The sequence below is a fragment of the Ammospiza nelsoni genome, chromosome Z, assembly GCF_027579445.1.
Source record: "Ammospiza nelsoni isolate bAmmNel1 chromosome Z, bAmmNel1.pri, whole genome shotgun sequence".
NCBI lineage: Eukaryota > Metazoa > Chordata > Aves > Passeriformes > Passerellidae > Ammospiza > Ammospiza nelsoni.
This window is the reverse complement of record NC_080669.1, coordinates 86,220,170-86,363,318: the sequence shown is the minus strand read 5'-3', so window position 1 is coordinate 86,363,318 and position 143,149 is coordinate 86,220,170. Positions and strand designations below refer to the sequence as shown.

Genomic DNA, 143,149 nt, shown 5'->3' with positions numbered 1-143,149 from the left:
TTTTAGCAGTATCTCTCCCTCTGGTGTAATTTAACCAGCAGATGGAAGCAAAAGAACAGGTTATGAAATTCAGCAAAAATCTTGCTATCTTGCTGTTTCTTGGCTTTCTAGAGCAAGAAGCATATAATCATTGAATTACAAGATGGCTTAGATTGGAAGGGATCCGAAGACCATCCAATTCCAAACCCTGCCATGGTCAGGGGCACATTCCGTTATCCCAGCTTGCTCCGAGCCCCGTCCAACCCAACCTGGGGATGAGGCAATACAGCCGTGACTTCTTTTTCCCTCGTTTCTTTTTGAAAAAAAATAACCAATGGAGGAGGGGTATGGACTGTCTCCTTTGGCCGTGCCTATTGCTCCAGAACCATGTAGAGAGGGGCTGTGAGGGATCCACACCAACCCCGGCCCCTCGGGCCCAACCCCATCCCCGCCGCCATGACAACACCAACCCTCCGCGCATGCGCAGAGCGCCCGCTCCCCGTTGACAAGGCAACCGCGACGCGCAACCGGCACCCCGTCCGTTCTCACCGCTTCCCTCGCCTGGTGGGTGGTTTTCAGCGCCTGGCAGGCGAGCTCCATGGCGGCAAGGGGTGCCGCCGGGAATGTTACCGGGAACGCCGCCGGGAATAGCGCACCGAGCGCCCGGACCCGCACCCCGCCGACCCCCGAGGGGGACAGGCGCGCCCCGCCTCCCCAGCGCAGCCAATCGGAACGTCGGAAGGTGAAAGATTGACTGAAAACCTGCCCAATCACGAGTAGAGGAGTGTGGGTGGAAGGCGGCGCTGGCCAATGGGGGCCGGCCTCCCCTGTGTGGTGCAGGGCGGTTAGGCGGGGGCTGCGGCTGAGGGGACGGAGCCCTAAACAATCCAAAACTACCCAGAACAAGCCAAACCAACATAAATCAAGCCAAATCAACCCAAAATATGCCAATCCAAGCCAAACCAACCCCAAACAAGCCAAACCAACCCAAACCATGCCGGTCCAACCAAAGCCCACCCCAAACAAGCCAAATGAAGCCAAAGCAATGAGCACAGCCCATCTCACTCCATTGTTGGACATATCCAGCTGGCCCACACAGCTGAGGTGTGCCTGAGAAGCAGCAGAGTGCAGTTTGCCGTTCACATCAAGGGACATTAAAATGGAGATCACTGCTGTGAGGGAGCACAGGGCTGTGAGAAATGCTCTCCTTAGAGCACAGCTTGGCTCCCTGGTTGCTGCAGCCTCCTGGGGTTCAGGGTGTGAATTATTCGAGAGGTGAATTGTGCCTGTTGGATGTGGTCCAGCTTCAGTCCAGCTGGAGGAGAACCTATGATCAGGCGAGATAAAACCTAAAGCTCAGTCTCAGGAAATCTACCAAAACTCCTCTTGCATGGGAATCCTCTGCTTTTCTCACACAGTGGGAAGATGAATTGATGGACATATGCACAGCTTTGTGGGAAGGGCTTTTGTTATCCCTGTTCCCAAATCCGACAGCTGCTCAGTTCTTGGACAGGGTAATGACCAGGTTCTCACACCATGGAACACAGCCTGGTCTAATGGAAGGTGCCCCTGACCACAACAGGGAGATGAAACTGGATGAGTTTTAAGGTCCCTTCCAACCCAAAACATTCTGGGACTCTATATTACACTTGCTTGTCATCGCAGGCCTCCAGCTGAGTAATAATTAGCATTGACTCCGTGATTCTCAGAAGGCTGAGCAATCATTTTATTATACTATAGTTATTAAGAAACCCATTGCCCTTATAGACAGTCATGATATAGGTGGGCCCAACTGGTCCTTCAGTCAAAACACCATCACCATTGGCCATCAAGAAATCACCCTTTGGTAAACAAATCTCCATAACACATTCCACATGTTCACAACAGCGTGTGGAGCAAGTGAAGATAAGAATTGTCTGTAATTCTTGTCTCTGATCTTCTCACAGCCTTTCCCAGCGCAAGGCCTGGGAAAGTTGTGTATTGCTTTCTGTGGTCAGAGAGCTGCTGCCACACTTACTTAGCATCAAATCCTCAAAAATATGTTTTTTCCAGACATCCAGATCTTCCAAAAATACTCCTCAGTATAACTGTCAATACTCCATTATGGCATTGTCCTTTTGGTGTCACTCTGTTCCTACTCTGGAATGTTTCCCCAGCCCTTTTCTAAAACATTCCCAATCTGGTACATACACAGGCTGCAGTGTATGTTCACAGCTCAGTAGCTGTGCTGTAAATGTATATACATTCATCCTGTCAAGGATGCATTTTAATACACTTTTTAAATTACATTTGTCCCATAAGTTTTTTCAAAGTGGATCAGATTAATGTTTTACTAACTAACTTAGGTCCCCTCCTATTAGAATGTGTGCTTAGTTTTGTGGCCTTAATGTGGTAGTAGAGTGGTAATGCATTTGTTTTTCCATTGCCATGGACTTCTTTTTTTATGGCTCTGAAAGAGAAATTCCTACAATTGAAGTCAGAATTCAAACCATCCCAGGTTCGTCACTGTTGGGAGAATAGCCTGGGTTCAGGGCTGTGCTTGACTGGAGGGTTCTCCACCATTACTGCTAAAGGAGTAATGCTACCTTAATATGTGGTTTCCTATAGTTTTGATGGATAAAGAGAACTCTTCAAATCCTTTGAACAAAAGTTGAGGGTAGTTTTCAGAAAAACTGTCCATAGACGAAAATGCTCATCCACAGTCAGGGAGGCTGTGTTTAAGACTGAAATCCAGGCCTATGTCAATAGACATAATTTAATAAAAATAATAATGATCAAGTCAGCAACTTCAAAACAAAATTAAAACATTTTGCTGTTAGTCCTATTACCAAAATATAGGTGTATTACTGTGGCACGTTAGGCAAAATTAATATTTCATTACCAAAACTGATTAGAATATATATATATGAATATATGAATATATTATGTTTCTAATTTTCTAAACTTTAATATATCTATTGTCAATGAAGTTATATATAACTATATTCATCATGTCCCTTTGTTGCCTTTGTTCCAAACTGGAAACGAAACTTGGGATCATTTTAGTAAGGAGGTAGGTAATATAAAAAAGGGTCTTTAATGAAGGCCTTCAGGGGCAGTTATGGAAAGATGTCCACAAAAGCCCACTCCCCCCCAGGGGTGAGTGCATTTTTATAGGTTTTAGGAAATTAACATAATTGATAAAAGCACCAGTTAGGAGGACAAGTGGTGATGCAGCTCCCCCCCAGGCCAAGCCCCTTCTCTGCAGTCCCCCCTTCAGCACTAGCTGTACTTTGCCCATGAAAATGTGTCTTGAAGGCTGTTCTCAGCCTTGGCTCCCAGGAAAAGCCAAGATAGCAGCGAACCTTGTGTCTCCCGGGGCTTGGAGCTCTGGAATTTATTTTGTCCTTCTGCTTGGGGAAAGGCCATGAAACCTACTGGGAAAACTAGCTACTAGTAGAATAAATGACAGCATTACAAATAGGTGTGTGAAGAATGCAGAGAACATGTAAAAGAAAAAAAGGCAAAACCCAAACAGCATCACCTTGACAGAAGATTATGTCCCATCCAAACTCTGTTTTGTCAAACAGCTGCATAGAAAATGCAGATACAATGCAGACACATAAATTATTTCTTTCCAATAAGCAGACTCAGAGAACCACAGGATAGTTGGGGTTGGAAGGGACTTTGAATACCATTCAGTTCCAATGCCCTGCCTTGGACAGGGACACCTTCCACTAGCCCAGGTTACTCCAAGCCCTGTCCAACCTGAGTATCCAACTTAGAGTATTTTGTCTTATAGCCAGAGCACACATATTTTTTTGTTAGCAGCATGATTAAGGGTGTTTTTCAGGCACTCTGCTTTGACAGCTCTAGACCTCACAGAAGAGGGTTGTAGGCACTGACCACCACTTAAATATTTTTGCCATTCACTTATAATGTTACCTTAAAAAGTACATGACTGTGGGATACAAGAGATGATGGTGAAGCTTAAGGCTGACCTCATAAAATTCCTTCCTTTAAGCACAGTACACACAAAACAAATCTACTTTCCACCCAGTCGCCCCAGCCCTGCCTGCAGTTCACACTCTGTAGTTTATTAGCAGCTGGTTAAGCAACACAGGAGGGGTTTGATGAGGTATAATGCTGATAAAAGCAATTGTTGCAGTCCTGCGAGCAGCTGTAGAGTGGTTTTGTTTGTTGTTTTGGGCTTTTTTTGATTTTGGTTCTTTTTTTTTAAACGGCAGTGTTTGTGGAAGGCTGGGAGGGTTTATTTGGACGTTCTTTCTGTAGTTAACACAGCTGTGGGAACAGGCAGTGCTTATATAGACATACTGTGCATAGCACTAGAATACTAGAAAAGGTTGAAACCAGGTGGGGCTTTTTTCCCCTAACAAGCCTCAATTTAGGGGGTAGGTTGCTTAGCACCTATAGGCTCGTTCCTTACCCTAATTAGAGCCTACTGGGGAAGACAAAAACCCCAGTGATTTTTCTGGGAGATAGTATGCATTAGCTGCCTGGAGGAAGGTCTCCTCCTCCAATGGCTGATGCTGGGCCAAGTTTAAACATTAATGCAGAAAATGCCCAAGAGAAGAGCCTGGGAACTGATTCAGGAGCTGCAGCAGTAGGTCTAGTGAGAAGAAGGAGAAGAAGAAAGCGGCATTGGAGATGGAGGTCCAAGAAGATTCAGAAGATTCAGGTCCCAAAAGAATTTCTGACACTTGAGTTAGGTTTCTTAAAAGTTTGGTGGAAAGAGCAATATTGGGAATGTTGAATTTTAGCAAAGATGACTTGGTAGCTGTGGAGTGTAAGCCTGAAGGTGATGTGTTTGTGAAAAGTTATGATAAAACAGCAGGATTTTGAAGAACTAGAAAAAATTTGAGGAGAACCAAAAGTCCTTTTTTTTTTTTTTTTTTTTTTTTTTTTTTTTTTTTTTTTTTTTTTTTTTTTACAGATAGGGCCCCAGAGATGTGTACTAGAAAGGCTGTGAGGGAAAGGTAGAGGAAAACAAGATAGGATGGAGGAACACTTCAGTAAAATATTATGGAAAGATGGAAAACTACTACATAAACTCTTGTTATCATATGCATGTGAGATAGATAAAAATGTTACCCCCACAAATACTGGGGATAAGATGATTGTAATTGTTGAACGATGTGGTTATGAAGTGAGAAGTGAGTGTACACTAGAAAAGAGCTACCTGGCTCTGATGTGAGCTTCAACACTGATGTCCTTCCCGGTGTGTTTGAAGGAAGGAACAATTGAGGTTTTGTTAAAAGAACAAAAGAAGGCTTTGGTCTGGTCATGCTTTAATGATCTAAGGGAGTCTAACCTACAGCTTGCCCCTTTAGTCTGGTATTGAATTGGAGGGGAAAATAAGCATTTGATGGACTTAGGATTTGAACTCATGCAGTGGTGTGGCAGATGGCATGTTTTATTAGCCTGTTGATTCTGGTTTTGACTAACAGAAGGGGTTTGAAATTAATGAAGTCCTTATGTTTAAGTCTTCAGGGAAAGGGGTGTCATAGAACCAAGCACAAAAGCTATTAGTGCAGAGGACTAGGTATCTGTGCCTGTAGTGGAAAACTTCAGCACATTTAAGGGTTTATCTTGGAGTAAATAGTACATAAAAAGGAAAGCGTGTCTCAACAAGCTGTTGCAAAATTACAACAAATTATGCTAGTTATTGAGTTCCTTGGTGTCCAGGTCTTACAGCAGCATTAAGTGCTTATAGGTAGTGTGTATGGCACAGGGATCAGTATCCTGTAGAAAAGGTCAGCTGTTTGTTCCCAAAATTACCTGCCAGCACCGCTCCTCGCAGAGCCTGCTGCTGACATGGCATGTCCCTAGGCTGGTAAGTTACTGTTGTAGTTGCTGCTCTGGATGTGTCAGTCGTGCAAAACTAGCTGCCTTTTGGTTAATACAAGCAAATATGTTTTGCATTTCAGGCCTCTTTTTCTTTTCCAGTGTCTATCTTCTTGTTTGGGTTGTGCTGGCTGCTTGCCTGTTTGTTGGCTGAGTCTTTCCTGTTTTTTATTGCAATAAATCGGTTGTTTGGTTTTACAGCCAAGATGCTGATGAAACTGAATATTGTGAGTAGGTAATTATTGTGACTAGGTAATGATCTCTGGCTGCTTTTGAAAACAATATTCTCGGCTGCACCTCGATGTTTATTTTTCTGTAAATGTCTCAACATTTACATTCCTTACAGCAGGAAACCCATTATACAGTTTTTGAAGCTTACTGCTGGTGACATTTTCCCTTCATTTTTTATTAGTAAAACGTGCTGCATCATCATTATAACACAAATTATGAGTGCTCTTGATTGGGTGGATAAACTGGGCTGTAAAATCACAAGTTTCTATTTAATCCACTTCAATTGCAAACTGGAATATGTTCTATTTATTTTATTCTATGATTTGCTGGTTTGGTTGGTTTTTCTTTTTTATTTTTGTTTGGTTGGTTTTTAATAGAACAACTTAGTTAAAGAGTGGAGTTTTAATTCTGCAGGGGAAGAAACATGGCAGTGGTGCCCAGTGACCAAATGAAGAGCAATGGCCACAACTGAAATACAGGAAATTTCACTTCAGCATGAAGAAGAACTTTATGTTGAAGGCGGCACAGCTCTGGTAAAGGGGTTCCCGTGAGGTCGGGGAGTGTCCCTCTGTGAGACATTTCACACCCACCTGGATTTCCTATGCTACCTGCTCTGTGTGACTCTGCCTTGTCAGGGGTGTGGTCTAGGTGATCTCCAGAGATCATCTTTATTTTGTGATTCTGTGATCCTTCCGGGATCATTTCCAAAGCCACTTGAATTCTTCACACCCTGGAGCTGCTGCAGGAGCACCGTGTAATTGGGACCAGTACCTACCGGCCTATGTGTATGCAGCTGGACTAGTTTTCCCTCTCAGTTCCCAGTCTGTACCACCGCAGTTTTCCCTCAGGGTTCCCAATGTGTCGGTACCCCTCTAGCCCAGTTTCCCCTCAGGGTTCCCCGTGTGTCAGTATCACTGTAGTCCAGTTTCCCCTGAGGTAGGGCTCCCGGTGTGTCAGTACCCCTCTAGCCCAGTTTCCCCTCAGGGTTCCCAGTGTGTCTGTACCACTCTAGCCCAGTTTCCCCTGAGGGTTCCCGGTGTGTCAGTATCACTGTAGCCCGGTTTCCCCGCAGGGTTCTCGGTGTGTCAATATCACTGTAGCCCACTTTACCCCCAGGGTTCCCGGTGTGTATCACTCTAGCCCAGTTTCCCCCCAGGGATCCTGTTGTGTCAGTATCACTGTAGCCCAGTGTTCCCGGTGTGTCAGTATCACTGTAGCCCAGTTTCCCCCGAGGGTTCCCGGTGTGTCAGTATCACTGTAGCCCAGTTTCCCCTGAGGGTTCCCGGTGTGTCTGTACCCCTCTAGCCCAGTTTCCCCTCAGGTCCCCCCGCCCCTCCCTGCCGCCCTTCCCGCCGGACCGCCCTCCCCGTCACGTGCCGGGAGCGCGCTCCGGGTGCACGATGATGGTGGCGGTGGCGCCCGGCGGCGGGTAGAAAATGGCGGATTTCGAGGAGCTGCGGGTGAGGAGGAAGGAGGGAGAGAGGTGGCTGCGGGGCGAGATGTCGGTGTTGCGGGGCCCGCGCCATCCGCGGAGTGAGAGGGAGAGAGGAAGGGAAGGAGCGGGCCCGCCGCGACTTCCCGGGGGTCGGCGGGTCTGCCTGGGGAGACCCTCCCTGTCAATGCCGGGTTCCCCATCCCCGCCGCGCGGGTTGTGCTGCTGCTGCCGCCGGGGAGGTTCTTCGCGCTCCTCCCGACATTTTAAAAGCCATCTCGGCGCTGCCGAGCGGCCCCAGGGCTCGAACGGCTCCTGCTGGGCCCCGCGCTCCGTGCGGCTGAAGGGAGGGCGGTGAATAACCGCCGGGCTGTTAAAAATGCTGATAGTTGTGGAATCTCTGGAAATCCGTGGACCGCTTTCCATCCGGGAAAGCTGTGCTTGCCCAGCGTGAAACCCAGAGCCTCTTTTCAGACTTGTTTTATCTTCGGTTCATTATCTTTCATATTGCTATGGTGGACTCTATGTGGCAGATTTGTCGGTGTGGGTGTGTGCGTGCGTGTCCTTTCATTTTGTTAAGGTGTGTACACAAAGAGCTGACTGCATAGTTGCTGCTTTTTCTGCTATTTCCTGAACAATCCGCTGTTACCTTTGTGTAGAAGGAGGAGGTTGTCTTTCAGCAGCGTCCACAACTGCAGAAGTGGAATTCTTCGTGGGAATTCTGCGTGCAGGCCGCTCCCCCCCACCTGGATTTTTGTTACAGGAGGGATAAAAGCCAGTTAAATAGGAACCCCTGTGAGCTGGGCTTTAGTGGAGAGGAAGAGCTGGTGTTGGTGAGACCAGTGCGAAATTGCTGCAGCCGCCAGAGAATTTCCCGTGCTGAGGCTTCTTCCAGCACCAACACTGGTAGTGCAACTGACGAGCTCACTTATGAAAATATAGTGGAAAGAACGGAGTTTCTTTGTCTGAGGACAACAGTGCTCTGTCTCAGTTTTAGGTTTAGGAATTGTTGGCTTATTTTTTTGTACGTCAGCCTTGTGTTTTTGGGTTTTTTTTCCCCCCTTTAAATGTATTTGTGTTTACAGATTTTCTTGCTCGGTGTCCTTACCCATTCTCACCCTCATTCCAAGGTGTCTCAAAGGGTTTGGCTGAAGCCCTAGTGTAAACTTCACACCAGTGGCGACTCTTCTTTTAGGTCTTCCTCTCCAGTCTTGAGGTGGAGTTATGATCTGTCTCTCCCAAAGCACTGGAATCACTTACCTAGATATCCATAAGTATTGATAGTTTCCCTCAGGGCATTAGGTTCCTGAATACCTTTAAAATTGACAGGAAACTTGAGGTGCATAGATAGATGTAATGCAGGAAGTATGGAGGGGAAAGGGAACTGTGTTTCAGACCGACTGCAGGGCTGCCCTTTCATCACTCAAGAAGTGCCACTCGTTTAAAAAAATTAATTCTGAAGACATATCTTTTGATATTCCTGTTAATCTTATTTGTAAACTGGAGTGCTTGCGAGATGAGTGTGTTAGCCTGCAGCTTCTCTAAATGTTCAGCATCGGTGTGGTAATAATTCATGGCCTGTTGTGGGAAAGCTCTAGGTAATTTTTGGAAGAGAATGTTATTGTCTGCCTCATGTCTGCCAGGCCATAGCTGATTTTTTCCTTTTTTCTTTTTGCATTTGAGGATGCATTTGAATGTGTCTGCTTGAATACTTGGTTTTGAGGCTTAAATTTTTTTTTCAGACAACCAAATCTTCCTGCTTTTGACCAAAGATGAGAGAGATTCCCCTACCCCCAGTAGATTTTGTGAATTGACCTTTAGGTGTGATCTGAAATGGCTGCTTTATAGATTAACCTACTGAATGTTTTTATGGCAGTATTGTTTGCTGCTCTCTTGTTGATTGCAGTTTCCTGTAGTATATAATCTCTACCTGCTTTATAAAAGGCCACTTGGGCCATTTTGAGAGTGGAATTTATTTTCGTTATTGGTTAAGGACTGTCTAAAGGCAGGAGATCAGAGTTCTCTCTTAAACCCTGTTTCTTGAGGGAAACAAGCAGGCACAGCTGTGTTGGTGTGGGGGTTTTTTTTTGTGTGTTTTTTGGTTGGTTGGTTAGGGTTTTTTAGTGGTTTTTTTTTTTTTTTGTTTTGTTTTTGGGTTTTTTTTGGTTTTTTTTTGTTTTTTCCTGGGCAAAGGAGCATTTTGATATTTGTTAGGACTATTGCTGGTATCCTCTGTATCTTCACAGAAAAAGTTCTGTGGAGTTGGGACCCAAGAGTCATAACTGAGAGGCTGCAGTGAAAGAAACCAGACTTCAGGAAACCTGCTGTTACATCAGGCCTTTTGAAAATCTTCAGTTTTGTTAAAGGATTTGCTACTTTTCGAGATATTGGTGAAAATGTCTGGTCTGAGGCTTACCCTTCCAGACCATGTGATTAAGCTTTTATTAGCTTGGAGTGTTTATTGATTTCTGTAGATTACTGGTTTCTGGAGGCTTTGGGAGTGGCTGAGAAGATGGGGAGAGCACCACCACAGTGTCTAGTTATAGTTTTGAGGTACCATTTCCAGAGCTGCTGTTCACAGATGTGTTTTTAAACCTGGCTCCTACCTTTCCCCATAATCCCCTCTCCAGAGCAGCCCAGTAAATGATGAAGGAATTGCTCAGGCGCAGGCGGATGTGGAACAGAATCATCAGCCTGTTGTGGGGGCCAGAGATGACGAGCAGACACATTTTTGAGCAGAATTGGCCCAGAAGTGGGGAACTACAGCTCCTTCTGAGAGCCATCTGTGAGGCAACAATTCCAGCTCCCAGCAGATTCTGAACTCACCAGGATTTAGCTTGAAGCTTGTTGAATCTCAGCAAAATACTGCAGATAAGAGGATCAGTTACAAATTATTTAGTATTCTTGGGTCCCCTGTGTTTCTGCTGGCGTCCTGACTCTAAAATTGAAACAATAATGTGGAGTGCATGCAGTCTTTGAAACAGATCTCCAGTTTAGGTGGCAGTATCAGTCTCACAGTTTGTGTTCAGTCACGTTTTGAAGTAATTTGTTAGTGTCATCTCTGTGGGGCAAAAAAGAAGGCTCTTTATAGGCAAATGGCTCTGCCTGTGCCAAAACTAGTCTGTGACGCTTGTGATCAGTTTCATAGCCATTGTGGAACATAACTCATTTTGTTGAGAAGAAATGGAAGAGTGTTAGTATATCCTTTCTGGCAGGAGAGATTGAATAAAATTTACTGGAAAATCATGTTTATAAATGCTGGAAGTAGGTCCCACTTTTACTTTTTGTGATTGCACACCCAGTACTGAAGACACACGATTCAAATGGGAGGAGAAATGTTGTTTGAATAGCATATTAAAATACAGAAGTTGAAGTCTCATACATTGGATCTCTTGTTCTTGCCAGACTTGGTGCCTTTCCACTTCACTTGCTTTATTTTTCCAGTCTGGAAGAACGCTGTAAGTGACTGCCTCACATTTACCAGGTGAAGCAGTGCTTAGTGTTAAATTGCTAACAAGAAAATGCTGAGAGCTGTTTTCATGTGTCCTCCTCAAGGTCATTGACGAACACTGTTTTATTTTATCTGTGTTAAATATAATTTTATTGTCTATGCCGACCAGTTTATGTTTTTGATGTAGAAATCAAATTCCGCATCATGATCTCGGTTAAACTTAAGATGGTGAACAGAACGGATGTGAGAAGTTGCTGTTGGTGCTGTTATGATCCTTAGGCTGCAGTTAAATTGAGTGTATTAAATAACATAAATGCTGATAAAATACTCCTAATAGCCTATGATACTTGGGTCAGAATTTCGTACCTGCACAAAGTTCTTGCATGCCTCATAGATTCACAGTCACTATTCTAGATCACTAAGGTTTGTTGAGACACCTTGAAAGTTTGTTTATGTAAAATCATTAACAGTTAACTGATTGTGCTGAGGTACAGTGCTGGGGAAAGGAAGGAGATAATGAGTTTTTGGATACTCTAAAAAAGAAGCTGCAATGAAATGGCCAAGCTTTGTTTTGAATGTCTTAAATATTTGTGTTTGTTTAACTTAGGATTTTTGCTGTTCTTAAGTGCATGCAACTTTGGAGCTAATTCCTAATAAAGAGCCAGGCTAGAGTCTATGCAGAGGAAAATCTCCATAATACTGTGGATGTGGTGGTTATGATTTGCATTGACTCTGGTTTCCTTTAGAGCTGCTTTTGCTTTCCTGTACTACTGACACAGATTTCAATAATGGCATCTTCCTTTCTCCTTGTGACTTGCATTTCTTTAGCTATGGTTATATCTGTTTGAGAAAACATTTCCACTCAGCAGAGAGATCTTCGGCTGTCCCATGACACAGGTTGTTTTTCCTCGCCATCATTACCCATTTCTAGCCTGCTGTAAGTCAGCATGGATGCAAACCTGCTGCCAGAGATGTCACAAATGTACTGCTCTGCTGAATGTCCATGAAAGGGCTTAAAGTCAGGAGAGAGGATTTGTGGAACCTGTCCTTGGTGTGTCCCTTCTGTACAGAGCATCCAGGCACTTTGGGGATTATCTGGAAGGCAGTGGGGCTGAAGCAGAGCCCTCAGGGGCAAGCTGACCAGCCCTTCTGAGCAGGCTGGATTGCTTCTGGGCTGCAGGTGTCCAGTTGGCAGCTCAAGCAGGACTTGCCTTAAAGCCACAGTTGTTACTGCTTATTGTAGGGCATGTGTCAAGAATTAAACAAATTAAACAGGCATTTTCAGTTACCTTGCACTGATCTCTCTCTCTCTCTGTCTTTACATATATATATATAGAAAGAGAGAGGGATGTAGAGTGACTGTTAATGTTGCAGGGGAGTGTGGAGAATCACACAGGTCTTGTTTGGAGAGATGTTTTGATCCATCCCTTACGTGGCCTTGAAACATGCCTGCCCCTTAATTTCAGTGGCATGTCAGCATTTCCTGGGCTCCTTAACATCATCCTCCCAGGGAAATTAATGCCATTCCAGATACACCTACGGCTTAATGCTTTAGAACAGTGTTTCTGCTGATGAATCATGGTTGGTAAAGTTTAACTGTAAGAAACAAAAAAACCTATGAAGCTTCTTATAACCTTCAAGTATGAATTTCAGGGGGAAAAAATTTCTGGAATATAACAGTGCTTGAATTAGCCAGTCTGATTTCCTTAAATTTCTGTCAAACTACTTTGTGTTCATGGAGTAGTGTTAAAACTAAAATGGCTTTGGTTTTGTGTTAAAAAAGTGCTTTTTATTGGGCTGCGCAGCTGTAAAGAACTTCTCTTAAGAGAAAATGTCATCTACATGACACAACTTGAATGTCTAATCGTAATTGAGTGATGTGAAAAGCATATTAATAACAAGGCTGCAGTCTTCTGCAATATGCTGGAAAACCAAAAGAAAGTAATTTGATAAGGGTTTGTTGGAAGCAGTGTCTGCCTTGCACCATGATTTTATAAATATTCTCAGACATACATCCCTATAAAAGTTTATTGATGTTAATGAATGTCCACTCTATATTTGTAAATGGAGTAGGAAGATAAGTACAGAATCATAGGTTTAGTTCGGATGGGACCTTAAAGCTTCACTCCCTTGTGCAGGGACACCTCCCACTGTCCCAGGCTGCTCCCAGCCCCATCCAGCCTGGCCTTGAATATTCCCAGGGATCCAGGGGCAGCCACAGCTGCTCTGGGCACCCTGGGCCAGGGCCTGCCCACCCTCCCAGCCAGCAATTCCTAATTCCCAATGTGCCAAAATCTGTGCCTGCCCTCTGGCCGTGGGAGCCATTGCCTGGGTGCTGTCCCTGCCTGCCTTGTCCCCAGGGGCTGTGCAGCTCTCCTGGAGGCCCTGGCAGATGTGTTTCATATACATGTTTGTTGTTGCCTTAAAGGGAAAATAGAAACAGGTTTAGAGGGAAAGTGTTGTAAAAGCTATTGCTTAGATACTCCTGTAAACTTTGCTTTTTGCAAGTCTTCTTTCTAAAGCCTGTCTAAGATTTTAACATTGATGGACAAAACAGTGTTTATTTTTCATACTTGAAAGCATTTTTAATGTGGGCGTTAATTTAAAATTTTGATGACTCTGGTATTGAAGCCAGGCTATGTCTTCTAGTAAAATGAAATCCATCTTGTAACAAAGTGCTAGTTTGTGAAATTTTTTTGTATGAAATGTTAGCTGTGTTGAGGCGTGACTGACTGCACATTTCACCTTGATTAACTTGCAGGAATGCACAGAAGGCAGCAGGCAGGGTAGTAGACAGTATTTTGCAATACATGCATGCTGTTTCCATAATCTCTGTGTAAAGGATTATTTTACTCATTTGCATTGCGATTATGGAATCCAGCATCGTGCTTTCTGCCTGCATCTGAAATAAAGGAGCTGGCGTTGCTATCAAGCTTATGCAGTTATCTACAGAAGCATGCAACATGAAGTTTTCTGTAAATTCATGAATACTAGTATTATCTTTTAACACAGTTTCTCTTTTATGTCATAACTATAAAGCCGTTACAGTATTTCAGGCCATTTTTTATGAATGTTGGAACACTTTCTTTTTATCACTGTTTGACTGAGTGCAAGGAAAAGTAGGAGGGGAGTCCTGGGTGGAAACTAATATTCTCCATCTTGTATTGTTTTGTTGTTGAGGGAAATTGCTGGGATGAAATTAAGGTAACATCTGCTGTTGGTCTCTTCAGAAGTCTGGGTGAGCCACTCAGTGGCTCCCATGACTTTTTGCTGGGTGCTGTGTCCATGGTGCATTTATAGACAGGGTGTTGGGGGAATACCTGTGTGAAAGCCACTGTGTTATCTCTGCTCGGAACAGCTTCTTGGTAGAAGAGTCACTGGATCCAAATGGGCTGTCTGGAAATGTTGAAAATCAGGGGCTGAAATGCAATAACCTTGTCTCATCAATGATGAGGAAAGGGTGTGCCAGATGGGGTTTCTGCCATACTGTTTTAGATGGTCATTTTGATTTGCATAAATAGTGTGGCCCTTGAGAAGGCAGGTCCTGGCTACTTCTCCTGCTGTGTTTTAATGGCACAAGAAGTAGCCAGTGACTTGGACTTGGGACTGCATGTGCCCAGACCTGGGTCAGTGTGTGCCCAGCTGGACAAGGTGCCCATGGTGTCCCAGCCAGGCTGTGACACAGCCCCAGGGCAGGGCCTGTCCCTGTGCCGGCCCTGCTGAGGCAGCTCCAGTGCTGGGGACAGCTCTGGGCCCTCAGCACAAGAGAGACACCGAGGGGCTGGAGCGTGTCCAGGGCAGGGAACGGAGCTGGGAAGGGGCTGGAGCCCCAGGAGCTGGCCAGGGGAAGTTGGGCTCTGCTCTCATGTAACAAGGGATGGGACAAGATTAAATGGCCTCAACTTACTCTAGTGGAGGTCTAGATTTGATACTGGGGAAAACTTCTTGACCAAGGCTGTTGTCCTGCCCTACACAAGTTTCCCAGGGCAGTGGAGGAGTCCCCATCTTGGAAAATTTAAAAGCAACGTGGATGTGGCATTTAGGGACATGGGTTAGGGGTGGCCTTGCAGTGCTGGAGCAATGGTTGTTCTTCATTATCTTGGAGGTTTTTTTCCCAACCTAAATGATTCTGTGATTTTAAGTTCAGTTTTCATCTGATACAATTCACTGGTCTTACTGCCAAAAGATTTTTCACAATATTAAAAAGAGAATAGGGAACAGGCCAGGGACTCAGGGAGGATTTTGACTTTATTGGTGACTGACTCAGTGTTTGGGCAAAAATTGTGTTAAAACTTCAGCTGAGATCAGATCTGTCAGAACATGAGTATTAACTTTGTGTAGTAAGGACCTGGAAGGTAAAGGCAAAGCATTGTTTTGAGTTGTGTCTCTTTTGAAATGAACGCCCAAAGTTTTAGTAAGAGTCCAGATGCACTTCTGAACTGTTTTTAAAAATATGTGTGATCCCAGATGTCTGCTCTTTCATATCTTCTGTTAGCACCTTAACTCCAGAGCTTGAGTGTGGAGTTGCCATGGTGCAGCAGCACAGATTGGAGGCAGGTGTTCTTTCACCTTTAAAAACTTAATCTCCTTGCTGTGATGAAGGGGTCCCTAAGAAATAGGAAGGAAGTTGGTTAGAAGTATTCTGGACAACTTTATACCTCTGAAATGGAGATATAAACTGCTCACAAAAATGAGAGATGATGCATCTGTGCAAAGTTAATTGTTGGTAGCAGTGGAGCACAAGATTGTGAAAATAGAAATTAAAAATAAAAAAAGCTCACTATACAAAAGGAAACAAACAGTAGGATTCTGAGGATTGAACTGTGAAGTTAAAAACATTAGTCTTCCAAAATTCACCCTGGTAACCAAGTAAATAGTATTATTTGTTTTGAAGATACCTTTGTGATGCTTGATGCCAGAATGTGATCTGAAAAGGAGAGGGAGTTCTTTGTGACATTTGAAGAATCAATTAATGTTGTTTGTGTGTCATACTGTATGCCACAGTATGCAATACATAATGTAGCTTTTAAGAACTGTCCTCCTTGCTGTGTGCATATCTTTCAGCAATGAAATCTGATATGCCTATCTCTCTTTGTGCTTGCTTTAACAGTGTCCAAAATAAAGGGAGTTTCACAATAAAGTGTTCAGAAATTAAGAAATAAAATAATGAAGTGCTTAAAATGGGTTTGAAGACAGGTGATAATACTGATTCACTTGATTTTTTTGTTTGGTATTTTGCTTCACAAAGTGAGACAGATTCTTTGTGGTACAGCTTGTGCTGTGAATTTAAGATTTTGTTTTTGCTATTGTTTGAGTGTGGAAACAAATCTTTCATGGGCAAACTCAACCTGCATCCTGGACGCTTTGTTTCTTCATTTTAAACTAACTGTGCTTTTATGTTCTGTGAATGTGTGGGCAGTACCCATAACCAAGTAACAAGTTGTCAGGTTAAGTGATGAAAGATGCCGCACCACACTCCTTGAAAAGGCCTCCTTGGGGTGCTGTGGGCTCACCTGTGCTTTCCTCTCTCTCCCTTTCAGAATATGGTATCAAGTTTTCGCGTTTCTGAACTGCAAGTGCTGCTGGGATTTGCTGGACGTAATAAAAGTGGTCGCAAACATGACCTCCTGATGAGGGCACTGCACTTACTGAAGAGCGGCTGCAGCCCAGCGGTTCAGATCAAAATCCGAGAGCTCTATAGGCGCCGGTACCCGAGGACCAGTGAGGGACTGTCGGATTTGTCGGCTATAAGACCTGCAGCGTCCAGCTTGGACAGCAGCTCCTCTCCGGTGGAGCCTGACTTGGCTGTCGCGGGCATTCACCCACTCCCTTCCACGTCAGTCACGCCTCAGTCTCCGTCCCCGCCTGTCAGTTCTGTGCTCCTCCAGGACACTAAGCCCCACTTTGAGATGCAGCAGCCATCTCCTCCGATTCCACCTGTTCACCCTGATGTTCAGCTGAAAAGATTGCCTTTCTACGATGTGCTCGATGTGCTCATTAAACCCACGAGTCTAGGTAAGTGTTTAATACCTCTGCAGCTTGCTTAATTCATTAAATAAGCTTTACTTCTAACAGTACTGAGCTCAGGTTTCAGTGGGTTTTGCAGCTGGGACAAAACGAAACTCCTTTCCTTTTATATCTTTACCTTTCCTTTTTCTTTACCATTTTTCCCAAAAGTGCAAAACCACACTTCAGAAAATACTTTTATAACAGAAAACTAATATGATTAAAGACTTTTTTCTTTTGAATATTAAAGAGAAGAGCAGGGTTATTCAGTTTGAAGGTACCTACTGTGGTCAACCAACTGTCTAACCAAAAGTTAGACAATAATAGTTAAGGGCGTTATCCAAATTGCTCTTAAACACTGACAGCTGGCAGCATTGACTGCTTTTCCTTGGGTTTGACCACTCTCTTTGTAACAAAATGTTTCTTAATACCTAGTCTGAACGCCCACTTTTTGGCTGAAAGATTTGGACCTGAAGTTCCTGCTTAGTGCAAATGAGGAACAATTTTGTGAGGAGTAATACAAAAAGGATTTCAGGGTCAGTAATTTACAAGTTGCAACAGGGTAAAGAGAATGAGTTCATTGGTTTGCTGCTTTACCCTTATCTCACAGTACTTCTGCAGGCTCTGAGATCTGGCACTGCAATAGACACTTTGTGCTGCAGTGTTCGGTGTTGTGCTCAGAGTAGTGAAGTTTGTCAGCCTGAAAGTTGTTGCAGTACTGTATGTTGTAATATGGAGTGGACACTGTCTTCCAAATAACCTGAAATCAGCTTTATCTTCCCCTCAGTCTTGAAAATTTTGAATTATTTGGAGCTAAATCTTCTGTCTTGAAATTCAGTCAGTCTTACCTTACATGTCAAAAAATGTTCCCTATTTAGTAACATATTTATAAAATAAGTTTGCATCCTCTTAAACAATTTCGTTTCTTAACTGATCACAAAGTCATTTAGGCTGTGACTTGTAACTCAGTGATCGATGAACTGATCATCTGCCATCCTCCAGTACCTAAAGCAGAAAACTTTATCAACAAACAGTAATTACAGTGCCTATTGTCACTTCTCTTTGTGCATAGTGACACTCATTTTTCTTGTGCATTTGAGAGTTAAGTATTTAAATAACAGTTTAGTCAGAGAACTAGGAATATAGTCCACCTCACTGCTTCGTGCTTGAGAAGGGATTAGTGTGGTATTCCTTTGCACTAACATGAGAGCCCAGGTGTAAGTGTGGGGTTTAGTTTTAACCCACACTAAATTAAATAACGAAATACTTCTGCTGTCTTTTTTTCTCAAGTATTATTCTTAAGTGCTGAAGTATTCTTATAAGTGTTCTTATGTGCTCAAGTATTATTCTTAAGTAACCAATGTGCTCTGTGATGTTTGAGTGCATACATGCACACTGTATCTGTTTGGAATTGCTCGAGGAACTTGGTGTGTGTTTGCTCCACCTGGGTTCCTTTTAATGTTTGCCGCCTTCTTGTGTGGCTTTTTTCTGGGTATAGAAACAATCTCCCGTGAATGTCACAGTGCACAAGACAGTCCAACTCTTCCAAATTTGACTGGTTTAGTTGTGCTGTTTTTTGATTTGTTGCTTAGATTAGGCATGTCCAATTTAAAATAAGCAGCAGCTCTCTGCTGCTTATTTTTAATTGGACATGCCTAATCTGCCTTTATTTCAGGTCAAAATTTTTAACTTCTTGTCAATTTTAAAGGAAGTAAGAAAGTGACATGTGCCTACTGTGGACTTTAAATATGAAGATATTGCCAATTCCCATCACTGACAGACAATTTGTATTCATAGATACAATGTGAACATTGTATTTCTTTATTTTTTTGTCAGATGCCACTAAAGGGTAACTCCAGACGTGAAGTCTAGCTGGCTTCTCTGGCTTGAGGGGTTGTGGTCCATCACTTCTTCTCCCAAGACTTTGTTACTTGTAGCTGTTTGTGAATTTTCCAGCTGTCCATTAAGAACTTCTGGTGCACATGTTCTTCCTGTGGTACCTTACAGTAGTTGTTGGCATCTCTATGGTATTCCTTTTGTCAGGTATCCAATGAAATACTTTGTTGTGTATTTGTTTGAACCTTCCTCCTTTGGGAGAAAGGATTGTAGCACAGTTTGTCAAGGTGCTTCAGTACTGAAGTGTAATGTGATGTTAAACCATCTGAATGTAGTTTAATGAAAGATTTGTTCCATTGTTTTTTTATTAACAGTTACATGCAGTTCAACCACCATTTGGGTGACTTAATGCCTTGTTCCAGATCCTGTTTTAATCAACGGCTTTAATCACCATGGTTCAACCTCTTTTGTGTCTTTTTTTTCTTTTTCTAGTACAGAGCAGTATTCAGAGGTTCCAGGAGAAGTTTTTTATCTTTGCTTTAACACCACAGCAGGTCAGAGAAATCTGTATTTCCAGGTAAGAAGTAAGAGTGTTGTATAGTGTAGGTAAATCTCTACACAATTTCAGGAGAAGGTGTGAGGTTTTGGTTCACCAAATGCATCACTTATTCAGCCGATGCAGAATGATAATTCTCACTGAGGTTACTCTTGAGTTTATATCTCTTCTGTTTCCTTCAGGAACAACTGTGCACAGAATTTGTGTGCATTTTGTGAAAATTGTAGACTGTTAAAGAATTAACAATTACTCAGTTCCGAATAATGTCATTGTTCAGAGAGGTGGGAATCTTCCCTCCATTTCTCCTGGCTGTAGGAATGGAAGCCTGCTTTTCTGTTTTTGCCCAGGCTTGATGTTGTAAACTATGAAAATTCATGGGTGCTTTTTCATCCCTGGCAGCATCCAACTTGACTGTTGCTATGAACTTTTGATGGAGGATGCTGATCCTGAAGTTCTGTGTAACTTGGGAGTAGTTAAACAGAAATGTCAGTTGTAAGGTGCTCATAGCTCAATAAAACAAAATCAAGAGCAAAGTTTAATGTTGCTGTGGCAGTTGTGTCAGTTGTTTCTCTGTATGGCTGCAATATGAGTCCTGCTAAGTGGGTACTTTTCTTTTTCTTTCTCGTTGTCACAGGGACTTTTTGCCTGGAGGCAGGAGAGATTACACAGTCCAAGTTCAGCTAAGGTACGTTTTGTGCAGTGTTCTCTGAAAACTTAATTGGCTGATGGATGTTTGTGGGGACACTTGAAAATGATGGATGTTTTTGGGGACACTTGAAAATGATGCTTTCTCTTTCTATGGATACAGGCTATGCCTAGCAGAGACAAGCTGCCCTCAAGAGGATCATTATCCTAATAGTTTGTGCATTAAAGTAAATGGGAAGCTGTCCCCGTTGCCAGTAAGTATGTATGTATGTATTTGTGGCTTCTTGGTGACTTGTGGAGTGTGTATGTGTTTTTCTGTAGTGTTAGCTTGCCAAAACGGTCAAGCTGTTTGTTATCACTCAGATTTCTCTAATGTTAGGCTTGGAGTTTGTACATTTGCTGTGTGAGATAGCCATTACTGCTGTTAATAATCTTACAGCCACTGCACGGACTAAATGTGATTAAGGCCCCTACAGCAAACGTTGTCTTTTGCTGTTAATGTAACTAAATAATTCAAAACCAATGTGGTGTCTGCATGGAGAATCCTCCTCACACCTGCTCAGACTCAGTTTATATGAGGATGGTAGCCCTTGCTGTGTGGGCTGCCTGTATTTGTGAGAGGCTTGAGTTCCTTCTAGTTCTGAGGTAATGGCCTCAGCCTCTTGTGTGCCACTTGTGCACTGCTCTGCCTCTGTCTGCTTAGAGCACAGTTTATTATGGGGATGAAGAATAGACACGTTTTAGGGTTCCTAGCACATTGCTGATACTGTATCAGAGCGCTGTTCGCAGTCACGCTTCAGGAGTGTCTGATGTTGCAGAAATTAGTACATAGTCACCACAGGGTCATCTGGAGCCTTGGGTATGGACAGAAAGGGAAAAGCTCTCTCATTCTCAAAACATTTCTGGAATGGGTTTCTCTCTTCTTTCAATAGGACAGAGAGAAACTCTTGCACAAGTCATTCAGAAATACTTCTTGAGGCTATAAAGTGTGGTAAAAGTCATGGAACAGAGGGTTTTTTCTGTAGGTTTGGAAAGTGGGTTTTTTCAGTGGGTTTGGAAGGATACCATGTGGAAAGAGAAGGTGTGAAACCTCTTTTTCAGATTGTTTTTGGTGTCTTAGACGTATTGTCCTGTACCCTCCCTCCTCCCATATGCAACTGTGACTGCTTTTTTCAAATTTTGCCTCTACTCAGCTTAAATGAGACTCCTTAGATTCTCTTCCTCCTATTTCAGTCTTCAGGTTATAAAAGCTTTCTTTTTCATGTTTTCTGATCAGTGTTTTTTTGCAAATGCTGGTTACATTCTGTGTGATAACTTTGAAGGTTACAGCAAAAAAGAATTCAGTCTGATGTTGTCTTTTGGGCATCAGTGTCAACTGATTCTCAGTCTTGTTAATATGGGTTACACCCTGCTGTGCTCTCCATTTTGTGTAAGGTGTCACAGTTGTAGCAGAAACTACTACTAATCTTGGATTATTGCTTAGTTTGGAGACTTAAATCCTCTAGGTTCTTCCTGCACATGATAAGACGATTTTTTAATCTGTTCAGCTGAACCTTAGCTGCGAAAATGAATAAATCACTATTGCCTTGGCAACTTCCCCTCCTCATTCACTATGAGCTGAATGACAAATAGAGTCTCAGTCTGAGTGCTTCTGCAGACGTTTTTTGCTCTCTCTCTGCATCACTGGGCACTTCCTTTCTGTAGCAGGAAGTGTAAGGTAACTTCTTTGCCTCAAAGACCACTGTTTTCCATTGCAGTAGTGTTAGTTAGTTAACCTCTGATGCCAGCATTTTTTTGCCCACCTGCACAGTGCATAAGTGAACTTCTGTCTTTGCCTGGTAGGGCAGTTCACACCTCTGCAGAAAAAACTATTCTGTAAATTATTCTTGGTCTGTAAGTTATTCTTGGTCATCTCCTTGCTTGTAATCCTTACCAGAAGCTTCACAGCAATGCTGCCTGTGTGCCAGTACTGCATGGGATTGTGTTTATGTGAACATCATGTTTCCTTGTATCCTGCATTAGTGTCACTGGGAAAAGCCAGATAAATGGGCAGTTATGCTTTCTCCTGATGAATTTCCTTGCTGTAGCAGATGATACCTGCCTTGGGTAGTGTGGTTCTTTGAAGAACAATGGAAGACTTCAAGACCCCAATAATATTGCCACTAGAGCTGGCAGCCTGCCTAAACAGTGCCAGGCCAGCAGAAAGCTCCTAAAAGGACAGGAAGAGAAGGTTCCAAATTGTTGTAGGAGTATGAGCGTGAATCTGTTCTCAAGAATAAGCTCTGTGGAAGAAAACACTAAAAGCTTTGCTGAAGCAAATCGTGCACTGCAGAGTCTGTCTCTGGAAAAAAAAAAAAGGGAAATGTAAGAGAACTTGCATTCACTCTCTTCTGAAATAATTCTGTGTTTTAAATGTGAAATTGTCACCACTTCCCATATGTCTGTTCCCTCTGTGTTTGGAATAAAGCCCTCATGGCATACTGGGCTAGTGAGTAGAAAAGGCTGTTTATATATATAATATTTTTCTTATTATTATTATTGTTTTTATTTCCAGACTTAGCATCTTTCAAGGTAACTCCTTCACCAAACACTAGGTTGTGAATTTGTATGTATTTCTCTGGTTAAAGAAATACTTTTTTTTTTTCCTCAGCATATCCTTTCTGGGTGAGATTTTTGTTTAAAACAACACGGTCTGGAAATTCATCAGTACTGCCTGTGCAAGAGGCAGAGCTGCACGTGCTGGCATCCTTCATGTGCAGGATGAGTTTGAGCTGAGTGGCTGCAGGCTGGCTGTGAGCTCAGAGCAGGGGTTCTCAGGGTGGCTCTGTCAGACTGGCTTGTTGTCATCATGACAGATGCAGGGTGAGAGGAATAAGCTGCAGGCTTATTGTGTGACGAGGGTGTTGGAACTGCATGATCTTTAAGGTCACTTCCATCCCAAACCCCTCTGATTCCATGATACCTTAAATACAGCTGGTACTCCATGTGCAGTCCTTCTTCAGGGACCTTGGCAGGGGACAGGTGACACCTGTTGCTAATGGGGCCAGTAGCTAATGAGGCAGAGTAGTCACTGAGGTGATGTGGAGCTCTTGGAACAAGGTTTAATTGTTTCCTAATCAGTGAAGCGTTTTCAGTGTGTGAAACACTGAGTTTAGTCTTCATTACTTGCTCTGTTTGTCACTAAGGCTGTGACCTTATGATGTTTCATTCTGTTTTAGTAGGACATGGGGAGAAGGAGGACAGAACATCCACATGACCTTTTACTTTTCCAGTGAACTTACCCGGACCCAAACTGTGTTCTCTTTCACCTTTCCAGTGCTTCTGTAAAACCCTTTTAAAACAACAAATGCCTTACAACTGTTTGTCTCTGCTGATGTACTGTGAAAGTCTGATATTTCTCAGAATAAATGCTAGCTTTGCTCTCCAGTCTAGACAGCCTCTAAGTTTGCCTGCTTCTCATAGATCTGTTTGAAACTAAAAAGTATGTGTCAGCAGTTTCAGAGTACACTGGGTAACACATCCATTGTCCTTTTTTCCCATAGGGATATGCTCCACCACCGAAAAATGGAATTGAACAGAAGCGACCTGGACGTCCCTTGAATATCACTTCTCTAGTTAGGCTGTCATCAGCAGTGCCAAACCAGATTTCTATCTCTTGGGCTTCTGAAATTGGAAAGGTAACTTGCATGTTCTGTAGGATGTGGGAAGTCATCTGAATAGCCTATTTGAGCAGTCCTGCTCCCCTGCTGCGGCTGGCAAGTGTTTTTTGTTAGATGCCTGAGCTTACTATCAGTGCCAGGAAACAAAGTTTGCTCTAGAACTGTGGTAGTTTTCAGCAACACATATGGGATTTACATACAGATGGAAAGATTTTCTTACAGGCTTCACATTCAAAAGTCTGCTTTTAGAGTTTGCCTGAAATGCGTGTCAAAAATAACAAACTCTTTTTGTGGTGTGAATAGTAAATCCCCCTGTAGATTTATTAAGGAAAGAGAAGGAGAGTGCAAAGAATTTTTGACTCCATCCTAGGTTTAAATAACTGTTGCAGCACGCTTTCAGCTGTTGTCAAGAACTATTTATTCCTTATCTGTGACTGTTTGTGTTAATTCTGGATGCAGTTATCAAAGGAGTTTTCTCTACAAGGTTTTATTCAAAATCAAATTCTCTGGACTAAAAATACCACATATTTCAAAGAGACTCCAGTATAAGCTTTTATATTAAAATTTTAAAAAGAAATAGGATTGAAAGGTAATGTTCAAAAAATAAATAAAGGGCAGTGCTGACATCAAAGGATGATTTTCTAGAACCGGGATGGAGACGAAGATCTGAGCCATTGCTTCCCAGTCAGAGCACAGAATCTTAAAATGGCTCCAGTCCTGTGTGTGGCCTTGGCCTCTCATGCTGAGGCCTGCTAGCTTTCCTCCCTGTATTGCCAAAATATACTCTGATGGAAGCAGATGACTCGGAGTGCTTGGACATCCTCCCCTTGGCCTGAGAAGTGAAGTGAGTCTGTGGTTTAGTGCTGATGCCAGAATTTGCTGCTTTTCATCCTCAAAGTGAGACCCTGGGGAGCAGCACGTGTCACAAAAGGGCTTGTTGGCATGGACTGGGCTGATACTGGAGGGCTGCTGAGCCAAGGGGGCATAAACCCCTCAGTGCTGGGCAGACTTGAGCCTCTAGAATCCTCTCTGTAAGGCAACAGTTGGTCGTTCTTTAAGGAAAAAACAAAAATTCTAGGTTAGTGGTTTCATGTGCAATTAGAATGCTTTATCTGCTGCTCTAGGTAAGAGCAGGTTTTCCTACAGGTGGTAAAGGAAGAGCAGGGCTGTAGGAGTTGTTTGAAGTTCCTGTGCAGTGCCCCGGCAGTGCAGGAGCCATAGGAAGATGACTGACAGGCGGTGGAAATAAGAGGTCACGAGTTGTTCTTATAACACAGATGACACCATTATTATCCTGCAGCACTGGGGCTTGCAGACTTTTCATTAGTGACCTAGAAGTGGGAGTGAACAGTGAACAAAAGAAGCTGACAAGTGGTGTGAGTTAGGGAGGAGTAGAAAATGCTGGGGAACGGGGCCAGGCTCAGTGGAACAGACATGGTGTAACAAGGCTGGGCTTAGGAGTACAGAACAAGCTAAAGAAAAGGTACAAAGAAACTGGGGCAGCTCTGTACCATCTGAAGCTGTTGTTTATAACATAAAGACCTTTTATCTCTTGTCACTTAATTCTTTGAGCTCCCCACTGACACTGGAAAAAAGAGGACAATAAAGGAGACGAAATGTGAGAAATTCTTAAAAGATTACATGTATGAAATGTGTCACATATGTTCTTTCCAGGAGGAGAATTCAGATTGTCTCTTGGTTGTGAAATTACCTTTTAGTTCAGTCATAACTGGAGTAGGATAATTAGACCTCACTGGCCAGAGAATTTTGGCAGAATGTTGGACCTCCACAGAATTGAAGTTGTCTGTTGATGCTCTTAATAATTACCAATGAAGCAAAAAGTCACATTTTTGTTTTAACTATATGCTACAACAAGTGTAAATAGTCATCTATTGTCATAGTGGGAATACTATATGAAATAAACATTTAATCTTTAATCTTTTTTGTAGAATTACTCCATGTCTGTGTATCTGGTTCGCCAGCTCACCTCAGCTATGCTTTTGCAGAGGTTAAAAATGAAAGGTATCAGAAATCCTGATCATTCCAGAGCACTAAGTAAGTAATCAACTTGCCTGTCTATACTTTTGGAGGGTGATTAGTGGCTCTTTAAAACTAGAATTAGTAATACAGGAGAGATTTGCTGTTTTTTGAGAATGAAGTCCATGCCTAGGGTTTCTCAGGTTCCCTTGGCTGTTGGTGAGGCATCACACACTTTTTCAGTGGGGGTTTCTAGGAAGCATACCCAGAGATCCCGTCTGAAATGTGGTTATGGGAATGCCACAAGCACTCCTTACTGTGCTGGGCTGTGAGGTGCAGCTAGACGTCCTGAGTTCTTTTCACCTGTACTTCACTCACTCGTAAGGGTTTATTTATCTCTTGACATGTCGAGTTGAGTTTGCTCTGTGAACATCAGATGTTAAAACATTTGCTACTTGCTTATAAGTAATGAAACTGTTGTTTATGAACTAGATTAATATTTTTAGATAGCTGAAAAAAAAGTGCATGTACTACTGAATCAAGGTTAGCATTTGAAATAATGACCTCTATGTGTAACTTCTTTATTTATTTTAATAGTTAAAGAAAAACTAACTGCAGACCCTGATAGTGAGATTGCCACAACCAGTCTGCGGGTCTCTCTGATGTGTCCTGTAAGTATGGCTGGAAATTTCCAGATAACATTCATATTTTCATCTGTAGTGTAGAATTGGGCTGCTTTTCAAAGGCCTTGCTTTAGAAACCTCACTTGTTTTGTATTTTATCAGCAAGCTAAGATAAAATAGTGGGGAGAAGCAGCAGTAACCCAGCTGTGGTTTAGGACTGGATGCCTCAGCTATGATGCACTGAGTCGAGCTGCTGCTTGTGTACAGTGAGTCCTGTAGAGGGATTAATCTCCTATATTGACATGCTGAGGCTAATCAGGCAGGCTGACAGAATAATTAAAGGGTGGAATGTTAATTAAAACCTCTTATCTCCTCATCTTTGTGGCTTTGCCTGTACTGCAGATACAGAATCAAGTAAAAAAACAGGCGATCACCTTATAACAAGGTAATGCTGCCTTGGAGACTCTCTTCCCAGGAAGAACTTGGTCATTGTGAGTGTAACAAGTCCCTGGAGCTCAGGAAAACGCCTGAAGTACTGGGTTAAAAGAAAATTATAGAAGAATCAACTTCACCTGATTGTTTAATAAAAATGAAGTCTTCCAAGTAATGTTGTTTCAGGTCCATTAAAAGTGTTTCTGACTCTTCTCAGTGTGTTGAGGCCTTGGAGCATGGCTTAATTTTTCCTTTAGGAGCACTGTGTGGGTGCTGTGATGGAGTGAACTTACTTACAGCACCCTTAGCCCCAGGCACTTGTGTAGTGAGCAGCAAGAGTTGTTTCACCAAGTGCCTCTGGATTCATTGTTAACCATTCAGGCCTGTTTCTCTGTCTTCTGTTCTGACACCCTTTAAATGCATCTCCTACAGCTGGGAAAAATGAGACTGACAATCCCATGCCGGGCAGTGACCTGCACACACCTGCAATGTTTCGATGCTGCTCTTTATCTTCAAATGAATGAGAAGAAGCCTACCTGGATCTGCCCTGTCTGTGACAAAAAGGCAGCTTACGAGAGCCTAATACTGGATGGGTAAGAGACTGGCTTTGCAGATTACACAATTACTTAAAATCTTTCATTATGTACTCAGTAGCTGCTTTTGTGACTTGAAGTTAGCCATTTAGTACTATTTTTGGTCAAAATACTTCAGACTGGAGGAGCCATTAGATTCCATTAGTTTCTCTTCCCATAATGACCTATGTAAGTTTATGTCCTGAGTGCACCATCAAACTCCTAAGTCTGTGTATTTCTTCTGGAGTAATACAAATGCAGCATAAAAGGACAGGTCTTCCTTTCACGCGTCTCTATCCCTGAAAGGTGTTAACTTCAAAATGTAACTTCTAACTCACAACAATTGCCTAACTTGGTTCAAGAGGTGATGTATTCTGCTTCAGAATGGAAATCTGTGCATTGCAGTAGTGTTGAAGTGAATTATGGATGGGTTGGGATAATCTTATTTTCTGCTATCTGAAAAAGGCAGTAATTACAGGGTTTCAGATTAAGAGGAACTACGGGGAAAGGAGACACAATGGGTAGAAGGTGATCATAATTATCTCTTTTTCATGTCTCCTTTTCACTTAGAATAAAAATGTAAATTAGAATCAAAAGTGAAACTTTATTTTTTCAGCCTCTTTATGGAAATCCTTAATGAATGTTCTGATGTGGATGAGATAAAATTCCAGGAAGATGGCTCCTGGTGCCCCATGAGGCCAAAGAAGGAAGCTGTGAAAGTGTCAAGTCAACAGTGCAGCAAAATAGAAAGTATGTACATCTGGGTACTTGTTACAAACCAGGACAAAATCTTGGAGAATTAGATGTAGCTTGGATAATGCGTGTGGATGTTGGTGTTTGCTTTGTAGAGGGCTTACTACTACTAATCCTCTTGGAATTTAAGCTAGAAAAGAAAGGATTGTATCCCTAAGAGTGCATTTTTTGTTTTTGTCTTTGCTCTTTATAATAGCAGTTAAGAAAACAAAAGGTTGCTTTTGTTTCACATCCTTAAAATGATAAGTGAAAACAAAAGTTTGTTCTTTAATAGTCTCAATGTGACACAGAAGAGTCACAAAGCAGGTACTGGGGCAAAATATTATTTGTAATGGCCAGGTGATCGATTATACAGGATCTGGGTTCCTGGTTCTCTTGCAAATAGAAACCGCTGACATCACCATCATTTGGAGAACAATGGTGTTTTATTTTCTTCTTCAGGTTCCAGTGTTGTTAGCAAACCATGTTCCGTGACAGTGGCCAGTGAGGTAAACAAGAAGAAGGTTGATGTTATCGACTTGACAGTAGAAAGCTCTTCTGATGAAGAAGAAGATCCTCCAGCCAAAAGGAACTGCATATTTATGTCTGAAATACATGGGAGCCCAACCAAAGGGTTTGTCAATTTTAAAGTTAGTTGTTATTCTGTAATGTCTCAGCTAAACTGATCTGTAGCAAAATGTACTTGGAATCCAGCTCTGCTCTTGCAGAGGAGATTGTCTAGGCCTCTCCTGTAGAAGGCTGTATTGATGCAGTAACTTTGTAGAGGCAAAACACTATTAAATAGATTTTCACTTCACAAAAGAACTTTTTTTTTGCGCTGACTGTTGCTGTGTTTGCAGGGATACTTCTCCATAGAAAAGGAATCTGACTAAGGTAGTGGGCAGTGTTCTCCTGAGAAAGTAGCTTATGCCAAGTGGAGAAACTTCATGCATTCTTGCTGAGTTAGTGTCATCTTAAAGGCTTTTCTCTTGCTGTCTTCAGTATCCTCTATCTAATCTGCTCTGGTGCCCAGGGAACGAGACTGTGTTGTGTGTTTCATCCATCCTGTCAGTCTTGCAAGGGAGCCACTTTTCTGTTTTGAATCAAGATGAGCTTTTCCTCCATCTCTCTGTTAAATTTTGGAATGTCTTGGATGCTGTTGTTGGCTGTGGTCATCAGTCCTGTACCTTGATTAGCGCAACCAGTGACTTCCCAAGTCTTTTGGCAACTCCTCCATCTTTGTAGTCAGGCCTGACTTTGGCACTGGCTTGACCACCTTCTCTGCTGCTGTGCCCTTCTGTCTGTCCAGACCTCCTGTCTGTCCTGATCTGTGCACCTCAGCTTGGGTGCTGCTTGTGGCTCCCATGTTTCTGCTCTTGGCCCATGGGGCACCCCAGACCTGCAGGGAGTGAGGGCCACTGGTCAGGCTCACCAGCTCTCACTGCTCCAAGCTCAGCTTTCAGTACTGGCTCATCAGTTAGTGTTGCTGCCTGCATGAGGTGTGTGTCTGTGTCTCTCTGTGTAGTGGCTTATGACCTGTTCTAAAATAATAATAATAATAATAAACCCAATCCCCTTCTGTTTTGAAGGTTCCCCTTCTGTTTCAGAAGTAATGAGCAGGTGTGGTGAGTCTCTAGTCCACAGGAATGTCTGTGTGGTCCTTGATGAGCAAGTAGTTGGTCATCTTCAACCACTTTCAGCAGTGATGCTGCAATGCTGTTGCTTTTTTGTGAGGATTGTGGAGGAGTCCTTCTGCAAGAGACTCTTCCTCACTTTTACAAGAAAGTGTAGCTACAAATACATCTCTTAATGAAGTTTCAGAAGGCACCAAGACTTCCTTCCGTGCTCCTATGGTTGAGATGGCTACGTGCAACTGTAATTGTAGGAGGACTGACTTCTTTTCTCTCTATGACCCATGTATTTTCCTTGCTTTTTGGGTATGAATATTTTTATTCTTCAAATCCAGATCAATGTCAGGCTTTTGGGATATAGCTTACCTCCTTTAAACAGTGTTGTCTGAATGCTAGTTTTGGGAAAACTGGGGTGTCTTCTTAGAGGAAGCAACAATACATGCTGAAGTGTGAGAGGTGCCTGAGAAGGGAGGGTCTGAAATCCAAGGTTCTGACATCAGAAGTAGGTTAACAGGTAGGAGTGTGGGAAGGAAGATGAGTGGATAGCACTAAAGGCTGGAGGGAGCGATGCAGAGCATGTGGGAGCAGAATTCTGTGTATTTCCACCTGACTTGGAGTTCATGAACTGTTCTGTGCACGTGGCTGGTGCCTGGGCACCTGTGGCAGTGTTTGTAACAATGCTGCGAAGAGATCAGGCAGCGTGAGGGGAAGCAGAAGGGTTGTAACATGCTCCTTGAGCGCTGAACTGGAGGCTGTGAGTAAAGGCAGACTTGTATTTAACTCCCACCTGTGCAATCTGTGTCATCCTGTGGGGCAGGATAATGGTCAGTTGTGCCCTTGGTGAAACAGGTAGGCACTGAGCAGCAGTTCTGTGGAGAAATCAGATGGAACACTCTCCTCCTGGCTCTGGTCACCTTTACATCCCTCTGTGGGTGCTCACAGACACCCCTTTGTCTTTGACTGTTGCCAATGACTCCAGCACTGTACTTTGTTTTAATGCCAACTTGCTCTTATGTCACAGCTGCTGTTGAGAGCCAAGATACAGTCATGTTATTATGAAGACTGTTATGAAAAAGGAAATTAGAGTGGAGTACTGTGTAGTGAGTAGCCACGCTGTAGTTGTGTTGTCGCACGGTGACTTGTGAATAAGAGTGCACAGCAGTGCATGGTTTCCCTTGTGCAACTAACAGCCAGGTTGTTTGTAATTTCCCCTGCTGTTTGAAACAGGGTTCTCATGTATCAGCCATCTACTGCCAGAGTGCCCAGCGTGACGACGGTTGATGCTGCTGCTATTCCTCCTTCATTAACAGACTACCCAGTACCATTCCATCACCCACCAATATCCAGTATTTCATCAGACTTGCCAGGTAGGTGCTGAGTGTTTTTCATGTATGTTCTGACGACAGTATTAATTTATGGGGTGGGTAGAAATTGGAAGAATATATTAACTCTTGGTTTTTGTTTTTAATGGAACAAGTCTATATGCGGTATGGCACTGATGGGATGTCCGGACAAGCCTAGTACAGGCTGTCTGCCCATTTTCAGATTGCAATTTGCAGCAGTGATGTGACAAGCACTGCTTTTGGGGTACAAACTGGCACTTGGGCATGGCAGCCAGAAACTGCTCTTGCTGTGCTCAGCCAGACTTTGTGTAAACATCTGCTGGTTATGTGTTGTAGATGCGAGGGAAAGTAGTTGCTTGTTTTAGTTACTAGAGCTGTGAGGGTGCTAACTCATCCCAGCCCTCAGCGTAGTTACTCTGCTAGCTGATTGTAGTGGTGCTCTGTCTAGACTGTATGAAAAAGGTTAAGGTGAGCTACAATCTGTGAGCTGACCTCTATTGACTTTCTTTACCTAGACATACCCTAAATGCCTATGATGTATTCTTCAACACTGCTGCTAAATATCAGACAAAAGGTGGGGATACTGATTGTTTTCTATCCTGGCTCCTTGAAAAGCAGAATGTGTAAAGGGACTCTGGGGGTTCTCTTGGCCAGCTGTAACAAACCCAGAGCACAGGAAGTGATGACTTGTGGTGACGGATGTCACTTTGGCCTCCTGTTCTTCCCTTTCCCTGCTCCATTGCCTGTCTCCATTCCTCCCCTGCACATCTCTGGGTTTTTTCCTCTTCTTTCAGCACCAGTTTGGCAATGAGATGGATATCATTCCCCTTGTTTCTCTGTCCATCTTGGCTCCCTTACTGCTCCCTCCCTCCACTTCTCCCTTGTTAAGAAATCAGTTGTCTTCTGAAATTGGATAGGAGAATAAGCTGAGAGAACAGAAGTCTAGAACTGTTGTTCAGCACTTACCAACTGAAGTTCTAGAACTTGCACAGTCAAAAGAAGCTGTCAGTTCTGTAAATGCAACTGACTTTTTAAATCTCCTTCAAAATTTTTCTCTCATGGAGAAGAGGAGGAGAGATGTCACGGGCCAGAAGATTTGGAGGTGAGGGGAGTGGGAGGGAGTATATCATTTCTTTCTGTTGACATAGCAAACACAAGGCCAATATTTATTAAAAAAAAAAAACAAAAAACCAAAAAATGTGGTAATTTCTCATTGGTTTTATAATTCTAAACATCTTGCCCTAAATGCTTACACGCAAATGGTGTTTAAGATGGACACTAGTTGTCACTGGTCTTGGAGGATATACATTGAACTACTTGTAGTTTCCTCTTCTTCATTCCTTTTATTTGTCTAGACACAAAACGGGGATGATATTAGAAATGTTTCCTTATTGGCTGCCCGTGGGTGGAGGAAGAGACCTGCTGCTTGTTTTTGGACTTGTGCATGTTGTGACTTTACTTCATTCCAGCATCTTTAATGTGATGACACTCTTCATATCCCAGTTTGGCCAAGTCAGGTACAATATGCAGTGAAACTTGCATTAATGAACCAACAGCTCCAAATGGCAACCTCCATCTAAGCAACCACATTGATCCACCCTGCAGTATTCAGTGAATAATACATCATTATGTCATCCTCATTATTAAAAAGAGCCACTTGTACTAGATAATTCGTTTTGCTGCTGCCTGAAGTAGTCGTTGAGAGTGGTGTCACAGTGGTATATTCCATTTAGAAACTCTGTATGAATTGCAAAGTCTGTTCTACAACCACAAAAAAAATCCTTAAATTTGTTGTGTGTGAATAAAGGAGAGACTTGTCTACTTATCATCCTTCTCTTCTTCCTAGGTCTGGATTTTCTTTCGCTAATCCCAGTTGATTCACAGGTATGTTTCTGATCTGTTGTGGGGTCAATTTCCAAGCCTGATTTTGCAATGTTGTGCTCCAGTAATTGTCAGGGTGCCGTCATCCAAACTGTGTTTGCCATTCACTTGCTTAGACCTAACCGAAGTCTAGGAAAACCTAGCAAGAGCTAGTAGTGAATGTGCATTAAACAGGATTCAGCTTTTCCATGATGAATCCTGGCCTGGAAGCTCATTCCTTACTGATAGTGTGCCTTTTTAAAGTAAATATGTGCTCAGCACTAACTTGAATATACCCAGAGGGTATTTGAGGCCCTGGCATAGGTTGCACAGAGCAGCTATGGCTGCCCCATCCCTGGAATTGTCCAGGTTGGAGGGAGCTTGGAGCAACCTGGGGTACTGGAAGGTGTCCCTACCCATGGCAGGGGATGGAATGAGATGAGTTTTTGGGTTCTTCCAACCCAAACCATTCTGGAGTAGAAAAAGGGGGAGGTGAGGGAGGAGGCCGGTGGCTGCCGTCCCCGCTTTGTCACTGCTCCGCAGAGCCGCGGTTCTCGCTGTGGTCCCGTCGCGTGGGGAAGATGTATCTTCAGAGCATACATTTCCCTCGTGCAGTTAGTCTCTTCACTCTTCATTGTTTGTTTCAAGCAGTACTGTCCTCCTATGTTTTTGGATAGTCTCACCTCAACCTTAACAAGCAGCACGCCTGGCAGCATCATCACCTCCACCAGCCACCACGAGAGCAGCACGCACGTTAGCTCCTCGGGCCGGGCCGAGGCCGGCGTCATCACCAGCGGCGGCGGCGGCGGCAGCGCGCCCGACATCATCTCCCTGGACTGACCCTCGGGGCACCACGGACCCCGCAGGCATTGCACACAGCTGCTGCTGCTGCTCCTCTTCCCCCCACCCGGAATTCCAGCGCCTCGGAGCTCACGCTGATATTTATTGAAAGGATTTCCTCCCTGGGAGAGTGGGGTGAATTTCGCTGATGCTCGGAAGAGAAGCGATAGGATGGTTTTTGGTTGGACTTTTTGTTTTTCTTTCTCCTGCTCGTTGAATAGATGGTATAGAAAAGGCCCTTTTGAGAATACATGTTCAAGCTCTTAGTTTGTTCTGGGGATACTGACTTTCTGTTGTGTGGATTCCACAAGTGCTTTTTAATTTTGTTGTAAAATACAGCAATAATGTAAAAACAAATGAGTTTTTTTTAATAAAGAAAAGCACTTACTTGCTCTAGAACAGCAGTTAGGAAAAAGGTGCAGAAGTGTAGGAATTAGTGAATTTGTAATATTTTCACTGGGGCCTGTAATAAACTTCATTAAGAGAATGAAGCTTTGAATAGCCATGACATGTGATTTATGTCTTGTTACCCACCTCCCCCTTACCTGGGGACACATAGAAAGCCTCTATAAATGGAGTTGTTGGGGTTTTTTTTCCTAGTTTCATGTTCCAAATGCAACAAGAGCCTAAGCTGTGACCTCTTCCTCTTTTATGTTCTTTCAGCTAGGAAGGGGACAGACTATCTATGCAAACCCTGCATCACACAGTCTCTGTGCTGCCATGTTATAATTGGGACACCTTGCCACCACCAAAAACTCCCGGTATCCCATGGAATGTACAGCTCCTTTCTGTGGCAGCCATAAGGAGATGAAATAGGAAAGACTTCCTCCAGTGCAGGAGTGTTTTCTAGGATCTCCTGATTATGGTTTCTGTCTCCTCAGCAGCTGCTGTATTCCATGTGGACTGTAAAGGGAGCCTTGGCTTTTTAGGAAATAGAAGCCATAGGTGCACAGTGTCCCCACCTAATTTTGAATTGTGTGTTTAGGGCTTAATGATGCTTTGCCCCACATTTCCTGGCCTCCTGATTGTTGCTTTTCTACTTGAAAGGGAACAATTTCCCCATTGTACTCCTCTGATGACCGTGCTGCTTTGTTAGTGTGTACGCGGTGTCTGCCCACACACACCTGGGGATAACCTCAGCAGTACTGTATGTGGAAGAGGTTACAGACTAGGAAAACCAAGTCATTTCCATGGAGCTGGAATAATGGTATTGTCTATGTATGCTGAAATAACAGCTTTCTCAAGTGTTGCGTTTCTGTTCAGTAACTGTATTTGAAATTATTCCTTCCCTAATGACCAGATCTTACTTTTTTGCTAATTTTTTGTTCCTTTTTTCTTACCTCTTTAGTTGGATGTCTGGTGCTTTTTGCCTTCCAGTACTGTTACAGTATTTGAACCAAGTACATGGATGAGGTATATTGAAACAGAATGTTTTGTAATTTTTGTCTGCCCTGTACCCCTACCTTTAATGCTGCATTATTGTTCCTTATTGCCTTTTTTGTATGATTTTTCACGCAGTCTTGAGTTCACATGTAGGTCTTAATAGTGCCCCAATCTTTCTTTTCTTTTTTCTTATCAGTTTAATATTTTGTACCTGTTAAGGATCAGTTTTTAGCATGATTTATTTCCAGTAAAACCATGCTTGTTACAAAGTTTTTCTTGATGGCCTGCAGCAGATCAGTGCTTTCTGCATCACCATTGCACGTCGACTTGACCTGTAAGTAGAGTGTGGAAAGAGGTTCCAAGAGTAATTCTGAATAAAAGTTTGAAACTGGTCTCTGCTGAAAATGCTGTTTGTGCTCTTAGTGTCAAACTCGAGCGTGGCTGAACTGTCTGAGGGGATGAGAACATCTTGCACGTACATCAGGAAAGTGAAGTAAGGACAAGTATCCTTGGGATGTGCTCTAAACCACTCAGGGTATAATAAAGTACAGCTGCAATTTTGTAAATTACTGTGCCCCATGTAGCAGGCAGTAATTGGGCTGAGGCAAGGTTGTGTTCTTCAAACCTTGCAGAGCCATGACAGCAACAGTGCAAGCTGAAGACATTTCGGCCTGGATTGTCCTTTTGTGCGTGCTTTTCCTGCAGTGCCAGTTAAGTACAAGGCTTGTGTAACCCCTGAATCCTTTAGCTCTGCTGCAGATGAGGGTGTACCAAGGTGTCAGCACAGTGCAGTGTCCCCTTCCATCCTCCTGCTTCCACAAGGGAACAAGGAATTGGTTGGGATGGGTGGGGAGGGGGTCAGGGCTGCAGCTGAGGTGGGGCTCAGCCAAACTGGCCAGTGGAGCTAGATGTGGCTTTGATTTCTTTCCCTTTCAGCAAATCCAAAAACACATCAGAATGTCTATCCAAGAACTTCCAACAAGAAAAAGCTTGGAAAAAAGGTTAGATATAGGGTCTTGCCTGTTTCTTTCTGCTGTGTGAGTTGATGGTTGCTGCCGTGGGTGGACTGTATCAAATACACATTTGAGCCAGGGCAGAAGGGCAGTAAAGCTGGTGAGGTTAACACACAAATTTCCCCCTCTGTACAGATAGCAGCATGCTGTGAAAGCCTTGCTCCACACACTGGTCTCCTTCCCCTCACCCATTCATTGCCATGATTTTCTCTGCAGTGTCTGGAAGGGAGCTAGCTGCTAAAATTCTAGTGACAGGAAGGCTCTACGTTCTTAAAGGCTCAGCCTGAACTGGCTCCTGTGAGCAACAGTGACAGGAGGCGCTTGCTAGGTTAAAAATAATTGTAGTCTAGGCAAACTACAGAACACCATTAGTCCTGGGTGGCTTTTGTTTAAAGTAGGCTTTTGACACAGGCAGGAGTGTCAAACAGGCAACAACACAGATAACATACAGGCAACAACAACCACATAAGTTAAATTTGGGTGTCATTTTTGTTTTTTTTTTAATTAGGTGATCATGTCATCACCGCACTTTGTTAGCACTGTGTGTATTCAATGTGTCAATCTAAAAAATTTCCATTTCCTTCCTGGTTTCAAGAGGAAACTGTCAGGACAAAACTAGGCAGTTTTGGGCAAAACTGGGCATCACACACAATGAAACAGATGTGATTACAACTTACCTAGGAAGTTATCCAGAGTTGGAACAAAGTCGTTGAAGCCTTTGCCTTTACCTGTTTCAGTCACAACTTGCCAGGGATCTTCATGCAGAACCTGCCAATGATCAAAGATGCACTGGAAAAACCTGGCTGCCAGTGTTGGATCTCAAGCTGGCAGTAAAATCCAGTGGGAAGGAAAAAAAAAAAAAAATTTAAAAGGGATGGGCCAGCTACAGGAAAAAATAGGACTGGCTTATTGTGAGTTTTTGCATAGACAAAACCCTAGAACACCCTGATGGTAGCTAGGAAACAGCTCCTTTCCAATTAATTCTTTGAAGCAGGTAAAAGTGAGGCCAACTCCCACTTGCAGAAGGCTCTCACGTGACCAAGTTAATTGGCAATAAAAAGTCAGAAATTCAGTTCAGACAGACAAAATGGGATATGGAGAAAAAGGTGTTTCTCTTGTCACAGGAGCTGACCTGGTCAGCTTGAGCTCCTTAGGCTCTTACAAGCACCCAGAAGTGTTAATTCAGTGTTCAGAAGCAGCCAAGGTGAGAAATGGAGTGCTTGCACCTGTCAGCAAGGGAACAGGACACAATATGTTCAGTGACAGCCTGTCCTTCATCACGAACATGTGCAGTGTGGCTCTATTATTATCACAGCAATTACTGCAGAGAAGGTTCCAGAAGGGGAACAGGAACAAAGCCCTTGACACGCTCAGCCAGGCTCGGGCCCTCCAGTGTGGGAAAGGCAGCAGGTACAGAGGGCTAAAAATCAAACCTGGGAAAAAACCTCCTAAATACTCAAAACCAGCCACGCAAGTATGTAGATTATTATTTCAAGAAGTTAGATTGCCAGTTTAGACTTTATAAGTTTGCCATCTCTCATTTCACCACTGATTACTTAAGCAGACACCACACTGATGCTTTGAAAGGAGCCACCTCCGAAATAAAACATGGCATTTCTTGCAGTTTTTCCGTGTGAGGAGTTCCAAATGTGCCCCCCTGAAACCTCCCCATGCCGCAGGACACTCCAGGACTGCATTTTTAAAAGGGAGGAGTGAAATGGGACTCACAAACAAAGCACAGTACCAGAGGAAGGGCTCTGTTCCACTGAAAATTATTTCAGTGGCAGCATAAGAAATATCACATTATTTTAAAGGTAGCCTAAGGATTGGCAAGGGGGTGTCCTGTTATGGAAGCTCTTTTGGCTGGCACGGTGCTCTCCTTTTAAAGCTTCAAATTTCTACTAAATTTTCTGTTCTCTTCTGCTGCTGGTGGTGACCAACTCTTCCCCCCAGGCTTGCTGCATAGGAAAATCTTTGCTTAAAATGATGGAAGCCCAACCTGAAAAGAAAAAGTCTGAGTGTGCAGGAGCTGCCACATCTTTCTGGCACCCACTGCTGGCACCAAAGCCTGGAGGAGCTGGCTGCCAGGAAAAAAGGAGTAAATTATCTGAACTGGAGATGCTCTGAACTGAGGATGTACGGGACAACAGGCTGACAAGCAGTCTGATAAATACTGTACCAAAATAACCATCAACTTGGCTTAGAAATATCTCTACAGCTGCAAAACTCCACTGCTCTGCCAGGATAGGTCTCACGACTCATAGAGGTGGAAAATATTCCCCATTTTGCTCTTTTGTCCTTGCACTCACATCCTTCAGCCCTGATGGCCAAGACAATTTTTAAGCAGCTGGGCTGGTATATTGCCCGCCCACCACCCAGCACTGGGGTCTGGAATTAATTTTTAAAGCAGGTTTTAAATCTTCTGATTGCTTTTAAGATAGTTAAGACAAATTGGTATGTGAAAAGCTGGGCTCAGTGATAAACAAACACTTTTAGGATGGAATGTGTTTTCCAGGCTTTTTGTGGAAAAAATTAATTTACTAAGAAAATCCAGTTATTCAAAGGCCAGAAGTTAATGTTTAAGCAGTTGAAAAAAAGTTTATTTTTAAAACCCTGTTCTTTCTGCTCTTTCTGGTTTTTTGGCTACCTATTGCTTGTTATCCTAAAGGTTTAGTGACATAAAGAAAGGAGAGAAGTTATCTCCAAATAGTAATTTCCCCAGAGGAAAGGTAATTTATAAAGAGCAATTTACCTATGCACCTACATTTTGCTATTTCCATTTAACCTTTTCATAACTTTAGAATAAAAAGCCTCCAGAATCACAGAATAAGGATGGTTAGGGTGGGAAAGGACCTTCAAGTCCATCCAGTGCCACCCCCATCCATGGGCAGGGACATCTCCCACCATCCCAGGCTGCTCCCAGCCCCATCCAGCCTGGCCTGGGGCACTGCCAGGGATCCAGGGGCAGCCACAGCTGCTCTGGGCACCCTGGGCCAGGGCCTGCCCACCCTCCCAGCCAGCAATTCCTAATTCCCAATGTGCCAAAATCTGTGCCTGTCCTCTGGCAGTGGGAGCCATTGCCTGGGTGCTGTCCCTGCCTGCCTTGTCCCCAGGGGCTGTGCAGCTCTCCTGGAGCCCCTGGAGGCCCTGGCAGGGGCTCTGAGGTGTCCCTGGAGCTTCTCTGGTGCAGCTGAACAGCCCCAGCTGTGCCAGGCTGGCTCCAGAGCAGAGGGGCTCCAGCCCTGGCAGCAGCTCCGTGGCCTCCTCTGGACTCATTCCAGCAGCTCCAGGTGTTATGTTGGGTGCCATAGAGGTGAACACAGGAATCCAGGTGGGAATGCTGAGTCCAGCCCCTCTCCAAGTTTCTGCATCACTGCATCAAAGACATTGTTCAGTGTTCAGCATCAGAACAGACCTATTGTGGTTTCCTGGAAGTGAATGTGAAAACACATTTAGGCTGGCTATTGCATCTCTTGTTTTGTCATAGTTGGGTTTACAGCTGGGTTTGATGATCTCAAGGGTCTCTTCTTCCTCAGATGATTGAATGATTTGGCAATCACAGGCCCAAGTACAGGCTGGGTGCAGAATGGATCAAGAGCAGCCCTGGGAGAAGGAGCTGGGGGTGCTGTGGGTGAGAGCTGGGCCTGCCCCAGGCTGAACCCCCTGCCCTGGGCTGATCCCCAGCGTGGGCAGCAGGGCAGGGGGATCCTGCCCCTGTGCCCCTGGGCTCAGGTGAGAGCCCACCTGCAGAGCTGCCCCAGCCCTGGCTCCAGCAGCACAAGGAGCTGGAGCTGCTGCAGCCAGTGCAGAGGAGGCCACGGAGCTGCTGCCAGGGCTGGAGCCCCTCTGCTCTGGAGCCAGCCTGGCACAGCTGGGGCTGTTCAGCTGCACCAGAGAAGCTCCAGGGACACCTCAGAGCCCCTGCCAGGGCCTGCAGGGGCTCCAGGAGAGCTGCACAGCCCCTGGGGACAAGGCAGGCAGGGACAGCACCCAGGCAATGGCTCCCACTGCCAGAGGGCAGGCACAGATTTTGGCACATTGGGAATTAGGAATGGCTGGCTGGGAGGGTGGGCAGGCCCTGGCCCAGGGTGCCCAGAGCAGCTGTGGCTGCCCCTGGATCCCTGGCAGTGCCCCAGGCCAGGCTGGATGGGGCTGGGAGCAGCCTGGGACAGTGGGAGGTGTCCCTGTACATGGATGGGAGTGGGACTGGATGAGCTTTAAGGTCCCTTCTGGCCCAAACTACTCTGGGATTAGAGGAGAGCTCTGTCTCCTTTACAAAAAAATTAGGTGAGCTAGAATTTAATCCTAGCATTCCTCCATCATATTCCTGCTGATCTCAACCACGCATTCTCTGAGTCTAAAATAAATACAATTTAGTTTCCCACACATCAGCATCCAGCATATAAAGATGTAAGCCAAACTTTGTGTGGTAGCCCAAGGCTTTTTTGTTCTTGTTTTCTCTTTGCAATACTCTGTTCAAAAGTGCCAAATTACTAATTATAACACAGAACATAATCTAAATCCATTTTAGGCAGTTTTGCTCATGTGTGCAGGAGGAGTGTTATATTTTTGACAGCCCTTGGTATTGTGGGGATATTATTTTATTTTTTTCCCAAAGCAGCTTCACTGTCAGGTGGCCCCTCACCTTCACTGTCAGGTGCACTGTGGTGCTTTTTTTGCTGGTGCAGGGCAGGGTAGGTGAATGGTGATCACCTGAAGCAAGGCATGTCCAGCAGGGAGCCATCAGCACATCATGCGTGGCCGAGGGAATCCAAAATTCACACTGGAATTTAAGCTTGTTTCAACAAACTTAGCAACAAACATCAAAATAAACTTCTTGGATTCCATGCAGAAGGCCTCACCTAGGGATTAATTTCAATTAAATTCAATTTAATTCTATTCAATTCAAAAAGTCACGGCAGCCATTTGAGATTTCCTTGTGTCTACTTAAATCCTTTAAAGTAAAGCTATGAGTAAAATACTTATTCAGAACAAGTGATTTGGACACAACTCTATGTTTGAATTGCTAAAAACCATCTCTCATTGCATTCTGTGTTTCCTTGGGCTGGTGGCTTACATTCCAGCCAAAGGTTGGGATCTTGGATTATATTAAGCTCCTAAAAAAAAGCCATTAAAGCACCTTCAAAACAGTACTATACAGTACCAAAAAGGAAAAGGTCCATGCATAGCCATATTTTATGGTTGCCTTTTCCATATAGAGAATATTAAAAATAAACCCAAATATTTTATTAAATCTCTGGCCACTTGTCACAGTGATGTGTTAGGATTTCCCTTCTCCCGTGAAGAGTTAAAGAAATTTACACATCCCCTGGAAACCCTTTTCCTGTGGGTTTTAACAAACCTGAGGAGAATGTGAGTTACAAAGGGAACTAGTCAGTTTCTTAATTTTCCCTTCTCTTAGCATTCGGAGCTGCACAGAAAGTGCTGATGTGCTTCCAGGCATTGCTCTTCCAGAGGCTGACTGGAATTCAATCTTTTTGGGTACACTGGAATCCGTGAGGGCCCACAGAAATCTCATTTTGATTGCACAGACACAGCATTTGTATCAGCATTGCACTGACACTGACACCTTGAGAAGAGGCAGGGAGGCAGTGCTGGTGTCTCTTTCTAGTAGGAAATAAAAAATTCCCTCTTTTCTTAGACCAGGTGTGTGCTTTGTGTGCTGCACCATGCTCGCATCCTGTTATCTCCCTGGCAGATCCAGTGCAGTACATTCCCAGCACATTATTTCAGATTGTGGCATTCCTGACACACAGATTTGGCACTGACCAGGTTGTAAAAGGACAATTGGATATGTTATTGCAGGTAACAGACTGCTCATATTCTTCTTCTGTCCCACATTTTTCACACTGTTCTTTTTTTTTCTAATATGTACAGAAAGCATGGACCTATTTAAAAGAAGGTTGGATGTCCTAAGGGTTAACCTGTTAAACTAAAAAAAAAAAAAAAAGTCTACGCTTACTCTCTTGCAATCAAATCAAAAAAAACAGTGTTTTACCTTAAAGACAGGATCCAGAACTAGCTGGCAGAATGTCCTCAGCTACTTCTTTCCATCTGGGCTAGAGGCCGATTTGCTGAGTTTTCCAATTGCTGGATCAAAATATCTGAAGAAGATGTTTATTTTGACTCATCCAGTTTGAACTCGCGGAGTATCCACTTCCCCTGCAAATTTCCACTCAGTTACTTTTAAAAGAAAGCTTTGCAAACTTTCACATTTAAGCAGAGATTCAAATAACAGAAGGTGGCTCATTTCAGTATGGAATAACTGCTAGAAGTCTGCGGAGGCAAAGGATGGGTTTTTTGTTAATTTAGCCCTTTGATGTATTGACTGATTGATTGATTTTACTATAAACACTCATTTTTCCAGGTTGGACAGGGTTTGGAACAACCTGGTCCAGTGGGAGTGTCCCTGCCCTTGGCAAGGGGTTGGAATAGATGACTTTTAAGGTCTCTTCCTACCCAAACCATTCTGAGATTCTTTAATTTCTTGTCTTTTACAGGGAAATAGGCACTTAAAGTAACTTTGCTGTCCAGAATTCTCCTAGTCCACCCTGTTACCTGTAACTGCCTCTTGAAGCCTTGCTAAAATAATTTAGAAAGAGAAATCCTGGAGGAACCTGTGAGCTACCTGAGTCAGGGTAGGCCAATTTATTATAAGGCACCAAAAGACAAGTAAATACATTGAACTTTCACACTTGTATAAATCACTCTGTTAACAGCAAGCTGTGTACACAGCTAATAGCAAATTGATTTCAACAATTTCAGGTATAATAAATTCACAAAAATACTCAGTGGAATCATAAGACTGTGTTTGGTCCATAATCTTGTGTTTGTACATTAATTTTACCTGCGCAGGCCAATGAAATAATTCAGGTTCTGAAGCTGTGATGGCGACTCTTTTCTCTCTGCTCCTGCAGAGAAGAGAAGGCACACTCGGAATACCCGCACGACAGGAAATTTCCCATCTCAGTGTCGCGGTTAAACACTCAGATGTTTAAATATTCTCGTTGCAGGAGTTCCAAACTCCCTGCAGGGGCTGCCTGTGGGAGTTTAGCTCAGCAGAAGCGCTTGTATGCGCCGCTGACATCCTCAGAGTGTCACTGTGGTACCTCAGCATGCATCTATGTGCAGCCTCCCCTCTGCCTCCTCTCCACCCCAGAGCCCTCTCACCATCTCTTCTGCTTCATTCCAAGCAAGAGTTTCCTTCCATACGGCGGGAATATTTATAGCAAAGGTTAAATTGAAACTTGAGAAATGCATCTGTAAGGCTCCGAGTAGGATCTGGGGGATTATAGCTTTGTGGTGAGTGTTAATTGAATGGTTGGTGAACATTCTCTGGCATTTAGAATGGAGGTGGCTCACTCCTGCCGCACAGAGGGAACTGGCCTGACTTTGGGGTGGCTGAGATCCATGGAATATAAGAACCAGAGTAAAATCCTTAGCTCAGAGACCTTTGTTTCAGTAACTGGGTATGCTGCAGTCAATTTTAGCCTTAAAACAAGCCAGTATGGGAGAATTCCATCTGAACAAAGGGAAACAGAGCACAAAACTGGTGAGAAAGTTGGTCTTGTACCTCTTTGCTGAAAACAAATAGTATCTGAACCAGCACAGTTCTGACAATTCCTCACCTTAACAGCTAGACCACCACAGAAAACTTCCAATTGACTTTGCTTTTTTATTTTACAGTCCTTATCTGCAACACAGGAAATACAGTTTGTCTTTCTGTCCAACTATGCTTCCAGAGGTATCCAGCACATTATCATATAATTACTGACGGAAAAACAGAGACTTACATCTTCAGATCAGAATGGAGCAAATTAAATATCCCCTCAGTCAGGAATAGCAGAAAGGCCACGTTTCTTGTTGTGCAAGTGACAGAAGCAGCAAAGCGAGGCACAGAAAGCCAATCTTATGGATTTAAAGGCCAGCAGCTCCCCTTCACAGTTTGCCCCAGGCAGATGTCTGATATTTGGGGTTTGAACGACGCTGAGAAACCACCTTGAGGATACACAATTTGTCACCAGAGCATGGCCTGTTTGTGAATTCTCCCCTCCCTCCCAGTTGCTTTCACTCCCCAGTTGTTTGGTCTGAAATAACGTCCCCAAAAGAAAGAACGTGGGACAATGAGGGGGAAAGGGGACTGAAGAATGACTCTGAACTGCATTAAATGCATGCAGTTATTTTGCTTCAAGGCTGGTGCTCTCCAAAACTGGGTTTCAACCACAGCAAAGCTTTTATATCTTCTTCACCACACTATCACTCATTGGTCCATTTTCACCTTCTCCATATGTGGGAGTGGCGGCAGTGACATTTTCTACACCATTCTGGTAAAGTTCCTCCAGGTACAGGAGCAATCCCAGCAAAAAGAATGATCCATTTTGTTCATCATCAGTATGGGTTTGATGTGTTCTGCAGTAGCCTGTCACAGAGCTGTCTCTGTCTGTACACAAACCCCTTAATAAAATACAACCACAATTAAAAATGGTATTATATATGGGCAAGACATCTAATCTGCTTGAGAAGAGTGGTGAGAGGGAAAGTCAAACTGGTACCAAATAATTTTCAGTTGTCTGTACTTCTCTAATGGAAGGAGAATAGAGACAGGCACCTCCACTCTCCAGGATTTTGCTGAAAGATCAACTTTATTTCCTGCATTTCTTCATTCCTACAAACATATATTTACTCTATATTCAACCCACAGGTTGGGTATGAAGTGCTACAATCTCCTAAGAGAGAGGAAAGGCCATGGGCTAAAATTCATGTCAGAATTCATATCATCCAAAGTTAAACTGTTAGAGAAACAAGCTTCCCCCATCACTTGTGAAATTTTTTCCCCTTTAGAAGATAAAAGTAAAACACACAGAGTTCTTTCCAGCAGAAGAGCATGTTTACCTGAAACAGCCAGTCACAACAGGGGCACCATCAGCGACAGGAGGCTGCTGTGAATTCAGAGAAGAAATTGACATTTCCTGGGAAGCCAATTAAGTTAATAAGAAAACTCAAACCATCCCTGAACTGTCTGATGAAGGTCAAGGTGCTCTCTGAGAGTCTACAATTCCCAGAAATTGCCCTGTAAGAGTAGAAAATAAAAATAATGAATTAATAATGTTTCATTTTGTGCTGATTTTATAGGTTTCATTGGTTGGGCAATTACTGTGCCAACAGTTATGGTGCCAGTGCTTCTCAATATACTTTAATATTTCAATTCCTGAAGTTATTAGGATCTAAAACTCTGGGGTTTTGTAATTAATTTTTATTCTTATTCAAAACCAACACCCTAACCTTATAGTCAGCATGACATCTCTGTGAGACACTTGTAGAGCAATGCTCCAATTCACTTTAAAATTTATTAACTTTAAAACTTTGCAGTTGCAGACTTCAAATATAGAGGAAATAACAAGGCACAGCCCTCTAGTGTAAGAAATCCACGAAAAATTAAGGATACTACAAAGAAACTCTCCAAAAGCATCTTCCTCCATACTGAGGAGCAGGTGGGAATGGTCAGTGAGTACCACATAAAAGCTCAGCCCCAAAACTGCTGAGATTTCACTCTGAGGACTGTGAGCTTCTGTTCTGTAGTGCAGAGCTTGAGGCACATGTCAAGTTAAAAAAGATCTGGCAAGAGGCAAGGCTTTCAGCAGAGCCCTCTTCTGTCTTCAGGTTTTAAAGAAAAAGACAGGAAGAGAAGATACAATCAGAATTTACGTAGATTGAATTATGACACATTTTTCTTGCTCTTTTTCTGCGTCTGTGAATCAGATTCCTCAAGCTCTGGCTGAAGAAATCATGCTCTGCACACCAAGGAGTCTGACAAGGTTGATTTGTTCTGCTCTACTGTGAAATTCACCCTGAGGAGGGAGGAAAAAAATAATGAAAAATCAGCTATTGCTTTCTTTCAAAGTATACAAATGATACGAAGTTTTAAATTTTTACTGTCGTTAAATTCACAACCTAAAGAGGAAATGAGGTTGCTCATGATTTTAAGCTCAGTATTACAAATATCCATTCACATTTTTGTCTTGTTTGTGCGAGTAAAAAGAGCGGAGGCATAACTTAAAATAAATCCCTGGTTTTGTACCACGAAATGTCAACCAGCACAGAAAACGAGGAGCCCACTTGCAGAGACAGAACAGCTCATCCCTTCCAAATGTTCCAAACGGAGGGTTTGGTGCGCGCAGCTGAGAGCTGCAGCTCTCTCTCTCCAGAGCTCCATCCTTCTCCCCTGCTCCGCTCCCAGCCCTGCTCCTCGCCGTGCCAAGCCCTGCTCCCTCTCCAGATCCCCATCCCCAGGATCCCAGGTGAGCCCAGCCTCCAGCACACCCTCCTGGCTCTCTCTTCCTTTTGGGGACAAAACCACCAAATCCAGAAACTGGTGGTCCAACTCAGCCAAAAAAACCTCTTAAATAATTAATAAGCCAAGAGCAGAATTTTTAGAGCCCCTTTCACAAATTTCCCCTGAAAGAAATAGTTCTTATTTCCATAATTCTTCTGTCTCTTGCTAAGAGCATCTCCCCTCTTCCAGCTTGTAAAAAAAAGAAAGGAAAGAAGAAATCTTGGCCCCCCAGAAGTGCTGGTATTTATCTGTTAAGCACATTAGACACCTTAGCAAAGGTAGGTGAGATGTTTCTAATCTTGGCCTGTCTCAGTCTGTCACAAGCACCTTTAATTGGTTATTCCTGCAAATCCTCTTAATGCAGGAAGCGCTTCACAGGGACAGGGAAAAGGACAGGAGTGGGAGGGAAAAATTATAGGGAATAGCAAACAAACAAGCACAGAAATCCCATGTTGCAGCAGTGGTTTGTACTTGTTGATCAAGGGAAGAAAAATGCCCCATAAGAAACACCTAAATAGGCTCCTTGTCTGAGCTGGAGTCACAAATGACTGAAAAATCAAATTAAACACGCTTTTCTACTGCTACACCAACAGAAGTTTCCAACACAGCTGGAGTGCTAATGAGCACATCTTCCTCCAAGGATAAGATATTAATTTAAAATATCAACCAGCCAAGCTCAAAATATAATTAAATGTAAGAGACAAAACAGGATTATTTTGTGCATAGACAGATACACTGCAGAAATAAATTACTGCATGTTCTCTTACTAACTTTGGATCTTTAGTTCCATTTTTTTAATTGTATGTTTTCTCAGAAATTGGTTCTCATTAAAATAGTCAAGTTCTGTTTGGAAATGAGAAATATCTGAGCAGCAGCTTGGCCTCTTCACCCAAAAATGTGTTATTTCCCCACAGTCCTTTTCATTTATAGTTTCTTTCCTACTTAAAAGTCTGTAGAAAGCAACCAACCAACCTCTCCCTCTTTTGCCACCAAGAGAAACTTAGTATAAACAAGACAATTTTTACTGTATGTTTACACTTTTGTCAGTGATCCACTTCATATGAAAGTACCTCATTTCTGAATTTGATTCACTGGGTTATTTTTCAGCTTAATAAAGAAACAATTGTATTCCTTTTCCATAAAGTTCCACAGTGTCCTTGCATCCAAAGTCTCACTCACAGTAACACTTACATACTTCTTCCGAACTTCTTTGAACTATTTATTTCTTCTCTTTCTTTTCGATTTACAGATGGCACCACTTTTCTACTTTTATAATTTTCCCTGTTTATTAAGTTGTGCTGTGCTAAAATAATATAAAATCAAGACTCTTAGCTAGAATTATGTATAGTTCCATAAGTATGCTATGTACACTTGTTTCATAATGCAAATAAATACCTAAGTGTTGAAAAATGCTCTCTACCTGCTCTTTGTTCTTCCTAATTTTACACTTTGGTGATGGTGCAGCTGAAATTTGTGCCAGATAAATATTTAGCTAGCAAAGATAATTGCATTTTTTCCATTTGCTTTAAGTTTCCACCGCATTTATTTGCATAGGCCACACTGTGGTTTTCTTTTGGGACAAGGAACAGAGATGGCCACAGCTGTTTATTTTTATTTCATATTTTAAGCCTTCTATAAATGTCCATTTGCACTAATTCTAAATATAAACATCATGCTCATGTAATTTCAACAGGGCTGGTTGTTATCCTGTGGCAGGAACTTCAGGATTATGTATCAATAAATGCTGTCCACTTCCAAACATTTTATTTACCATTTCATTTACACAAATTCCAGAACAGGCCTGGGTATGTGTGCTGCTCTGTAAGAGAGAAAAGCACGAGCAGCACAGTTTTTTTGGTCCTAAATACAATTGAAAACACATATTGAGATTAAAAATTATCAGTGACTTTAATTTTAAATTATTCTAATTGAAGAGAATTTTACAGAATTTCTGTTCTGCTGTGTCAGTTAGGAACCAGATCAAAGATATCTTGCCATGAGATTCTTGCTGCAGAGGGATTAAGATCCTTAACCAGCAAGCAAGAAATAATTGAGGTGAAAGCAGTATCTGTAAAAAGGAGAAATATTACCACAGTTTCATGGCCAGAATGGGCAGAAAATTACCTTCCTTCCTTGTAACTTCTATCTGACATTTTTTGGTTATCTCACATTGCAGTGCTGCCTCCGGACTGGACTTCTTCTGCAAGGCATCTCTTCCTCTTAAAGATGTTGAAATTTTTATTGTATTGAACAAGTATATGCTTCACCTCAGAAATAAATATCCTGAAAGCCAAAGAAAAATGAGAACACTTACAAAAGCTGACATGGGTAACTAGAATGTCCATTTCAATAAAAAGTAACATTAATACAAGGAAAGATTACAAGAATTTGAGAAAAAAATTTAAGAAGGGAAAGAATTTTAATAGCATTAATTCTCAAGAAATGCAAAGGTGTGAAAGCATCTGTTTTTCCACTGGTTCACTAGAATAAAAAAAAAGCTCAGAGTGAGCGAAACATATTACAAGAACTGCAGTGATTTAAAAGAATCATAAAATCCCAGAATGGTTTGGGTTGAAAAGGACCTTAAAGCTCATCCAGTGCCACCCCCTGCCATGGGCAGGGACACCTCCCACTGTCCCAGGCTGCTCCTGGGACAATCTGGCCTTGGACACTTCCAGGGATCCAGGGGCAGCCACAGCTGCTCTGTTCAGCATGGACTGACAGTGGGAGAGAGCTTTCCTTTTAGTTAGTTTTTAGTTGGCTGAGGCAGAGAAGTTCCCTGGACTGTGCTTTTTCTTTTTCTTGGAAGTTTCTCACACCTGCTCTGGACTGAAAACCCAGAAGAACACCAGGAGGTCACACCTGTGGCCCACTGGAGCCTGGGACACAGCACTTTCCAGCACAGGAGGGACTGATAAGAGACTGAGCGAGCTGAGCTACACCCCACAAAAAGGACTTTCTAAATTTGCCATCTCTTCAGAACAGCAAGAGGCTTTGTTGTTTAATATTAATTTTTTTTATGCTTGTAAATACTTTGCTCGCCAAATAATCAGTTTTTTCCACTTTCCTCCAAGGAAATATTTTACCAAACCTGTTGAGGGACAAGCCACTTGCATCTGCTTTCTAGAGAGATCCCTTTGGAAATTTCCTCCCAAATTTGCCCTAAACCAGGAAAAGAGCCTTTACCTGTATCCCTGACACAACTCCATGCTGTGGTGTTCCAAGGGCCCCCTCTTGCCGTGGGTTTTCCCTCTGAGGATGTTTAGTTTTGATTCCTGGCTTGGAGCAGGTAGTCAGTGCCATAACCCCCCATTAGTTACCTTTAAAAATGAGTTAAATGACTGATCAGCTCTCTGTTGGAATGCAGGGATGACACCAAGTCCCATTAAAAATAACTCGCTGTCATGGAAGGCACTAAAGTAATAACAGCACTTCACGTTTCTAATACAGACTTTCATCCAAAAACGCCTTTTAGAAATATTGGGTAATTAAATTGTCAAGCGCAGAGTGAGTGTGTGAATGGCTTCACTGAAAAGCTCCAACTTCAGGGACCAAGCTAAGGGAACATTTATACAGGAATACATCCTAAGAACTGAAGGTCAGGAAAGATGAATATCAAATCAAGCACATTATTATATACGGAGGGCTATGGGTGGGATAAATGGTTGTATCAGCCCTACAGAATGAAAGGTCAGTTTTTAAAAGGACCTGTCGGCCTTGGGCATGGAAAAATGCTGCTGTAGCTTTCCACAGAGCTGCCAAAGGAGAACTTGCAGGACTTGGCTCAACTGGATGAAGTTAACACCATTACATATGTTTAAGATAACAAAATACCAAGAGTACACATTCAGAGAGTGTCAGAGCGTGGGAATGCGGAAATTCTGGCCTCCAGCATCAGAATTTTTTTTAAATTAAACAGCAATTTCAGTGGTCATAGATGTTCAGCCTGAAGCTCAAAATTACATGTTGCCTCAAGGGCATTGTTCATTTTATTAGAAAGCAGCTATTAGTTGCACCGTGCTCCTCAAAGCAGCGCCATAACAGAGGAAAAGCTGGATCTGAGAGCTCCAAACTTTCCTTGGCCAGACAATTAACAACTTCACGTTGAGCAGGCTGTAAGCCCAGTGTGTTTGATGCTTTGTCAGCACCTGTACTCAAGACAAAATAATCTAAATAACCAAAGCCCTTTACTTGCCAAGAAAGAGAAGCACTCCTTTGCTCATCTCCTTCTCCTGGACTAGAGGAAATGTTCGCAAGTCACTTCTCTGCCAAGCCTTTCCTGCCCAAAGGCACATTTTTCTTTCAGCTTATCTTCAAGGGGTTATGAAGCAGATATGAAACAGCTTCCTTTAAACAAGCAGGTTGTGTCACAGCAGAGGGAAAGTGCTGTTGTTTTGTTCTGAAGAGCTGAGCAGCACTTGTGAGGGCCCTGCTTGTGCAGTCTGAACGTCAGCTCTGTGCACAGTTCTTTGTCAGCATGAAGAGTTCTTTCTGAAGACTTGATGTCTGGTAACAAAACCAGCTTTTCCTTGGGTCTGTGTGCATTTAAGTACACAATTTTTGGACCATTTTGCTGAGCTGGTGCTCAAACACAGTCCTGTACATATAACTGAAATTTATTTTCCTCTGCCTTTTATTCCTTTCCAATTTATGCCAATCTGTGCAGGAAAACAAAGCTCAGAGAAGTGTTGAAATTTTCAAAGTTAACAGGTTCCTGGAAAAAACCACACAGTGTACACTGGCATGCCAGTTTCATGGGCATTTTATTCTTTGTATGACCTCAATTCCATTTAAAAATGACAGCTCTTCCACAAATTGTCTTTCAGCTTGTTACTTACCTACAAAAACCTTCTGACAGGCCCTAACCATTCCTCTTCCCACATTTGTGGGGTTTTTTTTTTTTTGTTTTTTTTTTTTTTTTTTTTTTTTTTTTTTTTTTTTTTTTTTTTTTTGCTAGAAGCATGGTCTTTTGTGTTTCTGGAGCAATTACTGTCCTTATTCTCTCCTCCACAGCATCGCCTTCAGCCCTGGATGTGGAGAGTGCTGTACTGAACCCCCTCCTGGCTGTATCTTCAATCAATATAATCATGTAAATTGTTCCTGAAGAATGAAAGAGCTGTGTGCAATTCAGCACACATTTTAAAGGCAGAAGGGAAATTGAAGAGACATTATTTTTGTGCTTGCCTTCTGCCAGACTTGATTTCTTTAATATGCTGGGGTTTGCTTAGGAGGAGAGTCTAAAATGATTCTGGATAAGTGATCAATTGTTCTGTGTTTAGAGCACTGTAAATAAGAGCAGGCCAGCAGTTCTGGAGGATTGGAAAATATTGAAAAGAGAGGTTTGTCAAAGGGTAGCTGAGGCTTCACAAGAAGAAGCTGGTTCAAACTGCACCTAGTATTTTATCACCATTGTACAGAGGGTACAAAGACCCAGAGCCCTTATTCAGTAACACATATTGGAACAATTAAAAAATTGCTTGCCTGTTACCCCATGTGTGGCAGGATATGCCATGATGGGTCAGGGGGAGCCATTTCCTGTGTCCAGTGCTTCTCAGAGTTTTAATCCATTTTCACTTACCCTGTTTTGCCCTGGATCCACCCTTTCTCATGCATATATTCAGATTTTTCCTCTGCGTTTCATTTTGGTCTAGGTTCTACTTTCTATTAATTTCAGATCGATAGGTTTGCCTTGCTTTGTAGTGCATGGAGTACTTGGTTTTCCATGCCTTGTCTATTCAAATAAATTTTGGTAACATTCAGTGTCTTGGAGGATGGGTGTTTCTGAAGTTTATTGGTACATGGGCTTGTGTGGTCAGGCAGGACCCTCCCTGGCTATCACCCAGAGTAGCCAAGCAGAAGACAACTCAATTATCATTACTCTGCAGTTTCCACATCGGTGCTGCCTCAGATCTTGAGAATTCCAAGTACATCTGAAGAGCTCAAGCCTGCCTTCACCTGCTTGTGCACAAGTCATGAAAAATTCAATTTTGAACCGTCCCTGGATAAAAATGGCACAGCCTTAGCTTAAAACATATTTTATTCTGTAAATCAATGCATTGACTAAAGTATTTTCTCATTTGCAGTATTTTCTCATTTGCATTATTTAAGCACTGCAGTTAGTCAAGATCAATCTGCAGCCTATTTATTTTATTTACCAACTGCATTTCTCTATACCTACCACTAACAGCTCTGAGGGATCTTCTGAAGACAGAAGGTCTTATCCACATTTCAGTATATTACCTGTTTGTATTTCTAGTAATGATGATTGAGAACTAAAAACTTATAATTTTATAACACCTAAAGTCAATCTACAACAAAATATTTTACTGTTGTAAGATACCTGATGGGGGCAACAGCTTCTCTTCAGCTGGTAATTCACATACTGTCAGGGAGCAATCCTGCAGGTTTCTCATCAAGGAAGTGCTGTCTCTCAAAATACTCAAATTATTTATCTCAAAAATACCCAAAATAACATTGTAAATCTTCTGCCTTACAACACCTCTGTGAGAATAAAAGCCTGTGATGGATAAATTCATGGGAATAAAAACGTACCTGACCAACACAGTGTTAGAAAATCTGCACAACTGATGCCAGTAAAAGAACAAAGCAGAAAATGTCTAAAATGTTTGATTTTCAGGAGTGGGAAAAGAAAATTGTGTTAGTTGTAAGTTGAAGTTGTTTTGCTTAATAATCTTTGAAAAACAGATAATTTAAACCCCGAGTATTTGGACTTTTCCAGGGTAGCACTGAAAGTTTCCCTAATATGTTGCCATAGTCTTTTTTTTTTTTTTTTCCTTTTTGGAAATCTGTTACCTCAAGCAACATGTGTGTTTGAACCTTTGAGCATGGAACTAAAATTAATCTTGATAATCAGGTTATAGAGTTATAGATTGAGTGTGACCTTAACTTTTCTTTCCCTAGCAGAGGCTTTTTCCTAACAGCACACCAGTCCTTTAAAGGTATTAATCAAAAAGCTGGTGAGTTATTTTGCTGGGTTTTTTTGATGAACCTTTTTTTTTTTTTTAAATTATGCATTGGCAACAGTCGAGCAATTTTCTTGGATTTTGCCTTCACTTCAGAATCACCTCTGTCCACCTCACAAAATATGAGGCATTTGACAGGGATATCTTCCTTGGAGGCCTTACTTAGGGATGAAGAGGACAGGCACTTCAGGAAGGCATTTCAGCTTCTTGCTTGCCTCTGATGTGTTGTGACTGAATGACAAGAAGGATGTGCCACATGATATTATTTCTGCTCCTTCACTGGATGCTGTGTGAGAACATCTGATATTAATTTTAACACATAAAAGCAGCACATATGATCTTGAAAAGGGCTGCATTTATTCAGTTCTCCTTAAATCAGTGGGATTGCTCTTGTAATTTTAAGCAGTTTGCCCCCAAATGACTGTTTTTGAAAAGCTGTAAGAAAAAGAGTGCTAAGCAAAGATAATTATGTGTAAATTTGAAATGGACTGTGTGATCATTTGTGCTAGTGAAACACACTTGCTTGTCTGCCTGGACCAAATGAATGAGTAGGTAACTCATCCAAGCTTATTTAGAGTTTAGGGCTGGCCTCATTAAAAGGCATCTCACTACATTTGGGAAATAAATGGAAGACATTACTGAAAATTTACATAATTTCTTTGCCAAAAGGTCCCTGCTTGTGAATGAAATTAACAATGTTTCCTTATCTTAAAATAATTTATTATTATAATATATTTTACAATTACGTATGATTATTGTTAATTATAATATTCAATATAGTGAAATGGATGTAGAAGTAGTTCTATGTTATCAAAGATTCAAAATGGATACATTTTAGTGTTCATTCAATTCTGGTTTCAAAAGACAGTGGAAAAGAAGGGAAAGCACAAGGAATTAAGTGGTTTTCTGCTTCAGGAAAGATGCAGGCAGGTTTTCTACAGTGTATTAAATAAGGGCCACCACTCAGCCTTTGGTATATTGGGAACATCTGCCAAATTGCACTGGGAAGGTCACACCCATTTATTGGGAGCTGGATGTATCCTATGATGGATTGAAAGGAGTCGTGTGGGCCAAAATGGCTGGGCAGGGAGCCTGTCCTGAGCAAGGCCCATCAGGGCTCAGCAGGCATCCAGGATGCTCCACCAGGAATGAGCAGTCATGGGGAAGCCCTCGTGCACAGGGCTGGAAGTATCCAAGGAATTCGTGAGTCTTTTTTTTCAGGAAATGAAGAGATTAAGAGTGAAAGCTCCCAGCCTGAGCCAGGCCCAGCAGCCACGTTCCCTCAGCTCAGAAAGGCCTGGAGGGGCTGGAGCGTGTCCAGGGCAGGGAACGGAGCTGGGAAGGGGCTGGAGCCCCAGGAGAGGCTGAGGGAGCTGGGCAGGGGCTGAGCCTGGAGCAAAGGAGGCTCAGGGGGGCCCTTGTGGCTCTGCACAGCTCCTGACAGGAGGGGACAGCCGGGGGGGTCGGGCTGTGCTCCAGGGAACAGGGACAGGAGCAGAGGGAACGGCCTCAGGCTGGGCATGGGCAGGCTCAGGTTGGACATCAGGAGGAATTCCTTCATGGAAAGTGTTGTTGAACATTGGAAGGAGATGCCCAGGGAGGTGTTGGAGTCCCCGTCCCTGGAGGTGTCCAAGGAAGGCCTGGACATCTCTGGGCTGGTGACAAGGTGGGCATTGGACACAGCTGGGACTCCATAGTCTTGGAGGTCTTCACCAACCTGAATGATTCTGTGACTCAGTGATAAAACCACTGTGACCACTTTAAAATCTGTGATGGAGGAGTAGTCACCTGGAAGCCCAGCTGGATCAGCTGCCTGGGGCAATCTCTGGTCACAGCCTGTTAAGGCAGATGTGCCCCTTTGAGGCAGGGGATGTCACAGGGCTAAGTTTGGGGTGGCCAGAGGAAGGGCAACCTCCCTAAAGAGAGGTGGAACAACCTTCAGAATTATATTAATCAAGGCAGGTGAAATAAATACAGAGTTTCACCATATTCCTCTCATACCCAGTGGTGGTATGGGGTGGTGAAACTTGTAATAATCAATTTTATGCAGGTTTTCCTTTTAAATATAGCCCTCTTCTAGCAGAAGTGATCAACATACCTCTTTCAGAGCTATTGTGAAAGGAGGTGGAAAGCATTACTGCTACAATAAAATCCCTGTTAAAATATTACTACTTACCCGAGTGATGAGAAGGTAGTTATAAGAGCTTTTTGTGTGGTTTCTTATTCTTACATCTTTAAACATAACTACTGCTTCCCTCGCCCAGCAGCAGTCATGAGTAGGTTCCTGTAATGCTGAATGTTCTCTCAGTAAAAAATGGCATTTTAAGACTGACTGTAATTAGGGATAAAAGTGACTCTTGCTGGGCTGAATGTTTGCCCCTGGTCAGTTCTTTACAAAGCAGTGTTTTTCATTTCATAAGCAGAAGGATGGTTTTTGTAAGGTCACAGTTCCAGGACAATTTTTATCATCTCTGCCCTAACTGTGAGGTACCAGGTTTCTGCAGAGAAGGCAATTTTGTCAGTGATGCATAAGACAAAGTAGTATCCAAGCCATGCCTTCAAATTTTCATTTGGTCATAATACCAACAGGCCAATGGACCTCTTTTTGTCATTAGTGGGAAGAGATAGGAAGATTTTTCTCATCCTTGGGCTGAGCATGTTTCATAATCAAATGTTCCTTTAAAGCTGGGAAATAACATTAACATTAGGAAAATAAAAAAAGAAAAAGGAACATTTTCTCTCCTAGGTACTGCCATATGTCTTTCCAGGTGGAAATACAACAGGGTGCAGTAAGGCAAGGATTGTGCAGGGCCCCTGTTGTGCTTGGCTGTTGGAAAGCATATGGTGCAATAATGTTCCAGTTCTGACTGTGAATTTTCCTTCTCTTGTCTTCTCTGGCAAATATGATTGTTCTGATGTGTGTTCAGCTTTTCTGTTTGTGGCTAGGTATAGTGTGCTCCTCCATCTTCAAACCTACCTGTGAGATCAGATTCCACTTCAGAGAAAACTCCAGAAGAAAAAGAGAAAATGTATGAAAATTTTTCTCACTAGTTGTTTGAACCAATTTTACAATGTTGAAGAGTTTGCAGAGGCTTGGATTTCACCAGCCTTAATGGAGATTTTTGGATGCTGAAATCCCAGGAGAAGGAACCTTTTCCCATCTTGAAAGAAAACAATGCTGGTCCTCAGGCAGTTTTTATGCCCTTACAATAACACTGACCTGCAGCTGGCTTGGTCTTATTGTTTCCTTCCTCCGTTTGGAGTTGATTGCTTGGGAAGTATTGCATTTTGGAATTTATTGTTTGTTGTTCAAGTTTCTCAGCACACTCCTCAGGCTGTGATGATGCTGCTGAAGTTTTAGCACCGCCTGAGTGCCTGCATCCTGCTCCCCTCTGCTTGGCCAGGCATGCCAAGAACTGCACAGAGGGCTTCTGCATCCCCAGGGCCTGAATTCCTGTGGGATGTGGTGAAGTGCTTTGGACATGTGTGTGATCAGAGATTATGGCAAAAAGCAGAAGCAGTTGTATTTGTTTCAGTCTCATACCGCAGTGTCAGGTCACTGCACTGTACAGTTTCTGAGGAAGGCTGCTGCTCGTGGCTTCTGAGGAAAAAAGCATTAATCTTGGGCATGTGGCACTTTTGAAATAAGAAACTCATGCAAGGAAGTTCATCTGGAATCATGAGCAGTTTAATGACTGCCTTCTACTCTGAAGATGGAGGGGGCTACATCTCTCCAAAAATTATCTCTAGAGCTCCTACTTCTATTGTAACTGTGGGTATTTCCATTGAGCAGTCCTTTTTAAAAATCCTATTAGGCTATTGTCCTCTGTGATTTCTGTCTGCAGAAAATCCCTTGGAGCTAAATGAACTTCTCACAAAGTTCCCTGCATGGAGGATGTTTCTACACTAGGTTTCCACCCTGTGGTACCCAAACATTTAGAAGCCTCAAGATATGTTTGGCAGCAGGGCTGAAAGGAAATTGTGGATGCCTATTTGGGCAAGGCTGTAACTGCCAGCTTTGCAGTGTGGTTGCAGAATGGCTGTGACAGGCCTAAAATGCTGAGTTGTTCACTATACTCCTAAAAACTAGCTGTGCCTCCATCTCGCTTCTTCCTTTACTTCTCTTACCTTATCTCCTTTGTGCCTGTTGTCCCTAGGGGATGAAAATGTGTAATAATGCAAACTGACTCAAACTCACAAAACAAGTAGAGATGCAAAGCAAATACTCTGCAGATTCTCCTATGGATTGCAATCCAAGTTGTTCTTCCAGGCAGTGACTTGTGAGTGCCACCCCTTGTCAGTGGAGCACATGGAGCACCCACCAGATTGTTTATCTGCCCTGCTGCTGTTGTGCCTCTGTATGCTGGTTGAAGAATTTGGGTTTCATCATCATCATCATCATCATCATCATCATCGCTGTGTTCTTGACAGAAAGCTTTATTTTATTTCTCAAATGCTGAGCAGAGCAGAGCTGGCAGTGTCTATGACACTGTCATTTGTGGCATTAGAGGCAAAGTGGAAGCATCATCTTGCCTTCCCAGTGCGTGCTCTATTAGCACTCTCCATGTGCTGACTGTTTATTGTATTTTGTTTTTTAATGTTTTTTCTCTGGGGTCAGGGTGCTGCTCCACAACCAGAGCAAAAGAAGGCAGCAAGGTTTTCTGAAGGTGACACTGGACACTGCTGTGTTGATAACAATATCCCTTGGAAGCAGTAGGATCTCATCTTCTCCCTGCTCAGAAGCAGCAGATCTCTTCAGTAGCCTGTGCACGCACATTTACAGCATTTCTGAAGCCAAAGCCTTTTGATCTGCTTTGTTTCCTTGGGATTAAACTCTCTATGAGTTCTCACTCCTGAGATACTCAGTTTGAACTTGCCACTTCTCCTTGATCCTCGGGACTGGGTGAAAACGTTGTTCTCACATTTTTTTACTGCCTTTTCTGTGTGAGGAAACAAAATTTTATTCCTCCTATTCCTGTATATCCCATTGAATCCTGCAAATATATCTGATCTGAGAGTTCTGAAAGCTGGAATATGGTACAGCCATTAATTTCACTCAGTTAGAGTCCAGATTTAGTGGTGGATTTAAACAGAGCGAGTTGTTCAGAGCTTGGAAAAAACATTCTCCAGCTGCTTTTTAACTCAAGTAAACTGCTAAATTACTACAGAATTGCAAAGGTCTGGTACAGAATTGTACAAAGGGTGTAGTCCTGCAATGTAACTTCTCTTCCACAATCTTATCTGCATGAATGTCTGTAATCAAGCTCACACATTCATCCAGCTTTAAAACTTCAAACGCGATTTGCGGTGCAAAACATGATGTAGAGTTGATGAGGCAGGGACATTTCTCCAGAAGTCATCAGCAATCTGCTGTGAGTGCTCAGTCTCACTGCAGATCTGCACCCGAGGCCTTTTGCAGGAGCAGAAAACTGCTTTGTGCAGTGTGTTAAACAAACAGCAGCAGTCAGTCCCGGCCTCAATCGGATATTAAGCTAATAACCCAGAAAGTTTTAACCTGTGTTGTGTTGCCACTGTACACACCTGAGTGACTCCAAACAAGTGATTGTTTGAATCAAGTTGCTCATGAGGAGGTTTGCAGGATTACCCTGTAGATTCAGCATTTAACTAAAAATTATGAAATTATGCAAGTAATTTATTTCACCAGCACACACCCCACCCCTTGTTTCCTTGGTTTTTTCCCTTTTTTTTTTTTTTTTTTTTTTTTTTTTTTTTTTTTGCTTTTTAGCACTCATGCACATAAAAAAGTTGCATGGATTTAAAATTTTAGGTTTCTAATCACGTTATTTTGAGAGAAATAATCCCCTTTAAAAGCGGTGTAAATGTTTCTTATGTGTATAAAAATAGAGTCTGATAGAAGAAATGCTCCTTTGAGAAGTTTTATTGACTCCAGGGGATTTCAGTCCCACTGGAGTAACTGAGAGATCGGTTGCTAGAAAAGGAAAGAAAGAGGCTTCCCTCCACACAAACAGCTGTTTCTTGTCACATAAGAGAGAAAAGCTGCAAAAGAAATGGGGCATCAAGCACAGAGCGAATAAAACTGCTGCTTCTCTGCAAACATCCCTTGCAAAGTCTGGAGCATAGGAGGGTTTTCCAGCTCATGATGCAAGAGCCCTGGGCTGGGCTGAAACTTGACATCAGGAGGAAGCTGAAATCCAGCATTGGTGGAAGCTGCCCGTGATGCAGAGGTGAGGGCTGGATCCGGCTCGACAATCCGGGAGGGAAGAGGCGCACAGCCCGGGATCCAAAGAGCCAGAGAAGCAGGAGGAGCCCGTGAGTGGCACTGGAGGAGAAACACAGAGAAAGGGGCAGCCTGGCAAAATAGGAGGGCAGCCACAGCGTGTGAGGAAGGTAAATAAGCAGCCACAGTAAAATAAGGGGCAGTTTGATTGCAAAGCGCCAGGTTGCTGCTGCTCTCCTGGTCTGGCTGGGTTTCTCGCAGAGGGTGTGTGCTGCTCTCTGCTCGGCACGTTCCTGATCCATTCCCACGAGTTTTACGGGAAACCTGGCTCCACAGCCATCTGCATTGATCTGAAAGCTGGGTTAAAAACTGTGAGTCAACTCCAAACGCAGAGAAATTAAGTTTTTTCAAATGGTAATTTTTCTCTCTAAAGCAAAATACCCTTGTTATGCCAGGAAGTGGGAGTTCAGAGGCAGGCATGGCACATCTGTAAGATGCATGCGTGCTATGGGAGGGGGAACTGAAAGCTAAAGATCTCTTGCAATTACGTGCAGAACTTCAGCGTGGACTTTAGATTGCTTCCTTTAGATGTGCTAGCAAGCTGCTAACACCTGCAGGTAACTGAGTTGCCAAAAAAACCCTCGGAGTACTTGAATAATTCTAATAATAGTTTCATATATTAAGAGAATGATGTGAAATTGTAGAAGTAGGAAATAAAAAGGGATCATAATGGAGACTGGCTGTGTGATGAAGTGTAAACAAATCAGAAGTCAAATTAAGTCCTATTTAATCTGACTCAGAGCTGATTTGCCTCAACATGATTTCTGTGGGGTTGTAGGGTGTTTTCTCCTGTGCTACCTAAATAGAATTTGAGCACTGTGCAGATGCTGCCAAGTTAATGAAAGAAATGTTCATTTGAGCACGAGCATGAGTTTTCAGGGATGAGTGCTCAGGGTGTTTGCTGAGGCTGCAGGTCATGCAGCACCCCATCAAACCGAATATCAGGCAGGTGATCCCGTGTGGGGTGGAGATGGGAGGAAAAGGAACCCGTGTCTTTGCACCTGACCCCACAAATGTGACACTGGTTGTGTCCTTGGACAGAGATTTAAGATATTGTTCTCTGGTTTCAAGTAAATCTGTTATCTAGGACCTATTATCCACTTTCCCCCAGTTTGCTGGGAGATTGCAGTGATAAATCTCTCCATCACACGCAGGGGAGGCTGATAGCAGCACTGCACCTCTCTGCCATTACACGCTCTAATTGCACGCAAGGTTTTCAGGGGTGCAGAGACATCGTGGAACAGAGAGAAAGACAAAAGCAAAGATTAAAAAAAAAACAACCCCAAAACCAAGATGGACCAGGAGCAGATCAGATAAAACACAACAGAGAAAATGCAGCTTGTTTCATGGACAGAAAGAGAATACTCAGCTCTCCCTGCAAGTGTGTCAGAAGCCACAAACAGAGGCTGCAGTAATTGCAATTAATTGCACTCCAGAGGGATGATGCAGCACCCACGGCCTATTACAGCTTTATTTTGAAGAACAAAATGACTCCCCAGCCACCCACTGCCCTGTGCTCAGCACTGTTTGCCAGGAGGGTTATGCACACAGCTCCCTTCTCAAAAGACTTTTCCACAGGTACACCAGTTTGAAGGATTTGATGGACTAATTATTTGTATTATTTTAAATCAACTGTAACCAAACAAGTAGATTTTTTTGCTCAAAAATTATCCAAATTTCAGACAGAGACCAAATAAGCTTGCTTTAAAGTCAATGTACAGAAGGATCTAAACCTGTTTCTAGAATAATTCTGATATTTCTAGAGCATATCAATATGTGTATGAATCATGGTTTTGAAAGACTGCAACTTTTTTAGATTAAGCTGTTTACGGAACAAAGGGATTTTTGACCACCAGTCTTAGTTTCCTCCAAATCTAAATCTCTGTTTTTACAGAGTGATTTTATTCTTGGCTGCTATTATGTTTACTTTAATATGAACTTATTTTTAGGAGTTAACTTCATATTTCAGGCATAAGTGTTTTTTAAAGTATTGAAAACCGGCAGTGTTTTCTTGTCAGAAAAAAATGACGAAATGGGAATAGTCAGTATTTGCATTTATACAGCATCTTCCCTCATAGGATATGGAAGTGCTTTGAAAATTCCAAGTTGCCCAGGATGAAAAGATTTTGTGGTAGCTACAGATCTATCACTAGCTACAGTGAATGCAATGAAGTAGGTGCACCCAGGAGCCTCAGAACTCCGGGATTTACATGGAAACAAATCTTGGAAAACTGGAAAACAGCCTGTCTCATTAAATAAGTCAACTGTTCACTCTCTGACCCTTGGTAGGAGGCTTTGGATGGCACCTGTGGAGCCACGCATGAAGACGGACAAGCTCAAGTTGTTGCAAAGTTCCCAGACAGCTCAAGTCTGACTGTGTAGAGCTTCTAAAGACCATATTGTTATAGGATTGAATTAGAATAACCTCCTTTTTTTTTGTTGGGTTTGATGAATTTACGTCTACCTCATTTTCAGAACAGCTTTTACTTGGAAACTATTTTTTAAATTGGTGTGTGGGAGGCTTGCTAGGTCACTGAAAATGACAGACTAGAGGTGTAATCAATAGTTCATTTCTGGGAAAGAATGAGCAAAAGGAGGTGATGCAGGGCAGTTGAATTGCTCTAATAGGATTCAGAGTCACAGAACAAGAAAATAACTTTTTACTGCGTTTGCCCATCATTATCAGTTATAACATTTATTAACTTTCCAACTATTTCTCAAAGAAACAGGATGTAATTGCCTTACAAAACTCTCAAGAATGTGATTCTTGCTAGTTGGGTATTAGGACATGCTGTAAAATATTTAAATTTATTGATTATAACTCAATGCAGTCTCTATGAGGAAAATTATCTTTAATTAGTACAAAAATCCCACCTCACTAATGTTCTCACTGAGTCTCTCTGGGTCTTACCAGCAAGGATGTGGAGCCATCGAGGAGCTTTCTGCTCCCTTTTCAAAAAGAGGAAGAGAGGGACAACTTCTGAAGTGAAATCTCACACTAATGTCTTTGACCTTTAATGTCTGAAATTCTGGTGTGACAAGTTTAAATGCTAATAATATTTTTGGTGTTTTTAGCTAGTTGTGTAGTTTCAGCAAAATGCCACTTTTTGAACCTCTAAGCCTGGGCAGATGATAATTTCTGGTTTGTGAACTCAGTTATATATATATCCCAGCTTGAGATCTGAGAAGGAAATAGCTGTTGGCCTGTTTTTCCTGGCAATGTGAGAACTGTGTGCTCAGTTATCAGTTCTGTTTTGCTGCTGCTCCTGTCAATATCTTGTAAGTGATTTTGCAAGTAAAAATGATGTGTGACCATCTTTGTTGGAGGGAATGTATGTTCCATGTGATCCTGGCAAGCTCTCAATATTTTGTAGCTCCCAAACTATCAAATGCTATCTTTTAAAGAACTTTCTTATTTTTTCAGTAATACTCATTTTGCAGTTAATTCTAAAATTCTATTAGTTTAAATATTTAAATTCTGATCTATTTTTCAGTGTCCTAGTAAGGGACTTTTGTTGAGCAATGGTCTGTCCTTACTTAAGTAATGTAATTTATGGCATTTCAAATATGCAACATTCTGTTCTGAAAAGTATCATGTTTTAGTGGATGTATATGCTTGTACTTATTGATGTAAAGGTAACCATAAATGAACAACCTCAAGTTCTTCATAAGAAGTTCTTCACAGACTCAAGTTCTTCATAAACTAAGAACCTCATATAACTAAATTTTAGATAGCTAAATTTTGGAAATAAGACCAACAGCTGGTGAAATTTTCTTAGCATGGGCAACTTCCTAGACCTGCAGCTGAAACTGATACCCTTCCCAGCATGAGGCAGCTAATGAGAAAAATATCAGTTTCAAAGAGCAGATTCAAAGCAGGGCAGATGCCTGTCCACTTCACACTCAGTAGATCTGTTTGGCAAGAAGGTTTTATTCTTAATGATGAAACCAAAAAACACTGCTGTGTTATATGTTGGAGTAATTCACAGCTTCTGGTGGCCTATGCTCCTCAAGTAAAATCACCAAAAAAAACAGGATTGTTGTTATTTGCAAAAAAGATTGAGCTTAGCACAAGTGACATGACTCCTACTCCTTTTTCACCTAAGCTTTTTGATGTCTCTCAAGGCTGGAACACAATGAGAGACATTATAAGTAAGGTAAATTAATATCTGCACTTTTCAATATCTGACCAAAATAAAAAGGGTTTACTTAGGCCTGAAAGGAAATGGTCCTAGACTACAGCAGATTTTCTGGGCCACAAATCAAACTAGTTTTTATATTATTTTTTTCACTGAAAAATAGATAGATAAATGGATAGATGGAAAGGAAAGGAAAGGAAAGGAAAGGAAAGGAAAGGAAAGGAAAGGAAAGGAAAGGAAAGGAAAGGAAAGGAAAGGAAAGGAAAGGAAAGGAAAGGAAAGGAAAGGAAAGGAAAGGAAAGGAAAGGAAAGGAAAATCCATCCTGAGAAAATTTACTAAAGTTTTGTGAAATTTCAAGGCAAATTTATTAAGCGGATGCATTCATTCAACGTTACAAGAGGCTGCTAAGGTGAAACTGTGGAATTTCCTTGGAGATGCCCAGACCTTCACTGGAAAAGGCTCTGAGCAAACTGCCACAGTTTCAGGGTGGGTCTTCTCCAGATGGCACTGAGTAGGAATAGAGGATCACCAAATGTTCCTGCCTTCCAAAAACTGTCCCTGTCTGTGGCAGGGGTGGATTCAGATGGGAAGGAGTTCCTGGCTGGGAGGGTGGGCAGGCCCTGGCCCAGGGTGCCCAGAGCAGCTGTGGCTGCCCCTGGATCCCTGGCAGTGCCCAAGGCCAGGTTGGACAGTTCTTGGAGCAGCCTGGGACAGTGGGAGGTGTCCCTGCCATGGCAGGGGGTGGTACTGCATAAGCTTTAAGGTCACTTCCCACCCAAACCATTCTGAGATCCTGTGATGAGCTCAGAGTTCCAGCTTCTTTACAAAAACTAAGTGACTAAGCTAGAATATCCTCCTAACATTTCATCTAAATCATTCATCTTTTGGGTTAAAATCGTTCTTCTTGTCCTTGTAAAAAAATTGCTCTCCACCTCTTTTATCAGCCCCTCCCCTGGAGGCCCTGGCAGGGGCTCTGAGGTGTCCCTGGAGCTTCTCTGGTGCAGCTGAACAGCCCCAGCTGTGCCAGGCTGGCTCCAGAGCAGAGGGGCTCCAGCCCTGGCAGCAGCTCCGTGGCCTCCTCTGCACTGGCTGCAGCAGCTCCAGCTCCTTGTGCTGCTGGAGCCAGGGCTGGGGCAGCTCTGCAGGTGGGCTCTCACCTGAGCCCAGGGGCACAGGGGCAGGATCCCCTCCCTCAACCTTTTGTCATATCTGAAAGGATAATTTAAGCAGTTTCTGGAGTGAGTGGGGCTGATGAGCACACCCAAGGGCTGAATTGCCTGACTAGCGGCCTTAAAAAGCAACTTTTCCAGAGATGCCTGTTCTCCTCTGCTGTTTATAGCATGTGTTTTCTGAACAGCTTTTCTACAGATCTGTCACTGAGAGAGAGCTAATATTCAATCAAACAAACTCTGGCTTTTATGCACTACAGTCATGTTCTGTACAGGCCCAGGGCACATTTCAAGCTGGACTTAATTTTTTATAAATTTTGGTTCGGAAAAAGCATAGAACATATCCTTAATTATATGTACATGTAATATACAATTATATTGTATATAATAATAATGATATAAGGATAGAGCATTAATCACATTTTTTTATTTGCCACTTTTAATATAATATGCCTTTTCTTTTAATGTCTTTCTGCATAATGTGACATCTAGAAAACTGTTTTCCACCTATTTGCAGTAAACAGAGAACAGAGCAGTGAGAGGTAAAGCAATCTGGTGCCTGAACTCTGGAAGGTGAACATATGAAGAGAAGACATTGGGATCGTGAACTGTAGGATCTGAGTATGTTTCTTTGGTTTGTTGGTTTTTATTCTGTTTTGTTTTGTCTTTGTTTTGTTTTGTGGTTTTTGTTTTGGTTTTGGTTTTTTTGGGTTTTTTGTTTGTTGGTTTGGGGTTTTTTTGGTTTTTTTTTTTTTTTGAAATGCAATTTTTTTTGTATAATGTATTATTTGGAGCTTAGATATTTGAGTGAATAGAAATTGCATTACTATCTTCTGTTAAGAACTATCAGAGTAAAACAAAAATAGTAGTTCTCATTAATCTACATATGGGACATTCTGTTGGTTCACAGAGAAACCATTAAGGTAGGATTTGAAGAAAACAAATGAAAAAATATAATGAAGCAGAGTTGGAGGCAAAATCTCTTATAGAAACCTCTGAGGGTAAGTGAGTAACCCTAAATACTATCTGGATTTGAGGTGGAGGTTCTCATTATTGATTGTGAACCTAAGAATTCAGCCTAATAGAATGCAGAGTATTAAATGATACAAAGTAATTTTAGAGATGTGACGTAGTGTTTTCAGCCTACATAATACTTTAATCCTCAGACCTACTATTCTAAAAGTATCAGCTGGTGTTAATCAGGAATGCTCACAGCAGGGATTGAAATGGCCAGTTCACTCCTTTTTTTTCCAATCAAATTCTGCTCTCAGCCCCACTGCTGTCCTGTGTACTTGTGAAGGTAGGATTTGGTACATCATTTGATCTTCTTTTTGACTGCAAGCCAAATGAAAAACTGTATTTGACTCGCCTGCTGTACAAGCTGGTTAGATTTCCCTTTAGATATTCACTAGCCTGTATAAACCCAACCATTTTATAGGTGCTTTAGAATGTGTTTTCAGTGTGTTTTTAAGGGATCTGGACAAAGCTGAGTCATTATTCCTATCCTTGTCCTGTATTGGAGTGGTTCCATAGGATGGGGGATTTTTCAGTCTGGCTGAAGAATCTGTGTTTGTGCCTCTGACTCCAGATACCCTCCTACCCTCTTCCAGCTTTTCCCTCTGAGTTTTCCTTATGCAGGGCAGCAGAGACCGTGCTGGGATTCTGACTTAGTCCCTCCTGGGGAAGGCAGGAAGGCAGCCAGTGTGTCACTTGCTGAGTGACACAATTTTGACATCACTGTCTTTAGGTACATCTCTTTGGTGACTAAAATGAGGCACACCATCTTTCCTGAGTCAGGTGAACTCTTTCCCTGAGGCTGTAAGGAGCTGCCTAAGTGTGAAGATAAGCAGAGTCCTCGCCTCTCCCAACAGCTTGGCTCTGCTTTTGCTCATAATAAATTACTTTCCAGACTCTGAGAAAGATCTATTGCCTCTTAATGTGACGCCAGCACTTGGGCAAATTCTCACAGTCAGTGGCTGTGAGTTGTTGTGTGAGCCCTTTCCCAGTCAGACAATGAGTTTTCTGTCTTATTTTGCTGGAAGGGAACAAATAATAATAACTTGCCAGGGTCGACCACTGCATGACCACACTAAAGGCCTTTCACGCCAAAGATGGACTGAAAGCCTCATAAGCCTGATACCAGTTCTGGATGCTGAAAGTTTGCCCAGCTGGACCTGGTGTGTCACAGGATCCCAGAATCCCAGACTGGATAAGTTTGGAAGGGACCAGAGGGAGTCAATCTGGTGCCACATCCCTGCTCCAGCAGGATCATCCCACAACACAGGGCACAGGATTGTATCCAGAAGGGTCTGGAATATCCCCTGGGAGGGAGACCCTAACCCTCTCTGTTTCAGGGCTTGGACACTGCCCAGGGCAGAAGTTTTGCCTCCTGTGCAGGGGAATTGCTGGGCTCAGTCCCTGCCCGTGGCTCTGGTGGCATTGCTGGGCCTGGAGCAGATCCTGGGCTCTGCTCTGTCCCTCCCTGCACACAGGGACAGCCAGGGACAGCCAGGGACACCCAGGGCTGAGGGTGCCTCTCAGCTGGGGCTCCTCCCCAGGCTGAACAGCCCCAGCTCCCTCAGTGTTTCCTCACAGGAGATGCTCCAGTCCCTCCATCACCTGTGTCACCCACCCCTGTACCTACTCCAGGAGCTCTCTTTGCAAGGATGAAGTGAAGAACACCTCTGGCTGCCCATTTTCCTGTGCTGGCATATCTCTTTCTGACCCATATTAAAAACCTCTACTGCACACTGGCATGCCCTGAAATTCCCAGGGGATGATGTGCAGTTTTCCATGTGCAGGGATGCTGGGTGGACAAGCAGGAGCTGCAGTGCAATAGACTTCTGCAATGGGAAAGGTGTTGTTGCAAAGGTTTTTAGTAATGGAATATTATGGGTGAATTTTCTGTCCCCTCTGTCTAGATGATATTTCATTTATGATCAGAGATCCTTGCTTTTCAAGAGTTGATTCCTTTCCAGCTCACAGCTGAAGACTTAAAAAATAAAGTTCACATCTTGTTAGCGTATTGTCATTTTGAGAACTCATCCTTCTGAAACCCAGGGTTATAATTTTGCCTGAATCTCACATTGTATAATAGGGAAGAGTTTGTGCCCTTCAGAGTGGCCTTAAATAGCAGTAGCACAAAGAAAGCGATCAGATGCCATTAGCAGCCTTCTGTTGGATTAATGGCCAGCAAAATCTGGTGAAGATGCCTGGAGCTTTCTAGCATCACTGTTGTGACTTTGTACACAATTGCCCACGAGCAGCTACACAACATCCAGCTCTGTTACTCAACATCCAGCCCAGCACAGCACAGTCCCCCACGCATCCCTCCCCACTGCCTTCCCAAGGGAATGCAGTGCCTCTCCCGAGGGGACACGGCGAGGCAGAAGCTCTCCTGTGCTTAAAATCCTCCATCTCAACATGGCTCTTGGGCTTTCTGTCCTGCACACTCGTGTGACTCTTCTTTATCCTCCTGCCTGCTTGAGCTGGACTGGCTTGGCTGGAGAACCAGCCTGTGGTGTGCAAAAATTGAGAGATGCGATGCGAAGCTGTCCGAAGATTTCAGTGGGGCTTGCTTGAGAATGCCACAAGTCACATTTTCAGGCCATCACTTTGCAAGCAGTTTCAGCTCACAGAAAGCAGCACCACTGCCAAAAGCATCCAGCCTTCTCACCCCTTCATCTCCAAATTCCAGTGTAGCATCCCTTCTCCTGATTTTGGGTCTGTCTGTTTCTTGGGCAGCTGAGCCATCTGACAACTAACCTTTAAAATTCTTTTCCTGCTGGGCTTATTCTAAACTGGATTGCCTCTCAGTTAATGATGGAAAACCCATGCAAACACTAATGCTGTGCAAGATGAGGAGCAGTGCAACAACAAACATAGGTGGCTGAGAGCAGGACAGGTTTGATTTTCCATTGGTATTCCAGTTTAAGCCAGGTTGTAGTGCTTGTAGCAATGCAGCTTCATGTTTCCTTCATTAAAAAGCCACTCTGCCCTGGCACACCATGAATTTTTCCATAAAATAATGTAGTCTGGAACAGCTAGTTAGAGCTGTTTGAGAAAGTGGTAGTTTTTTAAATTTTATTTTTGATTAGACCAGATGCTGCACTTTCATTAAACAACTCTGCAGATGTAGGAGAATCAAAGAAAACCCTATCTGCACCTAAAATATAGTATTATTATATAATACAGTCTCTTCCAGAGTCAGAAGATGCTATTTCACCCCGGGGTAACTTGCAAGCAAGTGCACAGACCAGGCTGCAGAGGCAGAAATTGTGAGGGGAGAAGGAGAGGCCTTTGACAACCTCCCCAAGCTGGGAGGCAAAGGTCAGAGAGGGGAAGGGAGCTGCTGTACTTTGAATGTTCAACTTGTCAGAGTTTGTTTAGTGAAAAAAACAGGAATATTTCCCAAAGCTCCTCTTCTGGGCACATCTGTTATTTTTTCAGTAAATGAACTGAAATAACAAAGGGGGAGGAAAGTTAACTCCCTAACATCACACATGGAGAAGGAGTGATGTCCCTTTCTCGTTATCAGATTCTGATTGTGTTGGGGGGAAATGTCAGCCCCTAGTCCACCCTGAACAAAGAGATTCCCAACAGCAAGTTCAGAAGAGGATGATATCATGGGACCTTTGCAAACCAGGATCTGACCAGCTCCTGGGAATGTGTCTTTGATACTGATGTAACTCATCTTTAACTTGAACAGGATTTTCAGGAGGAAACACAGATTTTTTGCAGTGATAGTTTGGCTGGAAATCCCTATTACCTTCCTTTCTTACCTCTCACCAAGCACCTGTAAAAGACTGGAGCCCAAGAAAAATACACGTGGGGTTTGAGGCACCAACACCACCAGGTGTTCAGCTCCACCAGGCCTGAAACAGGAAAGGGAGCAGGGAAAACAGGACAACGTCACTTGGAGGGGAGCAGAAACTCATCTGCACCAAAAAATGTCTCCTAAAGAGCACAGTCTCTCTTCTGTACTCTCTGCCAATTGTGCTTGATTAATCAGATTTCTGTGGGGGTGTTTTCTTTTGCTCCATTCCTAACAGCATATTTTTCCATAAGTGATCTGAGTCTTGTTGCGGATAGCTCGTTGCCTGTGAGATCATGACTCTTCCGAACAGTTGAAATATTTTGCTCTCAGAAACTAAGAAAATTCTGGTTGAAAAAAATCCCATCAGCACAATAGCCAGGGCATTGGTCCCACAAAGGTGTTTGTTCTTTTAAAAGTAATCAGTGTGAGCTTTCTTCCCTACCAAAAAGATGGGAAGGAGAGTTAATCTGGCCTTGCTCCTGAGGAGCTGGCTGAAGATTTCCTGCTGGAGTCTGAGATAGTTTCAGACCAGGGAGCATTTCTGTGCCACACACCTGTGCCAACATCTCCCCCACCTCGGCACAGACAGCTGCAGCAGAAAGCCCCATTCACTCTGGGGAAAACACATTTTACAGTAGCATCCCATCCCCCAGCCAAATGGGATCAAGCTGAGGCAGCTGCAGTCCAGGTCCCATGAGGAATACTACAAAAAGTGCAATTAAAATAATTAGTTAATACCTTTTTATCCGGGATGGTAACAAATAGGGAAAAGAGCTTGAAATAGGTATTCTACATATCAGTCCAGTATGGTATTGGATGCTTCCCAGGATTGCTCTAAGCTTTCCCCAGGGCTTTAAAAGCTTGCGGGTAGTGCTTGGCCGCTTGCTGGATTAAAGATCTCTATTACTGATGGTAACAGGGGTAGGTTAAAGCTGCTTGAGCAGTAAATTTTGCTGTGAGAAAAAAAAAAAAAGTGAGTCTGAGTTTATAATAAAGTGATTTAGATTGCCATTCCTCCCTAGGAAATCAAGATTGCTTCCCATTGATTTAAACATGTACTGGCTTAAGCTCTTGATTAAGCAAAATTTGCCCAATGATTCAACTTTATGGGGGATGCACAAACAAAAAAATACATGGCCAAACACATCCGTGGCACAACTCAGTGAAATGTGGCATTTACCCAGCTGTTGTTTGAGGATTTCTCTGCTAGCCTTCAAATGGTGCAATAAATGAAGATTTCTTTTGCAGGCATTCTTTTCCTGAAGTGTTCAAGGCAAATAAAGCACTGTACCGGGAACTTCAGCCCCAGCAAAGTGTATTTGTTATTGCCACAGCAGGTGATATTTATTCTGCAGCCAAGTGAGATGGCCAAAGGGTGAAATATGACCTAGAAATCAGGGCAGACTCTCTTAATAATCTTTAGATCCTCTGATTTCACTCTGAGATTTCATCCAGGGGCCAAATTATGCAAACATTAGGTTTTTTTCATTTTATATTCCTGTCGTCATTCCCTGCCATCCCTGTGGGGTAACCTGCAGGTCAGGCATCTTATTGAAGAACATGAAAATACAGAATAATACTGAATAATAAATGCTTCAGGTCCTGCAAGCTCTCCCTGTGTCCCACCTCTGTGGCAGATGAATACAGAATAGCTGAGCTGAGGGAAGTCTGGGTAGCTCACACAGTGATTTTGAGGTGTTCATATGCAGTCTGTGAAGCTGCCAATGATCTTAATCTTTGCATGGATCATCAGAGCAGATTTTGAAGCTCACTAAGCACTTTGGTTTGTGGCAGCGTGGTCCAAAAACTACCTTCTATATAACTGGGCATTTCCTTTTCATAGTTTCAGATTATTTCCTTTTTATGGTTTCAAATTATTTGATTTTTCTTGCTTTTAAAATTATTTCAGTTCTAGGCGACCTGTAATTTTAAAGTATCTGATTCTCTTATGTTATATGGAAATATAACTCCCCCCATCTCCTCACTCCAGACCATTTTTTTATATCACTGAGGGGGAAGAAGAACCCAAGGTTTGCTTTGTTTTCCTTTTGTCTGTGAGTGGAGGGTTAACAGCAGAAGAGGGAAGAAGGGTTAGCAAAGGGGAGTGCTAGTCATGTGGACAGAATGCCAGCAGCAAAGCTGGCACATGTTGTTCCATTCACATGGAAGTATGTTTTATTCATTTTGTGATGATCATCTACAGTAGCTATGGGAGAGAAACAAGAGGACCAGCGTAAAAGTGGAAATCTGGGTAAAATTCTCTGTAGCTTTGTCCCCCTTTGGTGGTAGGTGGTTGCAGGAAGTGTGATTTTCTGTGACATTTTCCCTGGATTTAAGACTGACACTTTGAGTGGATTAAATATTAAGGGGAAAACAATCATAGCTCACTTCCTGATGTTATTTTCCTGATGTTATTTTCCTGACATCAGCTTGTTTCCATGCTGTTTTCACACTTGGCCCTCTTGTCATCCCACTTGCAGCTGAAATGGTCATCCTAAGCTCCTGTTATACTCAGGAAAGGAAAAGGTGTTTTTGGGATGTGACTCATTTGACGTATCTTTGGGATACTCTGGGATTCAAAGAGCTCTTATTCTCCACCGAGCATGTTGACTAAATCCCAGCTAAGTGCCTGGAGGGTTTTGGTGAGTGTAGGCACATTCGTTGGTGGTGGGAGTTAGACTCATCTCTCTTCAGTGCTGGTAACATCAAGATTTCTTGTTTTCCAAGAGCTGTGCATGATACTTGCGCATCTTCAGCAGGCATGTCAAGGAATTGGGGATGGGATTGCATAGGGAAGTGGATCCTGTGCTGAGTCAGGTGGATCCTGCTCTCGCTAGAGCGAGATCTTAGGATCTTACTGGCAAAATGATATGTTAAAGGGCAGCAGGGATTTTTTGTTGTTGTTTTTTTGGTTTTTTGCCTGTGGAAAGTTGTCCTTGGTCCTTCTGCAGTAGACCTGCAAGGCCAAGAAATGCTCTGGCTGCTGGTTCAGAAATGAGGGAAGAGGTGCTGAGGAGGGCAAAGACGCCCACCTGCGCTGCATGTGAGCTGACTGGGTGGCAGATGACTCCTCCTCAGCCTGCAGCAGTCACAGCTCAGGTGCTGGGAGCAGCATGCCATCACAGAAATCCCCTCTTGCCTTGCCAAGCCGGCCTGGAGTCCCCAGCACTGTGGTGCAGCTCTGCCTAAATTCAGGGAGGAAGCCTGGTAGAACATGGAGCTGAGCCCAAACCTACAGCTAATTAGGAATGATAGTTAGGGTTGCTGTCCCCTCTCCAATGAAGATAAGGATGGACTTGGTTTTTTAGCCTGCAGAGAGGGAGTTTAGGGTTTTACATTAAAATAAGACAGGATAGTTCTGCAAAAGCAGCAAAATCATTAGCAATTCTTTAATTGAAGCTTTGACATATAATATTAATAACCTATTAAAGCCAATGGGTGTGAAACATTTGGAACTGTAGCTTGAAATCACGTTGGATGGATATTGAACGGTGACTTTTTGTAGCTGTGTAACTCTTCACTAGCTGCTGGGGAGATAAAACTGCTAACAGGAACACATTAATTTCTGGAGTACAGACATGTTGTGATGGGAGAGTGGAGACTGCAAGGACAGACAGTGGGTACAAAATGCAGAGTTAATGGCTTTTCTGCGTATTTTAGGGGAGGTGATGTGCTGGTTCCAGGCAGCAGCTGGTGAACTCAGGTCTGGAGCTCTGCGTAGAGAACTGGTCAGAACTTGCAGGGATTTTCCAGGTGTGTATCCCAGGGCAAGGTGTGTATTCCTGTGGAGCTGGTGACTGTCTCAGCTAAGGTGATGTGTTACAGCGCAGTTGTTTGTTGTGAAAACACTGATTTTTGCAGTGCCAGCTGGTTCTGCTTCATCAACTGGAAGGAGAAGTGCTGAGGAAAAAAATTTGTCCTTCCTTTGTCCAGAGCAGAAGAATGCTGAGTGTACAGATCTGAGCTGCAGCTTCCTTGGATTTCCAAGCCAAACCTTCAGTGATACCCAAGGTGAGGGGCCAGCACCTGAGCATGAGCTGCCAGAGGGAAGCAAGCTGATGACTCTGCCATAGCTCCCTCCTGCACTGGAAGGACTTAATTTTAATATTATTTTGTGTTTGACATGGTCCTTTTTTCCAGTTGGGAAAAGAAAACAGAAACCTCTACCTGGAATAGTGTATTGTGAGGGATGGCTCCAAATGAGGAAAAGCAAGAGCAACTAGGAGGCTCAAAATCTGTAAATTAAAAAGGGGTAAGGGACATTCTTCATACACCCTTCCCACTTTGCTTTTAATTCCCTTAACTGGTAAAGCTTAGAGCAAAAGTTGAATCGGTTTACAATGACAGTGTGCAACACTTTAGGATATATCCTCCTTAATATCTTCGTCTTTGGCACAGTGAAAAAAAAAAAAAAGAACAACTTATTGTGATTATTGCCCCTCTTATTAAACAAATATTTTGTCTCTGATTCCAGCGAGGAAAGGTGAAGCCACAGTGTTGTTCTTGTTTGCCAGCTGCTTCCATGCACTGCAAGGACCCACAAACAATACTAGTTTTGGTTTCTGTTGTCACATCAATTGTCAGAGCTCTCCTCATCAATTAAGAAACTTTTGAAGCTCTGAAACCTTCAGTGTGAATCTGGCACTGTGGTTCAAATTCTCAAGTGCAGCAAAAGAGAAATTTAGATTTGGGCAATCCGTATCTGTGAAAGGGAACCATGATAACAACAGAAAATGCAGATCTAAAATGCAGACACAGTATTTAATTTTAACTGATCATGAAAAGAAGCAGCAAGCCAGTGGAGGAATATTTTCACTGGTAACTTTTCACTGTTTAATGTTTCAATACACTGAATTACATTTGGAAGTCATAAGCATTGAAGAATACTTTGTAGACTCTGAGCCCAAACAGTGGTTTTACTGTGCTTGAACACTTGGTTTATCTTCCTCCTTTACCCAGGTCCAAAGCCATTCTCTCTCACTGCCAGCAGCCCCTTTCTTGCTGCTGTTTGCTCTTGTGGGTAATATTTATTATCATTGGATATTTATTATCATTGGATATTTATTATCATTGAAACTGAAATTGTAGTTCAGAGAATGCTCTACCAAGAGTAATTTGTTCCCAGGAGGACCTTTTAGCTACACAGTAACATGAAAGCATCAAAATGCCAGAAGAACATTATAAAAATGAACTGTCCTGGTGCTAAAATAAGCTTTAATTGATTGAGAATTGCACTGAGCCTGACAATCTGAACCATTTATTATTATTTTTCTTTCAAGCTTCAGCTACATGTGATTTAGAGTGACTGAATTATAGTTCCCACATACCTTCCTACCCACAGTGCGTGAAAGAAAACCCACGCACAAATTTCTTAGCTCCAGAGGAGCTGCGGGATACACCTGGAAGAAAATAAAAAAGCTGATTGAAAGTGATGTTTAAATAAAGGTGATGCTGATGGGAACATTCTGGAAAAAAAAAAACCCAGCCCTATTCTGGCTGAATGCCATGCTGTGCTGCCCTCTCCTCATCCCCACTCTTCTGGGGATTGTCTCTCCCTGTCAAAGGCAGTTCCTTAATATCTGCCTGCACAGCACTGGATCCTGTAGGCCGTATGGTGTTGGATGTTAATATTGGCCGTGGATAAATAACCATTCTGTCTTCCCCATTTTAGGTTCTTAGAGACAATAAACACATCCAGTTGACTGTACTCAGCTATTTAAATGAACATCTGTTGCAGGGTCTCCAGCAAGAGATCAATACCACCACCAAAGATCGTGGATAAAAACTGAAAATTTTCTGACTGATGGATGTACTGGTGGTCCTGTTATAGAAAGAAATATGTGGAATACAGCACTGGAAGTAGCTGGAAGTAGCTATTGTCAACAGGGTCATCATAAATCATAGAATCACAATTTGGGTTGGAAAGAACCCTAAGGACCATCTTGTTCCAACCACTGCCATCAGCAGGGACACCTTCCACTATCCCAGCCTGAGTTTAAGGTCTCACTCTAATCACAGCCCTGGACAAATTCACTTGCAGCCAAGAGCCAAACAAGGATTTCCATTTAACTCCCAACATCCTAAGGGGAGGAAGATGCTTACATACATTTTTGGCTGCAGCCCTCCATCTCCCTGCCTATGCCAGCACTGCCTGTAACAGGGCTGTAAAAGGCCAAGATGCTGGCAGAGGTCAGGGGTGATCCAGGCCCTGCCTCTGGTTGGAGCTTATCCCTCTGGGTGGCTGGTGCTGCCCTTGAGACTCTCAAGCTTCTCTGGCAGCAAAATGGACCATTGTTGTCTTGGTTTTGCACTTGTTTGTAAGCCGAGCCGTTTCCATGCTACCAAACATGACTTCCAAATTGCAATTCCTGCTGCCTGCCAAAGGGACTAATAAATCCCACTGTCACCTTTCCTTCTTGCCTGGGTAAATTACAAATGCCGGTGGCAGGAGCTGACTCAGCTGATGCCTGGCTGCAGTGTCTGACTGTTCCAGGAATGTTCTTTATTTGTTACCCTAACACAGGAAAGCACGACCCTGGGATTTATGGCAGATCACAGATCCAAAGGAAGGAGTTTGAAAATGCCACCAGCTTTATTAATAGCCACCTCTGTGGCCACTTTTCAGGTCAGACCAGAGACTGTGCAGGGCTTAAAATCTGAATCCACACTGCCCCAGGAGGGGCAGAAAGGTGTGTCTGGTCACAATGCTGTAAGGGTAGAGGTGTCTCTCTTCCAGGTTCCTTGTCTGGGTTCCAGTGGGCATTTCCTCAGTGCCAGAAGAGCAAAATAAAATATGCCTCATGAAGAATGGGGATTTTTGAAGACCACAAAAGCCAGATGGATATTTTTTTTTAATTAATAATTTTTGTCATGGACTAGCATGAATTATTTAAAAAATCATGATGTGTCTGAATACATACTGGCTTTGGCTAGAGGAGTAGCTCAGGTGAAGTAGCAGTTAGACTAGTGGATACTAATGTGTGTAGCCAGCATTGTAATTAGTGCTGTTGGAGGGCATAATGAGGAATGGCTCAAAACCTGAATGTCTGGCTTTCTTGAAAGGTCATGGGAAGTAAAGCTGATGGTTAATTCAAGAGGAATATACTTAATTCCTCTGAATACAAAATCACTGCAGAATTGAGATAAAAAGTTACCCTTGTAACTTTTTCTAAATGATTTTTCTATAATAGGTCTCTTTTACATCTTGATCATAAAAGCAATGTAAAAATTTGAAGGTTTTAATTAGGTGATAGTTCAGAGGAAAAGTTTCATTTTCACGTTTACATCCATTCTTTAATGTGGATTAATGCCACTCACTGACAGAGCAAAACGTATTCCGAAATCTGATGTGCTCTCTCTGTGAATTAATATGCCATATTGCATATTTTTAAAAATATTTGAGATTAACCTTTTCACTTTTTCTGTAAAAATGTATTGCTGAAATAGTGAAGTAATTATTAATTGTGGTTTTCAGCATTAGATAACGTGTGATCCTTACTCTGGTCATGGGAAATATTTGTTCATTGTGATGTTACTACTGGAATATTTTCATCCAAAAGAAATACCAATCTTTCAACACCCATTAAAGTGAGTGCTACTAATTCCAGTGCTTTCCTTTGGGAGGTTTTAAAGGTGGTTTTGGAGAACTGGGTGGGAGTTATGACTTGTTTGGAACAGAGGCAGGATCACATTTCTTATTTGAGAGCAACTGCTGGCCATGGAAACCCTTTGACCCCTCTGTGGCTCTGCCAACATCTCAGTCCCCTTGAGTTGTTGTTAAACCCAGGGCTCTCATGCAGTGCTCCAAAATCAAACTAATGTTTATTATTGATGATTCCTGTAAATGAATCTGGGTCCTGTTTCTTTTTCTCTGCAGAGAGGATGGGCTTCCACTGTTCTCAGTTTCTTCCAGCTGGGGCCATGAGCCTGAATAGGACCATAACAATCACACTTAACTTCCTTTGTTTTCTAGGAACATGGAAATACCTCTGGGAAAGCAGAGATGTCCTCAGCTCTGAGTTTTGCATTTTGCTATATATTTTAGCAGGCTCTGCTATAAGGAACTGTCAACAGTAAGTGTACAGCACTGCAGCCAAGGCAGCCTCTGCAGAGCTTCCTGCCAGGAGACCTTATTCCTTTGAGGCAGACATCATTCCTTTCCCAACAGAGACAATGTCATCAGGGTAAAAAAGGGATATTTTATACACTGGGTCATTTTTTCCCCCATAATGGAGCACTATGTGACCCATAATTGGAGAAAAATTGGTCATGATTTAAGAGATGATGTAATGTGTATCCAGTGTACACACCATATGTTGTGTTCAGGACATATCCTCTAATTCAGCTGTCTCCACAGGTGGGAGCCTGGTGCCAAATTGGCCACTGTCATCTCCACGTGGCTGAACCCAACTCAGAAGAAAATAAATGTTTACATCTTAGCTGGATCCTTTCAGCTTCCTTCTCTTTCTCAGTTTAAGACATATGGATTTGTGGCAGTGATGGGGGACTAGACATTGTGTTAAGCACTCGATTATGCTAATACATTCATGTTTTATATCTGCAAAAGAATTAATATTGATAAGCATATGTTTATGAGTTTCGTGTTCAGCAGAACCTTCCAGCCATATACCTATGTGCCAGCTCTTTGCAAAATCAGGGATCTAGCAGTTTACACAAGCATTGTGGAAACTGTAAATAGGCATGATTTAATTTTAATTTAGGGGGGAAAATGAGGTGTAAAAATGTTCTCCTCAAACTGTTTACCACCCATAGTATTCTGCAATGCTGGCTGGGGAGTTCTTCTGAATAACAGCCATGAAGAGTGGCTGAGCAGGCAGGAATAAAAAAAATCCTGAAGGGGAACGTGAAGCATATCTTGTTTTACCCTGAACCTGTATGATTCTGTGAGTTAACATGTTCCGTTAAGTGTTCTGTGATTAGACAACCAAGAGACAGATCTGCTGTCCCAGACACCAAATACCCTTGCTTTCAGCTGAAATTAGGATGCATGATCAGTCAAACATTGATTCAAATGACAGGTTCAGTGAAAGATACTTAAAAAAATATCCCAATCAGACCTGCCTATCAAAAATGAATTCTTCTAGTTCATTTGCATTAAAAAATAAACTGCATTTCAGCAGGAAAGGCTGTGTATTGTCCTTTCAACAGAGAGAGAGAGAGGAACTTAGTGCCTCCAGAAGAGAAGTAGAGTCTGACCCCTACCAGATTTTGTCCTCTTGCCAATTCATCTTTCCTCAAATAGAGCTTCAGTAGCATGGTCTTGTCTTCTTTGTCTTTGAAATTTAATGCTAGCTTATTTTTAAAAAAATAAATAAATTCAAACCTGCTTCATTGGGCCCCAAGGGCAAATGATGAGCTCCCATTGGAGGGTGTCACTGTAAGGAGCATGTTTGTGTTTGTGTTAGAGCACTCAGAGTCTCACTGCTCAGGCTGGAGGAGTTTCTTGCGACAGATTATCTCTGGTGATATTTAGGAAGCAGCTCACATGCAACAAATAAAGGCCAGACACGTGTAAGCAGTAAGTAAGACTGACTGCTTCTGGCAGCTTTATATTAAGATCCATTTTGCCAGATTTGCTTTAGATTTTGAAGTCTGTGCTCCAAGAATGGATACAGGAATACCCGTTCTGAGCTTGTGTCCGTTGTGCTGGAAATGTTATTAAAGCAGCTGGATGCAGTACTTGGGGGCATGGATGAATGTGGACCTGTCAGTGTTGAGGGAATGGTTGGGCTCAAGGCTCTTAGAGGGCTTTTCCAATCCTTCTCAGACTCTGGAGGGGATCTGTTGTTGTCTGCTGCTTGTTCAAGTGCAGGGTGTAAAATTATTATAAAAAATATATATTTTTTTCTCTGCAGAGGCCTGATGCTTTAAAGTAGGCCTGCAGTTTACGAGTCAAACTCTCAAAGGGCCCCAGGAATGAGTGCTGACACTGCTCATTCAGCACTTCTTCTGCAGTCTCAGACTGTTTCACTCACAATAAATATTGCAGGCAACCTTGAGCATCCTATGAAAATTTGTCAATAGACATTCTGTTTCTCTGTGCTTGCACGGAGCTGGTCTGCTTCCAGTTGTGCAGTGTTGTTGTTGTACTGGGCTGAGGGCAGCAAACAGATTTCTTTTGCATGTGACGTCGGGAATGATGCCTGTGCAAGCTCTGACACGGAAAACCTCTCCTATTTTTTGTAGATACCTTTGTACTTTGGGTCTGCAGCTCTCCTGCTCATAGGTCTCTCAGGTGCTGCATCTTCTGGCCAGTCCTGATATAGCAGAGAATGATGAGAGGACACAGAAAATCAAAGACTGACAGAATACATGGGCTGTTAGCTGCAGCTCAGGCTCACCATCACTCCAGGAGAAAGAGCTTCTGCTAGGCTCAGGAATTTGGTGCATTACTGCACAGATCTCAAGGGGAAAAAAAATAATTTTGAATGGAGGGCAGTAAAAGTAGAAAAGCTGAAAGTGTTTTCACCAAAACCTAGGTGACATAAGAATCTGCAAAATAAGTTTCACACCTACAGAAAATCATAGGAAGCCAAATTCTACTCTCTGATAATTTGCTGTTATTGTAAAATGACTCCCAGAGCAACTGAGGCAAATTTCTCTGAGTTTTCAAAGCTATCAGTAGAAATCAAACTGTTCAAATCATTAAGTAAATTTTCCATCACTTCTGAGCTTATTTGCCTTGACTAAGCTGCTGCATACAAATCTGCCAGTGCAGTGTCTTGTGGGGTCTCAGACTGGGAATTTTGATGGCTGTGCAGCTTTTCCTTTTCCTGAGAGGGTTTTTGGTAGATCCATCTAGATGGTTCAGTTCCTATATGGAAACAGTCTCATATAATGTGAGCTTGTAAGAACTGATCATTTAAAGAATAAATATTTGCCCCCCAGAGCTGATGGCTTTTATTTGACCCCAGAGCTGATGGCTTTGACAATAGGGAATCAAACTACTTTTTGTGTTTAACTTGAAGTCCCCTGGTGTATGTATTATTCCCAGTGCAGTGCATCCCACTGAGTTATTTCTCTAACCTAAATATTGGTTTTCTTTCCTTTTTTATGGAAGCCACTGAATGACAAGACAGTAGAAGAGTGTTTCCAAGGAAGTATCAGTATGTCCTTGCCCTCTACCCCTGCTTTTACCTGGATAATCTTTGATGAGGCTTGGGGTCCCCACTGTATTTATAAGCAAGGTGATAATGGAAGCATTTAGCAGGGTTCAGAAATAGAGGTGTGGGATTTGTGAGAGGCACTGAGGCAGGACACACCAAGGGCTGGGTCCCTGAACCTTCTCTGCAAAGTTAGTTGTGTCTAAAATGCTGCTCTCCAGCGTGCAGGAGTTCAGGGTGACCAGCATCACACCTTAAACACTTGTGTGACTTTTACTACTCAAAATCAACTAAGGTAAAGCCTGCTTTAGCCATTATCTGTCTTGGCTGAATTGCTGTAGGGCATGCTGAGGACTAGCTCTGTCTTTAAGGATTGTGTTGAAAGGGTTGCACAAAGTTACCTTTGGCCCTTCTTCACATGGAGCACGAGTTACAGCTGAAACAAAGTCTATGAACACTCTGTTTGCTGCTCCACACAGCTGGGCTGCTGGCACACTAGAGCAATTTGCATACGCTGATTTAACTGTTGGAAAATCTATTCACACAAAAATCTTCTATTCTCTTAGACAATGGATTTTTCCCCCCTCATTTTGTTGTCAAAATCGTTTTCCCATCTGTTATTGGGGCAAAACAACCTCCTAGTCTGGATGTTTCATTCATGGATAAAGCCTTCATTGGAACTTGTTTTAGGGTTGGGTTAGATTTTGCTCCCAGAGAAATGAGCAACAGAACTCCCTGTGAGCTGAACTGAGCCTCTCCTGAAAATGAGGGGGTTTTAGAGGAGTTACGATGGCTGTGGACAAGGTCTTGTTGCTCTGCCCTTTCAAAAGGGAACTGTGTCTAGTGGAGGAACAATCAGAATATTTGTCTCTTTAAATGAATGGTTCTTAGAGCCTGCACTGAGAGGCAGGCTCCCTCTCTGCGGCTGTGAGGCTACTCAGAGCCTCCAATAAATCAGCATGCAGGCAGGGAGAGCTCTGTCCTTGAAGGGATGCACAGTGACCTTGCTCATGCTTCCTCTGGAGGAATAGGGGAAACAGAGGAGCCCAAATAGTGAGCAGAGTGGCACCGAAGGCTCTGCATTCTGCATGCAAATGCCACAGCACGGGAGCCACGGCACGGACGGCGCGCTGCTGCACAGAATGCAGCTTTCCTGCTAGCCTGACCAGACTGCTGCTGCTGCTGAGCTGCTTTTTCCCTTTTTTTTTTTTTTTTTTTCCCCTGCAGGGTTCTGAATGAAATCCTCATGATTGTTGCATGCTTGTTCAATAATAGCAAGCCCCAGTCACGTCTCCTTGCGAGCACATTTGGTCGGAATCACTGAGCAGAAGCAGAGAGGAGCTGACGACTATGTGCTTCCAACGCAGGTTGCCGGAGCCCCGTGTTTGCCATTGGCTGCAGTTCTCCGGTCTGTGTGCAGCTTCCCCCATCTGGAATATGAAAATGGGATTGAAGTAGATAATTGCTAGCAGCGGGTTTTCAAGAGAGGCTTAGAGGGAACAGAATGCCTCTCACACAGCACAGGCTGCCTGCGCTGAGAGAGCTCTGAGAGATGATTTTAGATGTTATCCACGTCTGAATCTCCTGGAAACTTTACCATGGAAGCAAGCCATTGCACACAGTCCTGGAGCTAACATCCAAAAGGGGCAAGGAAGGGGCAGCAGGGCCAGACAATGGGATACCTTGTCCTTGGATTGCTCACAGAAAAGCCAGCAGGCATTCCCCTCCAGCCCCCAGCAAAAAGGGCATGAAGGTGGCAATGAACTGAATTTTACCCAGCGAAGCTTCCGTGGCTTTTCAGAAGGATGGGATACACTGACCCTTCATCAAGCCGGGATTTGCTGGGAAACAGAACTTTGTTCTTCATCTTCATCTGCGCCTTTGCCGTGGTCACCTTGCTGCAGCAGATCCTCTACGGGAGGAACTATCTCAAGAGGTAAGGGGGGATCAGAGGGAATAGGAAAAGTTGTCTGATCAGGCTGAGGGGAGAGGGAGCCCCAGGCAGACCCTTACAGCAGTTCAAACCACTTCTCAGTGTTTTGCTGATGATAACAATATCTTGTCAGTTCTGGGAAGGTGCATCCAGCATCTGTAATGTTTGTTAGGTTATGAGTGCAGGAGAGGGTTAGGCAGAATATAATGTTTTGTGAGTTCCCTGGGTTGTGTTTAAATCCTCAGCTGCGGCAAAAATATGGGTTTGTATTCAACTTAAACAGACTCGTGCCACCTGAGTATTTGCCCCTTACAAGGCTTCCCACTCTGTGTAAGTTCAGGCTGAAATGGCTCGAGATGTTGAATTGAAGTAGCATGTTCATTTCTGAAACTTCAATGTCTTTAGAAACAAACATGCAGATGCAGTTCCTAAAATCAATATTAGTGTTCCAGATGACCGAGAGAGCACTTTATTTTTGCACTGCTATGTTCTCAGGAATTGCTGCTGAGACTGCCTCGCTGTAGAGCACATCACTCTTTGATCTGAAAATGCTCTTTTCACAGCAAACACCGAGGGGGCTCTATAAATGTTTAACCTTGACCCATGTGGAGTTTATTTTACTTAAACCTAGTTTGAGAAGTTACAGCTCGCATGATTTTATGAAGATGAATGTTTCCCTTACATGCTTTGAGGTAAGTGTTTCAGTTGTGTAGGCAGCTGCTGTGGAATTTTTTACTGGAATTGAGCTGCATTCTGCCAGGAGAGATAAATGGTTTGGTTCTTGCCTTGCTTGCAACTCATGGAGTTGTTTGCCCTGTGCCAAGAGCAAGCAAAATGCTGGCAAATCAGCCAACACTTCTCTCTGGGAGGGAAAAGCAAGCATGATATTAATATGTTTAGACAGGGGTGCTGTTTATCCACAGAGCAATCTGTGTACCTTGTGTAGCACAAGGCCTTGTCTGGGGGACTCTGATTTTTTTGGGCACTTCAGCTCCAGAAAGATGTGACTTCCTCAGCTAGAAGAAGCAAGAATGAGCAGAAGTGTAGAAAACATGGGGGGTTTTGGCTTGGAGAAAACTGAGGGGAAAAAGGATTACTGACTTGAAATACCCAAATTAAATCTTAGAAGAAAATAAGCAATAAGTACCTCTCTCTAAACACTCACAAAGTGCTAAAATGTTGTAGCAGGAAAGATTTGGATTTAATCATGATGGGGAACTTTTAAAGAAAATAATTACCTGAGGAGGTATAAAATCTCCACATTTGGGGAGCTTCAGGAACCTGGTAGGTAGACAAGGGTAGAGTGTTAAGAACATGACTTTATGGCCAGGTCAAGGCCTCATTTTGCCTTATTTTCTCAGCTTTTTCCATTTGTCCTGGAGGCCTGGCAGTCCTACCAATCCTTGCTTTTCCAAGTCAAAATTACTGTAACAGGGTTTGAGAGAAGAAAGTACACACTGAAATTTAAAATGTCACAGTAAAGATAAAATTATGAGAAGATGCAACCAAAAACTCTTCCACTGAGTGATCTCTGGGGCCTGCCTCTGTCCTGCTTCATGCCCTGAGAACCTCTCCTGTCATCATGGGAATGAAAAAAGGCTGATATCCAATGTCCAATTCCTGGGATTGCAAGGAGAAAGTCTGGTTCTGAGCCCTCTGCCATCAAAGAGTCTCAAGTAGGGAGATGACCATATATTTTGTCACTTGGACTGGAAAATATTACTTTTCTGTTTTTTTTCAACTCCAGCTTGCAATGATTTGTTTCTTTTAGTTTCTTCTTCTTCTTTTTTTTTTTTTTTTAATTAATCATGTGAAAATAGTCTCATAAAGAGCTCTGCTAACTCAGTGCAGGGAAAAAAAAAAGCACCTCAGCTCCTTTCTGCTGGGAACTGGCAATTCCCCTCTTCCATGGAAATAGAAATGCAGGATGTGGCTGCAAGTTTTTGGTGACAGAAATGTGATTTAATCAGCGTCCTGCATTGTTACCACAACGTTATTATGAAGGTACCTTTTTTTTTTCCAGCTTCCCTTTCCCTCCCTCTCCCTTAACACCCTGCATTACCTTCTGGTGAGCATTCCAGGGCAGCCTGATTGCCAGCGAGGGGCAGCTGTAACCTTTAATTACTCCTGCACTTCACAAACCTCTGGTGTTAAGCCCCCTGCTAGAAGCTGATTCTGGCTGTGAGGCTCCTTGGACGTGTTTTGACTTGTACCTGGTGCTTTTGGAGAGGCTCCTCGGAGAGGGGGAGCGGGGTATTTATATCCCTGGCGCCACTTGCCAAGCTGGAGCCTGGGGATGCAGCCATTTACTCTCTGGGATTCCATGTGCTGCCTGTTTGGGATGCCTTTGCCTGCATCCCAACACCTGCAGCAACAGCAGGCCCCATGGCCTCCTCCCAAGGCGGCAGGAAGAAATTCCCCTGTGTATTTGGAGAAACCTGAAAATTGCCCTAAAGTACTATTTCAGTAAGTGTACAGTGCTTTTAAGTCTAAATATAACACCAGGTGGCTCATTTCTCTGCAAGAAGGTGGTGGAAATGGGTAAAGGCCATCAAGGCAGGGAAATGTGACCTGAAACAAGCAGCTTGGGCACAATGCAGGTGACAGCAGAGACTCAGGACTGGTCCCAAAGAGCAGAGTGGAGAAAGGTACCCTTTTCTGGGAGAAAGATGGGGAAGTTTGCTGTGTGCCATGCCACTTACCCTTACCAGCAGGGAATGGGCTGGTTTGATGGCCATGAAATCCCACCTGAGGCTGTCCATGGAGGCTCAGGATCCCGCATTTGCCCATGGCCATGTTCCCAGAGCATCTGTGGGGGTGGCAGGACTGTGGACAGGAAAGGATGCTCCAGGAGATAAACTCTGCTCAGGGAAATTTGATAAGGGGCCCAGCCTCAGGTCAAAGCTCTCTCTTTACCCTTATGGGATGTTAATGAACTCCTGGCATTGCTGGAAGAAGGGGACAGCGTAGAGATTGAATTTCTAGGCATTCACACATTTTTCACCCACTGTGTAATGTTCCCCACTCCTTCCTTTGCAGTTTTATGCAGTGTCATTGGAAAGCAGAGTCCTGTCCCCCTTTTTTTTTTGCCCTTTTTCAGTTTTCTCCCAGGTGGGATGGGTGTGGGTGCTCTCATCAAGGCCAGGGCCTCATCCCTGCAGTTGCAGCTGAAGTTCTCTAGCAGGAGAGTCAAACCACAAGCTGCTGAAATGGCATCGGGAAGCTCTGGTCTCTGCAGCTGCTGATCCCCAGTAAAAAGGATGATGAAATGAGATATAATTAAGAGACTTTAATACCGATCTCTGGGGTAATTATTTTTATTTTAGGATTAATGTGATGATTAAAAATCCACTGCATTGATCTGCTAAAGTAGGTTAAATGCTGTGGTCTTCTGCTTAAATCCAGAGCTGCCTCTTGCTTTTATATTGACTCATCTTTCCAATGCTCGCCTTTCAGCTGAATTTTCTTTTGAATCAGATGCTCAGCTGAGGGCTGGCCTTTCTTTTGTCAGCTCTTGTTTGGCCAGCAGGGAATAATCCTGGATTACATCAGGAAACTGCCACTACAGTAAAAAAAAGTTGAAATCTGTCTTCATCTCCCAACTTGTAGCATGGGAGAGATCAATAGGACAGTCCTTCCCTTTGGCAAGGGAAAGATATCAGAGCAATACTTTGCTATATACCAATATTCTGTTGGCAGGAAATTCACTAAATTCTGAGTATTTTAAGAGACTCACTTCTGCACACTGAAGAATGTCATGTGAAGAAGGGAATCTGCACCTTTAAAACTCCTTTTATTCAGCTGAGTTAGGAGAACACATTTCCAAAACTATTAAAGACCCTAAACAAATATTACCCCAGGGCCTGCCAGAGGGTAAAAAAAGATTGCAAAGAATCACACAACAAGATTCAGCAAACCTTCCCATGCAGGCAGCCTGTATGATTTGGAAGCTTTGTATCTTCTAAATGAGAATAAAACATCACTCTTATCTATGTGTGCCCTCTTATTAATATCAGAATCTCATGACTTGAGGTAAATCCACCATTTTTTAATATCTTAGGCAGCTTTTACTCAGCACTTGCAAATCAATTCCCAGGCATCCTTACTTCTTTCCTTACCATGTAAGATTATCTGTGATCACTGCATGGACTAAAGGAATAAACCCAGGGAAGATGAACCTGAACTGCACATTTCATCTGTACCCTAAATTCATGTCATTCCTACAGCAGGAGCTGCAAATGGGGACATGGAGGTTATGTGTGGCCCAAGTTGTATTTTGTCCTAAAATGTTTTTTTTTGCCCTAACTCCAGCCAGCTCAGGTCAGCTGAGAGCTCCTGCCCCATCTCTGGCACATGCTCCTCTGGCCAGCTCATAACACCCTGTGAAAGTGCTAGCCATAACCTAAGACCATCTATTCCCGTGTTAAAACTCTCCTGCCATTGAAATATCTTCCCCAAAAGGCGTAATCTGAAGGTCACCTAGTGAGTCATGTCTCTCTGGTCACACTGCTCTGTGCTTCCAGCTCTAACCAGAGGGAATTACTACTCCACAGAAATTACATGTATCCTGTGAGTCATCTGGATGAATCCCTGACAAGGTGCTGGGAGGTCTTGGGTTTGGGAAGCTTTCTTCAGAGAAGAGTGCTGGAAACTTCAGAACAAAGCAAAGTCTTCAAACAATATAGAACACCAAAAAAAAAAAAAGTGTTTACAGGATATGGACATCACCTTAAAGTGGCCAGATCTAGTTGAGCACAGCAGGAGAAGCTGAGACTCATGCTGTTCCTGCTACAGGGCACTCCCAAGGCCATTTCATGGGGTGCAGGCATCCCTGCTGGCAATGGGATGGAGGGGGCAGAACCAACAGGGAGTTGATAGATTAATTCAGCTGTCTCCAAAGTCATGGGCTCACAGAATCACTGAATGGTTTGGGTTGGAAGGGACCTTAAAGCCCATCCAGTGCCACCCCTGCCATGGGCAGGGACACCTCCCACTGTCCCAGGCTGCTCCGAGCCCCATCCCTGGCCTTGGGCACTGCCAGGGATCCAGGGGCAACCACAGCTGCTCTGGGCACCCTGGGCCACCACTCTGACAGGGGACAATTTAACATCTACCCTAAATTTACCCTTTGTCAATTTGAGGCCACTGCCCCTTGTCCTGTCACTCCAGGCCCTTGTAAATAGTCCCACTCCATCTTCCTTGTTGTCTCCCTTCACAGGCTGAGAGGCCACCCCAAAGCTTCTCTTTTCCAGGCTGAACAGCCCCAGTCCTCTCAGCCTTTTCTCTCAGCAGAGCTGCTCCATCCCTCTGATCATCCTGGTGGCTTCCTCTGGACTGGCTCCAACAGGTTGATGTTCCTCCATCCAGAGGCTGGATGCAGTCACCCCTTCCCATTTGTCACCCCATTCCCTTTCCCACTGCTATTGTTGGTTGCTTTAGGCAATTCTCCTGAATCCAAAAATTTTTCCTTCTATACTTAAAGGTTTGGGGATTTTTAACCATGATTTTAATTTGCTTTTAAAGCAGAGCATCAAATGGCTGAAATTTTAGAGTGTGAGGAAATGTTATTTCCTGTCCTGTGCTCCCTGGCAGTGCTCCCCATGGCCCTGATGCAGAAAACCAGCAGGGTTTATATCCCTGCTCCCTCTATGCTGTATTTCCAGCATTGTTTTGTTCCACCTCTGCTGTTGAGATGGCAAAACCACCTGCTGGTCTGGCCTGTGGATTTCCAGTCCTTCTCCACTCTTGAGATGACAGTCAATTAAGGTAATGAGCACCCTTTATTTCAGTGTTTTACATGTGCAAATTCCATTGTCCAAGTGTGTCACTCCCTGGTGTGTCACACCATGGTCCTTCCTGACCTCATCTCATGAGGGATGTGTCCTACATGGTGGCCTTTGGACACTTGTCCCTTTTATTGTGGCTTTGGACACCCAGCAGCTCCTAGGCCAGTGTCCACAAGCCCACCCTGTGGCTGGTTTGAATTGTGCTGGGCTGTAGGAGCTCTCCAGAAACTTTTTGCCCTGGAGCAGTGGATTATAGGTGTCCTGCCTGCTAGCCAAAAAGTGGCCATTGTCCCTACTCATTAATACAGAGAAAATTAAATCCTGATTCTAATTCATGTAGTACCCAGCAGCAGCTTCCTTCAGTCTACTTTGTTCTGTGAAGATCTAGGCCTCCTTCCATCCAAGCAAACAAAATTCTTGTGTATTTGGCTGAATATCTGGGTTAAATCCTCATTTTACACAGACCTGTTGCCTTGGTATGACAAAGTAATGGCTGAGTTTTGCCAATGCCCAGCATTCAACACCTTTTCACCCAACATGATTTAACTGCTGAGACATCTCTCTTAGAGAAGAAATGCCATCAATTTGTTTTATGATGTTTTGAAAATAATTACCTGCTTGGCCTCTTTGTGTGTGGGCAGGTACAAAGGTCAGTCTTGCCTTCATTTGTGAAAAGCCAAACCCAGAAACCTGTGTTCCCATTTTGGGTTGTGATCCACCCATGCTCCCCACCTGGGATGGATCACAGCCTTGACCATGAACCTCTGTGGCCAATGTTGATCACCTGCTGCCTTGGTCCTGTAATTTTGACCCTGCTGGAGTTTCCTGATGGTTCTTACACTTGCTGGATTTGCTTCAGCCATAATCACTGCGCAAAGCTTTGTATTTTCTTACTTCCACTGTGCTTCATTCTTACCCTTGATTGCTTTTTCATTTCATTCTCAATTTTTAATTCAAGTGTATTCATTGCTCAGCAGTCCATGTCTCCCTCAGGCAAATTGTGGACTTAACCTCTCGTTTCTTTGAGGCATGCTTGCCCTCTGTTGCTTGCATCCATTTTGCTTTTCCATCAGCCCTGCAGATAGTTGATGTCCTTTCACATCCATTTTATTTGGATGGGTTTATGCTTTAGTTCTCAGGGTGAATGCCTTAAAAGCAGCCTCTGTCATTGGTCTGGCATTTTCTATCAGAGCAAATACAGCCAAAGCTGGGCTTTTGACAGCCCTAACTGAACATCTTAGGCTGTAAATATTTTGGAAGGGTTGCCTAAGTGGCAGGAGAAGACTGTGCCATCCACCTCTGTGATGGAGAGAGAGAATATTTGCTACTCCTGTGCCTGGCACTGGGTACACCCTCACTGACTGTGAATGCATTTTTCTCCTTATCTTCAGCCTGAGCCCTCAGGGCACTGTGGGGACACTTGACCTGATGCTGAATATATTGGTGCTGGAAGCTTGAGATGCAGTGCAATTATTTTAGTCAGATCTCTTGTGGTGTGGTGAGATTTGGAACCCACACTGCATCAGGCATCTACCATCTCAAGTGTCAGAATTTGCTGGTATCTTAAAACATTTGGGATTTCCTGTATCTGTGCTCAGGGCTTGGTTGTGTTGGTTGATTTTTTTTTTTCTTTTCTTGAAAACTACGTCCCTCACTATAATTTCATTCTGTTGTTGGTTTTGTCCTGCCCCTCAGTATTACAAATCATGATATTTAAATTATGAATAATTATAATTGTGAATAATTATTGCTAATAAGTTTGATAAAGGTTATCTATTATTCCTTGGATGTTTATCTTCCAGCCACAGATGAGAAAAGGCAAGACTGTAAAGGTTTGGAAGGTATCCTTGGATGTTCTTGATGTCATGGTCAACATTAGATCCAGTTTAAGCCAACCATTTGAATGTGTTTTTTCCTTCCTGGGAAGTCCTTTTAGACCAAGTTTTTTCAGATACTGCTTGTGAGTATCTGATGCAAGATTTAACCCAAATGTGACACGTGCTACATGAAACAAAACCTTTTTTCTGTGTAATAATGGTTATAATCCAGAAGCTTCCCACCTATGTTTCCAATTTTGCTTTTTGCACTAGTCAAAATATACTCCTCCACCATTTTAATACTATTATTTCCCTCTAACATAAAGAGCCAAGCTTGTCCCTGGTATAATTCTGTAGGGCCAAGAGTGTGGTGAAACCAGACGTGCACCTTTCCTATATTGTCCATCCATATTTTGTGTTTCGTGGGGCTCATGTTATTTAATTTCTTCCTTTTGCTCTGAATATACCATTCCTGCTCTTCCACTTATTTTCATACAATTTTCAAAACCTTTTAATAATCTTGTCCCTGTGAGATGGTAAGTGATGAGCTCAGTAATTACCCACTGTCAGTCTATCTACAGAGCTGTAGGTCACTGAGACAAAGGTTGATCTCTATTAAAGCAGTGAGCAGAAGAATGTAAGTGCTTGTAGCAGGACTAAAACTTGCATTTTGCTAATTTCTCTCGAGAAATAAGTATTTCTCTAAACTGGGCTAGTCAGATTCAATGCTTCTTCCACCGAAAGATATGAATTTTTTAATGGACTCACATTAGAAGGAGAGCATATTGCTCAAGTCCTTGAGATGGCCCCAGGAATGTTTTATTTATTTGTGCCTTGCCTGGCAGGGTTATGGACCTGGATTACAGGTATTACCTGGCGCAGCACAGGTGAATTGGACCTGGACTACTGCTACAGGCAGATTCTTTTTCTTTTCTTTTCTTTTCTTTTTCTTTTCTTTTCTTTTCTTTTCTTTTCTTTTCTTTTCTTTTCTTTTCTTTTCTTTTCTTTTCTTTTCTTTTCTTTTCTTTTCTTTTCTTTTCTTTTCTTTTCTTTTCTTTTCTTTTCTTTTCTTTTCTTTTCTTTTCTTTTCTTTTCTTTTCTTTTCTTTTTTTTCTCTCTTTCTCTCTCTGTCTCTTTCTCTCTTTTTCTCTCTCTCTTTCTTTCTCTCCTCTGTGCTGCATCTTTTAACTTGTGCCTTGCATATTTATTTCAAAATTGATTGGGGTGTTTAAAGTGATATTTAACTAATCAAGTAGGCATTTGCCTTGTTCTTGTCACCTGGCTTTGTTATCTTCAGGGACTAAGTCTGACCCTTTTGTCAGGGAAGGGGTTTTGAGCATAGGCTGGTCCGACTGGGCGCTGCTGGGCTGGGTCTGATCCCAGTGTCTCACTGTTCACTGTGGTAACTTTAGTCCTTTACTCCTTTTGGGCCCCTCTGATATCTTTTCAAGCTCAATGTAATTAATTTTGCTTTTTCTGGCCTGTGCAAAAATGAAAAGGGGTCCTTGGTTTTGCTCCAAACCTCTTCTTGCTGCTGTCTCTGCTGGCTGCTGTGCTTCTCCTCACCTGTGCAGCAGTCTGTCACACTGAGACTCCTGATATTCTCCTCACCCAAGCTCCTCCAGCTCCCTGATCCATTTTAGTGAGTGCTTCCAGTCTCTCTCATCTGCAGGTCACTCATGCATACCACGGCTTTAGTTTTATTTTCCGTACACCCCGTGGACACAGTGAGTCATAGTTTCCTTATTTTGCGGAAAGAAGGAACTGGATCTCTGGCAAGATTAACCATCTGACTTTCCAGCACCTCTGTGACAGCCCTGCTAACAGGCTAAGGGCACCACTTTCCATTTTCAAAGACAGCAATGATCATTTAACACTAAAGGCTTCAGTTCCTCCCCCTCAAGGGCACACGAATTACAAAACAGCGAAGCTGAGGTACAGTGAAATTGATTTTCCAGTGACTATAGGAAGCCTTTACATGGCCTGGGCTGTCGGTCACCAGGACAGAGGCTGGATATGGCTTCTATATCTGAGAAGTGTATATGGCTTCTAGCAGAAACAGGATTATAAAATTACTAATGATGTATATGGAATTAATGAATGTACTATTTGCTAATAACTTCAACAGGAGCTGAAGTCACAAAACCTGGGTGTCCTGTCACTTCCTAATGGCTTCTTTGTTAGGGAGAGTGCATATAGAGAAGGGATGTGAGAACTGCTGGAAAGCAAGAGCAGGAGAAGTGAAGACAAATAATAGAGGGAGTTCAGAAAGACAAAAAATTTGCCTTGTTCTTGGGGACATCCATATCTTCCTTCCCTTCCTCTGCTTCTCCTTCCTTGCCCATCTGTGCAGGCCAGCAAGCTGAGTCAGGTTTTGGCTTAGCTTCACCATTAGAAAATAACATTCATTTCTGCCTGGTTTTTGCTTGGGCTTGGATTTAGCCTGCCTGTGGTAGATGCCAAATGAGGATAGTTGTAGCTGTCACCTTTTAGACATGAGTGGAAGTCTCCCGCTGCCTGGGATTAAATGGGATGAACTGGTGGTATTTGGGGAATAATTGTGGCAGGAGTGGCAGGTGATGACCCCACTGGCACTGATGGCTCCTCTGTCACCCAGAGCTGCTGATGACTGTGCCACCTGCACCAAGCTGCTCTTGTGCCTGGGAAGCACATGGATCTCTCCTGAGCAGGTTCTGCTGCACACGCAGTCATGGATAGTGCCCAGACATGACCTCCAGCGGTGCTTGGAGACTTTTGGGTCTCCTTCTTTCAGCAGCTCCCTTTATACACCTTGCCTTCTGGTTTGAAGTGGGTTTTCACCTTTCCTTTCCTTTTCAGAAGGACAATAGGCCCTGCTGAGGGGGGATCTCAGTGTGGCAGCAGCACGGGTGCAAAGCTTCTCCCTGCAATTCATCCGCTTGCTCGTTCTTGCCTTGTAGTTCAAAATCCTCATAATTATCTGACATCCTCTGCTATTAAAACCTCTGCTTGTGTAGGAGTTGTTTTTTGTTTGGATTGCAGCAACAGGCTTTCAGTCTTTGCTTCCTGCTGCTTCCTAACAGCCGGTTTTGACAAGCCCTTCAGAGTCACTGCTGCTTTGTTAATTTTCTGGCTTTTCACCCCCTCCTCCTATTATTACTTTACACTGATGTTTATTTGACCACACACTGATTCAACACTTACAGTTACCAATTAGGATCAAAATATTGCTTTGACATTTACCTGAAACTCAAGGCCTCTGTTGCTAAGGCATCCAACTTCATGGAGTTTCTGCAACGCGAGGCAGAGCATTGCTCACACTTTTATTTGTTAGGGATAAGTCTTGTGATTAATGGTATCCATAACTGACGTACATCTTCCTTGATGAACAATTTGCTTACATTCATGGGCAAAACGAAGCATCTCTGCACTGAGAGGGTTTCTGGTTATTGCACCTTTTATGAATTCTTTCCTTGCCGTCATCAGCATCACACGTTGGGGACACATCCCAATTTTAGAAGTTGTTATATTAGGGCAAATTGAGCAAATGGCAAAGTTCCACTTGACAATCATTGGCAACAATTCCAAGCTTCCACTTAGCTTTTCTTTCTTTCTTTTTTTTTTTCTTTTCTCTTTTTCTTTCCCCTTTTCTCTCTTTTTCCTTTTTTTCTTTTTTTTTTTTTGTTTGAACTGTTTGACACAAGCTATGTAAATTACATAGTAGGCCTCGATGTCTCAGTCATTTCCTCAGCTTTTCTCACCTTCTTTTAACCTTTCCTTACCCTCCCTTTTGCTCTGATGCTTTTTCTCTTCCTTTTCTGTGTGTCTGTGCTCTGTGTGCTTTTATATTGCAATTCTGATTCACAGAACCTTAATTTGTTTACCTGTTTAAATGCAGTTACTGCTGAGAGTGAACAGGGTAGAATTTGACTCAAATAGAATGCCAAAGAAATACACTGATGAAGCAGCTCAAGTCTCTTTTCTGTTTTCTCAGGCTGTTTGCACATTTGGCCAGACAATTTTTTACGGATGCTTACAACTCAAACCTGAGAGGATTAGAAAATTTTGTATTTCAAAAATTAAATTCTCCCAACTCAAGGCTGATTGAAATCAATGGTAAAGCTCTCAGTAATCCTGTTAGAAACAGAATTAATTCAGTGTTTTTAAATGTCTCATCCTTGGTATCTACTCAGTCCTAATACCACAAACCATTATTTATGGAAGTAATTCTTACTGTGAGAAAGAGATTTATTGCACCACCTCTGGAAAAAATGCAGAGCAGCAGCTTGGTCTTAGTCTTGCAGACTTACAGTGAGACACACAGCCCTGTAAGCTGTGAAAAGTTTCTTTGGTGGGGTGTTTTGTGTATTTATAAGTCTGTATTCTGTTAATCCCTGGAGTACCTGTTGGAAGAACAGCCCTGTGTGATCTGGCTGGCTCAGGGCTGGACACTTAACTTTAATCTGACCCTAAGCTCAGCTCACAGCTCTGTCCTTAACCACAGAGAGGTGTCATAACCAGATCCCTCTCTGGATATTTTTGTACCTCCATTAGATCCCCACCCTGCCACTTCAAAGCTAACTATTTCAAGCTGGTCATCATAAGACATATCTGCCACTCCTCAGGGTTAGTCTTGCAATCTCCCCTTGGATCTTACCCAAAATGAGAATGTCCTTTACACTTTGTGCTTCTGCTGCAGTACATGCCCTTCCCCAAAACCAGCTTGATGAAAGGAGGGCATTAAAAAGTGATTTTATTATTTGTTTTGCTTGATGGACAGATTCACCCCCCTCCACTCTGAAACATTTACTTAGATTTCCTTTCAGCTGTTACATACAGAGTAAAGACACACAGACAGGGAAGGGACTTTACTGCATGTTTTAATTCTTCACTTTATCTGCCTGAATATTGGCTATGCTGTAGAAGAGTTCACCTCTGGAGGACACACCAGGACCAGCCATTTATCTGGATTAATGCTCTCTATTTCAATTTGCAAGCAAATATTGAAGTCCCAAATAGTGAATTTAAATCCAATTAAAAGGCACAATTCCAGCTTGGTTTTCCCACAGTTCTACCCTCTCTCCCAATATATCATTCAGTGATGCCTTTAACAATTAAAAGATATTTTTAAGGCCATATACTTAAATGTCTTTTACAAAGATATATATTTGAAGAAACCATGGTTCTATACCAGTTAGTGTGGTAAAAAATGTGTAAGACTGTGGTATATGGGACAGAACCACAAGCATTTATTTCAACAAGCCTCAAAGTGAAGGTGTCAAAGTAATTTTCTTATGTTTTCTTCACACACCAATATTCCACTCATAAATTTTACTTTGGGCCGGTCAGCTGAATAAAAACGAAAGTTATGGGGCTGCCTGACAATCCAGAACGCTGCATTACCCAATGGCTATTACAGCATAATGTATTCACACTTGGACATTAATCATGGAATCACAGGGTGGTTTGGGCAGGGAGGAAACTTTAGCCTCATCCAGTGCCACCTCCTGCCATGTTCCAGGTGGCTCCAAGCCCCATCCAGCCTGGCCTTAGACACTTCCAGGGATCCAGGGGCAGCCACAGCCAGGGATCTGGCAGGGAACCCCCAGATGCCCAAACCCTGGGACCCTCAACCAGCGAGTCCCAAACCCTGCGGGGCTGGTGAGAGACCAGCCGGGCTCAGAGCAGCCTTTGGGGCGGTGTTCACCCACCCAAAACAGCGCCAGGGGCAAACACCAGCTCGCGTGTCCTCACCTGCATCCATCGGGAGTCAGTTCAGAGCCGCAATCGTCTCCTCACGACAAAGCAGCATCCAGCTGGGCTTCAAGGAGCGGGGGTTAAATGGGGCTCAAGAGAAAGAGACTGCAAGGGTTTCACAGAGTCACAGAATGCTTTGGGTGGGAAGGACCTTAAGATCATCCAGTCCCACCCCCTGCCATGGCAGGGACACCTCCCACTGTCCCAGGCTGCTCCCAGCCCCATCCAGCCTGGCCTGGGGCACTGCCAGGGATCCAGGGGCAGCCACAGCTGCTCTGGGCACCCTGGGCCAGGGCCTGCCCACCCTCACAGCCAGCAATTCCTAATTCCCAATGTGCCAAAATCTGTGCCTGCCCTCTGGCAGTGGGAGCCATTGCCTGGGTGCTGTCCCTGCCTGCCTTGTCCCCAGGGGCTGTGCAGCTCTCCTGGAGCCCCTGGAGGCCCTGGCAGGGGCTCTGAGGTGTCCCTGGAGCTTCTCTGGTGCAGCTGAACAGCCCCAGCTGGGCCAGGCTGGCTCCAGAGCAGAGGGGCTCCAGCCCTGGCAGCAGCTCCGTGGCCTCCTCTGGATTCCCTGCAGCAGCTCCAGCTCCTTGTGCTGCTGGAGCCAGGGCTGGGGCAGCTCTGCAGGTGGGCTCTCACCTGAGCACAGGGGCACAGGGGCAGGATCCCCCTGCCCTGCTGCCCACGCTGGGGATCAGCCCAGGGCAGGGGGTTCAGCCTGGGGCAGGCCCAGCTCTCACCCACAGCTCCCCCAGCTCCTTCTCCCAGGGCTGCTCCCTCTGCTCAGCCCCAGCCTGGGTTCATCCCATGGGCTGCCCTCATCCAGGTGCAGCTCCAGCACTCGGCCTTGTTAAACCTCACAAGATTCCCCTGGGCATATTTTAACACCCCATGTTGTTCCTTCTTAATTCCCTATGCTGATAATTGCTCCAATTAGACAGGAGGATGGATGTTGCCTGAGAGATTCACCATCCCTTGTCATAAGCCTGGTGACCAGCAAAGCTATCGGGGTCCTGGATGCCCTTTGTTTTGGATAAAGCCTGCTGGCAGATTGCTTCCTGGCTGTCCCCACACAGCCCAACTGGGAAGTTAACTTTCAGTATTGGCAGCACCAAATGTTTGCAACTCAGCTTGCCAGGCTTCTGAAATAATGAAATAGGGTTAAAAAGGAGAAGTTTAAAAATAACAATCTGCAAGATCCTTCTTCGTTGGCTTCTGAGATAAGAGAAGGGTTTTGGCTTGTGTTGTCCAATATTTCCCCAGCATTTTTAAATTTCTACCCTGCTACTGGTGTAGTTTCCAGAAGACTGCAAGCCTCATGGGGGTTGGAACAAATCTGTGAAAGTTTGGAAAACAGGGGCTTGGGGTGATTGCGTTTATGCATTGGCTTTAAGAAAATGCCATCTTACCAAACAGGCAAAATAAGCACTGTGTTATGACTTCACGAGAGACGTCACGAAATGACACATCCTTTGCTAGCAAAGCCAGCAAATCAGAGGAAGGACCCAGTGCCCAACACATTTAGCAACTCCTGTAGATGTAAAACTGAAGTTTGGAGCTTTTACTTCTTTGGCCCTGTGGTTTCCCACGTCTCCAGCTTTTTGCCCTTATCTTTGGAGAATGAAATTTCCTCCTCCTCATAGATGTGTGCTGTTTATGAACACAGATAACTACTGGCCTTCAAATTTGTGTTGGGAACCTGGTATTGTTTTCATCCAACGACTTGCAGAGTCTATGGGAAGTAAATATTATTTGTGTACCCTAATAAGGTGATATCTTGTTGCGCTTGGTATCTTTTAACTGCTTTCGATGAATGTGTCATAGTCACATGTGTATGTTAGGAAATAGGACATGAGAACTCATGCTGATAGACTTGACCTAATGAATGATATCAAATATCAACTGCCTCGTTTTCTTGCTAGAGGGCTGCAGTTTAGCTGGCAGAATGGAGAGGAATTGGCAAATTGGACCGGCACCTTTAATTTCACGGATGACGGAGCAGTGAAGAGTGGCAGTGACACAGGCACCAGGTACCAACACCCGAGGGAATGGCTGTAGAGATCTCTCTCTCCTTGTGTGAACCACAAATGTGAGCACAGGCTGTATGAAAAATGAGACCTGCAGTGTGCTTTGGCTGCCTGGCACTGCTCCCCACAGTACAGAACACGTCAGGGATGCCCAAGCACTGTGCTGCTTTCCCCCTTGCAGGCCTTGGGGACATTTTGGAATATGCCATAAGCATCCATTAAGTCTGCAGGAGGGTGGTTTCTATGTTCTGTCCTCTCCTGTTTCCCTACCAATGCTGTGTGTCAAGGTGTGGCAGTATGGGAGAATGGGATTTCAGCAGAAAATGTCCCAACATGACACTGCTGGTGCATACAGAGCACACCTGGGAATGTGGTCTTTAGAATAAAACATGTATTCCATGAAAACATAGCTTAATTTAAATTCTTTTCAGGGCCTAGCAGGGGAAAAGTGTTCTGTCAAGATAAGGCTGGAGTATTTCCTTTATTTACAGTATTTGGCAACATGAGAAGCACTGATGTGCTGCTGCACTCTTTGTACTTCCTGGTTTGACATGGGCTCAGGTGTCTGCAGGGTCATGAGCAGAGTCAGAAAACTGGCAGAAGTTGTGCCTAGAGAACTCCACAGCTATCCCAGGCCATCTGCACAAATCCAGGCACAGGCATAGGGTGGGTATTTGGGCTCTCTTCCTGGAACACCAATTACAGGAGTAGTTAAAAATCCTGAGTCATGTGTAGCATCGAGTGCAATAAGCAGCAGGGAAATCTTAGAAAGAGCTGTAAAATAAAGAAAAAACTAAAAACAATTAAAAGAACCTTACACTTAGTACTTGTGTATAAACAAAACACTGGGTTAATTGCCCATTTTATTTTAAATATCATCATTTTGTAACCGTACACCACTGCAGCTGTGGAGCTGATAGCACTTCAAAGGCAAGCAGAAGTTGCAGAGTCTAACCTGCCAGAAATCATCGTGTCACTGAGCCACAGCAATGCTGCAGTTCCTGTTCAGGCTCTTGCTGTAATGTGATCCTGTGAGTGCTGCCTGCTGCTCTGCTGGTTGGCTTTGTAAAGGTTCTTTATGAGAACAACCGTCCTCCACTGCAGTTTTTCTCTTAGAGCAGGGATGAAAAGGATTCATGTGTATATGTGTTGGTGTGTGTATATATCTTCCTCTCTTGTTGCCTTTTCAGTATCTGCATATATAATGTCTATTTACAAAGTCTTCAGTTTAGGCACTTGGCGTATGAAAGAGCTCAGTGAGACACAAAGACACACATCATCTTGAAGGCATGAGAAAATAAACAAATATAGATTTCCTCCTCTAGACACCTTTGACAGAGGCAATTGAACCATCATTGATTGTACGGGGAGCCAAAAGCCTTGAATACAAAAGACAGAGTCGTGAGGGGCTGAGCCACAGTGCTGCTCTCAGTCTCTTCAGCCTCTTCAAAGACAAACAGGTTCAAGGTGCAAGTGGTTTTTACACAAACAAACCACACAAGCTAGATATAAACAGGACAAAGTCATAATATTAATGAAGAAAAAATGTGTATTTCAAAGCCTGTGTTATGTGATATGTCAGTGACTGTATCTCTGCTGCCCAGGCTCCCCAGGGATGGGCACAGCCCCGAGGCTGCCAGAGCTCCAGGAGCCTTTGGACAGCACCACCAGGGATGCACAGGGTGGGATTGCTGGGGGTCTGTGCAGGGCAGGAGCTGGGCTGGTGATCCTTGTGGGTCTCTTCCATCTCAAGACATTCTGTGGTTCTGTGTTACTGGCAGTGGAGCTGAAAGCTTTTCAGTCAGGGATAAGTCTACCTGCAACATATTTCGCATCTAAGTGTGCTAGAGATATTATTTATCCTTTTGTATGGAACCTGGGAATATAGGAAAATTTAAAAAAGTACTGTGTAAGTGTGGAGATGAGACTGTGTGGTGACTACTGCAGAGCTGTGTCAAAATTGTTTACTATTTACATTTGATCACCTTTCTGACTGTGTTGTCACCAGACATCTCCTGAGAGTCTTAATCTGACACTCAACTTTATGCTGTTGTTGTAAAATGAAAACAAGTCTTCCTTTAATGAATAATTCTTTCCACTGAATGGAAAACTTGCAGACTACATTTCACAGATCTGATTTTATTTGTATATATTTACAGGACTCCAGAGAGATGTCTGAAGTGCACAAAACTAATTGTATGTCAGCATAAGCACACAGAACACCTTTTCACTGCATAGCTCTGCAGTTTGCTGTGCCACCACCTTCTTGTAAAAGGTTTTGTGTTTAAAGATATTAATTGAAATAGATGTGAATATCATTTCCATTCACTTGTGCCATTTATATATATAGAGACATATGTTTATTCATGCATGTGTGGTATCAACTTGAACATATTCTAGAACTACTCTTTATCTTTTAATTACATAACCTAATACAGGGTGTAGAGATGCTGACAACTCATCCTGTAGGAGTGAAGGTTTAGATGAAAATGAAGGACTTCCAAAGCAAAGGCACGCAGAGAGAATGAGTGCATTAGAATTGCAAGTCAGCCAGACTTAATGAGAATAGTGGCCTTAGAGAAACCAATGAGCAGTGAAGATTAAACACTGCATGAAAATGATTAAGTAAGAAAGATATTAATATTATTGTGTTATGTGATTTCAGTAAACATTGAGGCACACCTTAGATAAAATCACACAATATTTTGGAAGGGACATTAAAGCCCATCCAGTGCCATTCCCCTGCCATGGACCCGGACACTTCCCACTATCCTTGATTGTTTCTAGCCCCATCCAGCCTGGCCTGGGGCACTGCCAGGGATCCAGGGGCAGCCACAGCTGCTCTGGGCACCCTGGGCCAGGGCCTGCCCACCCTCCCAGCCAGCCATTCCTAATTCCCAATGTGCCAAAATCTGTGCCTGCCCTCTGGCAGTGGGAGCCATTGCCTGGGTGCTGTCCCTGCCTGCCTTGTCCCCAGGGGCTGTGCAGCTCTCCTGGAGCCCCTGGAGGCCCTGGCAGGGGCTCTGAGGTGTCCCTGGAGCTTCTCTGGTGCAGCTGAACAGCCCCAGCTGGGCCAGGCTGGCTCCAGAGCAGAGGGGCTCCAGCCCTCTGATGTCTGAGGTCTGAAACCAAACACATTTCTCACACTGATCCCTGCTCTGACAGCTCTGCTGAGCTGGGGTAACTCAGCTAACCCAGGTTTTCATCACAGTGCTTAAAGACAGTTCTTCAGACTGTGTAGAAGCAGTCCATGGAAATAAAATCCTGTGTCATGTATGTGGTGCAACCAAGAGTGTGGATCCCCTTTGTGTCACCTAACACTGCTCTGGGCAGGCACTTGACAGATCCCAGTTTGCTGGGCCTTTTTGGGCACCAGAGCCTTCATTTCATTATGTTGCTGAAGGCCTTCTAGGTGTCAAGGAAATAGTGATTACTAACAAGAAGTAAAAGTGAAGCACAGGAGCTCCACAAAATCCATAGGGATTTCAACCAAAGGAGGACTACCCACACAGATGCAATAACAACCAGTTGTTGAACACTGGCTTATTTTTGATTCTTGTGCATCACCCATTACTCATATTTCTATCTTTTGCATTTTACTTTGCGCTAAGCATTGTTAAACCTTACAGCATCGCTGTGGAGAATCAGATCAAGGGTTTTATCTAGTGCTGGTTATGACAAGTGATATACACAACCCCTTCCCAGAGCCCTGATTCTTCTGCTCTCCTTTTAATATATTTTCCAACTTACTGGAATTGTGAGTCTTCACGCTTAAGTAATTTTTCACTGGCAAGAAGCTGCCCTAATGACAGGATGACTTATCTGCCATATGAGTTGGTTTATGGTGTTTCCTTCAGTCAACTGGAGCTGCAGATAAAATTCAATGTAAAATTCTGTGATAAAACTACAGAAACCTTTGGTGGGTGAGAGGAGATCTTACTTTAAGGCCTGTCAATCTGCACACTGAATTCTCTAGCATGACAAATCTGAAGCTTTGTCTTGTCCCCACTGGCTACGAAGTAAAGAGTAGAATCAATTTGATTTGTCAAATACATGTTTCACAGGAGTGAATATAAGGACTTAGGATTTTGCTTAAGTCACATTGCTGAGTTCTTCATACAAGGATCCTAAAATCTAAAAATGACAAGAAAAAAAAAAAAGGCAGATGCTTGCAAGAAGCTAAAATGTGGGGTTTAAGATGTCATTGATGCATAAGAGTTGTCATGAATGTTGCTATATCTTCTAGGTGGGTGGTCATATGGGTAACAACATCAGCAGATTATGTCAGTCGGAATGAATGGGAAAGGGCTTGATTAAAACACCCAAGAACCAGTTTATTAAAAATCTGAGAATTTTGAAATTAAATTGGGAAAACAGGGCTTCCTGCAGCACACTCCACTGCTGCTTGTCAGGAGACAGCATTGGTTTGACACAGCAAAAGACAAGAAGCACCAACATGTCCCTGAAACTCAAATCCAATGCAATCTCCAATAAATCATTCACACACACAGCACAGTGGGAACACCTCTAAATGAGGATGGGTGTCAGTCTGGCTCAGAGAGGGCCTGGGAAGCACAGGGGGTGGTGGTGCTGATGGGCTGCAAGGTGGGCTTATCTCCAGGGAGAAGCAGGAGGCAGCCTGGACTTTGCTGTGCCATTTAGGGCTGTTTCTGCTGGAGCTCCTGCTGCTACACCCACGCCTGCTGCAGTGGAGCTGTGTTCTGCAGCTTGCTCTGGTGCTGTGCTAGGCTGAAACCATGGAGAGAAAGCCTTGTGTCCCAAATCAGTGGGCAGATGGGAAGGGAACAACGTGCCTTTGGCAGGAGGGGATGTTTGGTCAATTCTCATTGCTAATGAGGCAATGAGCAGCAGAGCCAAGCAATTCCAAGCGATCTGTGTGTGGAGACTTGGAGATGAGATGGGAGATCATAATAAAGATGGCAGTGAGCAGCCAGTGACAGTTTGCCAGGAGCTTCCATGGGTGTGATGAAAAATATATCCTCAGGGCATCACAGCCATCATCTTGACTGCACAGATAGGGTGTGTGATACCTGTGGAGTCATGGTCAGAAAAAGAATCCAGAAAAGGAGCACCTCCAACTAGAAAAAAATTGTGCACTTTCTACTTTTCTGGGGATGTTCAGTGAGCTATACAAGAAAAGCCTTTAAAGGACAAAAATATAAAAGCCACTCCTCATCTGAAGATCAAACTTACGGATTTATGGCTGGTTCATGGAAGCACTTTTGGTTTTTTGAAAGCAAATATTTTAATTTGGAAAACAGGCGCAATATCATGGTCCTTGTCTTGATGGATGGACCTATCTAAAATCATCTATTATGAAACCCCAGGAAAGCTTACAACTCTGTAAGACCAAACATCTAAAAATATCCAAAGTGAATGAACAGTGGGTTCATGAATCTATAGCTTTTAACCTCAGCTGTGGGATCTCAGCACCTCAGGATGGAGGCGCAGAGAGGCCGAGACCACCCTTGGGGGGCTCGGGAGTCCTGGAATGCTGCCAGAAGTGTCTGGTGGCAGGATTTTGATCCTACACAGGAGATGAGACCTGTATGAGGACTGGGAGGAATTCACTGGGTGAATGGTGAAGGGATAAGTTAGTTAAAGTGTAAAACACAGGGTTTAGGATTTTGGTACAGGGGGGTCTAAAGAAGTAAGATGGAGGAATTGGGGCGTGTCCTGTCCTTCTTCTTCTTCTTCTTCTTGGCCTCCATCTTCTGTGGTGGTGGTGGCACTTTGGGATTGGTCATTACTAAAAGTGCACCGGTTAATAAGGGTAGAAGGTATTGGGGAGAAATGATAAATATTGTACACGTAACTTCGGGTATAAAGATAAGTGACCGCCCCGGGGGCTCGCAGTGTGCCCATGGCTGACTTGCTGTGCAGACCTCTGTCGGGCTGAAAGAAAATCTTTTAGATAAACAATTAATAAACACCGAGACCGAGACAAGATCAGAAGTCTCTCCTCGTCCTTTGAAGCGTCAGCTCTTCAAGGCCATCCCTGGGCCTTTCCAGGCCACCTAAAACAACAGCCAGAAAACCTTACAAGCCTAAACAGCCGAGAAACAAATCAATAAGCGGCCTCCCGGAGCTCTCTCCGGTAATAAATCAGCCGGACTTTAATCAGCAGCGAAAAGAAGAACGCCGAAAACTTACACTCAGCTACAAGAATCTTCTGGAAAACCTAAGCCCCTGTACAAGAATTCCACATCCTGAGTTTTAGTTACTTTGATTCTTCTAGAAAGACAACTAATCTTGAACTAAGCATGCCACTTCTATCTTTAGCTTCCAGGCACTGAATACTGTTTTTCCTTGCTATACTGCATTGAAAACCTTCCTGCCACTGGTAATTGCTTCCTGGTGCAGTATCTCCTTATTCAGTCACCATATGTTTAGATTAAGCTTCACACGCCTCTCATAATATTTTAAAATCCAGAAAATTTCTGCAAGTCCTTTTGTAACTCTCACCAGTGTCTCAAATTTTCCCCAAAGATGAAATGGCAGAAGTGGATGCAGTAATTCATAAGAGCTATTACTACACGATACATACAGAGATAAATGACCATTTTATCTTGCTTATATTTTAAATTTTTTTACATGACACAGCTCATGGTGGCATATTTTGCTCCCACCTACAGAGACATACTGGAAGTTCATGATCAGTTAGACATCTAATGCATTAGAGATGAAGATGGTACAGGGTTTAAACCAGTATTGCCAGTGACATTGTCATCAGCATGAGGTAGGCAGGAGGAATGTGAACCACCTTTCTTAATATTTGTTGTCCCCAGAGATGAGACAATCAAATAGTCTCATGAAGCTGTGTAAAAGAAGCCTGATGCTTCTCCAGTCTCCTCTGTTGAACCCACAGCTCTTCCTCTCTCAGTTCAGCCTTTCAAGCATCATCCTCTTGTGGACAGGTCGACTCAAGGCTCTCAAATAGCAGGAACAGCACAAGCAGCAATGTGATCTTTCTTCTTTATTTTGGTTTTTTTTTGTGCCACAGTCCTAGTGAAGTTTAAGTTACTCTAAGAACATCAAAGATTCCTGCTTCCCTTGCCACATCTACATCAGCTCCTTCACCTGCTGAACAGGGATCATCCCTTCCCAATGGGACAAAATAATCTTGGGAGAACAGGCCATGCAAAGTGGTAGGATGCTTTTATTAAGGGAGAAAAAACCCTGAATTCATGTAAAGCCCTTAAACCCTTTGACCAAATCTTGTGGGTTTTGAGGTTGTCACGTAGAAGCATTAAGAGAAGCAAAGGCCAGAGGGATTTGGTCTCTCACAATGGGCTCTGATGAAGTCAACACCTACTGTGCTCTATTCCAGATGAATTGTCCAGGGCCTCTAGAGCTGTGGTAGGCTCCACCCCAGCTCTATTTTTGCTCCAGGGACCTGAAGGTTCCATGCAGACCTTGCCAGATGATGTGAGTCCCCTGTGCTTTGGGGAATGTGTGCTCTGGCACACTTGGAGCGTTCCTGAGTAAGGAAGGTGAATCTCGACCCGAGGTTGGCCATGGATCTGCCCATAGTGATGAACACAGGCACTGCTAATTGGACAGCACTCTTAATAGGCATTTAGTAGAAGCCTGCAGGGCTTGGTTCTTTTATTCTCATTTCTTAGTCACTGGATAATGTATATTTTTGGAAAGATCTTTGTTTTTCCTGCAGGGTAGGTGGAATCCTTCCTGCCATGCTCTGCGGTCTCGCCGTGCAAGTGCTGCAGCCTCACTGCAAGCAGTGTTGGGAACTGGCACTTCAGGAGTGAGCAGAATGAATGGGAAGGCAGCTTCAGAAAATGATCCTGCTTAAAAGATGCCTGACCATTGCAGTAAATTATACTTTTAAACCTTTGTTCAGTATATCAGACAAATCAGTGTCTCAACCCGAGTGTCGCTTGAAGGCAGGATTGAAGTCTCGGGCTTTTTAATTCGTGTAGTGTGATCAAGAAAAGCTTACTTCTGATCAAAGCAGGAGCAGCCCAACTGCAGATGATCAAAGACCTAAGTGTTAGCTGATGTACTGAGAAACCAAATGTGTCTCTCACTAGCGAGCTCAGTAGGCAGCTCAGCTGGAGGTGAGGTTGCAATGGGGGACGTGAAGGTTAGAAAAGAAGAAAGTTTCAGTCAGTCAAAAATGGAAAATTACAGAGTGAACAGCATCTAATTCCTGGCTACTCAGTGCAGTGGGCTGTAAAAAAATAGTGCCCTCCGAGCACTGTGTGGTGTTCAGGCATAGAATTTGACCCTGGAAAAGTGTTGTGGGTTTGAAAGCTACAACTGATGTGAGCAGACACAGAGCAGTGAGTGGTGTGTAGCACCCAGTGCCCTGGGAAAGCACAATCCTACATACAACTGAGCTGTTTGCTATAATTCATTTGCAGTTGTGTTCTTAAGGTAAAGAATCATGAATTCTTGTATTGGTTTTCCTGTAGAGTTTGACCTTTAAAGGGATAGAAGTTATTTATGTTTCGTCAGGGGCAGTGGAAAAATGCAGGGAGAGGACATTATGGCGGTGACAGATCAACTCTGTTTTACGGATAATAAAACTTGACTGTCATTCTTGTAAAGCCAAAGCACAGACCTTTCCTGTAGCAAAAGGAGTAAGTAGTATAGTCAGGTTTGTCACTTGTCACTAATCCAGAACATAAATCAAAATAAACTGAGCTACATCCTTGTTTCTTAGCTGGAGATCAGACTGAGGAGGATGATGGGGAGGACAGTTTCCATTTGTGCTAATTAAGCTTTCTGACAGGCAAATGTATCTTCGTTCACAGGGAACTACATGTTTTGGAGTGGGAGTTAATAGGCAGGAAGAGCTCTCAGAGACCAGGGAGTGGGTGAGACTGATGCTTCCTCTGGGAAAGTGTGGGGGCCTGATCTCCAAACACTCCCTGCAGGTCCAGACCCTTGCAGGATGAGGACGTGGGTTTAAAGGACATCTCTGGAGCTGAGGGAACCCATGGCCCTTGTGCTAGGGCCTGGTGTTGTGCAAAAGCTGCACTCTAGGAAAGCACAATGTGAAGCACTTCTGTGGGAAGAGGTTGTCCAGTGCTCTGGGGAACAGCCTCTGCTAATATCCTGTAATATCTGCAGCAGGAGGAATCATTGTGAAGCAAATAAAAAGCATGAATACTCCTGGGAGAAAGAGAGAAACTCTTTTTTTCCCTGAGTCTATTGACCAGCCACTGTCTTGAAAAACTCCCACTGCTGTTGCAGCACCATTATTATGGGCAGCTGATGTGCAGAAGCATCCACAGCATTTCAACTCAGGAGGGTTCAGTGGCTGTCTGTCTGCTCCAGAGAGGTTCAGGCTGAGGAAGGACAGCCCAAAGGATGTTTATTCAATAGCTTGGCATCACTGAGCTCACTTCAGCCAAACTGACCCCATGGCCAGCAGCATTTTCTCCCCTCTCTGTGCAGAATGACATTGCCATTGTTGTCCCCTGCCTTTGCTGCATGTGTCCCATCAGCAATGTGTCATCCAGCCCATCCCATGGATCCTCCCTCTGCCCTTCCATGGGGTGCTAAATGCTGAATTCAGTGCTGCCAGTGGCTCTGTTGGGAAAGCTGAAGCTGTTGTGAGAGTAGAGATTTGCAGGACTGTGCTTTTTCAATCTATAGGCTCATGGAATAGCTCTGCTGGAAACGCAGTGTTGCCTCATGGATTGATTTCCTTTCAGATCCAGAAGTGGTTTATTTTTGACCCAATCCTTTCCTTCTTAACCTTCTGCTGCTGTGGTAACACATCCTTTTCCATTTCTATTTTTGGTTTGTGGATTGAGTAAACAGGCAACGATCAAAGGGAATGGCTGGGACACAGGAAATTTCATCTCCATTCCATAAAATGACATCTTTGACTCCAATGCCACAGGCTGAAGGCAGCTTTCCTGTGCTGTGGTGCTCCCACGTGACTGCATGTGCTGTTCAACATCTGAGCTGCTGCTCTCTAACCTAGCAGCACAGCCAGAAGTGCGCAGGAAAGATAAAAATAAATGTTAATCTAGATTTTTGCTCTGCTTATCTGTCCTGAGGCACATTCAAGGCAGTGAAATGAAGTGTTGGGAGGCAGGTGAGGATGAGGCTGATAGGATTGCTCACTCCTGCACACGCTGAGTAGCAGGAGGGGTGTGTGAGGTGCTGAATGTTGTGTGGGGGTGTGTATCTGCCCCTTGTCACTGTGTAGAACGTGCACATCCAGAGTGCCAGCATTGCCTTACTCAAAGAGCCAAAGAAAGAGATTGCTTCTGAAAAAGACAGTCAGAAAAACGATTATTTCAGAGGATTAAAATGTTGTCTGTACTGGCAGCCAGAGGGTTCTCCTTCAGCCCTGGAACATTCTGTGAATTTTCTGTGAACTCTAAGAAATTCTATGGTGCTGTCTAAAGAGAGATTTTGGTTTAGTTTGGGGAGGTTACCTTGAGTACATCCACGCAGGTCTTTGGTCTGGAGCAAGCAGGTGGGCTCTTAATCCAAATCCAGTTGAAGCCTCTTCCACAAGTTTTTCAGCTCCAGCTCAACAAGACAAGCCCATGGGAGATGCGCCAGGGCAGTGGATCTCAGCCTCTCCTTAGCAAATGCTGAATGTCCAGGCGTCGCAGACATCTTCTTGTGAAAATCCTTTCTTAGGATTTTTCCTGCTGAAGCTAAGAAGTTTCAGCAACATAATATAAACAATGATTTTATGCTGTTGTAGAATGCAACAGGTGCATCTGTGATTGGCCCACCTTAGATGTTTATAATTAATGGCCAATTAAGGGCTGCGCTATCTCGGACAGAGAGAGCTGCCTTTTGTTACCATTCTTTTTTTTTCTATTCTTAGCTAGCCTTCTGAGAGGAAGCCTTTCCCTCTATTCTTTTTAGTATACTTATAATGTAATATATATATATCATAAAATAATAAATCAAGCCTTCTGAACATGGAGTAAACATCCTCATCTCTTGCCCCATCCAAGAACCCCTGTGAACACTGTCACATCCCGGTGAATAATTCAGCTGGAAGGAGACTTTGAGCCTTTTGGTGAGATGAAGATTCATGTTAGGTCTCCATTCAACAGTCTTTTCATAGAGTTCTTACTGATCTTGGAATCCTTTAATTGCATATTTTCTTCTACAAAACTTATAAAAAATACATGTTTGTTGCCTTGAAGTCTATACAAACACATTTACAAATTGCCACATTTTTTGAGGATGAGCTATTGGGTTCTTCTTTATTAGGATTTTTTTTTTGTTCTCCTGCCACCTTTTAAGCATGGGCTTCCTCCTTTCAGTCTCAAGGTTTGTGCTTCTCACTGGATCACAGAAATGTTTGGTTTGGGTTTTGACAAAGCTGAGGTGGTGAAAACCTCAGGGAGAGGTGAAGGAGACCTTTTTCTAAAGCAGCACTTGACAGAAGGACAGAAATATTCCCTCTTGAAAGCAAATTGCTTTGGGAGTCTCTAGGACTTTTTCCAGTTACACACAGGTCAAACATGAATTTTGATACTATTTTGCAATGACACAAACCCCAAATATTTCCTTTCCAATGATGGATTGAATGAAGCTTTTCCACAAATTTTATCTTATATTTCTCATTGAAGATTCAAAAATTGAGTTCTTGGAGTTACAACCTCATGAATACCAGGATTTTAAATGATCCATCAAAAGAGCTTTCCCGAGTCTTGTTCATAATACCTATTCCTCAGGTCACCTTCTCTCAGTTTTTCATTATCCTCTCAAGTGTTTCATGGGTACGTGCAGGTCTTAGGCATTAGGTTTTAATACAGACTTGTAATGATTAGGAGTGAAACTAATGCAGAGCTTGATTTAAATGAAAATCTTGTTTGTCATTTCAATGCAGACTCATTGAGTTCATTTGTCAGCCTGGGCTTTTTCTTTTCCCTAGCATGAGTAGCTACCATTGTGGTTTTCTTCCCCTTCAGCCCAGTGATTAAGGTAAAGAAATTAGCCAATAAATTAAATATTTCTCTCTATATTTTAATCAAGAATATCACTCTTATTTCTGCTGTGTCTGAGCATTCAAATCCTTTTCTTCTCAAATTATTTTTTCTAGAATATAATCCCTGTTTCCACTCACTTCCAAATAGACCAAAACAGTAAATCCCAGTGAAAAGCTCAGTTGCTCAGGAGCTATGGAATAGCCTCCACAGATGGCATACCATCTCTAGCACTTTTATGGTATTGTTTTTTCCAACCCAGTACAGTCAGGCACTCAAAAGATGGGAACAGTGTCCCTTAAATGATCAGTGCTTTTGCCCTGGCTTTCAGTTCCAGCTGCCAAGTGCTGACTGCTGGAAAAGGTAGCTGGTCCTTGTTGTTGCCTCAAGATAAGTGACCTCCTGTAGGAATGGACAAACTGGGCATGGGACACTGTTCCAGGACCAGCAGGGACATCTGTGCTTTCCTGTGAAGGAACAAGCTGCCTATTGGCCAGGCAGTGCAGCCTCAAGTTAGGAACAAATTATTAATGACAACTTTCAGCAAAATTCTGTTGATGTGCAAGAGAATTATTCTAGCCTAAACCTTATTTACAATGTCTTTTCTTGTCCTTCCCCAGGTATTTTGAGTTTTATGAAGGGCCTTTGGAGTACAACTCTACAAAATGCCTGGAATTAAGGCAGGACATCATCGAGGTGAAGGTCTTGTCTATGTAAGTATGAGCTAAATGCAAAAAGTAGAAGTACTTAGCAATAAAAGCATTGCTAAAAGTGTTACTTCTGAGGCAGGATGGAATGGTGTCTTATAATGACACTGCCAAAAGGCTCAAGAGGTGACATCAGCAGGGATCTCAGAAGGGATCTCTAGCCTTCTCTTACCTGTGCAAGCAGTGTTTGAATTTGATCTGAGCTCCATTTACAGAACATGGAAGCTTTTCCCACACATTGAGGCATTTTGGTCAGGCCCAGAATTATTGTTGAGAATTCAATACAGTGTTTATAATATTATATTTGCAGTAATTGAAGGGCAAGAACAGCCAGACTGACTCATGCAAGTGTCTAGCTTAAGGCTCTTTCATTGACAGTGGCCAGTAGTGAAGGTTGAGAAAGGAAGAAAATGTTCAGCCCTTCCTGATAATAAATACTGGCATGGGGGCTTGTGGACTGGTAGAAGGAGTCCAGAGTGGACTAATCAGAGTAGACCTTTCTATTAATTTGTTTAGATATTTTCTGAGCCCATTTGCGTTTCTGACCTTTTCAAACAGCAGAGAGTTTCACAAGTCAAAACACCTCAGTGAAAAGGTAAGAAAATATGATTCTGGGAAACAATAAAATATCTCTAAATTGTGTTTTGTGGTCCAGTAAGTATGTCAGGAAACCAATGAGTTGAATGAGATGTTTATGTCAAACTACAGCAAGGGAACTGGGTGAAAAAAGTGAGTTTGCCAGTACGACAGTGCACAGCTGGGTGATTTTAGTGTTGCCTTTTTGCATTTTTCAGCATTTCGCTGAGTTTAGGTGCTTCGATTATGCCTACTCCCTCACCACATCTAAAGCCAATGGTTTATTAATGTGGCAGGCAATGCACAGGGTCTGAAAATTGCCCTGGGAATGTAACTTCAAAATGCAGCTCCACACATGCATAACATTGAGCAGCCAGGGCTACAGAAAATAGAATTTTTTGCTCCAGGTCTGCACGAATCTGAGCACGCCTCCCTGCCTGACTGTGTGCACAGCAGAATGTAGGTTATGTCCTTGCCTCCTGCACTGGATGAAGGGTACACGAGTAACACACTTTGCACGGCTTGCTGACTCGCAGTGCTTAAAAATAAAAAGGAGGGGTGAGAATGTCACACTTCCCCAGTGTTCTGCTGAAGATCAGGAGCTCTGATATGCCTTTTTTCTTTTTGCATGCACAGAGAATTCCTCATTTTTCTTCATCTTACCCAGTGGCCCAAGGAAGGTAGTGGATTCCTGCTCAGCTAGATATGAGTTACCCTAAATTCTACAGTAGATGCTGTTTGACATTAAACTCTTCTACTCTGCTGGCCTCTTCTGATGTTCTTGATTCATATGTGCTATGTTTCCCAAGTCAGCCCTTATGGTAATGGAAGATTTCCAAGTTAATGTGCTCTGGTGGGCTACAGAAAGTACAATATGACCTAATTCCTTCCTGCAACTTCCTCAGCCTGGGAAATGCCCGGTTTTACTCACATTAAATATATAATTATCTTAAAAGTCTATGCTTTATTCAAACATTAAAAGCCCTCAAGCCTGAAAAGAACTCATTAAGACCTATCAATCTAGCAGAAATCACAGGCTTCCAAATTTCTTAGCCAAATTATACCGTTGCTTCCTACCTCCAGATATTTGCAAAGCCTTCATTATCTCTGTTGTCCAAACGCACCAGAATATGTGCGAACTTCAGTGAGGAACTTCTTGGAATTGGTGATATCATCAAAAAATGAGTCATCCTCTATCAGTGTAGTTGAAATAGGAGTGGGGTTTTTTTTTTTTTTAATGCAACTACAGGTGTACTGATTAGCAGAGGAGGAGGTAGAGATCGTTATGTAAAGAGCTTTTCATTTTCCCTTACCATCACAGACTCTTTTCCCTACACGTGAGCTTATAAATTGTTCAAAAAATAAATTTAACCACAATGTTGTGCTGTAGGATCTCACAGATCAAGTTAACCTCACCAAAATGCAGCTTTAGTTGGCCAAATTAATCCTCTTTTCCAATACTCCCCTCCTGGGCCCTTCTGCTGGGTGCACCTTTTCCCCAAAACCCAGCTGATTGAAATTAATTTGCTTCCCAGCAGATTTTGGTAGAGCAGCTGCTTCTTGCTCAATATTGCATTTTTTTTTTTATCCTGAAAAAAACAGTCAAAGCCTATCAGGGAGAAGAAATCAGTCCCAAACATCAGTTCTTGCATTCACTGGGCTTGGAGTGGCTATGTCTGAGCAGAAAAAGGAAGAAAAATTATAAATTTTGTACTCTTGAGACTGGCTGATTTGTCCCATCAATTTGCATGGTATTCTATCTGCAGCTGTTTTAGGAAATTAAGCCCTTGTAATAAACTTAATTTTTCTTTTTTTATATATTTTAGGGTGAAACAAACCGAGTTGTTTGACAGATGGAAGAGCCTACAGATGTGCAAATGGGAGATGAATGTCACAGAAGCCAATTTATTCAAGTAAGAATGTCTCACATTAATGAGACTGGGTAAAATCTACTTTAGTTTGAGTTTAGCTTCTTGCAGAGATCAAAATTTCACATGGTTACCAAGAGTAAGCATGACAACATTTGGAATACCATCCTTTTGAATAAATGTGGACTTTTCGTCCTACTTTAAAGAAAACAACTCAGCAATAAGATTTCTGGCAGGTGGAACAGTCTTCCAGGAAAGGCAAGGAATTTGATGTGGGAAAGACTTCCAGATGTTATTTGGGCAGCAGTGGGGATGGAGATGAGATTTAATGGCTGCCCTAACACATCAGCCTAACTCTCTGGCTTGGAATGGTAATACTACTGGTGATAGTGCAAATTTGGCCTACAAAATACTCAAAACACTTGATTTCTTCTGGGTGTTTTAGGTAGTGTCAGACCTTGGTTATGACTTTCTCTGGTTGTTTGGTTTTTTTTTGGTAATGGCTTCTCAGCTCTTACTCACAGATTATCTACATTTTTTTTTCTGGTCTTCAGAGACCTCTCAGTTAATTTCTGTAGTGCTCTGTCTTTCTTCATGTAACTTCTCTGCTCCATGATCCTCTCAAGACACAGCTTTTGGAACTGGCCTTGTGAAGGCAGCAGTGGATTGAAGCCAAACCAGTTTTTGAATGTTATATATTGATATATTCCAGTGCCATATTTGAGTAGGTTTTGAGAAAATAAACTATTTCAGGGTAAGTGCTGTAGACTGGAGTCTGCAAGTCACTGGTACAATCCAGAGACGTTGTTTGTAATAAGGCCCCCAGCTTTATCTCAAATCCTCTTGCATGATTCCAGGAAATAGCTGTCAGGAGTTAATGAGAGAGTGTGAGAATGCATGTGCTGACTTAGTCATTGACATCTTTAAAAATAACATTGTTAGTCTCAGACTCATAGCAGTTTCTCCAATGTGATCTCCACACCTAAGTTTTTTTAGGTGTTTGGGTTTTGTTTGGTTTTTTTTCCCCCTGCATTTTTCCTGGAAATTACTTGGTAGGCAATTATCAGAGCCTGTTTTGAAGAGGAGAGTCATTCAGGATTGCAGCTCATTATTTTAAAAACAGCTGGAGTGAGAGGAGTAATGATTGTGCCCAGAGAGAAAGCAGCACTTTGAGGTATGGAAAGGAGCCCTTTGAGCTTTGGAGGCCAGAGCAGAGATGGGAGCAATGAGAAAGGAGTTTCCAAAGACCACCAGGAGGACCATCAGTCTATCTCAGGCCACCAACACCAGCACATTAAACAAAGAACCCCTCTCCACCCTGTGCACTGAGAGAAAACAGAGATGAAGGACTCCTGTCACTGCTTCTACCTGCCTGACTGATATATCACTGCTCCAGGAACCCTCACTGGCACCCAGATGCAAACATAATCTCTGTCAGCTGGTCTCAGGAGCAACAGTAGTGCTTGTAATTAAAAAGAAGAAAATGTGTAAAGCCTGTTTCATCTGTGTTCAGTGGGGCAGAGACATCAGTGTGTGGGGTTGTGGGGAAGCTGCTGTCCCTAACAGCAAATCAAGGTCTCTGAGTTTGGAGGCTCTTAGGAGGAGGATGAAATGTGTAACCCTCATAGCTGTGGGATTTTGAGCTTTGCCATTCCAGTCCCATCATGTGGATGGGGAGAATCCAGCAGATTTAAATGGCAGCTGCTTGAGCAGCAGAGAGGGATGAAGGGCAAAAATCACAATAAAGTTTGTATGTAAAGACTAAGGAAAGCAGTTTCCTTGAGAATCTTCTTCCATCAGATATCAGGCATTCACAAAATGTGCATGTGTGCCTCTGTGCCTCTGGAAAACCAGCTGGACATTAAGGAAAAACATCTCTTTCCATTCCTTAAGGAGCAGCCAATGAAGAGGTTTTTCTCATATCCAAACTATAACAATTCAATTCCTTGAATCTGTTTGTAATTGTTTTTGCTGTTGAACGTTATTCATTGACTTTTTCAGTCTCATTTGCTGCCTTGATCTGATGATCATTTTGTGCCATCCTGCATGAGTCAAGTATATGAGAGTAATTGGACATCACTGAAATGTTTGCATAATTCTCTATTTGCTTTCTGGTGCTTGTAATAAAACCCATAAAGAAGACAGGCTTATTCTTCCAACTGAGAATATGAGGCCACACACCCCAGAGGCAAGGCATTTAATTTGGGTTATTTGAGAGCCATCTGGCTTTGCCTTCATGCTCATACATTTGCTATGACATGGATTTTTCACTAAAGGTATCAAACACATTGACTGGGAAATAAACCATCTCTGGAATAAGGGTGAGCAGAAGTCAGGGCTTGCAGTGCCACCAGTGAAAGAAGAAAAGTATCCAGGGCAGGATGGGGAACAGGAATCTTATTCACAAAGCTGCTTTTCCTATCTACTTTTCATGTATGGGAGGGTGTTTCATTTTTGGGGTATTGGTTGTTGGTTTTTTTGGGTTTGGATTGAAGGTATTTGAGATGGTAGTTTATGTTTGGATTTAAGTCTTTATTTTTTTTATCATAAAACAGCTTCATTACTGTGAGTTTGGCAGCTTTTCATTAGAAGGCAGAAAATGGTTAACGATCTTTTGTTACAAGGTTTTACAGGACTAAATATTTAGTTAAGAATTTACAGTTAGATTATTTTTTTCTTTTAACTTAATAATTGATTCTAAAAAGTTTGTAATGTGTATTTTTTTGTCTAATTACAAAATGTTACTTAAACTCATGAAGAAGAAGGAAGAAGAAGCATGAAGACACTTAGGACGACACTTTGTGTTTTTTATTTTGCTTCCATCTACAACATACTAAAATTTTTTTAACTTAAATTTTTTACTAAGTGATACACCATTTCCTATACTTGATTTTACAATTCTGTGGATTTCAGTCTATTTTGAAGTCTAGGAAACTTTTTCTATGAATGAGGGTTAAAGTTAGTGCTACCTTGGGAGTTAGGACACTTTAGAGTAGACAGAGAAATATTTTTGGTGGTTTGGGTTTCTGCAATGCAAAACACAGCAAAGAGATCAGACCTGAATGTTTTTTCTCTCTTACTCTGAATCCCATATTTGGGATTTTATGCAAAAATATTTTGATCATTAGTCAGAGGTTTTTGAGTTTTAGGCATGACCAGTTTGCCTGGCGCCAAACTCTTGGGGCCACATCACCTTCCTGATGCACACATGTGCAAGGCCAAGGGCAAAATTAAGATTTTTGAAGGTTTTTTTTTTGTTGTAGCCGAAGTGTGCTGTGCTCCACAGCAGTCTGTCAGGTGGGGCAGTGTCTTTGGTATTGCTGTGTTCAAATACTGCCCTGCCACATTTCCATGTCTCCAGAGGGACTCTTGAACCCCTACATTTCCTGCCCAGTGATGAGTATATAATTCATAAAATGGTGAAGATCTGGAAAGCAGAGAGGCACTAATTCACTGATGTGGTTTTGCCAGGATATGGGAGGCAGAAGCTCATCTCTGGGGCTCGAGCAGGGCCGAATCTGCACATGAGTTTCACATTTCCCATGAATTTGCACATGATTTTCCATCTTCCCCTAGAAGAGACAAGTGTAGGTATCTAATTTACTCTCTTTTCTTTTTGTTTTGCCACAGTTTTCTCAATCAAAGAAAATTTCACCAAATCTGAAGTTTTCTGAGTGAAAATCCATCAAACCACCATTTTACCTATCCAAGAGCTAAAAAACATTTTTTTGGTGAAAAATACCTTGTTAGGAGCAACAGTAATTGCAAATCCTGTCATGCCATCGTCTCCTTGTTCTTATTTCTTTTTCTTTTCACAGGTCTACTCTGTCAAGGTGTTGCAATGCCCCATCCTTTCTGTTCACCACCCAGAAAAATACTCCCTTGGGAACTAAACTGAAATATGAAGTGGATACGAGTGGAATCTTTCATATCAACCAAGAAATCTTCAAAATGTTTCCAAAGGTGCCTCTGCCCACTTGCAGGATCAGCTTCACTGTACTTGCTGCATTAGGCACTATCCTATAGCCAAGCATTTAGCACTTGTTTGACATTTCTACAGAATTCATTCACTGCTTATATTTGATATGAAAATCTTTATTTTTTTAATATGATATTTTAGGTGATTATTCTGTTTTCTGGTGTCATCTGCAAATATACACATACACATCCATCCATTATGTATATGTATATGTATATGTATATGTATATGTATATGTATATGTATATGTATGTGTATGTGTATGCGTATATGTATATAGATATAGATATAGATACAGATATAGATATAGATATAGATATAGATATAGATATATGTAATTTCCTGCAGAATATTGCTGACTTAGGAGCAAAGTGGATAATGAAATAAGAAAGCTAAATAAAAGAGACACTGATTTATCAGAACTCTTTCAAAGTATAATATTCACATATAGTAAATCCAACATTTGAGGGTAGGTCTGATTTTCTTTTTGGCATGATTATTTTATAATTCATATTCACAATGATTATTTTTATACTTATTTCCGTTCACAGATTATCTGTGAACAGGCTTCATAATTTTTAAATGTATTCATCATAATGATTATTCAAAGCCTTTCCAGCAAATAACACTTGACCTCCAGGGGTGTTCAAGGTTATAATCAGTGGGCAATTCCCTCTGCACAGAGTGACTGATGAGCAGGAATGGGCTGATGTGGCTGCAGATTTATCACAGGGCTCACCCCTTCAATTTACACAGAATACTTGGAGGGGGTGGCTGAAACTGATCGCTTTTGAAAAGCCAGACACCAATATTCAGGTTAAGTACTTAGAATTTGTGCCGTTGAACCCGTCCTTCAGGGTCACACCACATCTAATCCTTTGGCTTTCGAAGCACTGCTGAGAGGAAGGGAAGTGCTGTTATCTGAATGTGCACGTGGGGAGCAGGGGCAGAAGCAGGGAAAGGCTGGGATCCAGGAAAGCACTTTGGCATCTGGAGACGTGCAAAGAATGGGTACGTCTAAATCCAGGACTGTTATCCTCAGAACCCTGCCTGATTAGGCAGATGAGTGCATCAAAGTCTGAACACCTGAGATCTGCTAGGTTTGTCCTGGATGATCAGGATGCTGTGAAGGCATCATTGCATGCCAAAATGCCTTTGGGAGTCACTGGGCAGTGACCAAAGCCACCCTCTGCACGGGAGCAGGGCTGTAGCCTCTCACATGTAGGAAAAAAAGGGCTGAAAACACAGAAGCAATGCTGCAGGAGCAAGAGCTTTGTGCTAAGCATGGACACCTGGCTTCTGATTTCCCTTCCAGGGCTGCCAAGGGACTGTGTGTTAAGAAATCACTGCATAAAGCACAGACAGCTCCATATTTCCTCTCTGTCAGACAGCTGCTGCTTTTCTCAGACAGGTGTAATTGGATGCCCTTTTTGCCTCATGGCTTATGGATGCCGTGGAAAGATCCTGGGAATAATCACCCAGAAATGTCAAGCCATTCTTGCATCCCTCTGTAGTTTGCAGCATGAGATTATTGATAAAATATGTATGTACCAAAAACGAGCACTCTCATGCTTATGTAAGCACATCCCTACATATTCATAAGGTGTAGCATGGCTCAGTTCTTCGTCACAGCCCTCTCACCCTAACAGCCCAGTTTGTTCTCAGGATGTGATTTTCACTCTCTGGCTCCAGCAGCAGCTGCATCTCTGTGTGTGAAGGCAGGATTTTTCCCAAAGATTACAGGAGAAAATTGTGGATTGCATCATCCACAAGTTCATAAAGGTGCCTGACCAAAGGCAGTGCTGGTAGTGCAAATGCTAATTAATAATCATTAATACTATCAGTACAATTACTGGTAAGCAATAAAATTTGGGCTGCTTTCTGTGACATGCTGTCTGACAGACTTCTTGGGTTTTACTGGCTGCCCTGGAGCTCTGTGTGCAGCCTTCCCAAAAGCAGGACACCAGAACCTCAGGAGCCAGCAGTTTGCAGGCAGCCCAGAAAAGAGCTACACTAATTCATGGTTTGTGCCCTCACATGGAAATCAAAGGGGAAAGAAAATGTCTGAAATTATTCCTTATGCTATTGAACCTGGGGAAAAATAATAGGTTATTTGGGTTTGTTGCCTGTGCCATTTGGGTTTGTTGCCTGTGCCATCTCTAACTGCACAGCAAAATACCAATCGCTTTGTGTAAAGGGAATATTGCACCCCAGAACCAGTGTCAACATCCTGTGGTTAATGCAGCAAGGTGCAGCTGTAGAGGAAAAAAAAAAACAACAACAAAGGAAGAAGTGAAAAAGGGGGTTGTTGTGTCCATGTTTTGGGGTCTTTAACTGTTTCCTTGCCGTGCTGCTGCAGGACATGCCGTACCACCGCTCCCAGTTCAAGAGGTGTGCAGTGGTTGGGAATGGAGGAATTCTGAAGAACAGCAGATGTGGCCGGGAGATTGACAGTGCAGACTTCGTGTTTCGGTAACCACCACAGCTCCATTTTCCTCTTTTTTTTTTTTGCCTTTTCCAATGACAAATGGAACGTTGAGAAGCTATTCTCTCTCGCATGGAAACATGACATTTGCTAAATTGGCTGTGTCAAGCCTACTTCTTGCACAAAAAGCCGGTTTTCAAAAAAAAAAAACCAAAACAACAACAAAAAAAAACCACCCCAAAACATCTTTCTTTATAATATATATTTTTTAATTAAGCTTTGAAGAATTACTTCTCCCAAACTCCGTGGGGTTAATCACTGACTTATTGGCAAAGTCTGATGCCCTCTCCCTGCAACTGAGGTTATGGATTTATCCTTCTATGGATATTATGCTATAAGCAGTGTCCTATGAACCTGGACATAATTTTCTGGGGCAGATTTGAGCCAGAGGTACTGCCTCTATTGAGTGACAAGCAGCCTGGTCAGATGCTAATAGCTCACTGCTGATGTGCCTCAGAGGTGTGTTTCTGGACTGGTGCAGAGCTCAGGTGCTCAATAACAGGATTTACTGTAATCAATAATCTATCCAGGGCTTCCAAAGGCACCAGAATAACTTTAAAGGTTAAGTGTCTTCACTGCTCCTCACTATATGTGGAATTATCCAGGTTTTGCATAAACTGGGATGTCCCACGATGAGTGTCCCTGGATAAGAGAGTCTAGCAGCAATTTTATAATCCTTAATATATATGAGAAAGATTTTTTTTTTGTTATTCATATGCATGACTAATCCCTCTCTAAATCCTGTTAAGCTCTTTGCCTGGGTCATGGCATATGACCACTAGCTCACAGAATCATGACTTGCTCTCTAGAAAAGAAAAATCTCTTTATTTCAGTTGGCCTATTTTCTGATCTTGGGTATGTTGTTGTCAGTTTAGAATAACCATGCATAAAGCAATTAATTTCTCTGACTTCACACCAGGAAAAATTAGATCAGATTTTGATTCAGTGCAGTCTTAATTCAACTTGACATCATATGAGAAAATTTTACATTCAGGATTCATTATTTTCAGACTCCTGTGTCTGCCTCCTATTGCAACTTTACAGAAAATTATTATCTTAGTTTTCCATGAAAAAAAAAGTCTGTGAGAAAGTCTAGGCTTCACATAACTTCTTTCTTAAAAGCTTAGTGTATTCCATATGCATTAAATAATTACTGTAGATTCGCTGCTGTTGTGTTGGATCACAACCATAAGTATGGATGAAAGGAGCAGCCCATGTGATACACGGAGATGGCAAGCTCTTAAGCAGAATTTAAGGACTTTTAGTAGAGTTCCTGTACTACCACTGCTACTCTTCCTTGAATGGTACCAAAACTGGTGAAAAAAAAAAAGAGATTATTACAGAACTTAGAAACTGGGTTGCATTTGGTAACTGTAACAATTAAATGGAGGTTTAGTCAGAACTGGAATATGAAAAAATATATCAGTGCCAAAGAAACCGCTGGTTTACCATCTCCAAATTGTGGATTATGCAAAAAGATGTGCCAGTGTTTTAAAACTCAAGGTCTTGCTGACATCAGTTTTAAAGTAAAGCTTGTGTTCAAGATCAGGTCTGAACACATCTGCTTTCCAGTCCACCAAACTATCAGGAATCATCATCTTGGCCACCAGTGAAATTTTATAAAACATTTCACAAGTGTTTCTGGAGCCCTGATTACATTCAGCAATACTTTCAGGACACTTGGGGAAATCTTGTGGCCAGCAGCATGCAGCCAGGATTGTTCTGTGAAGTAAATTCTGAAAGCAATCAGTTATAGTACAATAGAATATATAAAATACACACCAGGGTTGCATATACCAGTAGTTGTTGTCTGTCTCCATCTACTGGCCAGAGGGGACCTCTGTGAATTTAGAGATGGGACTGCTCTTGGTGAGGATGAGTTTTTGGAGTCTTGACAAAAGTACAGTTTGTCCAGATTAGACCATTTTTATAAGGCATTATCATTATCTTCAAAAAATTCAGTCACTCTTAATCCTGGTGTGAATTTTTTCTGTTCAGAAACATTGAAGCTGATTATCTGAAAACCCTTCTCAAATATTATCTAATAAGCACAGTGCCCAGTGCTAGGTGGTGCTGGGGGTGCCCAAACACTTGAGTTGCATGACCCAGCAGAAGGAAGTCCTAGAAATGGCATTGTCTATGAAAAGGATAACCAAAACCAATTCTCTGGCCATATAAAGATGGACTGTCTGTAAGGTGGATGTGAACCTTTTGAGTGTTAAAAGGACTTTAGAGGAATTTTGTGCATTCTTCTGCTCCCCAAGCTGTCCTCTCTCTTTGACTGAGAAATTTTCCTGTCAGCTGAACTGTGGTATTGTGGAAACAGTAAGCATCTCTTACCTTAAATCCCATCATAGTTTTTGCTCAGCCCTGTTCTTCAGAAATAAGGACAGCTTTGAAAATTAGGCACAGCAGTAATTTTGAGATGTGGGGGGCCTTAACAGTGATGGTTTTAATTGAGGCTTGCAGGTCATTTCAAAAAGCTTTCAAAGTGTCACTCAGTGCCTAACTCTGGCTTAAACTGAGTGTAAAACCAGTTGCCAGACCACACATTTTATCCCTGAAAACACATGCTGAAGGTTTTTTTCAGCTGGATTTCCTTTGGAAGGAAAGACAGCGTGATAACTTGTGAGTGTGCATTTCAGTAATTTCAGCATCTCTTGAGAGATACTCTAAATTTTGTGAGATGATGTATCTAGGACAAGGCCAAGGTGAATGGAGGCTGGGCAAAGTCAAGGCTTGCAAATCTCACAAGTTTGCTTCCAATAACTTTGATGTCCTATGGTGAACTTGTAGAGTCAGAATTGCTGCTATTAAACCATGTTGGAAGATGCTTATAAATGGAAAAGGAAGTGAAGCAGATAGTTTGGGATTAATTAGGTCTGGATTGATTTCTCTCTTGTGGAACATTTCCCCTAAATTCTCCTGGGTATAAACCGAAGCATCTTAAAGGCAGTGTTTTAGATATAGTGTATTAATTATTGAATGCATCTCAGCTACTGCTCAGCAAGCCTTTGATTTTATAGGCTGATTGGCCTTGCAGCTTCAATTCATTTTGCATCCTAAACTGCCAGAGTAAATAGGTAAATTGCTGTTAAGGAGGCAAAATGAGCCTTGGCTACACCTGCAAAGAGAAGTCATCTCTCACAGGTGAGGGAACAAGAAAAGTCCTCGCACAGCCCTCAAGAACTTGTTAGATTATTGCACAGTTTGGGCATCAAAATGTTTAGATAGAATTTTAAATTCTCACTCTGCTTCTAGATTTGTTGCTTGGCAGAAATGCTTAAATAAATTTTATTTACTAGTCCTGAAAAGGTGAAATAAATTTTTGAACTTTCTTACTGATTTCTCTTTTTTATAGATGCAATTTGCCTCCTATATCTGAGAAATACTTCATGGACGTTGGGGTGAAGACAGATGTCGTGACTGTCAATCCCAGTATAATCACTGAGAGGTTATTTCTGGTTTTTTTGTATTTTCATTTTTCTTGATTTCCCAAATCTACCTTAAATGTAATTCTGTTACACAGAATTTTTTACCAAATCCTACTTTATACCATCACTATGAATCATACATTTCATTCTGACTTGAATAAGTAACAAGTTGTAGAAATGTGTTAAACACTTAAACCTGCACTTTGATGATGGAAAATGGAAAGGCAATGAGCTAAAATTAAATTAAAACAACAGAGCCATCCTTCCCCGGCTCTGCTTGCAAGTCCCAGTCAAACATCTTAGAAACATTCAGGGTGAAAGAAACTGGATCTCACCCGAAATGCTGAAGTCACAGAATCAGAGTCATCAACTTTGGGAAATTAAGATCATCAAGTAAATAAAGTAACACATTGTCACATTTTAAAGAAATGCCAGTGAAACTTTACTTAGACAGGATTGACTAGGTGATTTTAATTTTAAATTTGTAAATGCCCTAATGCTACCTAGTGGCACTTTTGGGACCATAAGGCTCATTACTGCTTTCCTTTCTCAAAGGAGGGGGATGTTTTTCTTTCCTCAAGCAACATAAAATAATTTGTTTGACTTTGGATTTCTTTTAAAAATGTTACAGTAAGACATTTTAAGCACTTGCTAGCTTTGGTGTTGGCCACTTTTTTATACAGCCCTGCACTGCATGGTGCACTGAGGAGGGTCCTCGACAGGAGAGTCGGCTGAGTAACAACAATCATACCAATGTTGTTCTACATTGCTACATATTGTTCTCCTTTATTCACCAACTTTGGTATATTTATTCCTTTCTATACGTTGTCTCACACCACTAGTGCTTGATGCTCATTCGTTAAGCAACTATAGTTGCACATACATGTTAATTACTGATGGGTTGTCACACCTATAAGCATCTTTAGTTAAGGTGTGCCAAATTAAGAGTTTCCCACAACGTGCTTGGCATCTAGTCACATCTTGGCACAATGCTCATTCTTCCTTGTTGGATCCATTCGAGGTCAGTACATGGTCTGTCTTGTTTTGAGGACAGTACATGGTCTATCTTGTCCTGAAGACAGCACATGGTCTTCAAAGTAACTCTGTAATCTGAAGGCCAGGTCCATGGAGGAGCACAGCATGGCCTTGTTCTGCTAAAAATCCTTCTACAGTGCACCACGTAGCTTGGAAAAATTACGTACTTCTAATAATACCATGAGAAGCGAGACACCATCAGAAATGGCCACAGGGTTATTATGAAGTTATTATGATTTATTTTTAATTTTAATTTTTAAAAAAAAATTTTAAAAACAAATTTTTAAAAATGTTATATTTTTAATAGTTTTTTCAGAAGTATATAATTTCTACCCTACATTTCATGCTGATGCTGTATCTACAAATCTAAGTACATTCCCATTGATAAAGGGAAGCCATCAATGGGAAGAATCATCTCAATTATCCCTGTGTCAGAAATATTTCAGTAAAAGCCCATTGTGGGGGGTTTCTTGCTGGGAATGTGCCGACCATCACTGTCGTGGTTTGAGAAGAAGTAAGTTTTCTGGGATATGAAGTGGTCAAGCCAATAGGTGTTCAGATTTCCAACAGTGTTTCCTCAGGAAGCCTATGGCACAAGAGGGACTCCTCTCCTCTTGATGAACAGAGAATTGATTATCTAAAGAGTAGTGACGGATGGAGTTGGTAATTTAAGAGATAGATGTATTAGAAATTTGGTGGGGGGAGGAGGAAATGTTTTAGAAGGTTTTCATTTTTCCCTGTGTGTTTCTTTTTACGCTTAGTTGTAGTTTAGTTAATAAAGTTTTCCTTTCTTTATTTCTAAGTAGGGGCCTGCTTTGCTTATTCCTGCTCACATCTCACAGCAGAAACCAGAAAGAATGTATTTTCATGGGGGCGCTGGCTTTGTGCCAGCGTCAAACCATGGCAATCGCTCCCACCCTCTCCCCTGCAGATTCCACAAGCTGGAGAAGTGGAGGAAGCCCTTCTACGACGTGCTGCAGGTGTACGAGAACGCCTCCGTGCTGCTGCCGGCCTTCTACAACACGCGCAACACGGACGTGTCCATCCGCGTCAAGTACGTGCTGGATGACTTCGAGTCGCAGCAGGCCGTCTACTACTTCCACCCCCAGTATCTCATCAACGTCTCGCGCTACTGGCTTGGCCAGGGCGTGCGGGCCAAGCGGGTCAGCACCGGGCTGATCCTGGTGACTGCGGCCCTGGAGCTCTGCGAGGAGGTGCACCTCTTCGGCTTCTGGGCCTTCCCCATGAACCCCTCAGGGATTTTTATAACTCACCACTACTACGACAACGTGAAGCCTCGCCCCGGCTTCCACGCGATGCCCTCGGAGATATTCAACTTCCTCCACATGCACAGCAAGGGGATCCTGCGGGTTCACACGGGGACCTGCAGCTGACAGGGGACACTGCCAGAGTGTGACGGGAGCTCGATGGCCTGTGTATGGTGGAGGAGGTTTTGTTACACCCCGAGATTATGCAATAATTGTTTGATATAAAGTTCCTCAAGGCGTTGCATCCCATAAGATCTAGGACACCAGCATCTTTCCTGCTAGCAGAGTTGGGTCCGTAACAGTGTAGGAGAAGCAAAACTCCTGTGCCCCAGGGTACACCCTGTCCTGGAAAGCAAGTCAGATAAGAAGCACATTTACAATACATTTAGAGATAAATAGAGCACATTAATATAGTTATCATTTCACTATGGAGAAAAGCACCAAACTTTTGAGGAAAAACAGAGGTGGAGAATTTTAGCATAGATTATATGACTTTACATAGGTTTCTGAATCGAGTACCTTGGGGTATTGCCAGATGTTATTGAACACTCTGTTCTCTGGCCTTTAGATTTTTGAAAATACTCTTTAGCATTATAGCTTAATGGGGATATATAACTTAAAATCTTTGTTCTGTAATGTCACAAAGTGTTGATCAAAAATAGCAGATAGCTGTGTTAGGAATAAACAAAATCACTTCATGAATTTTTTCAACCAAGATAGAACAGAACGTTGAACTCCCATTCACAGCAACAGGTAACTGTGTGAATCATGTTGTGATATTGTTTTAGAGATTGTTTCTTCCTTCTTGCACCTTGCATTTCTGTTCTCCTCCGCTGACTGTGCTTCCTTTCTCCCTGTCTGTGATGCTTTCCTTCTGGCTAACACATGGCAATTTGTGCACTTCCTCCCACAGCCACCATCTCAGCATCACATTGGAGTCCTTGCTGAAGAAACAAGCTCCTTCACAAGGTTTTCTTGAGATGAAGAGCAAGGGGATTACATAGTTATATTTTACAAGTTGATTTTTTTGTTCAGCATAAGATAGAAAAAAAATCATTTCCTCATTGATTTTTATTAAAGACTTTGTAAAAGTATCTGAATGTTGATTCACCGTTGTACAGGTTGAGTTAACACTTTCAGGTATCTGTAATATGTTAATGTCAGGAAATGAAGTTAAAATTCAGAGAAGTTATTTTGTGGCTTAGATTATGATGCTTATTTTAAAATTATGCATCTTGAAATGTCAAATGTCTTAATGTGGCATTTTTGTATATTGAGAATGTTATTAGGATAGTGAAAGGGCTGGTGGTGTATTCTTTAAATGTCATAAATGTAGCTCTACCAGGTATGCCAAGCCTAATTTTTCACCTGCTACAGTTGACAAAATCCTGGAGCAGAAAAGGTGCCAGAAGTTGCTGGAGTTTATTTTGTTGTAGTAGGCTGCTGGTAATTGCTCTTTCATACTGGTATGACTGCATACACAGGAGGTGAGGTTTGCTATTCCAGCTGTGCTGGCATAGCTAAATGAACAGAGTTTCCCTGTCTAAGTTCTTAGTCTGAAGCACTAGGGCTGTTGCCTTGTCTTGTCTTATGTAGATTGCAAGATCTTTGATCAAGGACTTGAAGTTTAAAATTCTGTATGAGGGATATTTTATTTTTGTGGGGGGCTGGCGGGGAGAGGGTTTAAATCCAAATATGGACTTGGATTTTGACTTTGTAATGCATGAATGCACAAAGCTTCTTTTAAAAGCCTCTGTGCTATGCTGAGAGCTGTGCAAGTTGCTCACACTACAGATAAAATGATCACAAAGAAAGTGAAAGCGCGTTGGTCACCACTTCAAAAGTCCCTGCTGGCCAGCAGTGACCTGGGTGGTATGTGAGAGTGCATTTTATTTACACTGCACTCTTGAGGTTTGATTGCCTTAGAAGCAACCCATATCCTTGATGAAGGTGTCAGAACTCACCTGGGAAACACCAGCCAGGGGCAGGTGAAGGACCAGTGCTTAAGCTTAGTGTATTATTTGTGGTGATGATGTGTTTTAGGTCTTAGAGTTACACTGTGTGTTATTGAGCACCCCCTCGTATTGTCTACCTGTGAAATAGGCAGCACCCCCATCAACCTGCAGGTGAAATGGTTTCCTTGACTCAATATGCAAAAGAGATCTTTGTCTTTGCTGTGTTCTGTAAATTTGTGTGCAAAGGGCTTTGACAATGAAGTGCTGTGATGAAAGTGCTATTTAGAGAGCAATGTGACACTGCAGGTTGGCCGTCTCGCTGTGCATTGAGTTTTTATGATAACAGTAATGACACTGAAGCTGGTACTTGGAGCCCTTACTCCTTATTCTGCCTGAGTTTGGGGCTAGTAGTGGCTTCAGGTTTGCTTTGCTGCTGCTGCTCTGCTAAGGTTACCTTCTTTAGTAAGAGATTTTTCTTTACTGTGGTGATGGAAGCAAACAAAATCAACTGAAAGGAGTCTGATACGTTGCAAAAGGCACTTCAAAAAAGATGGGAAAGCACTTGAGAAGCATCCATATGCTGATAGAAATAGTGCAAATCCCTCTTTTTAGTTGCAAGAAATCCTTTTGGACAGACAAAAGGATAAGCAAAACTGCATTTACAGTTAATCTGTAAATACAGAGTCACAGACATTTCCTTTCCATTGTTTGCTTCATATAAATCAGCAATGTAAATTCACTGTAATAAGTGCAGTGTTACTGTGTTTAGATTTTGATTGCTTATAAATCTATAGCTACTATATTTTTTTAATGATTTTAAGAAGTGTGTGCAGGTTACTTGCACATATGCACCAAAGGCCCAGTCTTGCCACATTTATCTGAAAAGAGCCCCCATTAAGGTGGGTGGGTATTTTATTTGTGTAGGGACTGCAGAAACAGGCCCAGATATTTCTGTGAAGGTGTACATAGCTGTACAGTTAAGGAGTGATTAGCAAGCCAGAAAGATTATTAATGAAATATATATAAAATAGTCCTTGTGATGAAACACATGTTGCAACATGTTCACTTTCTGATTAATTTTTCAGGTGTTGCTCAAAAAATGATTGCAAAACTATGGCATTTGTCAGAAATGCCATATGTAGAAGGGCTTTTGCAGAAAGAAGGATCCTCCTTGGTTTCTGCCATCATTCTTTTGTGTGCTGAGCATAAGAAAATATTCTTTTGACATCAATCATTTGTCTGAGTTTGGGGCTGCTTTTGTTTTCCCTTCTCCCACAAGATCTAAGCTCCAAATGTCCAATCTTAACCTCTGAACAATGGGATAGATGAGTGATAAGAAGTGACTGTCAGGTGTGTTTCCTGCAAGTAAAGGATGTGTGTAGCACGTTGTGCTTTCCCAGAAAAATCCCCCCCACCAATAATTCTGATCTGTGCATGAAGAAAGGCTGTCAGCTGTCTGGTACCACATCCTGAGCTTGAGCTGTAATCTCAGCTCTGCTGCTGAGGATATGAAGCCTGAGACAGGCAGAGAGAAAATGTTATGGTTTAATCCCCAATCCCTCACATTATTTAGGAGAATCCCTTAAGAAGTTCCTGATATTGCACACACTGGCAATGCAAGTTGAGTTGGAAATGATAACTGGGATTGCTTTGACTTTATTGTCGGGTCAACAGAGGAGGCTTATGAATCTGCCAGTGCTGTCATCAAAGGGAAGGAAGTATTTAGCTGGAATAGTTTAGCTGATTGCTTTTGATTCATGAAATCCAACTTTGCTGTTGGACAGAATGGCTTCAATGGCGATAGGGCCATTATAATATTTTAGCATATTTCCTGTGATTGCAGCAGAGTTGTCAAAGCCAGCTCATGAATTGCAAAAGGGAGAGCCATGCCATGGCAGCAGCAGCTCCTAATGCTGCTATCTCAAGGAGGAGAGGCAGCGTGCTGAGCAGGTCTGTGGTCTCCTTGAGAAACAATGTCAAGGGAATACAGGAGGCTGCAAGCACAACTCTGCTCCAGAGCCTTTAGTGCCCTGGAATAACACGGCAGAGAGAACAGGAGAAGTTTCACAGCTTGCAGCAATCAGGGGTGGCTCCTGCAGCCCTTGAAAAATCCACCCTCTTGCAGGCTCGGCTGACGATGAATTAAAGGTGACTCGGGATGGCCAGATGTAGTGGACGGAAGGAAATCAGCTCCAAGAATAGTCCCCTCTGTGGGTGTTTGGTGAATCAGTGGAAGGGCTGCTCCTGCTTGGAGGCAGAGCGCTGGTGCTGACGCAGCTGCGTGGGTGCTCAGCCCTCCCTGGCAGCGAGGAGCAATCCCTGCTGTGGCTGGGGGAAACCGAGGTGGGGAGGCTGGGAATCTGTCCTTTCTGATCTTCTGGCATGTCCACTTGTCTGCCAGGGTAGTGAATGTGAAATGCTCTGAAATGGGCCTTTTCCCCCACCTCACTCGCATTTGAGTGTGCAGAGAGCCTTGGAGCTTTCACAAGTATAGGAAAAAGGAAACAGCAAAATTCAGCAGTCCCTAAAGGGCCAAGCTCCCTGGGAAATTCTAGAGTAAGCTGAGGTTCCAGGAATAAGGAAGTCAGTATATATGCTTAGGGCCTTTGCAAAACCCAGTGAAGTGTGTGGAAATTTTGTGTGCTCCAGAAATGGGCCTTGATCATTGGTAAGATGAGGCAGCCTCTTTTTTCCCCCCTTCACTTGATTTCAGATACACTTTTTTCATATGCTTTAGATACAGTGCAGGAGCAATACCATGTTTTTAATGGTGTGAGTAAAGAACAAGCTTCTCTGGAAGCAGAAGTGTTGTGACTGTCACTCTCCCTTCCAGATTTCATCAATTCATCCTTTCAAGCTCATCTATGCAAAGCATTTCATCGTGGTGGTGTAAATCCTACATGAGCCCCCTGTACCTGGCAGTATGTGTGTGAACCACAGGCCTCAGGAAAAGAGGGTTTTTTTCTGCTTGCTTTAAAATACCAGTATGGAATTTGTCAGTGATATGAATGTGTTGAAGGCAGGATGCAGCCCACTACCTTTAAAGCCACCACAACATTCACATTTGGGTTCAGCAGAAAGAGAATTCAGGCCTTACATCAGTGCTTGTAAGCCAAGCCAATAGCCTGCATCTCCCAAAAAACCCACCCAGATTATTATCATTTTGTGTCTTGTTATCATCCTGTCCAATGTGGGTGAGCCTGCTTGTCATCCCGTGTTGTCTGCATGGTATTAAAAATAAAAATTAAAAAAAAAACAAAACTGATTCTATTCAATGAAATTGTACTTAAGTGCTTTTAAAAATAAACTTAAGAGAAATCCAAATGTACGAGAGGCATTGGGTTGAGGGAGCCTGGGTCCCAGGCTGTCAGCACCTCCAGTGCTCCCCAAAGCCCTGAGCACCCAAGAAACATCAGAAATGAGGGACTGGGCCACAGTGGGAAGCTTGAAGTAAGACAAATCTGCCTCAGTGCTTCAAGGATTGAAAGATGTAAATATGTTACCAATGTGTCTGACTTTCTATTTAGAAGCCATAGATGTTCTCAGTGTTTGATCTTTGGGTAAGCTGATGTACATTTTTGACTGTACTAATCACTGTAAAATGTGTTAGCATGTAAAGCAGTGACAAATTAAGCCAGAAAAATCAGATACTGCATTGGCTTTATCTTGAGAAGTTTGTTGTACCTGAAACTGTCTGATGGACCAAGACACTGAAGTATCTCCAGTGCTCCCTACAGCTTGTGAAGACTCTGGTTATTGCCTTCTTATCAGTGTGGAACAGGCAGAATTAATCCCTATTTGTTGGCATTGTGTGTGTGTGACACACACTTAGGTGTGCATTCGAGCCTGTCCCTTTAGAGATGAGGAGAGGGAGAAAAATCCCTTCCCTCTCTGAGACAGGACAAAAATTTGGTGACTTTTCTTCATTTCTGGGCCCTCCTGCTGTCAGCCATGAGGTTCCTGATCAAACCTCTGCATTGAGCCCATGTAAATTTACTGAGCAATTGCTGCCTGTTGAGTATTTCCCTGGTTTTCACCTGGTGGGAAACAAATGCTTATTTTGGGAATACTGGAGTAAAACTTTGTGTCTTCATTGTAGGGGAGCTTGGGCTATGACAAAAATAAAGCTGTTTCATGTTTGTTGTTTCTGTAAGGCAGTGGCAGGGAGGGTGGAGAAATCCATGCAGGGTTCATGTTGGTTTTATGATGATGTTAATCTCTTGTGTCCTTTGGCTGACCTTTATTTTGTCGACCTTACACCTTGTAATTTTGGCTTATTATTGTTTCTGTAGCTGTACTATGGTTGTGATAGAAAGCCTATCAATTGCTGTAAGCCATAACTAGAACAGTAATCAGGGGGTTTGGGGTTTGTTTTTTTTCTGTTTTTTTTTTTTTTTGGTCTGTGTCACTGTGTTTGAAAGATGATTTAATTCTATTGAATAAACAAATCACTTTAACAGTTTTCTGGGAAAGGCAATCTTTGGGCCTCTTATTGTGCCTTCACACTGATTTTTTATTTTCTGCTGTTCTGTGTCCCTGAACAGGGGGAGTTGGAAGCTCAGCTGGTAGAAATTGATTCACAAAATTAGAGAATGTCACTGTAGAATTATATGATGATAGAGCATCATTTATAGATATATATAAAAAAGTATACTTAGAGTTATGCTGCCATACAAACTGAGAATTTGGTATTTTGATCACTGAATATTCAGTATATGTTCTGGACTGTTGTCTTCAAAATATCTAGACACAGTAAGGTCATTTATTACTGCAAGTAGCAAACTGTGCAGAGACAGCCTTTGCAAAGCCTCTGCAATCCCTGGGATTTGCCTACTTACACCTTCCTAACAGCTCTGTCCTTTACTGTCTTCATCCTTCATAGAAAATCATCTTTTTTGGATCTGGTCTGTCTTATTCAGCCTCAGTCTTTCAAGCTTACACTTCCATCAATACTCTCAGAGAATTAAAACATAGATGTAAAAATATTTGTGGTAATGCATGATAGCAGATGAAACAACCATCTATTTTTTGAAACTGGGTATTTTCCCAATTGCCATTCTATTGTTCCTCAATTATAAACTGAAATGGAAGTACGTAACAGAAATAATACAATCTGGGTATTAGTGCTGGTATAAGGAGAATGTAAATGACTTTGAAGATGCAGAGCTGTGGTGAATGCTGGAGGAATCAGCCCTCATTCTTGCTGACATTAAAACTGATGGATGTACTTCCTTCCCCCAGATGCTTGTGATTATTGTTAGTGATTATTCAATCAAGGAGAGGAAGCATGTGGAGAGGGAAAAATGAATAGACAAATTGACACTGGATGATATAATTTCTGTCTATCACGCTGCAAATTGCTCGGCTAAGCAAGCAATCAAAGAATGGTTAATTTCCTAAAGCCTGCAGCATCCGTCATTTTCCTCAGTGGCATTTGCAGCCTTGGCTCCCAGAAAGTCTCCATAAAAAGCCAGAGTGAATTACAGAGATGTTTCACCACAGTCTGACAGTGCCCAGAAGTGGGCACTTAGGGAAAGAGCAGAAGAAACAGGGGAAATAATAAATGGCCCTTCTGCTGGTATTCCCTCAGACTGGTATTGACAGCTTGTATTTTTGGCCTCGGCAGTGCTGTGTGGTACTGAGTGTCAGATTTCAGCTCTGTGCTTGTGATGAAGTGGTTCCTCCTGCTCTTATGAGCTCCCAAGAGTGCCCAGCAAGATGTTTTTGAGTTGTAGGCCCTGCCAGATGGAGCCAGGGCAGGTACTGACCTTCCTCTTCCCAGCACAAGCATCACAGGGAGCACCTCTTGGAATGAAAGTTTTATGAATTTCTATTTATCTTCTGCTTCCCTTTTTTTTTTGTTTCTTTTTTCTCTTTTTTTTTTAATTTCCCTAGCACTGCTAACTCAAATCTGCTCCTGGATGGTGAAATGTTAGCGGTCAGGTAATTTTATCACTTAGTTGTTTTCTTTCTCTACATCTTTTAGTCATCTTTTCATCACCCCAATGGATCTGGCTAGAAAAATAAACATTTTAATCCATAAAGAGACTACTGTCCATCACAGAGAGGTAAAATACTACATTAAGTCTGTGTAAGTGCTGCCACTTTTTTAGGTGGAGAAGATGCTGTTTGCAAGGATGTCAGCACTAAAGCTGGCCATGAGGAGGGTTTCAGGATTCCCGCTTACTTTTTTCTAAACCTTTAAACTTTTGATTCAGCATGTTCAGGTTTTAACCCTGAGCTGAGAGCATGAGCATTTTGTTGAAGGTGAATATAGACTTCTGTAGATCTCAGAGACAACAATGGAACCTCTGAGTTGTGAGAGGTCCTTGTTGTTGGGGCAGCTGGTCCCATGGTGGAATGACAAGAGGGTCTTGGAATTCCACTGAATTCCTGGGATTCAGTTCTGCCTTTTGAGACCCCCAGAATTAAGGACCAGTGAATTAAGAGCCTTCCAGACACAAGATACAAGGTGCTCTGCCAGACCTGAGAGAGCAAGACAAAATTCATCCACAAAAACCAGGTTTCACATAGTTTTATTGCATCTTTAGAAATAATAAGGGCCAAAATCCACCATTTTCTCTTCATGGAGCATCTTCTGTTTGTTTTTGGAAGGAATAGATTTTGTCAGCCACTGTCAGTTTCAGAAGTCTTTCTGCCTTGCTGGGCTGAGAGTCAGGTTTTGGAGAGTGAATTTCACCCTTCCCCCAGACAAGGTGAGTGAAATGCCATCGAGGTGTCTGAGCTGATGTCTGTGAGCATTTTCATTTGCTGAGTGGCACTTGGCAAAGCCATGGTCTGCACTCAGGTCAGGCAGGCAAAACCTTTCAGGCACTGGAAGTTAATCTTGGTGACATCTGTATTTCTAAGCACGTTATTTCCCTTGAGAAGTGCTGAGGCACTGAGGGAGCCTGATAATTTTGCAAATAATTTGCCATCTTTACTGCTCAACACAGACACCAGCAGGAGATAAAATGAAATCCTGAGTCCCTAATGCCCTGTTCTTTGGAGGTTTCCATGAGCATGTGGTGCAGGATGATAAATATGGGATACGTGTCCCTTCCCTCTGAAAAGATTAATTAAATTTTTGACTTTCCATGTAGGTGTTTCATGAAGCGCTGTGTACTCAGAATGGGTTTTGGGGATTTTTGTTTCAGATCTGTCTCCCCAATCACGTCTTTAATAAATCTCTCACAATTTTTTCCTTTGTGTGGCAACTCTGGGGAAGGATTTGTAATAGTGATGAATTTCAATTTCTCCTTACCTCAAAACTGATTGAATAGGCTCTTTGGATGGTGGTGAGAATGGGAATTAACCACCCTGAGATATTTCCCTTTGTCCTTGGTGGACACTCAGTCACTTGTGCAGAACTACTGAGTCCAGATCACTGAACATGTACATTGCCCTCTCTCCCAATGAGATTTGGGTGTTCAGCCACAACCTCTTGAAGAGAATATGGGAATATAGAATTACTGTTGGAAAATACCTTTAATATCACAAATTCCTGCCATCAACTCAGCACCAACACCACGTTCACTACAAACCACATCCTCAGGTGTCACACACACATTTTTAGAGCATTTCCAGGCATGGTGACTCCACCACTTCCCCGGGTGCTCTGTCCTGATCCTTTAACATCCTTGACATGAAGCATTTTTTCAAAGTACCCAATCTAATCATCTAAAGATCTTAGTGCAGGTTGCTACATTCACCAGCTCCTTTCTCCTATTTTAGTGGGATGAGTCTCACTGCTTCTCTTGCCTTTTTCTGGGAAATCTTGTTTGCATTCTCTACAAGGTAATATGGATGTGTTTCTGCCAGAATGCATTACTCAAGAAAATCTTTGGTTGCAGCAATCTCAAGGCTGTTCTTTGTGGTCTGAGGGAATCTTCCTGCTGCCTTTTCTTCCCAGAAGCAGAAGGGAGACAGGAGGATTGGACAGAAGCTCTGCACATCACTCTGCACCACTCTCAGACCAGCCCCAGAACCAGGCCTGTCTGACCTCACTCAGAAGATGCATTTTTTCATGTATTTATTTTTCTCCTTAGCACTCACAGTTTCATGGCTCTTTGGTCTTTCTTGCCTTGCAGCCTTTCACAGTGAGTTGTACACAGCAAGGCGGGTGTTTGGAACAGAGGGGTATCCCTGGATTTTCCATTTTTACGGAGCAGAGGCCCTCCCATTGCTTCAAGGCTGGCAGTGGCAGCAGTACATGAGCCACTGCTATATGTGGTGGTAAATATCATGGAATCATAGGATAAATTGGGTTGGAAGGGGCCTAAAGCTCATCCATTCCACCCCCTAACATGGGCAGGGACACCTTCCACTGTCCCAGGTTGTTCCAAGCCCTGTCCAACCTGGCCTGGGACACTTCCAGGGATGGAACAGCCACAGCTCCTGTCTTGGTTTGGAAAGACAGGAGTGTGCTAAAGAAGGCAGGAGCCTCCCCTGATATGGAAAATGTAAACCCCATGACTCCAAATTGCTTATAAATTTTAAATTAAGGGGCTCTCAGGCAAAATAATATGGGAACAGGAAATAACAGTTCTTTAACGTGGGAAAGAAAAAGATAAAATAAACAATGCAGTAAACTAAAAGAGCACTGACAGAGTCAGAACACAACCTGACACCCTGTGGGTCAGGCTGTTGGCAGCAGTCCCGTTGGAATTGTGGCTCAGCCCTCCTGCAGTGTCAGGGGTGGCTCTGTTGGAGCAGGGATCCTGGAGAAAGGTGCAGTCTCTTCCCCTGAAGATCCAGTGGAAGAAGAGACAGCTGCTGTTCCTCTGGGAATCCAATGGAGAAGCCGTGCTGGTGTTCCAGAATCTCCAGATTATATCCAGGTAGGAATGCTTGGCTCCTCCCCCTGGGCAGAGCATCTCCCAATGGGATGCTGTAGTTCTTATCAGCCATGCAGTAACATTCAATAGCCTGTTGTCAGCAGATATCCCCCTGGAGGGAGAATTGGTTGTGGAAGGGATAAGGAAAACTGCCCACTGAACAGCAGACAGCTGCCACACAGATGGGAATAGAATACAATTTGCTTGGCAATCCAGGACAGTTCCCCTGGGCACCCTGTGCCAGGGCCTCCCCACCCTCATAGGGAAGAATTTATTCCCAATATCCCACCTCCCCCTGCCCTCTGGCAGTTTCAGTCTTGCTCTCTGCCTTGGTTGAAATTCAGTGCCAGGGATGGAAGGGTGAGACTGACAGACACTGACAGGGCCCTTACACAATGTGCTCTGTAAGAAATCACACCAGCAGCCACTACTTACCCCAAATATTAAATCCAAATAGGTCTGCAGATGTTTTGCCAGGCAGATGCTAAATTTTGTCACAGAGGAGAGACTGATAAGACACGTACAAATGCAGCTCCGTGGCTCTCTGAAGAAAGCAGCATGTATTTGCATTTTTATAAGCTCTTATCATTAAATGTTTTGGGTGAGTTTTCAACCAGCTCACCAGATGCTGACTGTCCTCAGCAGGGTCTTTAATGCACCAGCTGTGTGTCTTTATGCACAGATCATTTCCATCTCCTCTGCTGAGTATTTTTGGCCACCCCTAGTGCAAAGTTTTGCTAAGTATTGCTAAGCTGTTGCTTGAAAAATGTATTTTTATGATTAGGAAAATGTTATAGCTGCAAGAGCAAAAGATTTGATTTCTGGGGATTAATTAACCTTTATGTTAACAACTTTTTCATCTATTAGCCTTTTGATTTTTAATTCTATATGCGCAACCAGCAGGAAAAAGCAAACAAGATGCACTCACTCAGCAATCAAATATGACATTAAAATAGTTTGGCCCTACCTCCTTATCCTAAGCAAGATTATTTTTGTTAAAAACTATTGGGTTTTGTTACATAATTTTATAGCATGATCATGGCTATTTAAGGGAGCTTGCTATGAAGGACAGCTCATTGTAATCCATCCATAAATCACACAGGCTTGGATGGGCCTGGTTGAGTTGTTAACCTTGACTTTCGCTTTTTAGGTTTAATCATACCCTTTGCACAACAAAACCAAATCTGCCTCATCTCTCAGCGTCACGTTTCATCGTTTTTGAGTGAAAAATGAACTTTCTGCCAAGAGGAGAGCTCAGCCTGGCTTTTTCTAAAGCTGCTGTCAAGATCCTGATTGTTGAACAATTGAGGCACAACCCCAGTGTGAAAAGAGCCTGGCAAATGCAGGGGTGAAAACCTTTCCCTTTGTCCATTGATTTCCAACAGCCTGGGGAGCACAGCTGTGTGCTGTTCACATTCTCCATTTTCATGTGGAAAACCAGAGACTGGGAGAAGTTGAGTCTGTGCCTCCTGCAAATTCAAAGCAACAATTCTTAGTGTGAAACGAGTCTCTCCTAAGTTCAGGCATGTCCAGTATAGAGCCAATATGTGAGCTCCTTGCCAAGGCTCTGTTTAGCAGAAATACAGCCCAGATTTATCAGTTTAGGCCAGGATTTGGTGTTGTTCCCTACAAAATGCAGTTTTCCTGACCACCATCCTGCCTTTGTTCTCCCTCCTCTGCACCAGCCTGGAGGCACCAGAGCTAAATGGAGATGTCATCCCACACATTTCCAGGGCCAAAGTTGGGCATTGCTCTTTCTGAAAGATGAAGAGATCTGCTTAAAAAAATAAAATAAAATAAAATTGGGCTGACCCTAAGCTTGGAGTGGATTTGCATAACTCCAGAGGGAGTGAACATCCAGCTGATCTGTGAGGCTGTAATTTAGGAAGGGCCTCCATCCCCACAGACCCAGCTTGTGTTGCAGAGCAGTTTGTGCTCATGATATGGGCTCTGATATTGGGACGTAATTGCTTTTCTAATATCCATGTATTATTTACACCATGCTACTGTTGCAAACTCCTTCTGACTCCGGGTCTGTTGTTGCTCTAATGTATTTATTGGAGCAATGCAAGGTCAGGCTAACCTCCACTGCTTGTCTGTAAATGACCCAGCAGAAACCAATAGTTTTAGAGCTGGAACATCAGTGTAAGTGAGACACAAATCAGGACCCTGAAGTATTAATTTACTTTATTGCCATATCTTCATAGACTGTTATTTAGTGCTTAACTATTAACTATTAATGTTGCTGCTTTATTTATTGCACAGAGGTATGTCTTAAGTGTTTCCTGGGTATCTTTTCAGGAGAAGGGCGTCAAGGGAAAACAGATCAAGACAGGCATATCAAAGATGATTGGAGTGGGACAGCATTTGTCTTCAAATTCTAACTAGAATTGGTTAATATCTTTGCAAACTACAGTCCAGAATTCAAAATATATATAAATGTGACCCTGCAGAAAATATTTCAGATTATTCTGATTTTTTTTCAACATGAAATTACAGACTAGAATGGGCTGAGGGGAGTGTGAGGGTTTGTTGGCTTAAAAGCTAACTCAAAATATCAATGTAGTCAGCTCTGCCATGCAAAGAGCAGCACAGGAAAATGTCATGCAGAGACATTCCCAGACACAACTCATAGCTTGCCCTGCTCATATTTGAGGGGGGAATGTTCCTGCTCACCACCTACTCATTTCTTTCCTTTCTCTGAGCATCTTGTCCCTGCCTTTACCTTCAAGGACACATCCTTAAGTGTTCCCCATCTCCACCTGTGCTCACCATGGAGCCCTAAGGCACCCAGGGGCAATTGCCTCTCAGAATCATGATCTGATTGTCAGATAATGGCTTGCTGATGCTCCTGTGGGATGGAAGCTGCTCAAAACCCCCCCAGTTCTGGCTGTGCGAGATATTTTGTGGTGCCAGAACCCTCCCACAGCACTGGTGTGCCCATCAGTGAGGTGCTGGGCCACCTCTCCTGGCTGTGCAGGATGGCTCCTCAAAGCCAAGCAGAAACTTCTGCCTTCAACAGCAAAATATCTCAGAAATGGTCCCCAAGACACTCAGCTGAGCTGGGTTTTGTGTAAATGAGGCACATTGCTCTGCTCTTTGCTGAATTCCACAGCTCCAGTTGACAATGGCCTCACTCCTTCTGTGATGGAACACCCTCTTCACCCCACCAATACCCCTGCCTGGTTTGAATAAGAGTAGCTCACGTATTTTTATGCTTTTCTGTCTTTTTGAGGAGTTTTCTCTGGTGTTAAATATATATACAGGAGATGTAACTTCTGCCAGATCAAAGGCACACCAAATAAACCACATGAAAAATTATAAAAACTTCACAAGCACAAATTTTATTATTTAATGAGGATGTTAATGAAGCACCTGAGTAGCAGTTTTTCCTCTTGCTATCACAGTCAATGAGACTGATATGAAAAACACCTAAAAAAACAAAACCCAACCGGACTCAAAGGACAGCTGCCAGATAGGAAATCCAGGAGAAGAAGGATGAGGTGGGCAGGCTGGCACTGGTATCATGTGCTTGGGAGCTGCTCCATATGCTTGGAGCAGATTTGCATCTAAAGGAATGGAAAAACCTTTTCCTTCATATTGATTATTCCTGTGTTTTGGTTTTTCCCCCCACATCTTTCACATATGCTGGGTTTCCAGTTGATAAGCTCTGGCTCATTTATTCACCTTTCAGCAAACCTCCTTGACTCTTTTTCCCTGCCCAACACTTGAATCAGCCCACACCTTCTTTAGCTGATTAAGTTATTTTCCACTTCACAGTTTGTTTATTCCCTAACAGACTAACTTGCAAATATATGAGAGCTGGCGCATTTTCATTCCTTGAAAAAGTAGTCAGTAATCAGAAAAAGAATTCATGTTAGTTCTCTCTATTTACAAAACCCACATTGCAATATATCTTATTATTTATTAACTCCAAAGTCTGACTCAGACTGACTCTTTCAGTATGTCTCCCACCACCCCCATAAAATACTCTTTACATTGGAAATAATGAGCTTTGAACTTCTGACACAAAAGGTCTCCAACACTTTGTTCCCTCAGCTCTCTGAAGCAGCTGAGTTCACTAACCAGCTCCATTGGTTGTTTCAAGCTCTGTCCTTTTGAATTTACCAAAGCCAGCAAAGCAAAGACCACTTCAGTATGTGCTCACCTGAACACAGGCACAGAGCACTGGGGCAGGCAAACAGAAATGGTGCCTAAATTCAGATATTTCTCTGAGGGATGGTGTGCTGCAGGGTGAACACCATGGTTGGTGTTGTGGGCTCGCAGTGCCACCCCAGCTAAGGCTTGAGCACCTTGAGACCCCCCAACACCCTTTGTGACAGGGCTGGTAGGTTTAATGCCTTCAAAGTCACACATCAAACCTCAAAGTTTGCTCTTTCAGAGAGACCCAGTGATGTATCCTTTTGTTGGTGGCCAGATCTTCTCAAGAGCAGCTCTGTGATTATGCAGTGTTTTAATTACAGCGAAAACTATTTGTTTTACAATAGAAAGTGCAGCTGGTGAGTTGTGACCTGTGGAAGAGCAGCAGATGGTGTCCTCCACGCAGGGTTTCTCCAGCACATTTTCCTAAGAATTCCTGCTCTGACCTGATTTTCTCCTGACTGCAAAGCAGCAGTGACCTGCCCTTTGGTCAGGAGTACAAGCTGGCCATGGTGTACAGCTCTCCCCAGCCGTCCTTTGTTCCTTTTCCCAAGCAGAAAATGCTGGGGAAAGAGGGAGGGAATCTGTGCTGAGGTCTGCATGCTGAAAAGCACAAAAAAACTGTAAGGTCCATTTGTCTTCAGAACTGAATATCCTCAGTTAAATAGGATTGACTCCATCAAACAAACCCGGTCTGTGCCTTGAGAAGGGGATTTGACTCTTCTTTGATGTTGAAAGTCAGAAACTGCAGGTTTTCTCCGCCTTTGTACAAGGGGATAAAATGGATCTACTCTCTATTGTATGGAGAAAGTGAATTAAGTGGGAATTCTTGGGTGAACCTGCAATGGCTGAATTAGCAGACAATACTTTTTCTTATCATTATTATTATCAATAACAACAACAACAATAAATAATAATAATGTAAATGTTAATGTTAACAACAACAACAAAACAACAACAATGTTAATATTACTATTACTATTACTACTACTACTACTAATAATAATAATAATAATAATATTTTGGTATAATTTCCTTGACATCTCTGAGAAGTCAATATGTCCTTGCTGGCTTCATATTTTTTTAAAGCCCTCATTAACTGAGTCAGGGCTCCCAGCTGACTTTGGCATGTAAATACCCCGACTCCCTCCCTGCTGAGGGCACCTGAGACCTTGGGAAGAGCTTTTTCCTCTCTCAGGTGGCTCCATTCAGGAACCTGCACCCAGGAGCTGAAGGAGGGAACTGGCTCAGCACTTCTAGAACAAGAGTGGGCACCATGTGGTTGGGGAAGAGGCTGCAGTCTGCTGGTAGGGCAGTGGTCTTCACTTTTCTGTTTTTATTACCCCCAAATTTGTGAGTGCACAGACCCCCTTCCCCTCCAGCAAACGAGATGAAACAACATTCGGTTAGAATCAGAAGCTGTAATATGATTTTTGCTTTCCTGCTGTAATCAGAGAGAAAAAAAATACCTTCAGAGTCTTTTATCTCTATAAGGAGAAAGAAGAAATATGCAGAGAAAAAGCCTTCAGGCTGATGCAGCAAACTGCCATAATAGCTTCTGTTTACTTTGAGCCTAATACTGATATCTTGTAGACAGGTAAAAAAGCTACACTGGCACCCTTTCTTGTTTGTTTTGTTGCTTTTTTCCCTTTTTTTTTACCCAAAATCTCAAACCTTATGTAATTTTTATATCATCCCCTGCAGGAGGAGACAGGTGACATCAAAAATGAGTGCTGCTGTTCTTTGGCACAGGTGGAAGATGCCTGTAAGAGCATGCATAAATTGGGGTTAAGAGCAGTGGAGTGCCCTGTTCACTCCCTGCCACAGCTCCACTCTCAAAGGAGCTGAATTTACATAAGTTAATAATGAGGAACTAAAAACTTAAATGATGATTTGGTAGCTTATGATTATAATAAGCTTCTCCAAATCCATATGGCTGGGGGGGCATAGGTTAGGCTGCTGCAGCACGAGACAGGAGGCTTATTAATATTTTAAATGAAATAATGCAGACTTGAAGATTTGGGGTGGGGGAGAGGGGTTGCTGACCAGATGATCTTTAAAGGTCTTTTTCGACCCAAACAATTCAATGTCCTGACCCTGGCAATGAGGTTTTTATTGAAAATCTTGATGGCAAAATGGTAAATGGTCAGGAGATTTTCCTGCTTTATTTCTCTTTATCTGCACATGAGGTGGTGTGAAAGCAAATCTTCTCAAAAGACCAAAGACCAGTTACACTTTCACAGGCTCTTTATTAATTATATATTTTAATTATTCTGCTTTGTAGCATCACATGAAAGAAATTAGGGTCTTTCAAATAGATGCATGATTTCTCCTTATGTGTTGAAGATCATGTACAGCTGAAACCTGGAGCAGTTCCCTGTTCTTTGAGCAGCTTTAACATCACCACAAAAATCCCTGTTTTGGACCCTGGGGTCTGAGGCTTAATTTTAAGCCTGTCTTGGGTGTGCTGCTGGACTGAGCCCAAGCAGGGAATGGAGGATGCCCAGTGAGGCATGGCCCTAATTACTGATCTCTGAGGCAGGGATTTTTGGGTGGGTTTTAAACATCTTGGAGACTGTTTTGATAAGGGATAAGGAGGGGGAGGTTTGTCCTCAGCTCTGCCCAAAGCCCCTGAGGAGTGCACAGGCTGCTCTTCTGGTGGCACTGGTGGCCTTTGTCTGAGGAAACTTTCTAAAAAA

At 42.8% G+C, this 143,149-nt stretch overlaps 3 protein-coding genes across 9 annotated transcripts in view; 2 read left to right on the top strand and 1 right to left on the bottom strand.

Moving 5' to 3' along the window:
* Window positions 1-579, bottom strand: part of KATNAL2 (katanin catalytic subunit A1 like 2) — a 28,472-nt gene extending 27,893 nt beyond the window's left edge. For both annotated transcript variants that reach the window (XM_059492474.1, XM_059492475.1), the window contains exon 1: window positions 529-579. In XM_059492474.1, the coding sequence (XP_059348457.1) occupies window positions 529-579 (51 nt within the window). The remainder of the gene's footprint in view (window positions 1-528) is intronic.
* A 3,907-nt stretch (window positions 580-4,486) lies between these two features.
* Window positions 4,487-35,437, top strand: PIAS2 (protein inhibitor of activated STAT 2). 4 transcript variants are annotated; one of them, XR_009420408.1, is made up of 15 exons: window positions 4,487-4,657; window positions 16,478-16,952; window positions 19,272-19,356; window positions 19,970-20,020; window positions 20,144-20,234; window positions 23,523-23,657; window positions 25,589-25,694; window positions 26,214-26,287; window positions 27,104-27,264; window positions 27,860-27,993; window positions 28,438-28,609; window positions 30,834-30,973; window positions 31,465-31,523; window positions 32,796-32,833; window positions 33,461-33,646. XR_009420408.1 is itself a non-coding variant. In XM_059492129.1 (14 exons), exons 1-14 carry the CDS (start codon window positions 4,499-4,501, stop codon window positions 33,647-33,649), a joined length of 2,010 nt encoding a protein of 669 aa, XP_059348112.1. In that variant the 5' UTR covers window positions 4,487-4,498; the 3' UTR covers window positions 33,650-35,437. The 4 variants fall into 4 exon arrangements, 2 of the variants coding, with proteins under 2 accessions (XP_059348112.1, XP_059348113.1); XM_059492129.1 differs by lacking the exon at window positions 31,465-31,523 and having other exon boundaries at window positions 33,461-35,437; XR_009420409.1 differs by lacking the exon at window positions 4,487-4,657 and adding an exon at window positions 7,439-7,514 and having other exon boundaries at window positions 28,438-30,973.
* Window positions 35,438-82,402: 46,965 nt separating this feature from the next.
* ST8SIA5 (ST8 alpha-N-acetyl-neuraminide alpha-2,8-sialyltransferase 5) lies at window positions 82,403-131,924 on the top strand. Of its 3 annotated transcripts, XM_059492838.1 has the most exons (8): window positions 82,403-82,825; window positions 98,084-98,191; window positions 110,766-110,858; window positions 113,255-113,341; window positions 117,115-117,259; window positions 119,635-119,747; window positions 123,122-123,214; window positions 125,161-131,924. In XM_059492838.1, exons 1-8 carry the CDS (start codon window positions 82,695-82,697, stop codon window positions 125,621-125,623), a joined length of 1,233 nt encoding a protein of 410 aa, XP_059348821.1. In that variant the 5' UTR covers window positions 82,403-82,694; the 3' UTR covers window positions 125,624-131,924. The 3 variants fall into 3 exon arrangements, with proteins under 3 accessions (XP_059348821.1, XP_059348822.1, XP_059348823.1); XM_059492839.1 differs by lacking the exon at window positions 98,084-98,191; XM_059492840.1 differs by lacking the exons at window positions 98,084-98,191; window positions 110,766-110,858.
* The last annotated feature ends 11,225 nt before the right edge of the window (window positions 131,925-143,149 follow it).

Bases quoted from the DNA above. Each gene is read 5' to 3' on its own strand.
- PIAS2 (XM_059492129.1), top strand. From the start codon at position 4,499: ATGGCTGATGCTGGGCCAAGTTTAAACATTAATGCAGAAAATGCCCAA. The intron at 23,658-25,588 runs GTAACTTGCATG...TCTTTTTTGTAG, and splicing joins GGGCTTCTGAAATTGGAAAG to AATTACTCCATGTCTGTGTA. The intron at 27,994-28,437 runs GTATGTACATCT...TTTCTTCTTCAG, and splicing joins ACAGTGCAGCAAAATAGAAA to GTTCCAGTGTTGTTAGCAAA.
- ST8SIA5 (XM_059492838.1), top strand. From the start codon at position 82,695: ATGGGATACACTGACCCTTCATCAAGCCGGGATTTGCTGGGAAACAGA. The intron at 98,192-110,765 runs GTACCAACACCC...GTCCTTCCCCAG, and splicing joins GGCAGTGACACAGGCACCAG to GTATTTTGAGTTTTATGAAG. The intron at 110,859-113,254 runs GTAAGTATGAGC...TATATATTTTAG, and splicing joins GAGGTGAAGGTCTTGTCTAT to GGTGAAACAAACCGAGTTGT.